The 144,179-nt window shown below is 37.4% G+C and overlaps 6 protein-coding genes and 3 long non-coding RNA genes across 14 annotated transcripts; 6 read left to right on the top strand and 3 right to left on the bottom strand.

Moving 5' to 3' along the window:
* The first annotated feature begins 35,688 nt into the window (after window positions 1–35,688).
* Window positions 35,689–36,945, top strand: LOC135129393 (uncharacterized). Its single transcript, XR_010280574.1, has 4 exons — window positions 35,689–35,974; window positions 36,075–36,376; window positions 36,438–36,608; window positions 36,656–36,945. It is a non-coding gene; the product is annotated as an uncharacterized LOC135129393 (long non-coding RNA).
* A 1,035-nt stretch (window positions 36,946–37,980) lies between these two features.
* Window positions 37,981–121,828, bottom strand: LOC135129504 (uncharacterized). Of its 2 annotated transcripts, XR_010280590.1 has the most exons (5): window positions 121,600–121,828; window positions 39,128–39,250; window positions 38,922–39,069; window positions 38,077–38,839; window positions 37,994–38,028 (listed from the first exon to the last, which is right to left on the bottom strand). XR_010280590.1 is itself a non-coding variant. In XM_064056667.1 (4 exons), exons 1-4 carry the CDS (start codon window positions 121,660–121,662, stop codon window positions 38,817–38,819), a joined length of 357 nt encoding a protein of 118 aa, XP_063912737.1. In that variant the 5' UTR covers window positions 121,663–121,828; the 3' UTR covers window positions 37,981–38,816. The 2 variants fall into 2 exon arrangements, 1 of the variants encoding a protein (XP_063912737.1); XM_064056667.1 differs by having other exon boundaries at window positions 37,981–38,839.
* On the top strand, window positions 40,562–41,945 carry LOC135129475 (putative nuclease HARBI1). Its single transcript, XM_064056624.1, has 2 exons — window positions 40,562–40,919; window positions 40,981–41,945. The coding sequence occupies exons 1-2, from the start codon at window positions 40,714–40,716 to the stop codon at window positions 41,861–41,863; spliced, it is 1,089 nt and encodes a 362-aa protein (XP_063912694.1). The 5' UTR covers window positions 40,562–40,713; the 3' UTR covers window positions 41,864–41,945.
* Window positions 42,000–43,705, bottom strand: LOC135129477 (uncharacterized). Of its 2 annotated transcripts, XM_064056626.1 has the most exons (4): window positions 42,973–43,705; window positions 42,484–42,884; window positions 42,238–42,415; window positions 42,000–42,185 (listed from the first exon to the last, which is right to left on the bottom strand). In XM_064056626.1, the coding sequence occupies exons 2-3, from the start codon at window positions 42,881–42,883 to the stop codon at window positions 42,240–42,242; spliced, it is 576 nt and encodes a 191-aa protein (XP_063912696.1). In that variant the 5' UTR covers window position 42,884; window positions 42,973–43,705; the 3' UTR covers window positions 42,000–42,185; window positions 42,238–42,239. The 2 variants fall into 2 exon arrangements, with proteins under 2 accessions (XP_063912696.1, XP_063912695.1); XM_064056625.1 differs by having other exon boundaries at window positions 42,484–43,705.
* Window positions 51,475–54,030, top strand: LOC135129549 (zinc finger BED domain-containing protein 4-like). Its single transcript, XM_064056716.1, has 6 exons — window positions 51,475–51,536; window positions 51,588–51,952; window positions 52,026–52,194; window positions 52,277–52,425; window positions 52,478–52,628; window positions 52,680–54,030. Exons 2-6 carry the CDS (start codon window positions 51,635–51,637, stop codon window positions 53,951–53,953), a joined length of 2,061 nt encoding a protein of 686 aa, XP_063912786.1. The 5' UTR covers window positions 51,475–51,536; window positions 51,588–51,634; the 3' UTR covers window positions 53,954–54,030.
* On the top strand, window positions 97,812–107,645 carry LOC135129797 (salivary glue protein Sgs-3-like). 2 transcript variants are annotated; one of them, XM_064057046.1, is made up of 3 exons: window positions 97,812–97,839; window positions 103,753–103,966; window positions 107,212–107,645. In XM_064057046.1, the coding sequence occupies exons 2-3, from the start codon at window positions 103,795–103,797 to the stop codon at window positions 107,340–107,342; spliced, it is 303 nt and encodes a 100-aa protein (XP_063913116.1). In that variant the 5' UTR covers window positions 97,812–97,839; window positions 103,753–103,794; the 3' UTR covers window positions 107,343–107,645. The 2 variants fall into 2 exon arrangements, with proteins under 2 accessions (XP_063913116.1, XP_063913115.1); XM_064057045.1 differs by lacking the exon at window positions 97,812–97,839 and having other exon boundaries at window positions 103,728–103,966.
* On the bottom strand, window positions 116,446–116,800 carry LOC135129358 (uncharacterized). The gene is made up of 3 exons (XR_010280566.1): window positions 116,711–116,800; window positions 116,572–116,634; window positions 116,446–116,522 (listed from the first exon to the last, which is right to left on the bottom strand). It is a non-coding gene; the product is annotated as an uncharacterized LOC135129358 (long non-coding RNA).
* Window positions 117,798–120,198, top strand: LOC135129392 (uncharacterized). Of its 3 annotated transcripts, none has more exons than XR_010280571.1 (6): window positions 117,798–117,820; window positions 117,872–118,116; window positions 118,168–118,614; window positions 118,665–118,787; window positions 119,062–119,287; window positions 119,902–120,198. It is a non-coding gene; the product is annotated as an uncharacterized LOC135129392 (long non-coding RNA). The 3 variants fall into 3 exon arrangements; XR_010280573.1 differs by having other exon boundaries at window positions 119,048–119,287; XR_010280572.1 differs by having other exon boundaries at window positions 118,829–119,287.
* Window positions 121,829–122,250: 422 nt separating the features above from the next.
* On the top strand, window positions 122,251–130,562 carry LOC135129440 (putative nuclease HARBI1). Its single transcript, XM_064056593.1, has 7 exons — window positions 122,251–122,265; window positions 122,425–122,472; window positions 123,158–123,245; window positions 128,952–129,079; window positions 129,147–129,783; window positions 130,343–130,425; window positions 130,467–130,562. Exons 1-7 carry the CDS (start codon window positions 122,251–122,253, stop codon window positions 130,560–130,562), a joined length of 1,095 nt encoding a protein of 364 aa, XP_063912663.1.
* Window positions 130,563–144,179: the final 13,617 nt, after the last annotated feature.

Below are 144,179 nucleotides of genomic sequence, written 5' to 3'. Positions count from 1 at the left end.
TGGCTCTTTTTAACCAATTGACAGATGAATGGAATAGTCAAGTAAAAAATTGTACTCTCTTGTCCTGTAAATAAAGTAAGCGATAAAAAAATAATTTTACTAAAATTGCTGACTCTGCTTTTAGGGTGGAAAGTGAATTTTACAGCCCCAGGGCGGTAAGCAAAATCTATATTAAACAACAAGAAAATATTTTTTTTTACACAAAACATTGGCAAATCCTCTTTTTCTAAATTGTCTATCGCAACAACCTGCTCAAGTTGTCTTTTTCCACATCATGGAGTATAGCGTTCTTTGAACAAAAATGCTGCACAAATTGTGTTGGCAATTTGCTCTATATGTCACTATTTACTCATTTCACAGGATTTTTCCATTCTAAATTCAGTTTTCTGCTAGAAAAACCACACAAAACCGCAAATTGAAAAAACCGTAAATGTTGTTTACTAATGCATCATAACGATAAAGTCAAAGACATTGTTACTTTGCTACTGGTACATAAATTATTAGTTTAATTGTAATTTTAATTGCTCCGATTTTTTTCCACAGCGGTTCCGATCGTGCAAAATATAATAAGCAACACGGGCGTAATAACGACCAGTTTTGCCTAATATTACCCGAGGGTAATAATATCTTCAATTGGTAAAATGCTAGGACAGCCCCAACTTTTGACTAAGAGAAGAGGTTCTCTTAAATTTTTTTGTGCACCATGTAACGATGATTGGATGATCCACAAAATACCTTCTTTGTGAACAAGACCTTTGCTGTATTTGTGGGCCTCCACCATCTGGAAGGAGTGCCTGAACCTCGCCACACCCGAGTTCCCATGATTTTGGTGTGGGATGTCACTAACCGTCAGCTGGGTCTGTATACTATACATAATTTTACTGTAATTCGTTGCAGGAGACTACGGTCAAATTGTGGTTTGTTACAAGTCAAACAAATGTTTTGCAGCATCCTTTATTCAGATATACCAAGATGAGGGTGTCCGAGATGCACAACCAGTAGAATGATGAGGTAAAAGTTACAATAGCCATGGAATCACCTCTACAAATCCAGTTAAACACCAAAAAAAAAACTGCATTTTTTTTTGTAAGTAGTCATGATACAACAGTTCTAAGATCACACGAAACTAACTTAATGGCTAGGACACTGGCGGAAACAATTAAGCTTACTCAAAATAATGCTGCAAGAAGACCTTCTACCTGCCTCACGCTCCAAAAATGTAAAATGTTAAATACGGACTTACTTTGAACTTCTCGAAACTTTATTGGAATCTGTGCGAATTATTATTGACCCTGCGGATGAAGTGATAAAAATTTTCATGAAATACAACGCACATAAATGAAAATATCCTGATCTTCTCGTAGTAACTGCAAAAAGTAAAACAAAATTCGCTAAGCAGCCATAAACAGCAGCTAAAACTACTGCTGTTCTCCGTAGGAGAGTGGCTACTAACTACTATTGCTACTAGTACTACGTCCTATTGCACGCGATAGTATTGTCGGTTTCCAGGAGCAACGTCCACAAGAGTTCTCCGCCTCCGCTTTTTTTTCATATTGTTACAGTAAATTCTACAAAAACTCAAATTATTCGGTTTGACTACAGGAAATTTTAAATTCCATTAACGATGTGTCATTGAAACGAGAATTGTTTGAGATATTATTGGAAACCATACACTAAGTCCTTTAGAGCCTCAAAAATGTACGTATCGAACTCATATCAAACATCAACATTATGGTATAATTCAGGCATTGGTAAGTTGACCTTAGATTTTGCAGTATTTTCAACTAACTCCTTTTTTTAGATCAAGAATCGCAGTATCAGACACACCTAAAATTTGTACCCTTATGAAGTATGCAGTGTTCTAGGAAGTCTTTCGTCCACCACCGTTTCTTTGAGTAAACGGGCAAATAATTTGTCATAATTGGCATCAGACAATAAAGCACATATTGGTAACTTCCAACAATATATCTGGTTTGCAGCCAAGAATTATTAATAATTGTCTGTTGTTATGTTATGTAACGCTTCTATACACAAGAGGTGAACTGTGGGTTTGTCGTTTACAGGTGCAAAACCTTGGATTTTGTAGACAAGATCGTACCCCACGTAATGAGCTACATTTTTCGAATGAGAAAAGTCATTTATTCTCAATCTTCGCATCGTACGAGAAGGATGTCGTAGCTTCGTCGCAACTTAACCACCACCAGGGCCCCGCCGACGAAGCCACCCGGCACGTCAGGCCGCGCCCCAGCCACATTTCCAGTTTCAGCCCTAGCAGCTCTATCAACAGCAACCGACGACGAACACAACGGGTGAGTCTAAATCATTTATTTGAGTTAACTGTTATATAGAAATATACTCCTATAGGTGTGGTGTACGAATCCGGTTTGAATTTTTTCCCTAACCGTCAAAATGTATGCAAAAAAATAATACATAATAAAGAGCAGTTTACCATTACTATTATACATCCTGATCGTTTTTCTTTTTTTCTCACACATTGTGCATTATCCATGTTTATGAAGTCATAACAAATTTCATAAGCTCTTAGAACACGGGGTACCCACAAACTTCGCCCGCCTAATCCGCTCTCATCTCACGGGACGTTCAGTTCGACTTTCGAGCGGCCCACAACACTACGCAACAAGTTGCGCGGATAGTCACGGCCACGGTTAACAACTTCAATCGCAACAAAAAAACAGTGCTAGCACTCCTCGATATAGAAAAAGCTTTCGACAGGGTATGGCTGGAGGGCCTCATTCATAAGCTTCTAGAATACGGGGTTCCCACAAATTTCGCTAAACTAATCCACTCTTACCTATCGGACAGGCAGCTGCAGGTCCGAGTTGGTATTGAGTTATCGAACAGCAGACCAATCAGGCCGGAGTTCCTCAAGGATCGGTCCTAGGTCCCAAAGTGTTCAACATCTACATATCTAGGTCCCAACATTCAACAAAACAGAGCTGGGGCTCTACGCTGATGACATGGCCATCTTCGCGCACTCATTCAGCTCGGAGGTGGCAGCTCGTCAGTTACAGCCACACATGAACATCCTCAAGCCATACTATGATGAATGGCTTATTAAAAATACGAAAAACGGAGATAATTAACGTGTACAGACACCAAGTAAATAACAAAATAATCACCCCTATTACCGCACAAAACAACACAATCGCATTATCCGCGCACGTCAAATACCTAGTTGTAGTTCTAGACTCCCGACTGACCTTCCGACAACACATACACAAAACACTAACGGCCGCAAAGGGGACATTACGACAATTATACGCCCTATGACCAAAGACAACGGACTTTCGACAGGCAATAGTTAACAATATACAACATGATCATCAGGCCTATAATCACATATGCCGCACCCGTCTGGTGCGGCACCTCTAAATCCATATGTAGCGGAATTAAGGAAGATCGCGGAGAATTGCAAGTTTGTGGAGAAACTAGAAGAGCATTTCAAAGATAGACTAGTATGCAGGGTGCGAGATGAAAACCTTCAGAGGAGGTTATTAAGTGAACTAGACTTCACATATAAGACAGCATTTAAGACAGCGTTGGCAGTGGAAGCTACAAAAATACAGGTCAGTGAATTCCTTCAGCCCGGCGGGAAAAATTCAACACGATGGATATGCAGCAGAGGGTGCGAATATCGTGACAGATCACGACGACAACGTTTACGCCACCAAACATGCGCGACAAGCTGATAAGAATGATAGATGGGGCCAATGAACTATGAACGAAAATGGACGTAACCGTGGTAACGTACAAGCAAGAACAAAAGCCGAGGAGCGAAACTGGCCAACCGATGCCGATTTAGAAACACGCCATGTTGATTTTGCAAGAAAATGGGGCACATAGAGGAAATGTGCTACAGAAAAAGAAACGTACAACATAACCTAACTTCTCGTGCAATGTAAAATTCACAAACATTTGAAGCAGTCAAGGCACTATTAACTTATAAGTTTCTCACACTATGACTTGCAGAAAGCATTACGACTCACATGCGATGCATCACCTTGGAGAGCGGGAATGGTACTGGGCCATGTGAACCCAGATGGGTCCGAAAGCCCAATTGCATATCATTCGAAAACATTTAACAAAACGGAACGCAAATATTCGCAATTAGATGGGGCGGTATTAAGTATAGTGCTAGGGGTAAAGAAGTTTCACAATTACGTATATGGACGGAACGTGGAAATTGTCACAGATCCCAAGCCATTAATGGGACTGTCGGAGGATCTCGCACAATTGGTTCGAGTATTAAAGCATTGGTTTGACCTGCAGGGGTCCACCGCCGTAGCGGTCAGTGCCATGACCGCCAAGGCCGCCTCCACCACCAAGCCTGTGTGACGGTTCGGATTAGCCCCCGCGGGTAGCGTGAACGCGGCTTTAGCTCTCTCTCTCTCTCTCTCTCTCTCTCTCTCTCTCTCTAACCTCGAGCTTGAACTGTCACGTTTGTTCGTTTTGGTGTCCCGTACGGTCGTATCGAAATCCCTGGGTAATTGGATGTAAAAACACCCATCCACTCGGAAAATCCATGTTATTCCAGCTGTTGCAGAGGTATGTTGATAATTTCGTTGATCCTTTATTAATGATGCGACTTTTAGCCAGTTATGCATGACATAACTGAATAATAGTTGAAAAAGAGAAGAGTAGATAAGTCGCTGTGACAGTGGTTTTCGTTTTTACTAAGTTTGGTCGGGTTGTTCTTGGCGTATAATTTTGAATTTAGTGCCATTTTGTGTGTTTTTGGTCAATCATTTCAGTGGTATAAGTGACTCTTTCAACAATTCAGTTATTTTCGAGTAATTGAACGAAATAATTTATTCGGCGTTTTTTTCCTGGTGCTGGCTTCGTTTTTGTGTGTGCGATACAAAGAAGTGTGCGGTGTGCAGGTGTTTGTGTGAGTACTCCTACTAATATAGTAATTATACACATTACTGAGACAAAATATATAAATAAATAAAAAAAAAACAATTTCACAAGAGAATCCCTATCAGGGGACAGATGTAGCTGATAGCATCTGCCCACCTACATATGTGAAAAACCTGAATACATTTTTATAAATCGGTTTCTTTTGTCAGTAACTGATAAAACCTCGAAATGAGTATTTCAAATGCAGACCTTCTCAACGAAATTCGTAAATTACGTGAGGATCTAAATCACAAAATTGATCAGGCTGAATCTAGTATATTGTCCAACGTAAGTCGCCAGTTATTAAGAGAAAACGAGTACTTAAAAAATAAAATTAAGTATCTAGAAAAAGCAAACAAAAAAAACAAAATCATCATCTTTGGATTGGAAGTGACAAATGAACGTTTACCCTCACCGGAACTAGCATCCTTTGTATGTGAGAAATTAAAGGAGTTTCTACACATTCAAATTGGCATTTCTGACATAAATAATGTCTACTTAATAGGAAAAAACCAAACCAAAAGACCGGTAATTATTGAATTTATCTCACGTATTAAAAAATATGAAGTACTCCAAGCTCGCATAAATTTGAAAGGCTCGAGGATTTATATAAATAACGATTTAACCACGGATGAAATTAAGGAATACAAAATTTTAAGAACCCACCTTAGTTTGGCTAAACAAAGGAAACTGAAGGCTTATATTAAAGGAAATAAGTTATATGTTAGTGATGATGTATACACTGCAAATGATTTAGAAGAAACTGAACAACCGGAGATTTTTATAAAGTCAAAAAGTACTCCGCCAACAACGACACCAGATAGAACGGTAAATATTGATGAAGTATTTCCGACCAAAAGCAAGTTAAATATTGAAAACAATGTGAATAACTTTTCACCTAATATAGTTACAGTTCCCACAAGCCTGATTAAAACAGATCGTGGCCAATACGAACAAGATAAAGGGTTCGTTGTCTGCGCTGATCGGTAAGCGCAGTAAGGTGTCGATCAGGAACAAGTTGTTGCTGTATCGCGCCATTATTCGCCCCACCATGTCCTATGCTTCAGTGGCCTGGAGCTATGAACCGTCCAAAACCCAGTTTCACCGTCTGGAAGTCATCCAGACGAAAACCCTCCGACAGGTTTTCCAAGCCCCATGGTTCGTCAGAAACGCCCAACTGCTCCGAGAGGCCAACCTCCCGCCGCTGAAGGAGTTCCTGCACGAAATTGCCCTACGAGCCTTCAGGAAAGCTGAAGAACACCCCAACCCCCTGGTGCGAGAAGCCGTCGACTACGAGTTCGACAAGGAAGCCCCCCCCCAGTCGCAAGCGGCCCCGTAGGGCGCTGCTTGAAGATCAAATCGGCAAGTAACACCACCTGCCGTCTCCACCGACCGGCCTTTCTCAGCCTTCCCAACTTCCCGACCGCATCGCCTCCAAGGTGTTGCACATCTAACGCCAGCGCATAGCGCATTTTTTCTGTTTCAGATCTCCACCGGCCGCAGGACCGCGAGCAAGAGCCGATGATGGGGGCCAACTCCTAGGCAATCAATACCTCAACCGAGCTCGGTAGCGCAGCTCCCGCAGTGTCTACCGAGATGCGCGTCATGGGTGTAAGGGACAAGGTCCTGGTACCCGAGCAGAAGAAGGGGGGGTTTTAGGGCGGTAACCATTCCCCCAGTACCACCGTAGGCCGCAGAAGAGGCCAAGAACCATTACGGTGGTCTGCGTAGACATTTCCCCTCCACAAAAAAAAAAAAAAAACAGTCGCCAGTTCGGACTTGGTAGAATTACTGTACTCATCTCCGAGAATAAAGACGAACTCCTGGTGAACTAGTTGTTTGCTTTACCCAATCAACGAATAAACATTTCGCAACCAGCTCCTATCGGAGCTGACCACATCGCCGAGTCCACCAGCCACCTGGTCCAAGCTGGTGCTCTCCTCCTCAACGTGAAGGACGGGCCGTCCACGCCGAAGACGACGTCAACACGCTCCCCGACCCGGCAACACATTGGCGCCCAACGTGGGGCATCCTCTGACAAGGCTGTCAGAAGGGCCCGCCCAAGTCCATGGAGACCAGGCTCCAACACAAAAAGAAGACCGTGTCCAACAAGACGTCGCCCACTGCCGACACCGTCATCCAGCCAACCGCCATCAACGCCGAGAACATGCCGACCAATCCCACTGGGACCTCTCCGGGGGACCTGGTGCTCCAGCCCCAGGTGGAGGAGCGACCACTCGGCGCAGGGACAACATGGTCCATCCCCACTACCGATGAGCCGGAGACCTCCCACGCTCCGTTCACCACCAGGGCCACCTCCAACCCAACGCCGCCTCCATCGGACCAGCCGACTACCCTCTCGGAGGACATCGCACAACTGGTACGAGTTCTCAGGTATTGTTTTGACCTGCAGGGATCGACCGCCGCCGCGGTCAGTGCCATGACCGCCAAGGCCGCCGCCACCACGGCCGCCTCCACCAACAAGCCAGGCATCCCCGTGCCCAACTTCCGAACCGAAGAGTATCTCTGGACCTTCGGCAGAGAACCCGATGAATACCCGGAGGCCTTCATCAGCGAGGTAGGCAACCTAAACGACCGCCTCCAGGTGCTAGTGGCACATCGCCAGCTCAGAGGGATCGCCGGCCGCCAGAACAAGCCATACGGTCCCACCGACACCTGCGTCGCCCACCTGTGGCAACGCCTGAGGGCCAGCTTCGGGACCGAAGACAACTACTCAGAACTCCTGGCGAAGTTCACGTCCAGCCACTTCAGCTACCGAGATGCCCTGGACGTCTACGTCAGCAAGCAACAACGACTCCACTGCCGCCTCTTCAATGGAGGTTCCAAAAAACAGCTCATCAAAGAACTGATCAAGCAGATGCCGGCCCACATCAGGACCACCCTGGCCGTAGGACGGTACGACAGCGTGGACCACTTCAGGCAAACGGCGCAAGAAGTATTGAACCTCGCCGCTGGCAGCGAAAAGAAGAAGCCGGCGGAAAACTGGCGCCGGGCTGTGGAAACGTCTCCACCGCGGCCCGATGCTTCGGCTTAAAGCACCACGCCAAGCCACTCCCCCAGGTCACCGCCCTCGTAGACGGCGAGACAAGGAAGGTCGCGCTCGACACCAGAGCCTCGGCCAACTTCGTCAACGGCTGCATCGCTCGACCACACCACGGACAAACCACCACCGTGCAACTGGCCAGCAAGGGGGTGACCGCCACATCAGCAGGTATGACACACTTGCACCTTAACATTAGCCACCTAGAATACGACGAGGAGTTTATGGTGATCGACGACCTCGCCGACGATGTCATCCTCGGCGACCCATGGCTGCAACGGGCACGAGTCACGCTCGACTACGGACTCCGTTGCATACACCACGGCGTCGACCACCGAGCTACCACCTTCTGGTCGGACCAACAACCACCGCCGCCGGGGATGCCCCTCCCCCAGGTCCAACACGGCTTCCCCGAAGACCTGAAGGCCGAGTTCGTGAACGCGATCCAAGACTTTAGTGTGATCACGGACCATAGTGGCTGTGTGGGTGCAGTGCGGGCAGTGCAACACGTGATACGGTTAGAGAAATACGAACCATTCCGCCTCCGACCGTATCCTATGAGTGACCAGAAAAGACATCAGTTAGACAAGTGTGTGCACGAAACGCTAATCGACGGAGTAATTGAACCCTCAGTGATTGACTATTGTTCTCCGGCAGTGCTCGTCGCAAAAAAGAACGGCTCAGTGCGGTTCTGCATAGACTATCGACGGCTGAACGCGCTAACCAAAGACGAGGCCGCGCCGTTACCGAAGATTCAAGACACCCTACGCGATTTTGGTGCGGCAAAAGTGTTTTCGGCCATCGACCTGAAATCTGGTTATTGGCAAATTCCACTCGACGAAGACTCCAAGCCCCTAACGACGTTCGCCACACCCGACGGTGCCACGTACCAATACAAGGTCATGCCATTCGGCTTAAAGAACGCACCGGCCACCTTCCAGAAGCTCATGACACGAGTACTAGCAGGCTACTTGGGGAAATTCACACACGTCTATCTCGATGACATTATCATCTTCTCCAAGGATCACCAAGAACACCTGGGGCACCTGCGGCAAGTATTCGAGCGCCTGCAAGAGTACGGCTTACGATGCGCAGCAGAAAAATGTAAGTTCGGCGTCACCGAGCTACCCTGCCTAGGACACGTCGTCGGGTCTCAGGGCAACAAACCCCAAAAGCACCACCTCCAGCAAGTCAAGGCCGCCCCGACACCCACCACACAGAAACAGCTGCAAGGCTTCCTCGGCCTCGCCAACTGCGTGCGTGAGTATGTCCCCCGATTTGCCGAAATCACAGCACCCCTCACCGAACTCTTGAACACGAAAACGAAATTCCGCTGGAACGAAAATGCGGAACTCGTATTCACCACACTCAAACAAGCTATGAGCCGACCGTTGCAACTTCACCGACCAGACGTGACGAAGCGGTTTTATTTGCAAACAGACGCAAGCGGCGTCGGCATCGCCGGAGTGCTATACCAAGAAGAAGACGGTCGCAAACAGGTAATTTCGTACGCCAGTGCTAAGTTGAACCCCACGCAGAGACGGTACCACGTCAACGAACAGGAGTGTTTGGCCATCATCTGGGCAGTACGAAAATACCGGGCCTACCTAGAGGATAAAGAATTTATCGTGAGAACAGACAACAAGGCACTCATCTGGCTGAACACCGCAAAAAGCTCGAACGCCAAGTTAACGAGATGGGCTCTGCTGTTACAAGAATTCAAATTCAGGGTGGAACAGTGTCCAGGTAAGCTCAATCAGTAACCGGACCTCCTGTCACGAGATCCCGAAGACAAGGTGCTGAGCGAGTGCGACGAGAGTGTCGAACGAATGCTCTACCCTGTGGCATGTTCAGCCGAAGATTCCACCACCGACACGACAGCCCCAACCACACTGGCTGCAATTGAGGTAATTACGTTAGCCGACGAAGTCAAAGCAGCGCAACAAGCCGACCCCGAGTTTCCCGAGATGGTGCAGCGATTGCAGACCATCGCCGAAGAAGGGCCCCAGGCGACAGGCGACATAGCTTTCAGCCGTCACTACCAACTCCGAGACGGTTTCGTATGGCGACGAAGCAATCCACCACGATTATGGGCGCCAGCCGCCGCCCGTCCCCGAGTGCCGCACGAGTTCCACGACGCACCAGAGGCGGGACATCCGGGGCAAGAAGAAACAGTGCGGGCGATCTCCAATCACTACGCCTGGCCGACACTCATAGCAGACGTAAGAAAACACGTACAAGATTGCCTCATATGCGCCACCACCAAACGAGGCGGCGCCAGACAACGCCGCGCACCCCTACGCGCCTACATTTCTAAGAGACCGTAGCAGACCGTGGCCCTCGACTACATGGGACCCTATGAAGAGACGCCCTCCGGAAACCAACACCTCCTGGTGGTCACAGACACGTTTTCCAAATGGGTGGAGGCCTTCCCGGTACCTAGAGCAACCACCAAGGCCACCATCCGCCTGTTAGAAGACGAGGTGTTCTGCCGTTGGGGGTATCCGCAGGCGCTCATTTCCGACAACGGCACTCAATTCATTTCTGAAGCTTTCCAACGTGCTTGCAGGCGATGGAAAGTACACCATTGGCGGACGGCAGTGTTTCATCCACGAGCCAACCCCACGGAACGAAGAAATCAAGAACTTAAGAAACTCATGCGAGTACTCACCCAGGGCAACCCCGGCAAACCATGGGATGAAACCATCCCCAAGGGCCTCTTCAACCTGCAGAGAAGACAAAATGCAGCGACAGGCCAATCTCCCAGTGAATTGCTAATGGGGTATGAAATCACGAGACCCGGACACTGGGACCTAGACGACGCCGCTGTGCAAACGACACCCGAGGAACGTCAACAAGAGGCACTCCGGAACATGGGTGAGTACAGACAACGATACGACCAAAGTGACCAACAGTCCCCGACCTACGAGATCGGCGACAAAGTGTTGGTCCGCCGCCATGTACGACCCGGACTGCGCACTCGATGGGTGGGACTACGGACCATCACCGGAGTAGCTGGTGACAACTGCTACCAAATAGACCACGGGACACACACCTCGAGTGCAGAGCACCGACGCCACGGGGCAGAAACGCAGGTGGAACCTGGTGACGACATCTCAATCCAGGTGACGATTGGACGAATGGATGGAGATGACAACGCAGAATTCTACAACGCCACTCTGCACCGCATCCGCGCCCGACAGCGCGAACGCACCGAGGCCAGGCGACGGTGGAAAGGATGTGATTCACTAACAAGATATGTTTACAACTTCAATATATATTCAGGCAAGGAAACTGTACAGCAAGAGGGCACATTAGGCGAAAGAGTAGTTCAGAAGTTGACTTCTTCTATCGAAAAAATTGACGTTGCCTTATGTTTTGATCGGTTTTTTACCTCTGTGAATCTTATGAATAGCATTTCATTTGCTGCTGTAGGAACTTGTATGTCCAATCGAAAGAATTTACCAGTTATGACCACTAAGCTAAAGAATAGGGGTGATGTTGAATTTAAGTGCAGCACAACAGGTGTAGTAGCAGCTAAATTGAAAGACACAAAAGAAGTGTTATTAGTAGACAGCGGATTTCTGTCGGGCTTGGCAAGGCCAAACTCGGTACGGCTCGTGCGGGATGGGAATTCAGAACAGTTACTAGCTGCACTTCGTCTATTTTCGAATAAAATAACGGTGCTTCGTTGTACTTTGCTGTTAATTCCCGTTCTCATTTACCTAGCTGTTTTACGAATTAAGGTTTCGTGAATTGTATTTATGGAATAAGTGAAAATTAAATGCACTGATTATTACCCGCTACTGATTCACAGCGATTCACGCGTCCCCACCTAATAATCGTGACGTAGCCCGACAGAAATCCGCTCTCTAGTTATTAGTGAGCAATTGTCATGATGCAAACCGTGGAGGTAAATAGAAAACAAAAAGGATGAAAGTTACGAGTATATTCAAATCCAATGTCCTGAAGCAATTTGTTTTTATAATAAACACATGGGAGGTGTGGATCTTTCTGATCAACTGGTTGGAACGTATGATTTAGATAGAAAATCCACAAAATGGCGGAAGAAAATTTTCTACAAGTTATTACTGACATCAGTGGCAAACGCTTGGATCCTCTTCAAACACATAAATCACAGTCCATCGTTGTCTCTAAAAGTTTATGGTTCCGTTAGCAGAGCAATTAATACCCCACGGAAAGGAACTAGCAACTTTCAAAAGACGTTCTGTGTATGGAAGACCTTTTAAATCACAATGTCTACTAAATGTGGGGGAACATTTACCGGTTCAAGGTGGATCAAGAAGATGTCACAGATGTCATCAAAAAAATAAAACAGAAACCAGAACTAAGACTGTATGCAATCAGCGCAATGTCGCTTTATGTCCCAACTGCTTCGCAGATTTTCATATATAAATATTTTTTTTACTTTGTACATGGATAATAATAAAATCAATTAATTTTTTTTTCTTAACTTGGTACATTTTATTACTAGTGGGACATATAGTTCCCAAGAAAAAACACTAGTGGGGCACATATGTCGCATGCCTGTTTGCGCGAGATGCACACTTTCAAAAAATTTGTGTTAAATCAATCTCAAAAAAGTCGACATGAAAGGGTTAACAGAAACTTCAGACACTGGAGAAAATGATCTGAAATTCAATTGAAATTGCTAAAAAGCGATACGATACTTCTGTATATGCTATAGTAACAAATAACGCCAGTACCATGGTTAACCTTTATGTGCCCGGGAAAAAAACACCTTTTTGTGACGGCATATAGGTAAAAGAAAGTAACAAATCTTTATGATTTTGGAAAATGGCAGACTCTGAGTGTCCAACTTTATCACAATTTGCTACGAAACTGTTAGCAATATCCGGCTCATCGGCACAATTTGAAAAGTTATTTTCTAGTTGGGGGCATTTCTTATACCAGAAATAGGTCAAAGAAACTTACAGAGTTTTCATTTCGAATTAATGACACACATGGTAAAGAAGAAGAAAACCAAAAAATGTTAAATCTAAATATTTACTAAAAATTGATTTGCGGTATTTTGTAAGTTTTATGTAAAATACATTATTGTATGTCATATCCGTATAGCTGTGATTGATGTACAGCATCCACTTGGTAAGCTGACTGCTGACCAGGTGGAGATGGTACAAAATGGCCTGATGGGAGCACTGGACAGACAATTTGAACAGTGCCTGGCATCAGGGCGACACGCAGCCACGCAGGGGCATCAAGTACACAGGGGAAATCCCAAGGGTAACCTGTGGAGACGAGATGTCTCTGGAAGGGCTAAAACAAACAGTGCCCTCTCTAACACCCTTGTGGGAAGGCGCACAACTTAACGTGGTCCCCTTGGCTGAGCTACCAAGGCTGGCGTGAGGGCGACCCTGTGGATACCGGGACCACCGGTGAATGCAGAGGTCGTACTTCACCGCCTGGAGGGTCAGAACCAATGGGCTCGCGTTAAAAAATGGCTTCTTTTCTATCACGAGGCCAAACCCAAGGCTGCTTCTCCAGGCAATCTCTTTGTGTTTGGTCTTGGGATGGATGAGGCCAAAACAATCAGAGAGAGAGGACAGGATCAACTATACGCTTAAGAAGAACGAGGTGTCGATTCAGGAAGGGCAGGCCCGTATGGAAGAGGTAGAAACCCCAGAGGATAAAGCCTCTACCAGTGGGGGCGGGCCCGCCTGAGACATAAGCTTCGTGTCTCCTAAGATAGGTATGAGGTTTTGGTTGCAGAGATGGCGCTGTAGCAGATAAATTTTATCCAGATTAACCTGCAGCATTGTCGCACGGCGACGACTGTTTTGTGTCGTCGCCTACACAAGATGCAGAACACCATGGCAGTAATCCAAGAACCATGGATAGTAAAATCCAGGATCGCGGGGTTGAGCAATTTAAGTGGCAATACGACAAGAAATGCTTTGATTCAAATCATCCAAGGTTAAGATTTAAAAGTGAAAAACTAAAATATTTTGGTTCTGATTACATTGTTCGAAAAATAGATGAAGTCGCTTACAAAAAGGTTCCGCTCCCAATAGTACGAAAGAAATTATTCATGTCAGGCATACTTTTTTGTTTTTCTTTACAAGAATTTATTGTTAATCTTATCTTTGGAGAAGAGGTCTGGTCAAACCAGGTCAGGTTTTGGTTAGGTCTCCAGGAGAGAAGCCAAACTCTTACTGGGCGCGTCCCCAGGGAGGCGGATAAGGGAAGCCCTAACCGGCTCTGCCGGCGGGTTGCAGCGAAATAAAATAGCCGCTGCGAACCAAATAGAACAGGGAGGAGACAACCAACAACCTCCAGGAATTAAAAACGCTAATGAGGACTCCGGCTACGAACAAGGACACGATTTTGGTTATAGCTAGTAAGTATGGGACGCTCTTGATCACAAAGCCCCCTCACCACGACAAGGTGGCGACCAATCGAGGGGGAACTAGCGAAAAGAACGGCAAAAGAAAAATGGAAATGGACAAGGAATATGGAAACAAATTTACGGAGCAGGAGGCATCGGATCCCCCACTTCCTGTCGGAGAGGAAGGCGGTAACGACTGTCATCCTGCGACAGTGGCGCCTCTTCGGTGGCAAACCGGGCCAAAGGGCAGAGAATAGGTGAATACCACGATGTATTTGTAGCCAAATCCCGCATAGACAGGAGCCCAAGTGGAAAGGCAACAAAAATAAGAAGACGAGATGCCAAGATCAGTATAACAATCTCATCTGATGACAGCTCGGGACTGGAAGAAAAACAAAAAGAAAGAGATGAGAAGGATAGGAACAGCCCGCTATGCTGACTGGACAGGAGGAGGCGTGAACACTGGTACTTAAAAAAGTAAACATGTTCGAGAAGAGGCTCAAAGGAGAGGATAAGGAGGGAAACAAAATCGAAGAGCAAAGAGCGATAAAAAAAGGAAAGCTGACGGTAGCCCAAATGGAAAGCAGCAAATGGGAAGAAACGAAAAGTTGGAGCAAATGATTGAGAAAATCATTGTACTAGAGAAGTTTTGTACAGATAATCGAAATGTACATGTGGAGATCAAGCAAATGACCAGAGAAATTGGAGAAAGGGTAAGAGGGGTCAAAAAAAGACGAGAGAACGAGGAGAGAGTGCAAGATAAGTAGGGACAGGTCTCAGAAGACCCAGTTTGGCATAGAGGACGATAAAAGTCTCGAAACAAATACGAAAGTGAAAGTGGGTGCCCTAGAGGAAACAGTGGCTCCCGAAGACGAAGTGGACAACATGAATTGTAGATATGAAGGAATAATAAAAACGCTACGAGGAAGAGAAAACACAATATTTAAAGGAAACGAGCCATCAGGAAAATATTAATAAAGAATTAAACGAGGAGTTATATAAACTCCGGGAGCGTAAAACAATAAATAACAAAGGAAAAACAATAATAATATAATAATAATACTTTATTTCCATAGACTACATACAGTGTGGAAAATCGTCAGAACATGAAAGACAATTAGATAAATATATACAGACATCTGCTACACAAAATCTTTTACACAGTATAAACATCTAGTAACAAGATAGTCTCTCAATCTGCGCCTAAAGGCGTCAATAAATAAAAGATTTTTTATTTCGTTGGGTAATTTATTATACAAGTCAAGTCCTAAAGAACAAAGTGAATTTTTTGTTACGTTCAATTTTTTTGTAGGAACGTGGAATAAGTTCTTTTGTCTAGTGTTTTTGTCGTGGACTTCACTATTTTTAACAAATTTTGTTTTATTTTTATGTACGTACATACAACATTCAAAAACATACAAGGACGGTACAGTCATTAAATTATATTTTTTGAAAAGTTCGCGGCATGAGTGCCTTTGAGAAACATTTAAAATTGTACGCAAAATTCTTTTTTGTATAACAGAGACATCTTGTGCAGATGGAGACATACCCCAAAAACAGATGCCATATCTTAAACGGGACTCTACTTGTCCATAGTAAATCATTAACAAGTGATTCAAATCCAACAAAGACCTAACATTTCTAATCAAACAGCATACTTTTGAAAGCTGACCGATAAGTCGATTGCAATGTAATGTCCAATTTAGTTTATCATCTAAAGTTAGTCCTAAGAATTTTACAGTATTTGTTTTATCTAAAATCGTATTATTAAGCATTATTCTTACGTCATTTATGTCAGCTTTTACATTATGTTGATGGAATCTGAGATATTTGGTTTTTGTTTCATTTAAATACAGGCTATTGGAGTTAAAATAGTTGGACATATTTTTAGTGGTATTGTCACATTTAAGTTGCAGTTCGTGAGAGAATCTGTCAGAAATGATTGTTGTGGCATCGTCAGCATAAAGTGTAGTATTTACACTACTTTCAAGATTGTGGTTTAAATCATTGATATAGCATATAAATAATGTTGGCCCTAATATGGACCCTTGAGGGACTCCAAGACTTACTTCCATAATATTTGAAAATGCATTTTTTGTTGAATTAGTATTTGTGTCAAAATATTTGTACGCTACATACTGTGTTCGTTTTAGTAGATACGATTGTATCCATTCTAACGGAACACCGCGAATGCCGTAATTTTCCAGTTTATTTAAAAGACGCTTATGACAGATAGTATCAAAGGCCTTAGTTAAATCACAGAATATTCCAATAGGGTACTCCTTTTTCTCTAAACAAGATAAAATGTGGTCATAAAAATGATTTAGGGCGTGAAATGTCGATGTATTAGGCCTGAAACCGAACTGATTTTTTGTTAAAATATTGTTACGTTCAAGGTGTGTTTGCAATCGCGATAGAAAGCAGTATTCGTATATTTTTGAAAAGCTGGATGTTAGTGCTATTGGTCTGTAATTATTCATGTCTGAAGAATTATCTTTTTTATGAAGTGGTATGACTTTATTAAGTTTTATTTTTTCGGGAAAACAGCCAGTTTCAAATGACAAGTTGACCAGGTACGTAAATTGCGAACTTAATATGGGGACTGTTTTTTTTAATAAAAATGCAGGCACATCGTCAAAACCGCCAGAGCCTTTTGCATGAAGCCTAGCCAAAAGCAGACTTGACAATTCGCTGACGGTGAACGGAGTCAAAAATAAATTTTTGTTGCAGTCTCTGAAACTTAGAGTGTTTGAAGGAACTGAACTCTTTATCTGATTTACTATGTTTCTCGGTGCATTGACAAAAAAAGAGTTAAATGCATCTGCAATATTGTGCGCGTTTTGTATTACTTGGTTATCCAAGTTTAACATAATGTTAGTATGCGGCTGTTTTTGCTGGTTTGTTACCGCATTGAAGATGCCCCAAGCAGTCTTTGTTATGTTATCCGATTTATCAAGTTTATTTTGATAAAATTTTCTTTTTGTTTGATTGATCAAAGCACAATGTTCCTCTTTAGCCACTTTATAGATCGGTTCTAGTTCACTAAAAGATTTTTGTAGCATAAATAAATCTCTTAGTTTTGTACTGGACAATTTGACCTCGTTATTTAACCAGGATTTTCCTTCCCGAGCATTAATTTTTTTAAAAGGAAAATGTTGTTCGAAATAGTTTATAAAAATTTTATGGAAGTAATTAAAAGCTTCGGTACTGTCCTTATATGTGTACAAAGGTGTCCAGTTTTCATAATAAAGATCCCTTAAGAAGTTTTGAATTTTCAAATCGTCATATATGCGAGTGAATTTATAAGAACTTATATCACTTTGTATTTTTATCAAATCAATTTGAAAGTAAGCAATCCTATGGTCCGACAAAACAGTATCCTGAATACAGCAAAAATCAGAGTTACTAAGATTGGTGAAAAGATGATCAAGTGTATTACTACCTCTAGTGGGACGATTAACTTTATTTGTAAGACCAAATGACGCAGAAATTTGATTTAAATACTCAAATTGTTTTTTATCTCGTTTTGGATCAATATTAAAGTCACCGCAAAGTATAAAATAATTACTTCTTTTAAAGTATAAATCTAAGATAATACCAATATTATTGTAAAAAATTTGAATATCGCTGTCAGGAGACCTGTAACAAGTAAATAAGAATATTTTTTTCTCTCCAAAGGACCAAGATATTCCACAAATTTCAAAATGTTTTTCCACGCAATATTCTGATAAATTTAGCACATTAACTGATAAGTCAGTAGCACACCAAATACCAACACCACCACCCTTGCAATTTTTCCTGGAGAATGATGCTGCCAATTTATACCCCTGGATATGTACTGCTTCTACGTTGGTAACAGTGCACCAGGTTTCAGTAAGACACAAAAATTTTATCTTACCATATTCTTGGAGAATATCCGTATATAATATGTCACATTTATTTGCTGTGATGGCTTGACAGTTTAATAAGAGAAGATCATAGTTTTTATTTGCTGAAGACTCCCGTTGATTTTTGCGCTGTTCGAAAAAATTTAAATTGTTTAACCACAATACCATTGGGCCAGCAATTTGGGTCGTACAATGTTTGTATTAGGTCTGTATGATAATCAACGCTCACCCTAAAAGAAGCATTGGATCCCTTCGATGATAGTTTTTCCACTTCGAACCGGTGTTCCTTCCAGATCTCGTTCACATGCTTTTTGATCTGATTAACTGTGGTATCTTTATCGCAGCGTCCCACATGTAGCCAAAGTTTCCGAGAGGTTGCCTTAAAATTTGTGTCATTTTCGAGCGTCCCTCGTATATTTGCAGTTTTCTTTGCATCCTTTCTAGTGTTTATCGGTTTTGTCGACTTGATAAGGTTCTTCTTTTGCTCATTGTTTGTGGAGGTTTTTTGAGGTTTTTCTGCTTGTTTATCTATTGGAATCGAGATAATCGTGTCATCTGATGTCTCCAGGTCGCTCATGTCGTCTTCTGCTTCTTTATTTGGACCACTCTTCTCGCATGATATTTCGCACTTACAGTGTCTCGTTTGTAATAATAATAGTAGTTGTTGATTTGTAACACTCATATCACTTAGTCGGTCTTCTAATTCGGTGATTTTCTTCAATAAAATGTTGTTTTCAGCCTTTACTGTGTCCGAAATTATTTTTGTTAAATCGTTTACATTAAAATTAATGTCGTCACCACTTTCTTTACTATTTTTCTTCGGCGGCATGATTGAGTAATGTAATAATAATAATAAACTTGTTAAAATCGAGAGCGATGTGCACCGTGCCGTACCGTTTACCATGTACAGTTTGTTTACAATTATTAATTAGTCAATTAGTCAAAAATGTGAATATATGAGATTGACAACTTTCCCAGTTTTTATTGGACTGTTCGTTCACGACATCTGAATAAACCAAACTCAAACAAAAAGAGAAATGGTACATAAACCAGAGATATAAATGGAAAAGAGGTACAAATTGACCTACAATACGTCACGGAGACTACAACTACAAAGAAGGCGGCTGGGAAACGCGGTGGTGTTCTGTGATAGTACATCGGAGAGCCAACGCGGATGGTACAAAGCAGTTAGGGAAAAATATTCGGAAATAATCGAATCCAATAGGTGGAAGTAAAATGCGACGGTGGGGAATATATAAGCATCGAACAGGAACTCAAATATAAAACGGGAAACGGGGTTAAGAGTGTATGGTAATCGCACTTTACAATTCATCAAAGACGCGTGAGTAGATACAGAAAGATATATATGAACCTATAAAGGCAGTAAAGACACCGACTACCGTAGATAGGAAACAAAAAATAGGGATATCCCTACCTCAAGGGGGACTGTCCATACAATGCAAAAAATATTACAATTTTCCGAGAAGATAGATATGAAATCACGTTATGGGTACCAAAATATGGCATAACAAATGACAAGAAAAAGAAAATGAGGGGGAGTCGTACGCGGAGGAAGATCAAGGGGAATCTCAAAGATGCGAAGCAATTAGAGAACATTATAAGAGTCAGACAGACCATGAGTGGCAAGTTGTTACTGAGGTTAAAAAAAGAAGACACAGAGCTCAGGAAAAGGTTGGAGGAATTAATGGAGGGGACGAAAGTGCGGACACTTAAAAACACAGATAGCCCAACTATGTACATCAGAAATATAGATGCAATAACTGAGGCGGCAGAGGTAAAAAGAGCAATCACAAATAATGATATATCAGGGGAGAAAGTGCGATCACGGAATACGAACCCATTGACACAGTGACAGAAGAGGATCAAGCTGTCAATGATGGGAGTAGAATTTCTCAATATGGGGGCCTTCTGGAATGCCACCGCACATATTGACGTTGAAAGGTCCTACCCAATACTGCTCCTTCGGAATCTGAACACGCCAAAGTTGTGGAACGGAACCAGACTTTTCGTGAAAAAACTGACACCGAATGTGACTGATTTAATCAATTAAGTAGTCGAGAAAAAACATTCCACACTGTAAATCATGTGGTTGGCTTTCGCCAGTTTTCTGACTACATTTTTAACTTCGAAAATATTATTTGGAGTTCACAATACTACACAGAATTCAATCTATATGACATACACTGCAACTGAATACAGTGACAAACCAATATGCCAACTTATGAATTTGCAAGCAACTTAGTATACCAAACTATTTGGCGGGTGCAGAAAGTGTCATCCATGTATGTACCAACGTTGTTAATCTGTAGAATTGTTAAATTTTTACCCAGGATAAGGAAGTCTCCCGAACGGGACCAAAATATAGTGAGAAATCACATCAACGAAAACACTCCCATAAGCATAGAGACTGCAAAAAATGTCAGACAATTGTTATTCGTGGTTTGAAGTATCCATACACAATTATTTCACAACTTCGTGAACGATATTTCCCGAAACGGGTAAAAGTACAGACTCATCATATTTTCTACATTTTAGATAGGATTTATTCGGCAAACTTTTGAGCTGACGTCATCAATTTTTTGGAGGGGATAAGCAAATATATTTTGACTAAAAATTGATTATGCACTTTATAACCTTAAAATATCTCCAAAATTTCAAAGCATTCGGTTTAGCAGATTTAAAATTAAATTGGAAAATGTTGTTTTATAATTTTGATTTTTTTTCCAAAAATCTGGACGTTTCGGGTGAAAACTCTATTCAGAGTCATAAACTACATATTTAGGACTATGCTATTTTATTCAATTTAAAACCCATTTGCAAAGTACAATTTTGAAGTGACGTCATCGCATCAGTGGTGGGGATGATTAGATAAATTTTGGTTAGCGTTTTACCATCTACATGGTATTCCTAATATAAATACAAAATTACACAACAATCGGTCCAGTACTTTTGGAGATTATCTGTCTAATAAAAATCCAGGACGGCAGACAGACGGACAGACAGAAACGGGAGACCCATTTCTTCGTCTTCTAGGGGTCATGGAAGATCGAGAAAATGTAAAAGTAGAGAGTCGGTCGACGGACTCGATTACAATACTTCCTTTGCTTACGCTCGGGAAGTAAAAAGCGAAGACACTCACTAGAGATCACGTAAATCGATTTTTGAAGGAAGCTTCTGATAAGGAGTACCTATTGGCAACGGTGAATAACAAAAAGCATAGTTACTAGTATAAAACCAAGTTGTGTTTTAGGTTGTGTTTGCAATGCTTGGTATAGCTGGAGGTTGCCGCCGAGAAGAGTTGTATGTACAATATATCTCTTGATGATGTGCAAGATACGAGCTCGCAGTTAGTAGTGACTATTCCTATCAGCAAAACACATCAAAAGAGGGTTTTTACAGTAATCAACGAGATCGAAGGTATTTTTGGAATTGTATAGAAGATATGTTAAATTGAGGCCCAAAAATTTACCTCATAAGATGCTATTTGTGGGATATAGAAATGGCAGGTTGTTACGGAACTTAGTTTTGATTAAAAAAGAAGAGTGGGGTGATTAGAAAAAGGTTGACAGATAGAAAATAGTATCTGAATGTTTAATTTTGTTCATGTTTTGTACATTTAAATAAATGAATCATATTATAATTGGAGCCCAACATGGGGCCCGAAGCACCCCATTGTACATTCACGGTTAATTGTGTGCAAAATTCCATGATGCCGCCGAAACTTAATATTCCAGCTTCAGTTACTCTATCGGCTGACCAATTTAAGCAACTACTATCGACAATTAAGGAGCAAGCTGCAACTACACAACAGTCCGAGGCACGACGAAGCGTATCACCAACTTCTTACACTCGATCTGCAGGTAGTTTTGCTAAATGTAGTGCCAGGTTTAATGGGTCAGATGACGTCGATGTAGAAGCTTTTCTGGACAACATCATAACATATAAAGACTGCACCAATATCAGTGACGAAAATGCACTACGTGGTCTTTCAATGTTGCTCGAGTCCCGCGCTGCTATTTGGTGGCAAGGAATCAAACCGTCGACGAAAGACTGGCAGAGTGCAGTAAATATCCTCAGACAAGTGTATTCGAAGAAATTACCCCCTCATGCAGTCTTCCGAGAATTCTTTGCTCGTGAGCAAACACAACACGAAGCCACTGATATCTTCGTTGCGAAATTTCGAGCTTTAATCGCATAATTGCCATATAGTGTCGCAGAAGAAATGCAGCTGGATATGGTTTATGGACTTTTAGCTCTGAAGATTCGAAAGAGACTTAGGCGTAGTGAAATAAACTCTTTCAAAGATTTGCTTAATTGTGCCCGCGAAATAGAACAATCGTTTCGTGAATCCGCGTTTCGCAAACAAGAAAGAAACACAAACCAGGACGGAATGAAAATAAAGAAAGTACGACCTGGTTGTGAACATTGCAAAAAATTTGGTCACTTAAAGAATGAGTGTCGCCAACTGGAAAAAGAAAACGATGATAAAGAACTGTCAAAGTCGACATCAGCAAGATCAAAACCTGAGTGTTATGGCTGTGGTACTCCTGGCTGCTACAGATAGAACTGCCCGAAATGCAAAGAAAAAGCAGACGTCAAAACTAACTTCTTTGAATTCTCACGGCTATCTTTAGAAAATGAATCAAGCTGCGACGCTCCAATTCTATCCTTAGAAGTGAAAGGTGCAAAAGGAATTGGACTCGCCGATTCAGGATCAAAATGGAACATAGCTGGTCACACCCTCTATAAGGTGTTACAAGATAAGGGAGTTAAGTTTGAAACAATGGATGCAGTGGTAACATTAGCTGACGGAATTCCTAGAGATAAGAAACTACTGGTAACAAATGTAGACGTTAAGATAAAAGACAAAATAACTCCAACTAGCTTTGTTATAATGCCGTATTTAACACAGAATCAAAACGTTGTAGTTTCTGAGGATGTGTACTAGTTTTACTGACTGCGCTTTCACCAACAGATTGAGATATTTATTTTCAAAAACCAGCAAAAGCCAAAACACCACAAAAAGTATACTTATCTAAAAGCTTGGAAACAGTATTACCAAACTGTAAACAGCATATCCCTTTTTTAGATTCTTTCACTGGCTGTGACACAACCTCCGTTTTTTCGCAACGGGGAAAAATGTCTGCAAAAAATTTAGAGAAACGACTGGACTTACAAAATGCTGCAGCAGTTTTTGAAAATGAATGCAAAGACGCCAATAACATTTTTAACCCTGATGTTACATGCACCCTTGCTTTAAACGCTGCCCCTCAAAATAAAACATCTAAATATCTGAAGCTACAACTCTTTTGTAAATGCAACCGCTAAAAATAGCTGCGTTAAATTACCGTCGTTGGCACCTACTGCAGATGCCGCTTTTGGGCACTTGAAAAGAGTATACCTGCAAATTCAGACATGGCTCAGAAGAGAAATACTGATACCAGAAATAATCACGTGGTAGTAATATCAGCTCCACAGACCTTACTGAAAATAAGTTTTCACGAACACAAAACAGGATGTGTAGCATCTTGTGGGTGCAGGAAGGGTGGCTTGAAATGCACTGTAGTTTGCTTAAAAGGCAATGGCAACAGTTGTACTAATCCATCACCTATCATCAAAGTTAATGATGTGGATGACGATAATGATAATGTAGATAATTGACTCAAAATTTTTCAGTTTTTATAAAATGTCATATAGTGTCTATAGTAGTGGGGAATAAAGTAGTATGACCTGGGCACTCGTTGTGGCTGCACGCTCCTACACCTCCACGTAACACATAAAATAAAATAATAAATATTTATTTTTTTATTAATGCAGTACATTTTACCTATTTTTTATATCTTTGGTCCGGTATGTATACGATTTTGAGCAACTTGCCGTATTATCTTTTTTTTTTGTAAATTTGTTAATTTTAACTAAAAAATTATAAATGAAGTTACTATACAAATATCATTTATTGTATATAAAATTGAAATCTATGGTACAAAATTTTTTCCCTTCATATTTTTCTCATTCTTCAATTAATTGTTGTTATAAATAAAAAATATATCGGCAAATTTTGATGGGTAAACTTTTTCATTTAAGCTTTTAACAATGCAATCGAAAAGGTTTCACGAAAATTCATTCAGTGGAACCGGGTTCCGAGGTTTTTACATTTTTACGTCTTACAGCACTCCACTATGTTCACGTTTTCAAGTGCAATTTGTGTATTCAATTGTATGTAAACTTTGTTACAATGATCTAATAAAATGTTTATTGAATGGAAAGCAGTTTGTTTTTGTAATTTAAAACATATGTTAAAATTAGAACTATGCAACCAAATTTAAATATTTTTGCACTGCCGTGCTGTGTGATGTTGATTAAGGGTGAGCTAAAGCATAATTTCAGCATAGGCAAATACATATAAACTTCTGCCCAAGTTTTTGCCAAAAGTACATATACGTCCGATTGTATTAAACTTCACACCGTTGAAATGAGCGTAAAAAACCCTACCCACGCTGCTTTTCCGTTTTTTAAATTTTGTTGTCAAAAAAAAAAAAAAAAACAACAACGCATTAAAATTTGTGTGAGTATGAAATTATCTGGTTTTCGCTATTTATGGATCAATTTTAAATTTTCAAAAAGGTACATTAGTAGAAATTGTATTAAAAAAACCGTAGCACTTTACAGAAATAAAATATCTTAATAAATAATTCAGTAAATAGGGACAGAATATTTAAAATTTGTGGTCAACCAAACTTCAGCCATTTTTCTGGTCCACTCAAATTCACAGCAGGTAGCCGACAGAGCCTGTCCTTTTAAACCCCTCATAATCCGACAATAAAATTTTTCGAGAGTGTCCACCCTTTAATCTGCAAGTCACAACGCCAAATAAGAGACAATTACAGACATACTTATCATGTGTTTGGTGAACATGAAAACTGATATTTATTTCTGCAAGAAGAAAGATGTAAGTAAATATGTGGGTATTGTTGGTATTTAAAAGCGACGGTACGGTTTTCAGATTTTATTTAGTTCCTTACTGTTCGAGAGTGCCAGGGAGAAGGAGGAAGGGTGTTTAAAATGGTACACAGGTAAGCTCGGTTTCGAAGAGGTGGAAGTACGTAAAAAAGGGTTTAGAAAATTCTAGAAGCGAAAAGAGAAAGTATGTAGGAGCGTAGGGCAGGTAGACGAAAGATAGGAAATATTTACATTTTTACAATTATTTTGAATGCGCTCAGGTTGAACACCTGATTTTGTGGGAACGGTTGTTGATACAAATAAAAAAAAAATATGTTGTCACATTCAGAATTAGCGGCTTATTCGCTAAAATTTTAAGTTTGGTTACATATTTGGTTAAACATTGTAAAAGTTTAATTTGTGATGTGACCAATAATTTCGTGGAATGTTTTAATTCCATGGTAGCCAAAAAGATCAGTGGAAAAAGAATAAATTATTTCCATTGTCGAGGTTACCAAACCAGGTGTAAATTAGCAGCCATTAGTTACAACACAAAAGGTAAACTTTTATCTCGAACGCAAGAAATCAAAAATAGTCCCTCAATTTTTACCACACTTATTATTATTATTATTATTAGAGTAAGTTGGTCAACAGGCATTAGTCCCAATTACAGACCAACAGATACATACAGAAGGTATAGATGCATAAAAACTACTGTCAAATTCATCAAACAGCTATAAATTACCGCCTGACCCAGAAAGGTTAAATTATGACAATAGGACAATTAGATCGTTGGAAGAAACGCCAGAGAAAGTAGTTATCAGTGTATCACATGAAAACATCGAAAGTATTTTGATATTGATTGTACAGGGTACACATTTCAAATATTGGAGAGTGTTTTTCAATGTCAATACGAGGAGTTGGTAAGTAAAATGAGTAATGGTACCGGGACGAAGGTCTCGGAACAGAAAATGACAATTTACTAAGGAGATGAGGACAATCAATTTGAAAGTGTATTAGTTTATGGAGAAAATTCAAAGAAGCCTTAATGCGTCTTGTCTGTAAGTCGTCAAAACCAAAACGTGCCAACAGTGTGGAATGGGAAGAGCCCCTTGCGGGATACACGCCTTCAATTTTAAAAACCAAGAATTTCAGGAATCGCCGCTGAATCTTTTCCAAAGAGTTAATATGTATTTGAGAGAACGGAGTCCAAACCACGCCCGCATACTCAAGCACGGAGCGCACATAACAAAAATATAGAATGCGCAAGCAAGTAACATCATGGAAGCTACCGCCGCATCTCAAAATAAAACCGAGAGATTTATATGCACGTGCACAAATGTTGTTAATAATAAATAGTGTCATCAATGGTATAGCTGTACAGTATTTCTAAATTCTTATTGGTAAATGACATTACAAAACATTTCCTTAAATTCACAGAAAGTAGATTAGTATTACTCCACTTACAAAAACGGTCCAGATCATTCTGTAATAAACGACAGTCATCCAAAGAAGAAATCCTTCTGAAAATTTTTAAGTCATCTGCGTATATAAGTGTACTAGAATTAATTTTTTTCACAACGTCGTTGATATAAATAGTGAAAAAGAGAGGTCCAAGAACTGTACCTTGCGGTACACCCGATGGAACTAAAATCTTATTAGAAACATGACCATAATATTTAACACATTGGGATCGATTAGATAGATACGACGATATTAAAGACAACAAGGAATCGGAGAAGCCAAAATTATGCAATTTAGCAAGTAAGATGTGGTGGTTTAGTTTGTCGAATGCTTTAGTAAAGTCGGTATATACCGCATCAACCTGAAACTTGGCATCAAAGCTATCCGAAACAAACTGAGTAAATGAACATAAGTTCGAAGTAGTAGATCGACCACTGATAAAACCATGCTGGGAATCAGTAATACTACTGCTAACATTAAATAATAAAAATTTATGTAATACCATCTCAAAGATCTTACTGAAATTACATATTAACGATATTGGTCTATAATTAACCACATCATTTCTAGCGCCGCTCTTGAAAACAGGTGTTATAGTAGATAATTTCCAGATGTCAGGGAAAGTTTTTGTTTTTAAAATTAGATTAAATATTATGGTCAAAGGATAACACAAAACTGAAGCACAGTCTGATAACAAGAACGCAGGAATCCCATCATGACCAGCAGTAAGATTGGATTTCAACTTTTTTAGAGCACCTAGCACTTCAGACTCAGATATATTTGACAGGCTAATAGACACATATGGTGTAATATCAAAATAATCATCAATGTTGGTGACAGCACAATCACTGTAATTGTTGGTAAAATACGCACTAAACGCATTGACAATCTGTTCTGGACTATTAAGCAATTCACCTGAATAAGTCATTTGCGCAGGGATACCCGTACACTTCCTCAAACTGTTAACATATGCCCAAATTTTTTTTGGATCGGCTTTAATATTAGATTCCATATCAAGCAAATAGTGGCGCTGTGCCCGCTTAATGTCACATTTCAATTCAGATCGTAGTCTTCTGAAGTCATTGATCATCTCAGAGTTATTAATGTAATTAGAGGACCTTAATTTTCGTAGTAGGCGCCATTTACACTTAAGTTTGCAAATGATAGAAGGTGTAAACCATGGGGAAAAAACAGACTTACGGACGAGACCCGTTTTAGGAACGTACAAGTCAAAACCAATCTTCAACTGACTATACAAAAGAGTACAAGCTAGATTAACATCTGTAATATCAAGAATACATGACCAATCAATACGAGATATATAACTGTATAAGCCAGGATAATCAGCCCTCCTAAAATTCCAAAGTTTATCTTCCGAACTGTTCCTATTGATCACTTTTGGTTGAGATTCCCGAGAAACCACAGTGATGAGAAGAGATGGATGGTGAATGTCCTCATCCAGTAAGATATCTATCGATCTCAGAACAGAGCAGTGACGATTGGAGATAACCAGATCTAGGAAACGATCATTAGCATTTCTCACATTGTTAAACTGTTGACAGTCACAGAAATCAAGGAAGTTGAAAAGGTAAGATAATTTTCTGCTACTTAGAGAAGATGACAAGGTAGGTTGGTAATCTGAAATATTAAAATCACCGATGATAATAACCTGTTGATTATATAAGTTGGTAAAATTACCTAGTAAATTAAATAGCAATTCATATTCATCAACAGTTGCAATAGGTTGAATATAAACAACAAATATATAAATAGTGAAATGACCTAATGAACATTTAGCACAGACTACATCTGTATACTGTAACGAATCAAATCCTCTACATGACAAATCAATTTTAAAAACAGTGAATCGATGCTGCGCGGCTAGTAATACCCCTCCCCCTTTACTACCATTCATTTTATGAAAATCACGATCTGATCTGACAATATGGAAATTCTGGGGACAGAATTCAGAATCCGTAACTGAACTATTAAGCCATGTTTCTGACAGACATATAAAATCGTAATTACAACAGAGAATAGAATTATAAAGATCGGATAACTTTGAGTTGATTCCACGAGTATTTTGATAATAGACAGAAATTTGAGATTTATTAAAAGACTGAGATAGAGTGAAGGCAGAATGATCAGAGACAGAACTAGAATCGATGGACAAAACTTTTAACTGCTATATAGAGATACCGAAAACGTCGAATTTGAGTTTATTGATCGTCAGTTGATATGCCTGACAATTTTGACGTTCCCCTGCAGCATGATCAACAGCGATGTTATCAAATTTCTCATTGGATTTTAAGTTTGAACAATTAGTACAACACAGATTCACGGCAGTGCACTCCTTTACAACATGCTTTCCAGCACAGCGAGGGCACGACAACTCACTGTTACAGTTTTTCGACGAGTGATTGTATCCGTTACATTTGTAACATCTGAGGACGTCTATTCCGCAGTAAATTGAACAGGCATCCAAGCCAATCAAGCAGTGTCCAATGTTCAAAGCCTTCTTATATGTCTCAATATCAACTTCAACTAACGCAAAGAAACTGTCTGTCTTATCTTTCTTTTTCAAGGGAGAAAATTTTATAAGCTTGTATTCGTCCACATTATTGAAGATGTACTCGTTTTGTTTAACTAAATATGGAATAATACAGCTTTCATCAACCCAATCAGATATGCCGGCAATTCGAATTCGGGGTCGCAACGTTTTGATATCACGAATGTCATAGTCAGAAGAGAGCTTTTTAGATTTTGCAAGTTGTTTGAACCGTCCGACATCATCGCACCCAAGTAAGACTCCTCCCTCTTTCAGATTTTTTACCTTACCAATAAGCACAGAAGAATCAACAGGGTCAATTTTAGCCATGATATCAGACTTAGTTTTATGTACTGACTGAGTCTTATCCTTCGGTTTCACAATAATTGTTTGTTGCGAATTCTTAGCAATCGTCGCAGCATATGTTGCTTTAACATTGATATCAGAAGGAGTTATATTATTCGGCGAAATCTGCGATTGCTGCTGAGAGATTTTAGTTAACTTTGAGATTTCGTCGCGAAGAAAAGAGTTCTGAGTAACAAGATCACGAATCACAGAATCCATAGAATCGATTTTACTAGTTAGAGGTCGCAACTCACTATTAACAATCTCTCGCACTAGTAATTTGAGCTGATCTACTGAAATAAACACATCATTGGACCCACCCATAGCATTGTTCACACTGCTGTGAGAAATAGCTTTCAGTTTACAAAAATTACAAGACCAGATGGTAAGATCGCCCAGATCATTCAGACTGTCATAAGCCTCAGGAGTTAGACCACCGCATGATATATGGTAATTGTGTTTGCATAGCTTACACGAAATGTAATTATCTGTACGCCCTATGGTACGTGCACATTTACTACATTTGATGGCCATAGCTGTAAAGCTCACAGAATAATAAAAAGTCAGTAACGAGCTACTGCCTCCACTAAGGAGGCAGCCAGTAATACACCAAATAATAATCCGAAAAAATTAATGAAGTAAAAATCTAAAAACAAGCGATGACGATAAATGCGTGCACGTGCTCCAAACAATAATTCCCAGGCGGCACCACCACCTTCGACTCCTGCAGGACCAAACTGCCATTACGCAGCTTGTCCGCCTCCTTCAGCTTCCCCACAAACACCAGCTCCTGCTGGTGTCAGTTCGGGAATCCCTCAACCAACCTTTTTTCGCTCCCCACATCCACTTTATAACCCCCATTTTTCATATGAATGCAGGTCTTATTCGTATCGGAAAAAATCGCGTTCTCTCCACAGCACTTCTTCACCTGGACGAACGTGATGTTCTGCGCCTCCTGCTCCTCCTGGAGACAATACAGCATGGCGTTGTAATCGATGCAGTAGTCCGGAGGATGCACCAGCTTGTTGTTGTGCACCACAAAGAGGGAGCCGTTCCGGAAGGGCACGTAACTCCCCAACGTGGACGTGGTGAGCAGTCCCGGAATCGAGCACGGCGGTTTGATGGCCTCCTGGAGGTGCCAGTTCGGGGGGACCTGGTTCAAGGGAAGGTACTTGCGGGAGGTGGGGCTGTACACCCGCAGGTTCCACTCGGGGGCGGTCACAGGGACACACTTATTTTCGTTGGTGAGGGTGTGTGAGAAAGGGCAGCACTTGGAGACGGTCACGTTTCTCGCGGCGTCGGCGGCGGCCACGAGGAGGAGGAAGAGTGGCGGCATGTCATTGAAGGTTGAGGATTACCGTAGCTACTAACTGCGAGACGCGCAAAACAAGACTCTCACTTACAGAAAACAAACGAGGACGGAAATTTCAATTATCCCACGAGAAAAGAATAAACACATTAAATTAAAAAAAAAAAAAAATACAAAACTGATGACGGTTCTTTGGAGTATGGGCCCAACTCAATAAAACCCGATATGGAGCCGGATTTATTAAACAATAATATAGATGAATTTCTCACCGATCTAGTTATTATCGAAAGTGAGAAAAATATTATACAGGAAAAAACTGTTGACCAATGTGTTTCGCTCGAGTGGAATGAAATTAGGCGCAAAAGAATCGATTCTTCAATTTTTGATAAAATATATAACATGTTGCCCTATACTAGTTGTGAAAAAACTGTTAGTTCGATGCGGGGTAAAGATCACGAAACCGATCCATTACAGCCTTAGAAGACCAATTGGGTATAAAAGTTAGTCGATGCGGTTTATTTGTAGATTTAGAAAATCCATTTTTATGCACAATACCTGACGGTTTAATTGATAATAATGGTATAGTAGAAGTAGAGTGCCCTTATTTTACACGTGACATGACACCTGACGAAGCCATATTCGAGAAATTACTTATTTATACATTAGATAAAAAAGGGAAAACCACTTTAAATAAAAAACATAAGTATTACTTTCAAATTCAAGGTCAATTACATATTATTAAGAGAGAATATTGTATTTTTGGCATGTGGACAACAAAAGCGATCAAAATCGACAATAGTTATTTACATTATAAATGCGGTAGGTTACATTTTACAACGCGAAGATTTAATATTGAAACACGAGGCGAAGCCGTATAAATTCAGAAATTTTGTTTGTGTTTACTGTTTGCATTGATGAATTGCTAATTGTTAATTGTAGGGTGTGATAAATATTGTTTTCTAGTACAGGGCTTTTAACAAACGTAAGAATGTATTAATACATTATTTATTTTACATATAATTAATTAAAATCATTGCAGAATTTTTTGGTTTTGAAATGTCTGGAAATTCTTACGATAGTGGTGACGGTAATTGTTCAGACACTGCGGGCCCTAGCAAACCAAAAAATATAGATATAGAAAAAAAAAGTTCAATGAAGACTAGCTTCAGATTGAAGAATTTAAAGGTTGACTAGAAAGAGTTGAAACTACCCCTTACAAATGTAAATGTACTGCTTGCAATACTATAATTCGTTGCGGCAACTCGGAATTAACTAAACATTGTAGAGGTGCGGGACATAAAGAAAATGTGCAAAAGAGGAAACAGAACCACTCTATGAGCGACTTTCTTGCAAAACAAGCGAAGCGGAATGAGGATAAGCAAGTTCAAGAATTTGAACTGGGGTTAAGTATGTTTTTTGCAGAACATAATGTTGCGCTTCAAATTGTGGATCATTTAATCCCGTTATTAAAAACTATTATTCCAGACTCAAATATAATAAAAAAGTCAGAATTCGGTAGGAAGAAATGTACTAGTCTCGTAAAGAATGTAATTACACCACATATCCAAAAAAATCTCGTTGAAACTTTGAAAAAGACTAGCTTCTCAGTAATGATAGATGAAAGCACAGACATAGGCCTAAACAAGGCAATATGTGTTCTTGTGAGATATATAAACCCCACAACTCAAGTAGTAGAAACTGAACTACTACAACTTCTGCAATTAGATGCAACAAATTGCAATGCTGAATATTTATTCGGTCGTTTAAAAACTCTGTTGCAGGATTTAGACATTCCATTTCAAAATGTTATAGGAATGGCAAGTGATGGTGCCAGTGTAATGGTGGGTGCCAACAATTCAGTTGCTTCAAGGGTCATTAAAGAAAATCCATCTGCTGTTATTATAAAGTGTGCCTGCCACACTTCAGCTATAATTGCCAACAAAGCTTGTTTGACTTTGCCAAGAGCTCCTGAGGAACTTTTACCGCTAATTTCGGCATATTTTTCCCAAAGTTCCAAGACAGTTACAAGAAATACAACAGTATTTTAACCATGAAAAAAAGAAAATGTTGAAGATGTCTACAACGAGGTGGCTATCATTACGTCAATGTGTTAACAGAATATTGGAAAATTGGGAAGTGTTGAAAAATTACTTCAGGGTGGTAGTAGTGAGTGACAAAGTAAAGGCTGCTGAGACAATTATGGATGAATTAAACAATATCTGCAATAAGGCGTATCTTCTATTTTTAAAATATGTGCTAAATTATTTTAATTCCCTAAATGCTTTGTTCCAATCTGAAAAACGGCTAATCGTAGAATTATACAGTGATTCAAAAAAACATTTTTTTAGATTGGGTCAAAATTTTATAAAACCAAAAAATCTTACTCTTGAGGTAAATGGAAACAATCCAGAAAAATTTCAAGCATTAGAAACAATTTTTTTTGGTTGTGAGTGTAATGACTTGATTGAAGGAAATACCAGACAATCAGGCGCATAAAATAAGGTCAGATTGCTTAAAATTTTACATTACTGCTTTGGAGAAAATGCAGAACAGATTGCCCATACAAAATGATTCCTTTTTTAAAGATATCCTGTTTTTAAAGCCAAAAACTGCTCTGGAAACTGAAAATAAAAGTGATTTTAAATTTGACTACATTTGTAATAAATTCAATATTAGACGTTAATGATACCATTTTGGAATGGCGCAATCTGCCTTACCATTTTGAAGAAATAGATAGAAAACAATTATCTGAAAAGACCGTAGATGAATTTTGGTTACAAGTATGTAATTGCCAATGAAATAAATTTTCAAGATAAATTTGTTTTTCCTAATATAACCTTATTGGCGAAAAAAATACTTGTTTTGCCCCACGCTAACGCAGATAGTGAACGCATTTTCTCTATCGTAACTGACGTCCAGACAAAAAAGCGTAATAGACTGTCTCATGAAATATTAAATTCTATTTGTGTTATAAGGTCACATTTATGTAATAAAGCAATGGTCTTTTAAGTGCAATGCAGAAATGTTAAAAAACATGAAATACGATGTGATATATGATCACAAAAAGAAATGAGTGATATACCGAAATGTACCAATGATAATTATTATTAACCAAAGAAATTTATTGTTTTCTATTTTCAGCGGAATGTAATGTTATTTTTATTACATTACTTAAATTGAACAAAGCTTCGAATATATCTCCTATCCTTGCATTAAATGTCATAAATATTTGAACAATGGGACTTTAATAGCATACTCATACTAGTTGAGGACCACCAAGTTTAAATTGTACTTAAAATAAATAAAATCGTGACAGACGTTGACTACAAAAAAAAAACTATCTCAAATGCGATAAAAAGAGGAAAAGAGCGTGAGCTGTTGCCGAACGCCCGCAAACAAAATAAAGAAGCAATAAAAAAATGGCGCTTAAACAATAACACCGTTGATTAACTGACAATGTAGTCATGGGCGCAGAATCACAAAAAAAATCAAAAATGATATCTGAAGGTACTCATCCTAGCAGCAACGACGCAGCCTGATAATGCCACGAATAATTCAAAGCTCCAAGTCCTCCTCCAGGAGATTACAGAACTCCACACACTCCGTACGTCCCTACATGCGAAACAATAAGCCTCAAGTGGTAGCATTAATCAAAATTACCTTCATACAGGGAACGACTTCGGTTTTCGCCACCGCCAGACAGACAGCAATCTCAGGATTCGCCAACAATCCACCAAAGTCACAATCGGAACCACTCGCCTACTAAATGGTGATTAAAACGTCACTGTCCTCGATCAAAACTCGTGGTGGTCGCAACCATTGCTTGCAATTCGCTAAATGCACACCGAAACTTTCCTACGAAACGACGGTTGACAACCAAGAAAAAAGGAAGATGGTTTTTTATACCTGAACTACGCTTACTCCGACCTCTGCGTTCGCCCTTTCTGGGCTAAATCACGCTCCCAGGAGACGGTGCCAACACGGGAGAGTCCTTTCCACAATTCACACAAGACCCAAACAGGAACTCTCTGTCCACAATCCAGTTGTATGTCTTCTGGTTACCAGGAAAAAACCATTCCTGTTTCTCTCTTCGTGTAAAAATCCAACCCGCGAAAAACAAAGTCACTAGCAGTGTCGCCAACCGAGCGATTTTGCCGCTGAATTTAGCGGTTTTGTTGGACGTGTTATTAGAGTTTCCAAATTGACAGCATGGACGAATGAATAATTCTATTTTATATATTCTTTCCTTCATGATTGACACAGTACCGCCATTGGCATCGGCGCTAAATCGGAGTGAAAATGACGGCCCTTGTAATCTTGACAAGTCCGGTATTTTGAGACAAGATTTTAATTATCGCGCCTTGTGTGATAAACGTGATTGGATACCGTTGACAATTGTTGTGTTTCTGTCATATGTCTGTTTCAACAACAGATTGAAATCTATTTTTTTTGTAATTTATCACTTCAGAAGGATCTCGTTGTCAGACGACAATAGTTAGAAGTAATCGTAAAATTAGTTTAGCGAGATTATATGTAAACATTATCGCAAAGTTTGGAAATCGTGTTAGCGGAACGATGAATCTAACATTTTTAGAATTGGTAGTATGTGGATTTGTGCTGCGTGTGGATTATGTTGTTCCTTGTTGTGACATTGTTGTACTGGTTGCAAGTTTGAACAAATTTGTGAACTTATAACATGTAAGTAAACAATAATTGTGAAAGAAAAATATCAAAATGATCACACCAGTACTAAATTTAGTTTACAATATGTTCGCGGGAGCACGGCAATGCGTGTCACCCAACAACAATACAAGCTGTAGCTGGAGGAATACGCGATCTAAATGATCTGATACGACACCTGGTGTCAAAAATGTGCACTACTCAGGAGCATAGTGAAAGATGTAAATACTGTTGGTTGTACAGTGAAATTTCGTTGTTTTATGTTAAACCAACAAAATTAAATAAGTTGGTCCCAGTATTCCTGAAAAAATGACTGTTAACAATACAAATTGTTGTGTTTTTCGCTGCCATAGCAAAAACAATAGAAACAGTGGGCTCTCTTTTCATAAATTCCCCATAAAAAACAAGTCATTTGTTTAAATGTTATGAACAGGTAAGTATTCATATCAACAGTAAATTTAGTTTAATCAGTATTTAACTAAATTGTTTTTGATTATCAGTATAATATGTATATATATATATTATATTTTTAGGTTAGGAATCAGGGAAAAAAATGGACAGATATAAGACTTGGATGGTAAATATGGGAAAACCAGCAACAAAGCACATGAAAGTGTGTTCACTACATTGTAATCAGGATGATTTCATATTGAGGATTTGATTTGAGGACCCAGGTGGGTTAGTTAGCTTCGTGCTTGCCCACTACACCTTGGGTCGTGGGTTCGATTCCCGCCTTGCCTTTTGGCTGTTGTGTATGTCATGTTTCCTGTAATTGGGCCTCCAGCTTGTTAGAGACATCATAGGATAAAATAAATAAAAATAAAAATATTACCTGGTAAGTACAGATTTGTGTAAATGTTGTTAATGTATAATAGACAATAAATGAAATATTGTAGATGTAAGTATCATTACTAAAGAATTACTACCTAGAAGGCCCAAAAATCGAGACTTTAAAGCAGTCAGAAGTACAACAATGAGAAAATCTGAAGGTTACATAATTTCAAGTACAGATAGTACTGATGTAAATTGCTTCGACAGCAGTCAGTTACATCAAAAAACTGTTTCAAGTATGTATACATTTGATGATATTTAAAAAATACAGATTATTTTCTAGCATTAGAAATGGAAACCGTGCAGGCTTTGTTACATTTACAAAATTCACAAAAAAAGGATAAAAATATTCAAGTGACAAGTGGAGATTTAGTGGCACCTTTTATAAGTACACTTAAATCTGATAATGATTTAAATACAATGGCTGGAATACCATCCTTTCTGTTATTTAATGCTATTGTTGCAAATTGTGAGATGTTTGGAAAATTCTGTAATAAACATAAATTAAACTTGAAAGAACGTGTTCTGTTAACTTTTATGAAACTGAAAAATACATTTTCTTATGCTGTTTTAGCAGTTTTGTTTAAAACGGTGACGGCAATAACCTGTAATATTATTCATGCTTTATTATTTTATTATTATGCATTATTCCACTCATACATAGTATGAAATGAACACTTAATTTAAAAAACAATAATCGCTATAATCAATAAAGTTTTCACAGAAGTTTTAACACCACATGATTTAGCATGTGTTCACTTAAAAAGTTAAACAAAGGGTTAATAAAATGAGAACTACAAAAAAAACTGACACAAACAACGAAACAGGCTGTAAACTGAACAAATCCACTACAAAAACGCTCGATTTATTAACACAAGACACTTTTTTCACACGATGGACACTTAAGACTTGCCATAAAGGATACGTCAAATATGCCTTAGAGCGGCCATGTTGCAGTTAACAGTGGCGCCCCCAACGGTCATTTAGTTCGCGTATTAGAAGGTAATGCCGATTTTAGATGTGGGAAGGGTTGGTCTTGGTAGTAAAACTATACTCTGTGGTAGGTCCACAGAAAAATGTTCAGCAACGGAGAAAGGTTTGTGTAATTAATCACCTGAACACTATTTTTAAAAATGTGTACTTTGATACAATTTATCCTACATTTATTGGCAATTATTCTGGTTACACCATCACCTACCTTTGTTTTAGGCAAAGTGAACCAATTGTATATCAACGTCCAAGATTTTAAAATGTCAGAAAGCGAAGAGTCTGTCGAGTTTGTCACCCCCACAACTGTGTGAACAGGCCAAATACCAAAATAAGTCAAACAAGTCGATTGTTTCAGGGATTTTTGCTACTGTTTAAAGTTGGATTATAATTTAACTGTTAATAATGGTATTAAAATGTATTTTAATTTACTTTTAATATATATATAAAACCTGTATTGTAAGACAAAGAATTGAGCAATAAAATAAATTGCGTTATGCATTATAAATATATATTTCTAATATTAGTACGGCGTGGATCAACAAGTTCTGGTAAAAGACACTTTGTATAAAAACTGGTTAACTTTTATTCGATCTGAATTTTCCAAAATTCTTCATCTCTTGAAATGTAGGTACACTACTTTCATTTTCTGTGGTCCAGTCCACACACCTAAAATACATACATTCTTTTTTCCTGGTAATGTGAATTTAGTAATACCAGTCGTGCTTTTTGTTAATAATGATTTCGCCAGATTTGTTTTGCCGCCAGAAAGTTATTTTCTTTTTTTTGATGACTTCTTCGGGCGTTAGTTGTAATCTGAGGGCCGCATAAGGACATTTAATTTCTACAATTTGATTTGTTCCTACCAGACCGTCTGGAGAAGCCCCCACAAAATAATTTTCTGGGTCAATAAACAAACCACAGGGTTCAATATCCGCAGGTTTTTCTGTCAGCTGAAGTTCGGCTTTTGCAATACGTTCAGAATGTTTTCCATGATCAAGTGATCTAGCTTTTATGTTTTGTGACTTATACAAAATGTATTAAACTAATTTTGCACTATTAGAGTTTTTCTTTCGTTTGCAAACTCTAGCAAAATTAGAGGCAATTAATAGTTTTCTCCTTTCTTCGATCCATTTCCCTGTGCTGTCTCGAAAGACTGTTTTTCTTTCAATGTGGGCTATTTCATCTTCGCTCTTGACCATTTTTTTTTAAATTCTTCTCCCATAACCTTAAAAATTTCTGGAGGTAGATCAGACTTATGGCAATTTTCACCATAATCGGGATCATTATTAGTTCCGCTCCGTTGTTCCCGACTTTTCCCTTTATACTTTTTAGTTAAAAGCCACTGTCTCCTATTTTTTGCGTTCGTCGCATTTCAATTCGTCTGATAATTTTAGAATTATTTTCATTGCATACATTTTGCAATGTAGTATGACATTTTCTTGTATTATGCGAAACTACCGCACCCATGCATCTACTCCTGTATGAATTAGAGAAAGAGTAATTAATTAAATTAATAAAGTGTCGATAATTTTATGGATGTCACTTGAACTAAAACTCACCAATACGGATCGAACTGGTATCACTTTGAAAATTAGTAATAACTTCTTCAAAAATATTAACCGATTCTGAACAATTTCCACTAGTGGAAGACAAAACATCTGCAGTGGAATCCTGAACAGTTGCAACAGTCGTTCCAGCTTTATTCTTCTAAAATTAATTAAATTACGTACGCTTTATTACAACACTAAATAATTATAACATTTACCTGAGAATCTCTCCATCTTTGAAGTGCGGTGGCATTTCCACGATTCCTTTTCGTGGAAGACAGTCGTTTTCTGGAAGCGTTATCTCTTGCCATAATAAAACGTATTAAATCGTATCCAGGAGCCTAAAATAATATATAAATAAATTAATTAAAAGTGTTCGGAATAAAGCAATTAAAAATAATAATTTTCAAATTATACCGCACTGTATAACATAGTATACTGTCAAAACAAATTTTTTAAGTGTCTTAACTTCGATAACTTAGCTCACTCTAATAAAAATCTCTCTCTTGCAATTACAAAAACCCAACTGTCCGGATCTTATAGAAGGGATTGCCATAAATCAACCCAGGCACAAACGGCGGCTAATTCTAAGGTGACCAGACGTACTCCTTTGAGGAGGACAGTCCTCCTTTCATGTATGCTGTCCTCCTAGCGTAAATGTCCTCCTCGTGTCCTCCTCAAATAAAAAATATCCTCCTTTTTGATTGATCAATTAAGTTGCTTTACTTTTTTACGGTTTACGTTACTTCTATGGTAAATTAATTTAAATTAGAAAATTTACTGTAGTTGTGTTGGTATTCCGAGTGCAAACCTCAGTAAATTGACAAAACATACAGAAGATCTTGATGTTATGAATTGGACTTTACTGAGATCAAATTTTACGTGGGAAGAAGTTCAGACGACGATACAATTTGCATTGGAAAAATGTAATTGTGTTATTGACGACAATCGTTTATTCGACGCAATACGGAGATTACAAATTTATTGCAACACAAGAGTGGAACGAACAAATAATGGACTGTGATAAAAGATGGCTTGATGTATTCAACCATTTTAAAAATCAGTATATTCCGTGTGAAAATTTAAAAATATTAGTTGAATTATTTCTTTGTTTGCCAGGCACAAACAAGTCGGTCGAAAGAGTCTTCTCCATTGTTAATGACGTTTGGACTACCGAAAAATCGCGCTTAACAGTAGAGACTCTTTCGGCAATGACTGTTGTAAAATGTAACATTAATATGACATGTCAGGAGTTTTCTAAAATGTTATCAGAAAATGAAGTACTTTTAAAAAAAAATCATTCTAGTGATAAGTATACATAGTAATTTCTATAGTTTACCTTATTAACCCATGTAAATTAGTATTAAAAAGTTAAAAAAAATCCATGTGTATTTTATTATTATTATTATTATTACGCGTCCTCCTCAGCAGTTTTGAAATTCTGGTCACCTTACTAATTCTGATGGTCTGTTGTAAATCAAAATAAGACGAAGAAATTTCAGATGGTTAATCGTTACGTCTTAGGCCCGGTTTTACAATGTATAGTTAACTATCAAGTTCGAGTTAACTTCAAGTTAAATTTTTGAATGAGTTTTACAAAGCGTGGTTATGAAGTTAACTACTAGTTCCCTCGACCACCACTTCGACTGCTGGTTAACTTGGAGAATGAAATGACTAGAAGTTGTACGTCGGCGCATAAAATACGTCACTTTCGTTGACAGTCGCGGACATTAACCTTTTAAACTGGTCTGTGCTTTTAGTGTGTAATTAGTGTTGGATCATCTTCTTTACTTTTATACTTGTAATGGATTACCTTATGGATTTTGACATTAATGCATATAGTAGTGACGAAGAACAATTTCCCAGACGGCCAAAAATAATACGGAATCGACCAAATCATTTTGAAGAATGGGATGAAACTGACTTCATTGCAAGATTCCGATTATCGAAAAGAACGACGGAAAATTTGATAGAGGAAATAGAGGAATTAATTACACATCCGACTGAAAGGTAATTTTGTAAAAATTAATTTTTAACAAATCAAAATATTAATATCCTTTTTGTTTAATAGGAATGACTGTTTATCAGCCGAAAACCAAGTACTTCTGACCCTAAGGTTTTTAGCAACCGGCTCATTTTTAAGTGTAGCTGGTGACTTTTGTGGTGTACACAAGTCGACAGCGAGTAGGACCGTAAAAAGAGTAACCGTGGCATTAGCAAATTTAAGGCATCGGTACATAAAAATGCCACAAACCTATGAAGAAATTTTAACTTGTAGGCAACAGTTCTTCAATATTGCAAGATTTCCACGATGTATAGGAGCTATTGACTGCAGCCATGTAAAAATACAGTCGCCTGGTGGAGATAGTGCAGAGATTTTTAGAAATCGTAAACAGTTTTTTTCGTTGAACGTTCAGACGGTGTCAGACACTAATTTAAAAATTTTGGACATTGTGTCACGTTGGCCAGGATCTGCACATGATGCACATATATTCCGGAATTCTGCACTATGTGCAAGATTCGAAATGGGCCAATTTAGAGATAGTGTATTGGTGGGTGATAGTGGTTATCCAGTTAAAAAATATCTGGTCACCCCACTATTAAATATAAATTCTAATGCAGAAAATTTATACAACGAGTCACTCATTAGAACCAGGAATGTCGTCGAAAGAAGTTACGGGGTGTGGAAAAGGAGATTTCCGTGTCTGGCAATGGGGTTGCGATTAAAGTTAGACACCGTTCAAGCACTTACTGTCGCTACAGCAATACTTCACAATGTAGCAGTAAATGAAAATGACATCTTACCAGCTGTAAACCCTGAACAAGAAGCAGCAATAAACATTGTAAACAATGTTGATGAAGAATTATTAGCTACACAGGCAGTTGGTTTAAATTACAATTTAAACAACCAATCTCGTTTGAATTTAATAAATAACTATTTTGCACGTTTATAAAATGTTAATATGTAGTATTAATTTACATTTGCACTGTATATAACTTTTTAATTGTTTTTATTGTTTCACATGATTTGCTTAACGTTTTTTTAATTGTTTAGTGCTGTACTTGATGTTCATAATAAAACTACTCTAGTGACTCCACTTTTGTTTTATTGTTTAAAATTACGCAATTGTTTTTGCTTCAATCTCAACTCCGTTTTCAATATCGCCATTTTTAACTGATGTTCTTCCAAAAACTTTTGTTTTTGCAGCTTGATGAACTCAAGTTTCGCGTCAATGATAGGATTAGAATAAACTTTTTTTCCTTGGTTAACTCCAACTGAAAAATTCACAGAATTCATTTTGTGGACTTTAAAAACAATGCAACTTACATCTACTTTTCCCCCTTAATTTTTTGGAAGTTTGTTGAGAGAGTTTTTTTTGGACAATATGCAGTCCAGTCAGTCTCTATTTCCTCCACGCCTTCTTGTCGATTACTTCCCGAAGGTCCTGGGACAATCTGTTCATATTCTGCCATCACATATTCCTCAATACTAGGGGGGTTATGAACTAAAAAGTGAAGATAAAAAATATTATTTCACGACTAATTATATGTATTTATATATATATAGGTATACCTATTTCATTATCACAGTCATAACTACTGGGAAGCCCTTCAACTTGGACACCCATTAACTGTTTAACTTTTGCTTCTACTGGATTCAGCTCTTTTTCTTCGCTATCTCCTCCACCAGTTTTTCTAAAGCTCAAAATAATTTTTGAATTTTTTTCTTTAGTTTTTTTCTTTAAATTGTTATATTTGTCCCTCAATGTTTTGGTAGATCTGGCTCCACTAGTACTATTGGCATTGAACAAATCAGTCACTTTTTCCCATGCCTTTTCTTTATCTTTCCAGTGCTGAGCCCCAGATTGCTTATTCTCTATGACGTCTTTATTTTCTGCTATTATATCGATAAGTAAACTTTCGTCTTCTTTCGAAAAATTTGCGCTTCGCTTACTGCTGTCTTTTTTATCCATTCTACAATTATATATAGGTAATCAAATACTTTGTACATTATAAAATATTGTTAAAACAATTAATATAGTGCTATTTGATTGTTTCATACCTTTGTAGACAGTTTACACAATAACTTTATGAAAAGAAAATGTTATTGCAATTTTCAATCACAATATAAAAAAAAACCAAGGAACTAATATAACGCGTGTATTCAAAACGTCAACAAAATATGACAACACAGATGCGAGCGAACAGCTGACTCGCCGCGCATGCTTACAAGTACACTGTTGAGTACCAACGAAAGGAAATTTAATATTAACTTCTAGTTCCCCAACCAACAGTTGGAACGGGATTGAAAGACGCATTACTGATTTAACTATTAGTTAACTGTAACTACTAGTTGGCTGACCATCACTTTTGACCAGCGATTGTACAACCGGGCTTTAAATACTCAATTATTTATTAAAATTTTAAGTTCCGATTTTCAGCAAACTAATTTTAAACATAGTATCTATACGAGCGTTTTTGCAAATTATTACTTTTCGATTGATAAAGCCTTAAAGGTAAACCTATGGTATGATATTTGGTCTAATTATGCCCTTAATTGACCCTTTTCCTGTAAGATCGTAAAACTTCCATAGTGACTTTCCGTGCGCACGCATCTTCAAAACCACGTTGGAAATAGTATCCGGCACTACGGCAGCAGAGCAAAGGCCTGTGACAACAAACCGCTTTGACAGAATGCAACCGGAAACACATGCGTAATCTGTTGCCCATTGGTTAATTTTAACTTGGCGCTCCAAAAATCTGACTTCGCCTGCGCGATGTTGTCTCACTCTGTATCATTGGAATTTATATAATATCTACTCACTTTGCTTACAAGAAAAGGGTCAATTTCGAAATGATACCGAACGAAAATTTAAATTTTTCTAAATCCGTTCTGTTGAGAATATTAAGAACATTACATACATATAAAATTTTAGTCAATATTGTTGATGGTTCGCAAGATATTTGTTCGGGTAGATGTATTGAATCTCCCATAATAAAAATACGGAAGGAATCCTCTTAACCGAATGTCAAAAATTTGATTGAGGTTGTACGCAGGACAAGAGTAGCGGAAGTTGGACTATGTGTCATATTTGAAATGGTTAGATCTTTTTCATCATAGCCCTTCATGGCGGAAATTTCGCGCCTTTCTCCCCCTTCAAGGAAAAACCTTCGAGAAGCCGTCTTAGGGTTTTTAACATGCGTTTCTTCAGTCGCCATTAGTCTTTTTGGCTAAAAAATTTTGCCAGTGCGGAAGTGCTGGTGTTGTCCAGGAATTTTGAGAAATTTGCGCTCGCCAGTGGATGGGATTGTCCGGGCAAACACCACCCAGTTAGACTCGGTCCAGGCAGAGATTTCTTAGTAAGCTAGATACGGCTATGGGCAGCAAAGTGTGGAACAACATGTATGAAAATAGTGTCGACATACTTTCAGTTCTCTGTCTTTCTCTTACTCGTTGTAATGTGCACTACATACTAGTGTTATCTTCTTCTAATTCTAGCGACTGTTAACATTGGTTGATAATTTGGCGCACTGATTTAAAATGAGAGAAAAAGAGAATCATAACTTGAGTTTTTTAACAAGTGGCAAACGAAAAGTTTCTAAGCAATCTCCAAAATGATTTGTAATGTTAAGATTAAAATATTACACGGACCAAGATCGTTGGAATAAATTTGACTGTCGACTTCCCTTTTTTCGTACCTTTTCTTTATCATTCACACCGGCGAAACTCTTGAAAAATGACATAATACAGTTTTCTTATAGTCAAAAGTTTTTGTTGCCACGAACGTTTCTAACATAAGTAGAGAATCGTATTGTATTTATTTGCATGCACAATGTTGAGAGCTTAAAACGAAAAAGAAAAAAGACGTACAGCTGTGGTATAAATTTATTAACATTATTATTATTAAATATAGGTGATTTAATGTAATCGTAGTTACTCATTATTAAATAAAACGTACTTCACTAATGTACTTCTTATTTTCGCCTGTTTTGAAGCAAAATTTACCAGTTTCGCTTCGGGATTGCCTTCATCAATTGTATTTTTTGATTATCTAGTAATCCCTGAGAAATGCAATGATTGTTCATGTCGGGATTATTAAAAATGTTTGTAGTATTTTTGCGAAACAAAAGTAGCAGCAAATAATTGACAACATTTGCTTTCTTAAATACAATATTTTTGTTTTCGCAAAATATGGTCTCCATTATTTTCAAATGTCTATAACATCTCGCTTGGCCATTGTTAAATTTCCTCGTTTTTTTAAATTTAATAATATAGAATCTGAAAATGTTGATTTCAGTTGTTTTTTACAAACTGAACATGTGATCTTGGCTTCAATTTGTTTCACAACAAAACCTGCTATGTAGTCGACCACTTGTTCTTTGTACGGCGATAGATTTCCAATAATTGAAAAACAATAATCATGGTCTCTTTCTGGCAGATTAATAGCATTTATGTCTTCAATTAATGTGTCATTGTAACATATTCTGGTGCCGCTCCCTACACGTAAAATAGTAGTGCCATCTAAAAGATGACAATTACCACTTTTTATGGCTCATATTTGGTTTCTTACTAATAGCCTTTTGTAGGCACTTTTCAACTGGTAGGGGGATGGATTGTTGTTGTGACCACCTCGCTGCCTAATGGCCCCAAAAAATATTTCCAAGTGGTCTTGGCTCGATTTGTAGGTTAATATATATTTTAAATATTTTCCTACCACTAAATTTTTATACAAATTGATTAAGCTTCTCATACTTATAATGAAGCCTAAAAATCCCGTTTTTCTTTTCGACTCTATTATTAGTTTCCCAAAGTTATCTTTTAACTTACTCACATAAGTATTCAATAGAAAATTGAATTATCTCAAGGATGTTGTCAAAATTGTTTGAAGATAGATCACGATTCAATTTTGTCTTTGATAATAAATGCTTAGAGTTAAGAATGTCAAACATGTTATTAAAAATCAAGCAAAAATTGGCAGTGGCTGCACAATTTTCAAACCCCTGAATTTTCAGCTGCTTGCAAAATTTCAGTGCACTGCAAACACTTGCACTGAGTCTGTACAGCATATGATACTTTCATTTTTTCATTCTGAAAGTTTGTATGTCTCGGTGTCAATTTTGTTCCACATCGCAAACCCTCTCTTGTTTCCAGCTGTTGTAATTTCTCAATATATACCCATTCAATTGCATTTCCATCAGTCATAGAAAACCTTTCTATCTCCAAGTGCATTTCTGATTAATTTTATAAGATGACAAGCATCTAAAAATGTTTACTGCTGCACCATCAAAAGTGAGTGATCTACACATGGCGCCAGTTTCCTTAATTAACTCCAAACATTTTTTTAACAAACGAGATCTTGCAGAGGCTGAAAGACTGTTTATTAAAAAATATCCCAGAGGTATTTTCCAGTGTGACTTCAATGATACCCCCATGAAAACAAGAGCATTTCTTGCTTTATCTTTTTCGTCTTCACCTTCTCTTTTTGTTTCCATTCCCAAGTCCACATATCCATAATATACAGCTTGCACATAACTGAAACATTTGTCGTATTGACATCTCATCCACAGTAAGATTGAGAATGACAATACCTTCCTCCTCAACTTTCGACTTAATTGCAACAAAACTTTCCTTGGTGAAGCCAGGTGCTCCTTCCACAACCATATACCATTCTCGGATTGTGTCTGGGTGGGGCAATAATTTATTGAACTCTTCACGGACAAAATTATATGCACTTGGTGAATAATAGTGTAATGTGAGTGCAAATGCTCGCAGTTCCACTGTAAATTTTGCATTTCTCGACACAAATTGTCTTTCTAAAATATGTTGAACTGCATCAGGGGTTTCTTCCTATAAAGTAAATAAAGAAATAAAAATTATTCCAAATGGGGAGTTTGTTGGCAGCACTTTTTTAATAAAAAAGGGAATTTTTCTTGCGTTTATGTTTATACTATGTGGAATAATATTGATCTGATTAAATTAACATTCTACGTAACAAACAAGTTTCCAAAAAATTAACGAGGAACTATTGAATTATTCCACATTTCATTAAAACTAATACACATCTAAATTATTCTTATATATAAGTACCATAATAGCTGCAGCTGCCTCTTCTGATAAAAGATTATTTGTCCAAAGATGTTCCAGCAATTGTTTTAGTGAAGAAATACAATCTTGTAGCTGTTTTTTCTCCTTTGTTAATAACTTTTTTTTTTCTTTTGTCATCCATGGCTCTTTTTACAAAATCAAGATGTCTTTTTGCTTTTCTGGGAGTAGCAAAATCTTCTGGCACCAAATCACCAACATATCGAGGAGTTTTAATACTACCCACAATTACGTGACTTTGTGGTTTATCTGCACTAGGAGTTTCAATTGTGTCTATAGATGAAGATGCTGTAAAATGTACTCAATACATATACCTAATTGTAAAACCATTAATGGAGTTACGTTACCTACTGTACCAGATTTATTCTCTATTGGGAAATTCAGACCACTTGATCCTGGTGCAATAGGAAGTTGCGCCAAAGTGTCCCTGCGCCAAAATGTCTCGCGCCAAGTCGCCCGGCCGAATTGTCCTAGACCGGATAAAATGATTTTACCATCAGATATCTTATCAGATATTAGCCAAAATATAAATCAACAGAAAAAAAGTAGGGCTACAAAGGCAATTATTATTACCGGTACACCGTATAAAGAAGAACTTGAGACCAGTCAGTCAAGCAAGTCTACCCGTGTAGCAAAAGTGAAGACGCAAATCAAGTTTAATACTGCTAAGAAACGTAGTGCAAAAAGAGATCTCTGCGATCAAAATATGCCTTCTACTTCTGGCTTAAGGCTGTACGTCCCTAGTATCAAGCCCTATACCAAATACATGCAAACCTTAATGACTTCTCATTCGAACAATATCGAATTTGAAGCGATGCTGATTTTTTTAGAATAGCCAGTGTATAAATGTAGGGCAGAATAATTTTATTATGACAATTAATGCAACAGGTTATTACAAAAAAAATAATTTTATCGAAACTTTGATTACCTTTTTGGGCGTTATAACATATTTTTTTCTACAGAATTGTATCACTAATCGATAGCTAATATTGATATTTTAAATATTACAATCATTCTATTGGCAACTATCTATGAGAGGATAGTTATGAACCGCAATAAAATGCACCCCACGCTTTTTACTCTGAATTGAATTATTCTGTTAATAACTTAAATTTTATTATAATTTTAATTTGAGGTGATTTATTATGATTGATTGTTTGATCTTCTACTACTGTAATATTAAACTCTGTCATTAAAAATTATTTTCTAGTTTTTAGTTCGATTAGCAATAAAAGCGTGTTTTTTTAGTTTTTTGAACTATTATTTATTTAAATATGAAATGCCATTATTATATCAATTCAGTACTTATATCCTCATTTGAAGGAAAATTCGTTATTTTATTGCCGCTTGCACTAGGATAAATTGTCTAGTATGTTTATCAATCTAACTGTGAAGCCTGTTCTTGACAATATTTGTCTAGAAAAAACGGACATGGTTAAGGATTTACAATTACCCCAAAAGCCATTAACCCATTACTGCCCACCGTATGATTTTTCATACCATATGAACGGGACTGTTTGAGGTTAGGTACTTAAAACAAAAGACAACGAACCGGCTTTTGAAATATATCAAACTCTACCTTTTTTAATGGTCTTTCGAGTGCTTATTCATTGGAGATTGTTTAAAACAAAGTTACATTATCATATTGGTTTTTGCAAAACGGTGTCCTTCATTGTTTGCAGAATGAGTAAGAGGTAAGTTTACAATTTTTTATTTTTTCTACAAGAGAAAAATCCATGCATGTTTCTTGCGATATATATAAAATAAAGTCTGTAGATTTTGTTTATGATTTTTTTTCACATGTTTTGCATTTTTTTTTACCTAAAATTGAATTCAATAGCTTGCGTATGAAAAATCATACCTTGGGCGGTAGAAGGTAAGACAGTTTTTTTTTACAGAAGCAAACTTTATAATCCTAATGATCGGGTGGATGCTGAGCAACTTTTGAACATTTTAGAGGAACTAGATTCTGACGACGAAGAGATGGAACCCATACGAGATAGTTCTCAAATCGATCTTATCTTGATGCCACCTCTTGATGGTGCTGACAGTGATAGAGACGATGCTGATAGCGATGACGAGCCTTTAGGTACTATTAGAGATATTGGCAAAGGGGTTCTCAAACAGCCGATGGAAATCATATGTCACAAAAACGGAGAACAAAATATTGTCCATTTGGACGCGTCGAATGTAGAAGCCGCAAACATAGACGAACAAACTGTACAGGAATTTAGTTCTGATGATGAAATACCCCTGGCAAAAAAATTTAAAAAAGAACTATATGTAAAACATACCAAAAGTCGTAAATGGGAAGAAAAAACGTTAAGACAAGGTGAAAAAATAACAATTAACAAATCTCGTTCCCCGGATATTGTAAAATTTATTATTGATAATAATGCGGAACCAGTCGAAATTTTCCGAACTTTTTTTGATGAGGAGTTTATGCAATTTATTTGTGATGAGTCTAAGAAATATGCCAAACTGAAAGGACATCACAATTTTGACGTTTCAACTAAGGAATTATACATATATTTTGCAATTCTGTTACTATCTTTCATCTAACTTTCATCGCCTCCACATTTGGGTGGACCAAAACCAAAATGTACTAGAGCCGTTTTGCCCGAAATTAGATACGATGGCGTGGATCACCTGGTAGATAGCAACAGTACTCAACGAAAATGCGGCTTTTGTGGGAAATGTGCTAAGTTTGTATGTGTTAAGTGCAATGTAGGCCTCCATCCAGCACATTGTTTTAGAGCCTACCACACACCATAATAAATATTTTGTGAACAAAGTAGTATTTTTTTATTAATTTTTCAATAAAAGTTTTTTACACATACACTCTTTTGACCAGCGTATGAAATATCATACGATAAAATAAACATAGTTAACAAAAAAAAAAGTTGTTTTTTTTTGCTAGTTTGTGTTTAGAAGGGCTATTGCACTAAGTTTTGCTAATTTTTATCAAAATAATAAAAAAAAAATTACTCGGCCATTAATGGGTTTTAAGTAGAAAAGTACTGAAATTATAAATAATGTAAATATACACTTGCGATCGCATTGTCCAAGACATTTTCGTGAAATTTTGTTCCTTAGTAAGTCCCTTACTGTTGTTTTGGTATTTCTCGTTTAAGACTTTAGTAATTTGTAAGCATTCCAATAAAACTGTCTGGTTTTGTAATTTAGTGCCTTATAATATATTTGTGTACTATCCTAGGCGATTTTCAAGAGTAGTATTGATTAAAATTATTATTTACAACCGTTTTTAGTTCAATTACGTTGGACATTGACGATTCACTGACATATGTGACAATTAAAATCAACAAACCTAACCAAAAATGCCGTGTTTGATAACACTAGTAATCAATAGATGTCACTGTATAAGGGACGATTTTGACAAATCTACAGAAACAATTTGCCTAATGGAAATTTGAAAAATGGGATGGCCGTGTTTTTTATACATCAATGTTTTTTATGTTTTTCATATTTTTTTTTATGATAGATAACATAATAATATACTATCGTATATAGAGGCCTATTCTGTAAATTTTATGTTACAACTAGCTGACCCGGCAAACGTTGTTTTGGCATATAAATTATTTCTAGTGAATATTTTGGCAGATTTTGGTATTCTCTTTGTCATTTCTATTGAAACACCACCTGTTGATTTTGCTTAAAATTTAGCAATTGGTAACAGCTTTCGGTTGATTGACAACGGCTTTTAGTTAGAAAATTGTCTGAATATGAACGTTGCCAAATTTACGATTAACAAGTGGCGTTTCAATAGAAATGGCAAATACTTTAATTTAATAAAAAATTAAATTAAAATAAATATTTTATAATTAAACTATAAATTATACATACAAATTTACCGTACGACAAACATTATATTCAACAGCCATCTTGCAACACTATTGCGCAACTTGTCAAGGGTGAAGAAAACCTCGCGGACCTAGTTAGTCGTGGTCTTCTATCTCAAGAATTGATCAATAACCATTTATGGTTTAAGGGTCCGACGTGGCTTTGTTCAAACTTCGAGGTAAGATTGCCAGAGAGTAGGGATGCGTAAAAAATACCGGTTTTCCACTAAACCGATTTTTTGCTGCGAAAGAACCTACTATAACCGGTTTTTTAAAATTCAGTTATAACCTGATGAACCGGATGCCGTATGTCAGAACCTACTTGTAGGTTTTTTTATTTTTTATAGCAAAATAATGCAGGCAAAAAGCGTACGTGGTACGTTGGTGGTTATTGTACCTACCCAGTGTTGGTAAGCTTGGAAGTTATACGTTTGGGGGGCAAGTAAGATAGCAATAATTAAAAAAAGAGAACTAACAACGACCAGTGGTGATTGGCTGATTGGATTGGAAAAAAGGGTGCTCGTGACAATTTTCTCGTGCTGTGGACATTATTATCACAGACTAGTGTGGTCTGTGATTATTATTTTCCCGCGCGTTGCAACGCTTTTGTACTTCCTAACCTAATTCCAAGTGCGTACATGGATAGTAGTCTGATTAATAAAAGTAAGAGAATAAGAGAAAGTCTACAAACAATCAAAAGTATTCATTTTCCAGCAAATCAAAAATATTCCTGTAAACTAGTGTTTGCATTATAGGACGACATGCCAAAACATAGAAAAAGCCAAGTATGGGAGTTTTTCACCCGATGTAATAATCAAAACTGTAAGTGTAATTTATGCGGAAGAATTTACAAAACTGGTGGTGGGACCACAAACCTAAATAATCACCTTATTCGAAAACACCCAAAAGTCAATGCTATTAATTTCAAAAAACATGTCGCAGATGAAGCCAGAGTGAACAAGAAACCAAGGATCGACTTTGATTTGACAAACTCAACGCCTTCAACGTCTCATAGCAATGCAGAAGGAGGAGATGCAGCGAAGGAGATTGAAAATGAAGCCCTAGACTCTCAGCATGAGGTGAAGAATTAATTCTTAGATTTCATCATATGGGAAAATTTCTATAGTTATTTGAATATATTTTCTATCATAGGACAGTGATGACAGTTTTGAAGAGAATTTAATAGAAGTTCATAGTATCGGGAGTGCCAGTACCATTACTGCAAGCAGTACAAGCAACATAAACTATAATGGTAGTAACAGCTCGCATCTCTCTCAACCTAGTATTCACCAGATTTTTAATGCACAAAGATGTTATGAATGTAAATATCATACCTTCATAAAAAAATTAATCCTATGCATGGAAATTGTGAAGCTCTATTTGATATACACTTAATGTTTCAGCTGGAGGGTCAAAAGAAGCAATGTTAACCCAAGCTTTAATCTTCATGATATGCAAAGACAATTATCCATTGCAATGTACTGAAAAAGAAGGTCTCAAAAGGCTTTTAAAAGTAGCAGTGCCGTTATATCATGTTCCAAGTAGGAGTACAGTAAGTCCATTGGCTCTAACAATTTAAATCGGCAAAAATCTATTATTTTTAGATTACAAAATATGTTGAACAGAAGTACAACAGCCTGCAAATATTTGTTAGCAAAAAATTGCAACAAGCTCACCATCTTGCCTTAACAACAGACATTGCAACAGTGATCAATGCGACAAGAAGTTTTATAGTTTTAACTGCCCATTTTATCAGTAAGATGAATTATTTTGTTTCTTTTTTCATTTAAAGATTTTAATTGATAGATGAAGAAAATAATGAAATGGTTACTATTGCACTTGGTGTGAGTAATCTGACACAGCACCATACAGCAGACAATATAAGCAATGATTTGCACACTATGTTGAATAACTGGAAAATTTTAAAAGAAAACATTGTTTCAATTACGACTGATAACGGTGCAAATATTGTTGCTGCTGTAAAGAAAATTATGTCACAGACTTCTAATCATTTCCATGTCAGTTGTTTTGCGCACAATATAAACTTAGTGGTAACAAAGGCATTAGGAAGTTGTCCAGATGTTGTCACCATAATTGAAAAAGTAAAGACAATTGTTGCTTATTTTAAGCACAGTAATGTTGCACAAGATCAGTTAAGATATGAACAGAAAAATGAAGGAAAAAAGGATGGAACATATCTGTATTTAATACAAGAGGTTCCCACTAGATGGAACTCCACGTTTTATTGCTTACAAAGGTTTAAATACCTATCGGGTCATGTTGGTAAAATTTTACTGTCGTCTGAACACCAAAAAGCTCCACCAATGTTGACTGCTAATGAGCTGGCAATTATTGATGAGTGTTTGAAGTTACTTGGGCCATTTGAGGATGCAACTAAAAATATATCAGGCGAAAAATATGTCTCAGGAAGCTTGGTGATACCCATGACCAACTGTATTAAAACCTCCTTACATAGAATCAACGTCAGTAATCCCTTTGCTAAAAACTTAAAAAAAGAACTTGAGGCACAAATAGAAAAAAAACTTGATCCTTTAGAAACAAATATTCTTTTGTCAATAGCCACAATTGTAGATCCCAGATTTAAGCGTCTTCATTTTTCATCAGCAAGAAATGTTGCCAATGCCATTACAATAATAAAAAACGAAGTTAAAAAAGAACATCAGAATCAAGGATCGCTCACTCCACCAGTACATCCAAATATTATAGATGATGTAGATGGATGCATTTGGAATATCCATGATGAGATAGCCTCAAGGCACTTACCTGATTCAGATGGTTGTGATGGATTACCCGCAGAGTTAAAATTATATTTGAATCAACCGATTCAACCAAGAACTCGACATCCAATACAGTATTGGAAAGAAAATAAGAATGCATTTCCAGGAACGTACAAAGTTGCCATGAAATACCTCACTGTCTTGGGAGCTTCAGTTCCAGCAGAACGCCTGGTATCTACACTTAATAATGTTTGTTCTGATAAAAGAAGTCGTTTGACACCACAGCACATCAATGAGTTAGTATTTCTTAATTCTTTGGATAGTATTTACTGGAACATCTAATTTGGAATTCATTTTTTGTTTATATAATCCAGACTAATGTTTTTTTGTTAAACATGAAATACATTTTTGAGTTGCAACGATTTATATATCAATATTATTACCTATTCACCTTTTTTTTACTTTCACATTGAATTGGGAACAATCGGTTAACCTGCAAACCGGTTATTGCAGGTTCGGTTAAACTGTTGGCAATTAACCTGTTCAAAAATAAATCGGTTAACTGAAAACCGGTTTATTTTGTAGAACCGAACATCCCTACCAGAGAGTTCTAGCACCACCGTCGTTCACGTTGACGAAATGCCCGAAAAACGCAAACATGTTGCAGGCGTAACGGCAATAGAAATCAATACGTCACTACCTATAATGACAAAAATGTCGTCCTTTCATAAATTGAATCGTGTTATTGCGTATTGCTTGCGTTGGTCGGACAGACACAGAAAATCAAAGTAACAGTTACCAGGAGAAACTGGGCCCTTAAAGGTGCACGAATTACGAAAAGCTAAATTGTCAATTATTCGTTGGGTACAAAAATACGCATTTCTGGACGAATTAAAAACTCTGGAAAGGGCAGAGCCGATTAGCAATAAAAGTCCAATTCTATCATTAAACCCGTTCCTATCAAAGGACAACTTGATCAGGGTCGGCGGGCGCTTAAGAAATGCCAGATTGCAATTTAACACCAGGCAGCCGATACTAATGCCAAGTAATCATCATATAAGTAGACTGCTTATTACCCAATATCACCTTGAAAATTTGCATTGCGGGACAGAAGGTACACTAGCGGCTCTAAGGCAAATTTTTGGATCATATCAGCCCGTATCGTTATCAGGCAGATTATACACAGGTGTATTCTCTGCTACTGCTATAACCTGAAAAGAATTATTCAAATGATGGGAGATTAACCTGCCCATCGGCTGGAACCCAACAGACCCTTTCTCATTTCGGGTGTGGATTACATAGGTCCCATTTTACTCAGGGAAGCTGCCGGTCGCGAAAAAAAAAACAGTAAAGGCTTACATCGCCATATTTATTTGCTTCTCGACTAAGGCGGTACATAAAACTGACTGAAATTCAAGAACTTACAGTCGTTTGTAGTGTTAATAAAGGAACGATTTAGGAATAAAAGTGTTTGTAAAAGGTAATGAGATATCTTATAATGACTTGTGGTGGCTGTTTTTTTTAACAGGGGTGTTAAAATATACAAGGTTGTCACATCGAGTTTAAATATCTATCATTTTCTATCGCACTAAATGTTAGACTTCCATTTTTGTTATTCAATTATTTGAAAATTTGGAAATATTCAGACGATCGAATACATAATTTAATTCTGACAATAATAATACATTGTCAAAAGTTTTTGCTTGCTACAATATTTCTTTAAAATGTCGGAGCAAAAGCGCAATAGGACCATAAAAAAGCAGTTAGTAGCATTAGATGCCTTTATGGAAGAAAACGTTGAAATGGCTGAAAATTCAAAATTAAAAAATAACGTCTTAAATTCTCAGACCGAAAAATGGAATAAATTAAAAGCTAACTTAAACAGTTTCGATGGTCCGACAAGGTCTGTGAAAGAATCGAAGCTGGTAGAATCTTGATTATAATTTCTACAGTTAATTTCACTATTTTCTTGCGGGTAGGTTTTTGCAGATTTAAAAACAAACACGCGAAGAAGAGCCAGAATGAATAAATATGACATCCAAAAAACTGGAGGAAGCAGTGGCAAATAAAAGGAGCGTACTCTGTTGGAAGAAAGGTTGTTGAGTCTCTTGAATAAAGTAACTGTTGAAGGCATGCCAGAAATAGTGCAACAAGGAATATTACAAGAACGCGAAATGGAAGAAAATATTGAAGATGAAAATTTTGAAAAAGGTACAGATTTTAATGAAGTCATCAGAGTGGTGCAATTAACACCTCAACCCTTACCACCACCTCAGACCGAAAAAAAATCCCCAAGAAAGCAATTATGAGAAGAAAATCTGTTATAACAGAGAACAACGAGATTCGGCAACTTATATCAAGCCAAAATAATTCGGCCCAGGCCATTAATAATTTATCGCGTTCGATTATGTGTTTGTCAAAGACAAAACGTTCTCGTTATCAATAACAAAATTATAATAATTGTTAAACAAGAAAGAATGTTTATTGATAAATGTATTTATGATTAATTACTACATTTGAATATTTGAACTGTTTTTTTTTTACAAGAAAACTTCCGACGAGAACATAACCTATAAAGCCGCATGTGTTCTGGATTCATCTCCTTTAGTGAATAACGACGTCACCTTATTTTTGAAGAGGATCGAATTTCGAGATATTGTTGGGAGCATTGTGAGCCATGAAACTCAAAAATTACGTAATGAAGTCATTGGATTGCCTACTAAACTGGACATTGTTGAGATAAATAAAGAACTCATTAGAATCTTAGATGAGGATGATAGAGTTTCGACCGTTTCGCCCATACTGCCAAGATTTGAATTGGAATCAAAGACTAATCAGCCCATGGTTAGGAATAAAAAGAGCGTGTTTGATAATGATACGGATGCAATGCCCAAAAAAACGGAGAAAGTTGAAGTAGACCCAGCTGTTCCAAGAACTCCGATTTTATTCTGGTGTTCTATTTACCACCTCTCTGCTCGGTGGCTTACGTTGTTGACAGTATTTGACGTATTTCGTATTTGGTGATAAATTCAACATCAACATAATTTCGGTTCAGTAATATTTATTCTTTCTGCGAGTAATATTATTTTTTCAAAAAGGCAGCGCAAAAAATATTGTATGATACTCGTGTGAAAACTCCATATATCTAATAGTACTATATTGCTAAGAGCCCGAAAACATAATGGCAGAGCAATATATCGGACCTGTCTGTCTCTCTGTGGTACTAAACAGTACTGCGCATACACTCGTACTTGCTTGATTTGTAGTCGATAGCGTGACTGGATGCGTTTTGACATTTCGTACTTTCGCTTCTATTTTGTGTACATGCGCACAGACCCCTAGTACTCTTATAGACAGAAAACAACATCTTCTGTCTCTCTCTGTCCGTGAACACCGTTTCTATGTTACTTGTGACGATTTAGCAATATAGTAGTATTAGATATATGGAAAACTCCATTGCATTACTCACTTACATACAGCGTTCGTAATGCTATGGACCGTTTTCAACACTTGTAACATAATAGTGTATTAAAGAACGAGTTTCATAAGGCAAATATTAAGGCACGAATCCAAGTTTATAGAACGAGCGGCGAAGCCGTGAGTTATATAAATGATGAGTGCAACAATGGCTTTATGAACGAGTTATTTATACTATTCTTTCTACCGCGCACGTTTTTTCGGAAAATTTAATTGAAATTTGCGTTTTTTTAAAATCTGGGGAATTTTGTCGTGGTTGGTGATGGGTTGGTCTGAGACGAACCACGAAATATTTGAAGTTCGAATTTTCACAACAACTGTAATTCGAATCAATTCGAGTTTTTGTGAGTTAAAATTGGTTAGAATGTCTTGTGAAGAAGTTAGTGAAGTCCTTACGCCTCCCGAAATACGGGAAATTTGAATTTGACATTTGCCACTGACATTCACCTGATATTTCTCGTCATGGCTACCAATCTTACCGATCTAAATTACACCAGATCTATTTCAGAACCCCTTTCCGCTATTAGCGAACCGCTTTGACGTCATTTGGGTGCTTTAATAGTGTTCTATTAGAAAATCAAAAAACGTGCACGGTAGAAAAATAACTATTTTTAAGTTCTGTGCAATGGGAAGAAAAATATTTGAAGATGGGGACGTTAACGAATGTGTTGACTATTTCCATTCTGTCATATATTATGTTATTGAAACTTTAATACCTGTTAGATCAATTACTTACAATAACTCAGTTCCACGATGGGTTGATAAAGAAACTAAGTTACTTATTAAAAAAAAAGCAGCTCATAAGGGATACAAGAACTCTTTGTTAGGACAGGTTATAATCATTTTAGTACATTGAGAACTGAATGTAAACAGGCATTATATAAATCGCACTGTGAGAGCAATACTCACGTAAGTCAAAATTTGCCGAATTTTTAAATTTATCATTAATTTAAAAAAAAAGTAATGTAGTTTTAGTATATGTAAGTATAAACGGCTTTTAATAGCTGCGTACTGCTCCAATTAATCAAAATGTTTGTATTGCATCTCCGAAAGTTACATGTGCACTTAATGCAAGACTGCCGTATCTCAAAAATAAATAAAATCCAAGTAAGCTGTCATGAAACTTGTGATGTTTCAGTCGATGTTGATAATCTGATACTAACTTAGGTACAAATTGAATACAAAAAATACACAATGTCTTCTGATATAGTTACATCAAATGTGAATTGTGAAGTTAGTAAATTTTTGGAGATCCATTCTGTTCAAGTTTTTATTTAATTTAGGGTTGTTGTCCGCCTCTTGAACGTCTGGAGTGTATCATTAGGAGACTGAATGGTTATGGTTACGACATGTTTCGACTTTATTAATTAACATCCTCAGATTTGGTATAAAACTCGGGCATTTTAATTATTAATTTTATCAATGTATTTTCCTAAATTTTAATATCCGTGTTACTTAGCTTGTTAAACATAAGCTGAGGATGACGTTAATTAACGTTTTAGCGCGATCTGTTGAACTTCAAAATTATTTCGTGATTCAGCCACCCATAAGTAATATTCTTGATGCTTCTATAGCCACCACTTCAAGCAATACTTTGAATAGAAAAACAGCGTGTGAGACTTTAAAAGATACTAAATCGACAAGGAAAAGGAATCTGTCTCCTGTAGCTGAAATGATCAACATTCTTGTTTAAAATACAAGAAGGCAGCACGTAAAAGTAAATCTCGGACAGCAGAATATCGTCAACGTTTGAAATTAGCTTTATAATTTAATATGAAACTAGACAGCAAGGTTCTGGATGACACTGCATTCAATTTCTGTTTATCTCAATTAAGAAAACGGAATATTAAAACTAAAGGCTGCAGGTATACCACTCATGAAAAAGTGTTAGCACTCGCGTTATATAAACTGTCTGGGAGAGCTTAAACGAAATTAAGACAGTTATTTGCGCTTCCTACGCGACACAGAATTATGTCAATGTTGAACAAAGTACCCTTAAATGCAGGCTACAATAAACTACTAAGTATTTGATAATTTAAAACAAGCAGTTTCAAAATTGAGAAACCAAAACAAAATGTGTTCTGTCGTTTTCGATGAAATGTCGATAATGGCGCATATAGATTATGATAAAAGCAATGATCAGTTTTATGGTTTTCAAGACTTGGATGGAAATACGTCCAGATCTGAAAATTGCAGATCACGTTCTAGTGTCTTATCTTCGTGGGATTTTAAAAAATGGCAACAGCCCATGTTATTTAGATTCTCGTCACCAGCCACAAAATCTACTGTCTTAGTCGATATAATAAAACTGGTAGTCACTGAAGTTCAAAATTGTGGGTTAAAAGTCATAGCAATATTCTGTGATCAAGGAAAACCAAATCCAGCTCTTATAAATTTCTTATTAAAACAATCGCAACACTTTTATAAAAGCCGCAACGAAACAATAAAAACAAGAATTATAATTGGTAATGACGAAATCATTCCTCTGTATGCTGCACCTCATCTTATGAAGGGTGTTAGAAGTAATTTATTAACTAATTATTTGGTATGGGAAACTAATAATGAAATTTTGAAAGCGGAATAGAAACATATTTTAGAAGCTTATTTCATTGATCAGCCATGTGGTGAATTTCGAGCTCTGCAAAAGATCACTGACTTACATGTTATTACCAATAAAATACAAAAAATGAAACTCTGCTACGCTACTCAGGTTCTTAGCCATTCTATACCCTCAATTATCTCTTTATTAGTTAAAACTGGTATGTTTTTTCCTATATTTAATGTTAATCCGTCTAAATATATTGTGTGTTAGGTCAGCTACAAGAACATGCTCTAGGAACAGCGAAAATCGTCAATTTTTTTGATAAACTTTTCGATAGTGTTCACATCCTGGCAAGCCTCTCCGCGGAGGTGTCCTTAAAAATTCTGGTCATACAACATTTTGGAAAGAAGCGATTCAAAATTTCAAAAATATGTATTTTACTGACAAAAATGGAAAGAAAATTGTGCCGCCAACTTTGAAAAATTGGATATACACTTTGGAAGGATTTTTATAATTGTATGAAATACTGATTTATGAAGGAAGAATAATTTTTTTTTAACTAGATCTTTAAATCAAGACATAGAAAATTATTTTGGCAAAATCAGAAATTAACGAAATCAGGCTATAAATTATATTGCCAAAATGCATAATATCGAATGAAAATAGTTAGGCGCCTTTGTGTTGCTACGGATATCAATTAAACAATATTAAACGTCAACGTTGCTTTAAAGGCTGCCACACACAGAGAGGGGAGACTGCGCAGTTCAAAGTGTGCACGCTTGTCTACAGTTGTGCATCGCCATGTTAACCAAAAATGAAATTTATTTGATGACAGTGACGTGCAGTTGTATTATAGAAAAAAAAACAATAAGAAGAAAATACGTCGATCACGATGGATGAAAAAATGGCTATAAAACGCAATTATTATTCCCATGTAAATCTATTGCAAGAATTGCGGCTGGAATCTGCTGATTGGCATAACTACTTAAGAATGGATGAAGAAACATATAATGAACTATTAAATTTGGTTATCCCTTGACTTCAAAAACAAGATACAAGAATGAGATCTGCCATTTCGGTACACGAAAAATTAAATGCCACTTTACGCTTTTTGACAACCGGAAGAAGTTATGAAGACTTAAAATTTTCCACCATAATTTCGCCACAGGCGCTAGGGCAAATAATTCCTGAAACCTGTGATGCTATTTATGCTGTAATTAAAGAAGATTTCATGAAGGCGAAAGAGGCCAACATGTAACAGTAGTGGCTTGTATGCGTTCTGGTGGCCGTTTTATTCCTCCAGCATTAATATTTCCAAGGAAAAACTATAAAACTCAGTATTTTGATGGATGCCCGCCTGAAACGTTAGGATTGTGTTATGAAACTGGATATATGGTCTCAGATCTTTTCAGTAAATGGATGCATCATTTCATTAACAACGTGAAACCATCAAAAGAAGAAAAAGTTCTACTAATCGTGGATGGACACAGCAACCACAAAGCGTTAAATGCTCTTGAAAAAGCCAAGGAACACGGCCTCGTTTTGTTATGTTTACCAGCTCATTGTACACATCGGCTCCAACCGCTAGATGTCTCATTTTTTGGCCCTTTGGAAACTTTTTCAATGCAGCATGTGCCCTTTGGATGAAAAATCATGTGGGAAGAACAATAACTTTATACCAGATAAGTGGATTATTTTGTGCTGCTTATTCAAAATCTGCTACTATTGAAAATGCTTTAAGTGGTTTTCGAAGTTCGGGCATATCACCATTATATCTAGACATTTTCTCCGACCATTTGTACGCACCAAGTGAAGTTACTGACAATCAAAATTGGTATGATGAAAACACCAACACTGTGGAGGAAAATGTTGACAATAGTAATAATAATGAGAAAGTAAACAGTGAAAGGGCAGAAATTATAGAAAATGTCGTACTTGATAAACAAGAAACAGCTAGTAAAAAAAAAGAAATAGTGGCAATTAACCAGAAAACTGATAAAAGTGATAATATAAACCAAGCTAGTTCCTCATCACTCGAAAATAATTATCAAATTCACATTGGAAAAGATAGGAGTGGTGAGAGCAAGTCTAATCTCGATATTTTCATAAGAGTGTCTAAATTTACTGTCTCCTATACCTGTAATTGAGAAGACGGTTTCTGGAAAAAAAGGTAAAAAACGGCAATCACAGGGAACGACAGTTTTAACAAAAAGCCCTTATATTGCGGAACTGAAAGATAAAGAAGCGAATAAAAAGAAACAAACGTTGAGAGTGTTAGCTAGAATAATCAAACATAAACTGTTCCAACCTACGTGTGATACGAGTAGTGAAGAAAATGATCATTGGGAAGATTTCGAAGACGATGAAGATGATGCGTGTTGTCTTTATTGCAATGATAGTTACAAGAGATCTAGAGCCGGTGAGAAGTGGAAAAGGTGCATTAGCTGCAAAAAATGGTCCCATGTCGAATGCTCAGGAGTTAGTCCCAAAACGAAGCAGTTTATCTGCGAACTTTGCGAAGAATGAATAAGTTCATCGGTAGAACCTATTTTTTGTTATTTTTTTATATTTTGTATATTATTCACATTTTTAGTTTATATTTTTCTTGTATTGGAGAAAATTCATTATTCAGACAGATCACAGACCTTTAGTATATCTTTTCGGAATGACAAATCCTTCCAGTAGGTTGACGAAATTTAGGTTAATTTTGCAAGAGTACGATTTTGATGTTGTTTATATAAAAGGTAAAGATAATGTAACAGCGGATGCCTTATCAAGAATAGAAATTAGTTCTAATGAAATCAAATCAATGAGTTACCGAGTTTTTTGTACAATGAATTTATTAACAAGAGCGCAACGTAAAGCTGAAATTAAGACCTGCGAGAACAATGAATCAGTTTCATCCGAAAGGACTAATCACCCTGGCGTGGTGGAATTGATAAAACAACCTGAAGATTTTTTCGAGTTGCGTCCTATTTATAAAACCGAATTTGACAAAATACTTGCAAGTAAAACAAAAATGTCCAACACGTGTTCCATATATAAAAATCATAATTTAATTGTCGACAATGAATCAGGTATTATTTATATGAAATGGGATACTCGATCGGCGTCAGCACTAAGTGAGACGTTGAGAGTACTCAAAGATATTGTTATGAAATATAAGATTCCGGAAGTAGTAGTAATTAAAAATAAAAGAGATGCATCATCATCATTTCTGCGTGAAATAATGACTAGGGTTAACGAAGTAAGGTTCAGAGATTTAAAAATAAGCGTAATTAAAGACGTTCAAAGAATAAATGGCTTAGAAGCGAGACAAATAATAATTCTTAATGACTTTCATATATTGCCTACAGGAGGTCACGCCGGTATAAACCGAATGTATAACAATATAAGAAAGCATTTTTTTTTAACAAAATTACGTAAAGACGTTGAGGAATTCGTAAAGAAATGCGATTCTTGTCAGAGGTATAAGAATGGGAAACAGAATGTAGAACCAATGGCGATTACAACAACAGCCTATTCGGCATTCCAGAAAATCTTTTTAGATATAGTAGGACCTTTAGAGTAAGATGTTCAAAATAATCGGTACATATTAACAATACAGTGTGAATTGAGTAAATTTGTTGAAGCGTATCCAATACCAAATAAAGAAGCCGTTACCGTAGCAGAGTCATTCGTTCAAAATTTTTATTTTAAGGTATAGCATTCCACGAGAAATTGTTACAGATCAAGGTACAGAATTCTTATCCTCAAGTTTCAAAGAGGCTTATAAAGTATTAGGAATAAAACAATTGAACTCGACAGCGTATCACCACGAAACGTTAGGTGCGTTAGAAGATTCACACAAACACTTAGGTGCGTATTTGAGAATACAAGTGGTAAAACATCCAAATAGTTGGAGTTCATGGATTTCATTCTGGTGTTTTTCGTACAACAATAGCGTGCATAGCGAAACACGTTACACACCGTTTGAATTAGTATTTGGACAAACGTGTCGACTGCCATTGAATCTGCTTACTCGGACGGATCCTATGTATGGTTTCGACGATTATCCATTAGAGTTGAAATATAGACTACAGACCGCATGTAATGACGCTAGAAACAACTTGCTTTTGTCAAAAGAAAAAAGGAAAAAAATGTACGATAGTCAAATTTCAAAAATTGTAAGATCTCAAACTGGTTCGAAAATTATGTTACGAAACAATGTAGGAAATAAGAGTGAACCAGTGTATAAGGGACCATATACTGTAGTTGCAGACAAAGCACCAAATATTATAATTAATATAGGTAATAAGCTAATAAGTTAATAGAAGTACATAAGAATAGAGTTAAGAAGTATCATGAATAATGTAAGGAAAAATTTTTTTTGAAACGTGAGAACACGAAAAAAAAATTTTTCTTCCGACCGGGGGAGGTGTAATGGAATGAGTAAGTTTGAATTCTTTAGTCAGCAAATGCTTGTCCATTGCAAGGAACTAGGTCATCAATAATGTTTAAAAGTGTAAGTGATAGGTAAAACCAGTAAGTGATAAGACTGGGTTTGTAGCATAGAAATAATATTATATGGAAGTAACTTAGAGAGAGACGCGCGTTGTCAACACAGTGGGACAGAGATAGGGCTCTCTGGGTGACAAAACAATGACGCGAAACTGCATAACACTGTTGCTGGAGGTTTCTTTCGTGCTGTCACATGGTGTTTGAAGGTGTGTTTTTGCAATTACGCTTTTTCGGCTCAAGTTACCTTATTTAAATGAGTACAGTCTTCTTAAGTTGTATTAAATCGGACTATTTGTTAAACATGGTGAAATCGTATTGTGCGTATAATTGCATAGTACGTGCAAAGAAAGCAGTCCTGTTTCGTTTCATAGGTAATAATCACATATACAGACGGAGGATTTCGTAATTATAATTTAAAAATTTTGTTAGATTCCCTAAACATTCCGACTTACGGAAAAAATGGATTATTGCTACAAAAAGAGGGAATTTTATACCTCTCTATTGATTATTGTTTTATTTAATTGTGAGTGGATTTAGAAGATAAATTTTACTAGAAAATTCACACAATTTAATATGTTTAATTTAATTATGTGCACCCTGTCACTTTTATCGAAAGTTTAATTACTTTTACCCTAAAAATTTCAGATTTACCAATGAACATGCACTACAAGATTAATTAACTTAAAAGATAAACTGCTTGAAGAATATATTTCTGCTCGCTGTTGAGCCTTTCCAGATTTTAAAAATTAAATGATTTTATCAATCTATAGTAGAAGGGGCTGAGTAAGGGACTGAGTTTCTTTTGAGTGTATATCCTCAGAATTGTTAGTAGTTATTTATTATACTGTTCGTAGTTATTTTATACATATAAGAGACACGAATGGCATTTTTAGTTATATTAAGAGTCTGACTATGTATATACGTAGAATTTGTCTGCATATCATGTAGAATGCAACTCCTTCAACGTTTAGAACGGCGATATCTTGGGAATGGTGATTCTTAGGGAAAAAAGTATAAGGCTCATTTTTGTAGATAATTTTATGATCTACAATTTTTGTCTGAACTATATTTTTCATAAAACTTACTGTTTTCGAGAAAAATCCAAAAAACCAAAAATGTTGACCTTTGACCTTGAATAACTTTTTTAGCACACATGGGATCTATGGGAACTTTTGCCACTTTATTTCTACTGGTGTATCCAACGTCTCTACCAAAATTCAGCTCTGTCGGAGTTTTTGTTATTTGAAATATCTATTTTGACCGGACTATTAATAATATTTTCAAATGTGCAGAATGATTAAGGTACGGAAGAAACGTTAAAAACAAAATTAATCTTAGTCCAGTCCTTCGCGTCTCGGCCGTCCCTAGCACGAGTTTTATGAAAGGTCGGCTGTAAAGTACTTTAAACGTCAAAGCCATAAACGCCTTATATGTTTGAGTCCAGTCTAACTCCTAAATCCTTTAGCGAGGGTAGTACTAAGCACTATGCCTCCTGCTGAGCCATCATAAATCACTTGCAAGTTTTGGCTGATGCGTCTAAAAGTGTTAAGAGTGATAACAAGTTGCCCAAATGATATATTTTATTAATTGAGTTAATTAATAAACCATTTATTTTTCCCCAAAAAACGTCGCGGTGCGCCTGTTAACACACAGCTCTGTGTAAGATGAGCTAACGCTGATTCGTATAATGTAACTGAGGACCTAGAAAAGTGACTTCTTTGCTTTTATTATTTTAATTAATTTGGAGCAAATTACTGCCTATTTTAAAAAAAATTCTTCGCGGTGCGCATTAGAATATTATACATATTTTCTACTAATTGCCATCTCAAGCTGGTCTTCCAAGTTTAATAATAAGCTTAAAAAACGAATCGGTAAAATGTCCGTTTACGCCCGTATTCGGATACCCTCCGATGTAGCCTTAACATTTCGTAACAATCAGTGTACCAGACAACTAGTCTAAACTAAAACTAAAAATGACAAGAGTTATGCATACAACAAAGAGGTGAGCGAAAGAAATACACATAATTCTGGATTTTACAATACAAGGTGTTATTGAAAGGTACGTACAACAAAAATGACAGTTCTTCGCGAAGTCTAAGAAGTCTGAAAAACTTATTTTGTGTTATCAAAATTGTAAGCGGAAAATTAACCCTTATCCAACCTTTTTAGACGCCACTGAAGGATAAACAGGTAAAATTTATTTATTTTAGTAAATCCTAGCAACTGTAACAATAAAACTTTTGTCAAGACTAAATGTTGCTATAGAAACGAGAGATGATCTTTTTATCAAAGGCGTACAACGAATTTCGACATAAATTTTAATAATTTTTATCTCTCAAAGGAGAACACTTTTACCTGAACTTTTTTTAACTTTTAGCACCCATACTTCGAGGCCCATTGCCGATTTTATTTTGTACGTACCTTTCAATAACACGCCGTATATACGAGTGAAAAATATATAAAATTATTATAAACATGTAATATTATCTAATTTTCGCTTCTGTATTAGCATTACTTTTAGCTCGATTTTTGGTAAATAACAAATTTCCACTGCTTGAGAATGAGACTTGGACGATTCGTGTTCTTCCACTTTTTGGTACAGTCGTTTTCAAACAATTTCGGGCAAGATGACCAAATCAGGTTGTCATAGATCAATGAAAGGCAGTGAGAATATGATTTTCATGTCAATCAATCGAGTCCATCGGCCGAATTGCCACTTTCATATATTCTCGACGTGTCATGACCTCTAGAGTACGAAAAATCTGTTCTCCCATTTCCGTCTGTCTGTCTGGTGTCTTTATTCATTTTTATTAGACAAGTAATCTTCGAAACCACTGGACCGATTGTTGTATATTAGAAATGTGCTTAAACAGGTGGCTAAAAAAAATTAATGAATGAGTCAATTTATTTTATTCATTAAATCAGGAATGGCTCACTCCATTTTGTCAGAAAATTTTGGGAATACAATATTGTTATTTTTAGTATTACACTGGACCAATCTAAGTTGATATACGTGTCCTTACAAAAATATTGATGACGTCATCGCAAAATTGTGTAAAGAAAAAACTCAACTCGAAAATGCTGAATATGTTTCATTGTACTTCAGGAGCGAGGGAAGTTCTTTCAAAACAACTTTCGGCTAATTTTTGGAAATTTTGATAATGCACTGAAAAGTTGTCTTCTCATTGACTCTTTTCTTTTTTGACATCCAGATTTTGCAGTTTTAGTTCTTTACTCGGGTGATTTTCCGATTCAAACATCTAAAAGTAAAAAAAAAAAACACTAAGAAAGAATCGTGATTTTGTATGCCTATCACATCCCAAATATTTTCGATTAAGGATATGTCAGAAGATTTTGGAGGACAACTTTTTCAAAACGGTCTAGAGTGACCCTAGCAGTGCGTGATTGCGCACTGTCTTGTTGAAAAACAACGTTTTGCAGCGTGTGCAGGTATGCAAGAAGAGGGGTCTTTGCATTATCCACGATGTATTGCTATGGTCTATAGATCTTCTAACGAAGAACAAGGGTGGTCTACTACCGTATCCATCCACCCACCACGCCATAACCCTAAAAATTCGTTGCACATGCCTCTCCACGAAAAACTGTGTAGGTCCCTCATTTTCCACGCATTCGCCTTACCCTTGTCCGACCATCGCTCATGCCCTAATAAAATCGGGATTCGTCAGTAAAGACGACCTGATGCCATTTTTCATTACAGCCTAAGCTTTCTCGACACCACTCTAAGCGTTGGCGTTTGTGAGCAGCGGTGAGTGGTATCACAAACTGTAGCCGGTATGACATTCGATATGAGTCCTAAATATTTTATATGGCTGTTGATGTTTTGGTTGTTACCAGTATTCCTTCTTCTGCAAACAATTTGTCTACAATCGAAAATGTAGTCGAAAAATGCCCCTTCACAGCTAACAGTCTCCTAACGTGCTGTTGCTTATGGAGGATGTCTGACTCGTTGTGCTGTTCCTTTTTGTAGCCATTGGAGCAGCAAATGCAACTTACAATGACAGAATCTGCCACCGACTGAAGTACTAGAGGCAGAAGAAGAAGAGAGGGTAATGGCAACTGCAGAATCTCTAATTAGTGTTACAAAGCTAAAAAAACAGCCACAACTCAGAGCGACGAGGCAATTAAAGTCATTGCGGCTGGAGGCCAGGACGTCGTTCGGTCGCTCACAGTGTCGCAACCAACTCACATCGACAAAATGATGGCACACCTAGGTTCTGAGCTGGAGCAACTCCAGGACACAAAGACAATACGCCAGTCAACCCGTAAATGGTTGCAGGATGTCATGGAGGCCCAAAATGCCGAAATGAACAGGCAATAGGGGACTGATAAGTTATTGACACAATACAAAAAGTAGAAATAAAAGTCTATATTGTAAAAATGTGGCATTTTTGAATTTAGTTCTTACAAAGTATGTAAGTTATTTTGGTGCATGTTATCAGGCACAGTGGTAAAACATCTTTTAAATTCTTCTCGAATACGAAGGGCTTCCATGGTAGGTCGGAGTTGTCTATATCCAACATTATGCTGAAAAGTATGTCCATTCCTCCATTCCCCAAGAACAAAAACAAACCATCCGCTAACTCCATGTCTATACATGTTGGTGTTAAGTATGTTTCTTGCTCTGTTTTAAGGAAGTTGTGCAGAACACAACAACTTAACGTTATCAGTTTTACGTTTTCAGGTGATAGTTGTATTGTTGTTAATAGACATCTAAATCGGTTTGCTAAGATGCCAAACACGTTTTCCACTACGCGTCTTCCGCGACTTACTCTGTAGATAAAAATTCTTTGTTCATACGATAAATTGCGAAGAAGGTAAGGTTTTAAAATATTGCGCTTTAACGGAAGGGCAGCATCAGCCAAGATAATGAAAGGAACGTTTCAGTGTCCACTCAGATCAGGATTTTTCCTAAATCCAAGATAATGAATTTTGTTTTAACCTGCATGAAATATTCACATCAGTGTTAAACTGATTCATGTTAATACACTATTGTCGCAACAAAAATGTCTTCGATATCGTGCAAAGTAAGTGCAGATCGGTTTTGTTACGTTTGTGGTAAAGTTATAACACCATAAGCGGGAAGACGTATTACAAATATGCTTAAAAACATGTATCTACATTATTTTGGATTTGCGATTGCTAACCGAGATAAAACGTGAGTTCCTCATCTGTTTTGCGGCAACTGTAGAAATATTTTAAACAAATAGGCAGCCGGAGAAGAAATTTATCTACAGTTTGGAATACCCATGTTGTGTAGATAGCCTACCAACCATGAAAATGACTGTTACTTTTGTCTGACTAAAATATTTGGTTTCACCACCAAAAACAAACAAAACATATGTTGAAATTACTCCTGCAATAAAGCCCGTTTTACATTCTGCTGAGTTACCGCATCCAGCTCTACAAATGAAGTTGTTGATGATGAACCAGAAAGTATTATGTTGCAAGGAAGCACAAGTGATGAATATTGTGATGGTGATGGTCTCTATTTAATAATAATCGGAGTTAAACGACCGTGTTAGAGACTTACAATTGTCCAAATCTAAAGCTGAATTTCGTGGGTCTCGCCTACAACAATGGAAATTGTTAACTCACAACACGAAGGTAACCGTTTATAGAACTAGAAGTCGAAGATTCGCTGAATATTTTACTAAAAAAGATGACTTGTTTTTGCCATGACGTAAGAGGTCTGTTTCAAAATATGAACTAGCCCTTTGATTCAGAAGAATGGCGTCTATTTATCAATTTGTCAAAAACCAGCTTGAAAGCTGTTGTACTGCATGGTACCGCGTCAATTTCGTTGTAATAAATCGTCGCTCGACAATTAATCGCGAACAACTGATCGCAGTGTCAATTGGTCAGAACGACAACTGGTCGCGACGACAACTGATCGCACTGGCTAAAAGAAAGGCAGTCAAGCGACCTCTAGAATTTTGAGTGTTGACAAGTTGTGTATGTTATGGTACTGTTATTTTTGATCATTTGTGGTTTAGTTTAGTATATTTTTTTGTCATAATGAGTTATGAAGAAAAGCAGCAGCGTTTGGAAAGACTGTGAGCTACATGTGAGTCGGGTATTAGAGGTGTGTAAAATAAAATTTCTGTTATTTTCGGAAAGTGAGGTTATGTTTTATTTGGATGCCAACGATGAGAATTCTGATAATTCCGACGATGATGGGGAGGTAGATGTGCTTGAGGAAAGTGACCATAAATCTGAATCTGAACAACCTGCCGATGAGGAAATAGTAGAGGAACAAGAGGAGGTAGAAATGATCGCCGATGATACAAAAGTTAGTGATCAGTGTCCTCTTTACGAAAAGACAACGAACCTTGGTACTGGTACTGTGCGAGTTGTACTGATAATAGAAAACGTAAAATTCAAAATATGTTAATTGAAAAATCGGGGCCAACTGCTGAAATAAAGAACCACAAGGAAATAGACCAAATCTGGTCATCTTTTTTTCCAAATGAAGTAATTGATCTGCTGGTGACATACAAATATACATATACATAAACCATATTCGCCCCAATTATAATCGAGAAAAAGACTGTCGTGAAACAAATAGACCTGAAATTAAATCATTACTAGGTACTTTATATTTGTTAGGTGTTACCAAATCATCTCATGAAAATGTATTTGATACATAGGCTACTGATGGAACAGGAATAGAATACTTTCGCTTCACAATGTCATCGTCCTGATTTAGATTCTTATTTCGTTGCCTATGGTTTGATGATACCACAACTAGGCGGGATAGACGAGCGATTAATAAATTGGCTCCGATACGAGAAATTTTTGAAATTATTGTTTCAAATTTTAAAGGAAATTTCAAGTTAGGAGAAAATGTCAAAATATGGGATACAAATATTCGCCCTAGTCGATTGTGCTTGCTGCTATACGAGCAATCTGGAAATATATGCAGGAAAACAAATGGAAGATCCATTTGTCGTTGATAACAACCCACAGTAAGTTATTTTGCGACTTATAGAGCATATGTCACAGACTGGTAGAAATGTAACCATGGACAATTGGTTTTCTTCTATATCGCTCGCAGAGGAATTGGTTCAAAGACACAAATTATCCATGGTAGGCACTATACGATAAAATATGAAAAATTTGCCAAAGACTATGACAGAACTAAAAGTGGGCGGTGACAGAAGACATGTTGGATCATCTATGTTTGCCTATAGAGACAATGGAACACTAACTTCTTACATGTCAAAGCCTAATAAGTTAGTTTTACTTATATCAACGATGCATGAAGGAGATGAAATAGCACCAAATTCCACCAAACCTGTCATGATAATTGATTATAATAAAAACAAAAGGAGGTGTGGACACTGCCGTGGAAATGAAAGCTAATTACAGTGTTTCTAGAAAAAGTTGTCGACGGCCGCTTACTGTGTTTTATTCACTATTAAATATCGTTATAAATTCTGAAGGAACATATCAGTTGATAATCCAGGAAAACCATTGATGCGAAGGACAGTGTTTTTGACGGCAAAGAGTTTAGTTTACCAAGACATAAAAATCCGAATAGAAGTAAACTCATTACCAAAACAGCTTCGAAGCAGAATTAGCCAGGTGCTTTCGATTACACCCCCTGAAGATCAGCCATACATACACTCAAGGAAGATGTTACGTTTGCGGACCTAAAAAGGTCAATCGCACTCCAGTGCAATGTGAAGAATGCAATAAATTCGTCTGCAAAACGCCAATTATAAGAATTATTTTAATCAACATTCGTTGTATTTTAATTAGGCTGTCATTTATATGGTCAGTACTTTTGATTGTTTTTTGTCCGTAAATTTAATAAATGGTCAGTATTTATAGTTTAAAATAAGTTTGTTTTGGATGAGATCAGTAGCTTATGATCAGTGAAAATGTGGTCAGTAAAATTTATATTTTGTCAGTATTTTAAATAGTAGATAATGTATTAAAGACAAACTAGTAGTATTTTAATTTGTAACGTCTGTAAATTAATTAAAATTGTTTTTTATAATGTAATGTGGCAGTATGTAGTTTCGCGGCAGAAACATAACCTATAAAAGAGTGACGTGAAACTCAACATGATGTCTCAAAATACTCTTAATAATGTTAATGCTTACACATTCGACGATGAAGCTGCAAGTTCTGTTCCTACACAGAAAGGAAGACAAAAAAAACGAAGACATAACTGGAATATGGTAACTACCTTTAATGACAAAAAGGCTGCGGTGGATTCGTTAAAGAGTGAAGAATGTTGGAGTTTTCACTTCAAAAATACTACAACAGAAGGCGTAAAACATTATTATCGTTGTAATCAGGCAAAAAAAAGAGGAGTACAGTGCAACGCTGGTTTACATTTGTTATCTAATAGTGACAGTGAAGTCGTAACTATGTATAAAACAGAAGAAGGACATTCGCATGAACACTATAATAAAACAACACAGAAGCTTAGCGACGAAACGAAACAAGAAATCAAAAAACTGTTTGATTTGAAAGTGAAACCTAAAAGAATGTTTCAACTTCTGACTGAAAAGGGTTTTGTGCTAAAGAATTACACACAACTTTCTAATTATTTAGTGCAGTTGAGAAAACAAACATATGGATCGTCAAAAATAAGCCTTGGTGAACTTGAGCAGTGGTGTTCAGATCATAATAAGCTGCCGGATTCTGATGATGCTGCTTTTGTGGTTTAGAATGAGGTGAATTATTGTGACCAATCGGACAACGAGGATACAACTGAAGACCGTAAATATTTTAGAGTTTTTATTTCTACAAAACGACTGCTTAAAATATTTAGTGATTTCAAAGTAGTTCATGCAGACGCCACCTATAAACTTATTTGGCAAGGTATGCCGGTAATGGTTGTGGGAATCACCGACTGTGACCGCCACTTTCATCCTTCGGGTTTAGCAGTGTGTTGTGATGAAACAACCGCGGATTTTAAGTTTATTTTTCAATCACTTGTGGATGGTGCAACAAAAATTAATTTACAACTGAATCCAGAATATTTAGTGTCAGATGCTTCTAATGCAATTCCGAATGGTTTTCTTCAGGTTTTTGGAGAAGATAAAATTCTAATAATCTGTTGGGCACATATGTGTCACAATGTAACAAAGAAGATAGAATCATTAGTCGAAAGAAGATTTCAAGATGAGGTAAAACGTGACATTGATACACTACAGATATGTTCAAGTGAAAATATTTTTGACAAGACCAAGGAGTTGTTTATAAAAAAATGGACACAAAAAGGCCAACAGCAGTTTGTAGATTATATCAGTAATCAATGGTTCACATCGCATAAAAACTGGTATGAAGGAGGTGCACACCATACTCCTTCAACAAATAATGCCCTGGAATCTTTCAATTCTGTTATTAAAAAAGAAGAGACTTGTATGTATGAAAATGGCAACAGAGTTCTAAAACCTTCGACAACCATTGAACTACGACAGTGGACAAAAGCGTACCAGTGGGCCAAATGCAACTTGCAGGTTACATCTGTCAAAAATGAAAATTCTGTTACATATTTTTGTCCAGCAAATGAAGAGGTTAGTGTTTCACAAGAAGATATTTTGAACGTAACAGAAATGAGGTGGAATACTTTTGACCAGTTTAAAAAACGAGCGTTTAAAATTTGGATTGTAACTTTACCAGACAACAAAGAAAACTGGATGAATGGACGATGTACTTGTCCCAGTTTTTTTAAGGAATATATTTGTAAACATATAATAGGATTATCCATTAGTTTAAAATATGTCGGACCTCCTCCCAGTGCCAAACAAGTACCTATAGGTAAAAAACCGTCAAGAGGGAGACCCAAATTGGCAACACGGGCTCTCTTAATTGATTGACTGTAATGTCTTATTTTATTACATTTTCTTGTATTTTAGAGTTTATTGTTTATTTTTCATTTTTAAGACAATTATTCCTATATTTTTTGTTATGTTCTTACAAGAATTTATTACAGTTAAGTTTTATTGATACAGAGTTTTTCGTTTATTTGTAAGACAATGATATTTTTCGTTAAATTGCATTTAAAGTATGTTCCTATAAAAATGTATTTACCACCATTTATTTGTTGTTTATTTAATATAATAAATAAAATTATATTTTAAAGACGTTCAATTATTTTTTACTAACAGTATCTAAAGTTTTTACTGATAAAAGGATATAAAATCACTGACCATACATGAATTATTATTTTACTCAAATCAATATTATACTGATAATGATGTATATTATACTGCTCGTAATATACACAAAATACTGACCATTTTTATTAAAAATACTTGCATTTTATTCATATAAATACTGACCAAATAAATAGAACTCTTTTAATTAAAGCAACACAGTAATGCTCGATCGGGCTATTTGCTAGACGCACGATTGTTTATGAAAATCTCCGGGCACGACCTCTCTAGGCTTAAATAGAACTAAAACTTTTTCCTACAATTAAATAGAGATACAAATACACATAATAATGTTGTTAAATCACTGTAACTTTTTCAATACATGTAATATGGACTATTTTATTAAAAAAACCGGACGCTTAGGTTACTGCCACGTCAACATTTGCATGTAGCTCTATTAGACTCTTAGATCATATAATAAATAGATACCAATACTCAAACTGAAAGGTGTGACTAGACATGAAGCTATCTGTTGTCGTTTTCTACGTCCAGGGGAGTAGTATAATGCTATCCTTGTGTGATCACCACATCTTCATCTTTGTTATATGCATTTCATCTGTATATGTCTATTTCACTTCCATCCTTGTACCGCACCAGCGCAACAAGTCGCTTTTGACAGATGTTTCTTCTAACCTCTCTTTCGAGTTGTTGTACAAAAAACAATTTTAGAATTTAGAACAAAGATCCTATTTTAAGTGATGTAGTCATAAAGGATCACAATTGCTGCCCAATAATTTACTATTGCTTTCGTTATCTACTGTGAATTATTTATAAAATCAAGCTGTCAACATATTTCTCCCGAAGCTAGTTCAGACATACTTCCTAAAATTTAGGCGCGCAAAATTCAAATAGTGATCAGGCAAGGATAGCTTCATTGTAATCCCTCCATGCACGAGAGAGATGTGTGACAGGAGGATGTCGTCACAGGCTGTCCTAGGGAAAGAACACGGCATGGTGGTATCTATTTATTATATGATCTAAGATTAGACTAATGACAATCAAATGACATTAGTGTCCAGTTTTTTTTTATAAAATAGTAGGTATAGTAGCCTGCATAGATATTGTAGCCGTCCATAGAGTCGAAATTTGCGAATAAAAATAAAATAAAACCGGTTCAAACGGAGCCGACGGTGGCTTTCAAAGTCTGACGTCACTCTGGAACACGTTGCACAGAGACGTATTTAATATTAAATGTCATTTTTTCCGTTATGATATAATCTGTTTAATTTCTGAGCTGAATCTCGTCAATAAAATCGAAGCTCTGTTCACTGTACACAAGTTGTGGTATGGTATATTCATCGTTGCGGAGGCAGGTGGAGCGAAAAACCTAGTCATCTTAGCAGCAAACACGCCTATAAACTAGTCCACGTGGACTGTTTGTTTCCTGTCATATTTTAGTTTGCTTGAACCAATTGTGTTGCACCAAACAACGGTCATTACACTTGTTGAAATAAATTTTCAAACTTCCATCTTTCTCTAGATCATCGGTTTCGTAGCTGTGTGACAAATCGTTTGTCGTAGATAGAAAATAGTAAGATTACAGTGACCCTAAGATTTTGTGCAAACAGCCTTAAATACACCCCTGTGTGATATGACGCGTGCCGTAGTGACAGAACTTGCAAGCCGTCGTCGGCTCCGTTTGAGCCGGTTTTATTTTATTTTTATTCGCAAATCTCGACTCTATGGACGGCTACAATATCTATGCAGGCTACTATAATTATCTTTATGTGCTATTCATTTAACGCAGAATATAAAAGAAGTGACCATGTAACAAACCACCAAAAAGAAAAAGTCTGAACCAAATTGGCGGAAACTATTAATAATGATTCAATAAAAAAGGCAATTAGAAAAAATAAAAAAAAAACGGAGGTGATCCTTCCACAAGCACACATGTAAGTTTATACAGGATCGATAATACAATTTTAGGAATACTAAATGTTAGTGCCATAAGAACTCATAGCAATTGTGATTGAGATAGGGAAGATGACGATGGTAAGCTTAATGCTTATTAAAATCGTTTGCGTCAATTTTATTACCAAATAGGTAAAAAACCTGCAAGTACAACTCTGAAAATCAAGTCTGAGTCCCATCCCGAGTACAATTATTCAAGAGCAAGAGATAATTCAAAATGATTATGTCGTAGTTGTATGCTAAATATATTTTTATTTCAAATTATTACACCTTCAAATATTTTAGTTTCCCTTAGAAGAATCGGAATGGCTAGAATGGCATCCTGTTTCTTTAGAACGCCCCATTCATCCGGCTCTACAAATAAGTAACAATAATAATCCTGAGCAAAGTAAATCAAAATGAAATGTCGAAAAAATTTAAGTATGCATTTTTTAAATTAGTAGATACCTCCACAATTGGAGTTAAAGTTAAAGTATCGTCCTAAAAAAAGAAGAAAAAACGGCAACGATATTTATATTGTAATAGCAGAAAAAAAAAGAAACTTGTAGAACTACAAATTAAATTATTAAAAGAACACTCGAAAAAGATGGAAGATGTTACAGAAAAACACAAGGTGGAACTACTAATTTTAAAAGCTCAGTTGGAATTAAAACAACAAAAATTACAGAAATAATTGACCTAAAACTTGGCCCCGCATTGACCAACCAGGGATAAACCAAGGATAACTCCGAGGGGTTAATCACTCGTGAATTCTGGTGTACACTTGAGGTGAATTCCATCAGAAATCTTTGCAAATTTCTGTAATCATAGGAACTCATTTGAACTTATTGATTTTTTTATGAATTCCGTCTAAATTCTTGAATTCATGTGAATTCGCGTGAATTCTCTGTGAATTCGCGTGAACTCTTTTTGAATTCTTGTGAATTTAATTGAATTCTATTTGAAATCTGCACGGTTTTGTTAATCTTGACTAAACCAATGAAGTCTCTTCGCGCCAATTCATGGTGCAGTGTGCAATCATCGAAGCAACCACTGCTATTCCCGGCCTAATTTCCAGAGATTTCTTGTCGTTTATTTTTTCCAATTTTAATCGTTAAAATTATGTTTTAATCATTGTTTAATAACCATGAAAGTTGGTCTTCGTTCATACTGTGATCAAAAAATTTTAATCATAAGTGAGGTAAAAACTTTGATCATTGGTCAAAAGTATCGTATTCTTTACGATATTTTTCTTCAAATTTTGTAGTCAGCAACTTTCCAGCTGCAGTCTGGGCTTCTTCTTCAACATCTGGAGGCGTTGTATCCATTTCTTCTACCAGTTCTTCCATACTTTCAACTCAAAAACACCACGTAAACGGAATCAGACCATTCGAGAAAAATTGTTGATTTATTTGTGCCCGTCACTATGGATATTAAATTTATCTCCGGCAACTATGTGCATTCGACGATCTTTGATATGAACGAAACTTTTAAAAATTGTTTTTTTATTTTAACTTTTAAAATTGGAAAAAATGGTATACTTACTTCACGCGTGAGGGAACTGAATGTTAATCACTCGTGGACCTTACCTCACTCGCCTACAGCTCGTGAGTTAATTAGATCCACCTGTGATTAAAATTCTGAATCAAACAAAACAACATGCCATCAGCATATTTCATCCCAGTTTTATATAGTAGCCAAACTTGTGAAAAATTTTTCCGTATAATGAGATCAATGACGTCAACACATTGTACAATGGTAAACTTCAGCATTTTGGAAAGATTGCATAGGCTAAAGAGATTACAAGTTCAAAATCAGATCATGAATTCTGAAGATGAAATGCATGGTTTTCATTTTCCCTCGAAAAAACATGTAGAATACAACGAAACAAGGTCTTTGCGGAATGACTCAGAAATTATCGCCGTAATTGAAAACGCGAAACAGCAAGTGGCAACCATTTTCAAGGACTTGAATATTGTTGTAATAGAGAATGATTTTTGATCACAAATTCGGCGTGTTGAAACTCTAGAAAAAAAAAACTAGGACTAGACATGACAGGAATGAAAGTGATATTAGTGATTTTGATTGCGAAACGGAAGAGACTGATTTTGAAGAGACTCCTTACAACGACCCGAATGGGGTAGAAGAAATCTCCGAAGTGACTCTAGACAACAGTTACTGTGCAAGATGGCAATAAAACTATTGAAATAACAAAGAGTACTTATTGTTGGTTACTGCAAAACTCCAATTGCCATCAAAGCAGTGATAGGTTACGAAGAGTTATTGGAAAATAAAATTCTCATTTGTATTTTGTTAAGAGTTTTTATATTATTTTTGTTTTTTGTTTAAAGAATTCAAGGTTTTTTTTTTGGTACTAATATTTATATGAATATTTTATTGTTTATGTTTGATTGTTTATGTTTAGTATACAGGGTGTTATTGAAAGGTACGTACAACAAAATTGACAGTTCTTCGCGAAGTCTAAGAAGTCGGAAAAACTTATCTTGTGTTATCAAAATTACAATGGGAAAATAAAACCTTATCCAACTTTTTTAGGCGCTACTGAAGGATAAATGGGTAAAATTAATTTATTTTAGTAAATCCTAGCAACTGTAACAATTATAAAAAAATAAAAGACCCCTCTGTTGCTATAGAAACGAAATATGACCTTTTAATCAGAGGCGTACAACGAATTTGCATATAAATTTTAATAATTTTTATCTCAAAAAGGAGAACACTTTTACCTGAACTTTTTTTTACTTTTAGCACCCATATTGCGAGACGAATTTCTGATTTTATTTTGTACGTACCTTTGAATAACAGGCTGTATATATTTTTTTAATTCGTCTCTTGCGTATTATTCTTTAACTGTAATCCAGATCCAGAAATTATACTGCACGAAAAAATAAAAACTGGGTATAAAGGACCTTGGAGTTAACACAAAGTTAACTCTCAGGTTAACCCAAAATCCAACCAACTCATTGCTATAAAATAATATTAAGCTGTGAACTCGCTTGGATCGGCAGAAATTTATTTGAATGCAACATGAATTCCATGAATTTATTTGAATTCAACGTGAATTCGTGTGAACTCGCCATGAAGTCATGTGAATTCGCCATGAATTCATGTGAATTGGGTTCGAATTCATTTGAGTTTCCGAATAATTTTTTTTCTGAATTCTTCTTACGAATTCATGAAATCTGAATTTGGTGTACACAAATTATAGAAGTGATTAACTCCTCGGATAACTCTATACCTTGGATAAACGTCTGATAGCGACTTTACAATCATAGGATATCTACGGAATAGATAAAGTTTGGGATAAACAACGGTATTTCTTAACTCCAGCTGTTGACAAAGGATAAGAATTTATCCAAGGAATAGTAATTAATTACTATTTTATTAGGAGCAAGTGCTTCTTTTTATTCATACGGCCCATTGTGGATCAACACTATTAATACCTACATTATTAATAACACTACCCCACATCATTTTCATTACGGATTCGACACTATTGACTCTATTTTTTCTTTTAGAAGGTGTAGATCCACAATGGGCCGTATGAATAAAAAGAAGCACTTGCTCGTGAGCATGAGTACGAAGTATGAGCACATGCTTAGAGTAAAAAGTACGAGTGTGAGCACATACTTCAATCAGTAATAAACTAAGCAAACGTGCATATTCGCTATCTTCACAAAAACACCCATCGCTATCTTATTTTTTATAAGAACGACGATCATGAAGAGATTATTTAAAAAACCACAATTCGCTATCCATGATTTTCATTTAGTGCGGTTATCATCAATGCATTGTACAGATGAGTTCGTCAAGTGGCAGTGAATCGCCGGGGTCCGGTGCTGGGAAAACTGCAAATTCCCAATTATTTATAGTTCGAGAAATCGAAAAACGGCCTGAATGGCTATCAAAATCTCAGTTGCCAAATGAAAAAGCAAAAAAAGAAAAATCCTTAAGGAGGTGGTGGAATTGTATGAAGTCAATTTAGGGCTTCGCATCAGCCAACAGTTGAAAAAAAAATTAACAATGTGAAATCGCGACCAAAGAAGAAGACCGACAAACAGAAGACCGGAAACAAACGCATTACTTAACATGAATGGGAGAAGGTCTTATATAAGATACTTGAAGGAGATCATAATCCAACAATCAAAAAAATTCAGGATAGATACCTATCGCGTCTGTGCTTAATACACATAATATACCTTTTTACATAATAAACTCTGTAATTCTATAAAATAACATTTTCTTGTAGAACCTGCTGTAGCACAAGAATGTGAGCCCAAACACAGAGAGGGAAAGAACTGTGAAAAGACTAGACGTTCTCCCGAGCCCAAGAAGTCAAAACTTTAAAACTACGATGCTGAGGAAACACACAGTTTAACCACAACGGAACTACAAAGACTTGTGTTGTTGGAGTAACTAAAAACCGCAAGGACGCAAAGAGAATATACGAAAATGGAACGACTGGAATAAACTGACAGTGATAATACAACTTTATTATGTGTATTATACCAAATAAACCGGAATGGGACTATTTGGCGCGGCCGACATGGCCCGGCCAACTTGACGCGAGCCATTTTGGCGCAAAGCCCACTTGGCGCAGAGACACTTTGGCGCAAGCCATCTTGCCGCGAGTACGTCGATATGTAATATAAAAAATATTTATTGTTCGTACTGTGGTTGGCACTCTGTTATTTATGCTAAGTGTAGGCAACCAAATACACAGTTTCATTCGCACAAATTCCAATAACTATATGATCCACGGAGCAAGAAGTTCCACGTTTAGGAGTATGTTTATAATGGGGTGCAGGGCGCGAAGCGCCCGTGTGTCCATTAAACAGTCGACATTACCCCTCCACGCGTTGGAGACTATAAAAATTAGGTTATGCTGACAACGGGTGCAATTTTTGTATATTTATATCTATTTTTCTTGGTGCGAGTTCATTCGCGCTAAGATGGCCCGCGCCAAGATGGCTTGTGCCAAAGGGTCTGTAGAGGACGTGCAAGAGAGCTACCCCTACCAAGAGGGTGGACCGTCATTGTAAATATATAGTAGGCAGTCTCCGAGTAGGCCCGGGACCGCGAACATGTACCACCAGTACCGAATATACATATTACCTCAGTACGGACTTTAATTACAATTCCCAACATAACATGGCGCTGCGACAAACGACTAAGTTTAATTAAAATTAAAAATTCAAAACAGTGAGTGGAAAGTGACAATACAAAAAGTGAAAAGTGTTCTGGTGAAAAGCACGGAATACACCAAGAGAAGAAATGGCAAGTGCCAACGCGTTACCAGGTCTGGTTCTCAACAATGGGGGCAATACGGGAGAACAGTGGAAACAGTGGTTGAGTAGCTTCCAAATCTACTTGATCGCAACGGAAGTAAATAAAAAAGAAGAAACAATCCAGATAGCGTAATTACTCCACTTCGCTGGTCCAGAAGCCCAAAAAATTCACAGCACATTCAAGTTCGCAGAAACTGAACGAAATAAACTTGCGGCGGTGATTGACAAATTTAATAATCACTTCACCCCTAGACAAAATCTGACGTTCACGAGATATAAATTTTTCAAGACAAAACAAAATGAGATGTCATTGGAAGAATTCATCACCGAATTGAGGAAACAAGCCCAAAACTGTCACTTTGGAGACCTCTGCGACGAGCTAATTAAACTAGTGTTCATCAGTGGAACAAACAACGAGGAAATTCGGCATAAATTGCTGCAGGAGGATGATGCAGATTTGGAGAAAGCCATCAAATTGAGCTCTATCATCGAACAGTAAAATCGCAGGCAAACAAAATGAGGTACTCTTGTGATAAAGACGGCGACCTGGATCAGGTGGATCGAGTCGGCTTCGGCGGCCAACGTTATTCACCAGCCTCCGCATCCCAGGGATGCTTGCATGATTACATGGCAACTTCTTCTCTATCTTACACACACTCTCCCTTCTCTTCGTTGACTCCTCTATTTATCACTTCCTCGTAACGAGGGCAACTGACCATATTCTTACAAAATACAGAGGAGTCAGCGATTACAAAACATTTGGACAAGCAACCTAATTTAATATAACTAACAAAACTATGGCGAAATGAAATTATAATGCAACAATAATCTACTTTACTTTATAACACCTTCAACATCTTCACCCACACAATCACCAGCAGGCAACATTTTCGACACTTTTTTTTCTCATTTGTCTGATGGCAATGAAACTGAATAAATGTTGTTTACACAAAATAACTGGTTTCAGCTTACCTTCACATATTCAATCAGCGCGTCTACCAATGCTCTGCAGACTTCAGGTATAATCGTTGAAATTGACTGCTTCGACACTTTGAAAAGATGTTGTAAATGAATCGCCAGTTGCCAAGAATCTCAAAGTTATAGCAAAACGCTCTTCGGCTGTTATAGGTTCTTGATAATGCAACGAAAATATGACTAAAAATTTTTTCAGCAGCCATATGGCCATAGCATTGAAGAGTGTCCAAGGTACCTGTTCACATAACTATCATGCTGATCTCGCAGCACGACTTTGATGTCTATCTGGGTACCATTAACAGCACCCAATGTGCAATAAACTTGCGAGGTAGTGAGTAATCATTTGGAAATCTTCTTCCTATTGGCTCTTGCCAGTGAGTAATTATTGCTCACGGAAGGCGTAGCCAATCATGAGGTTCGAAATTTCAAACTAGGCGATTAATTTGAACAAAAACGGGAACGTGGCATAGCTCGCAGGTCGTGATGATAATAATAATAATAATAATCATATTTAATGTTATAGAATACATCTAGTTGTGACATTTGAAAAAAAAACACTATTCCTAATAGATTTAAGATAAAAATGAAAACAATACTATTTTTGTTAATTGTTAATTTCTTAATTGTCTAACCAAAGAACTTAAAGATAACTGCATAACATCTGTATTTACATCAAGGGATTGATTGCTCGAGCGATATTGTCGATTATACAACAGTAAGTACCATAGTTAGTCTTATGAAAGTTTAACACAAAAGTTTCAGTACAACGACTAGCTGACCTTGGAACTCGAAACTGAAATAAATTGACCAATTCAGTGCAGTAAATTATGTTCATGAGCAATTTAAAACCAAAAATTGTCACTTTTTACTTTTCTCGAGCCCAGAGTTTCTAGATTAGCTAACATTAACCTATGTTCGTAAATACAGTTGTTTCTGTTCAATCTCATTTTAAAAATTAAGTAATTTACAACCTGTTTCGAGCCTTGTTTGATGAATGTCGTAGTAAGGATACCAAATTATATTACAATATTCCAGAATTGGTCTGATATATGCAACAAATAATTTGCGGATAGCACTAACATCGCTGATATCTTTGGTTTGCCTTTTTATAAAGCCACACATACGAAATGCCTTACTTATAATGTTGTCAATATGCCTATTGAAGTTTATTTGCGAATCGAAAAGAATACCTAGGTCGCAAATTTCATCTACCTTATTGAGAGTTAAACCATTTAGTGGATAATTGTATAATAAATTATTCGATTTATGAGAAAACGTGATTGTTTTGCACTTATCAAAATTAAGTAACATAATGTGATAAACCCCCGCTTCAGAAATTATGAAGGCAGCGGTGCCTTCGAATCGAATGTCTTAAAAGAAATGGAAGTGAACGACAATGATAGTGAATTGTCTTCTACACCGCCTGAAGTAGTAAAAGCGGCAAAAGAAACGTCATTAAGGCTGTTGCCTCAAAAATCTAGGAAGAAATACCAAGCTATGTACCAGGCCGTCATGGATTGGCGAACAAACAAAAAAGTAAAGTCCTTCTCTGAAAATGTCTTCCTGGCCTACCTTATTTTGAAGAACAATCCGAAAAGTATAAACCGTCATCTTCATGGGCATATTATTCTATGCTAAGAAGTACAATGGATCTAAATAATGGGATTAACATAGCAACATACTCTAAATTGCATGCGCTAGTCAAACGTCATTCATGAACGAAAGAAAGTAAAAACGTTGACTTCAGATGAAATAAACCGATTTATCACCGAAGCAACAGACGAAATATATCTCGCGACGCAGGTAAAAAATTTAGTGACTATTAATTAAATATTAATTAAAACAAGTGCAACATCTTTCTCGAGTCGTCAGTTAGATTGGAAGGTTCCGTGTTTCAGTGGTGAGTTTGTTTTTGCATGTTTGCATGCTTTTGTGAATTCGCCGCTGTGCCGTGAGTCAACGCTCCAGTGAAGTTCACCGAGCCCGCTGCGTTATTGTGCTTTTCAGTGCTTTATCGCCAGCATTCACTGTGTTTTTCCATTGTCTACCTTGCTTTTTTCAAAGCGAATAGTAGTCGATGACACACAAATAATTTCGCAACCTGAAAACGTCCTAGGGTCTGTCAGTGCCAGCATGGCGCAGGCAGGGGCCGCAGAAGATGCCATGCTGTCACTGTCACTGTTTCTTGGCCGTCGTGACCAGGATGGAGGCAGCATTGAAGAAGCATGCGAAGAGGTCAGTCGAATGAACCGCCGAGACCGCCCGATGTCCCTCGTCCTCGCCGAACTGACCATGTGCAAGAAGGCCGACATCTTCGAGGTGAAGACCCTCTGCGGCCTCTCCGTCAAGGTGGAGAAGCCCCACAAGCCGAAGAACGCTACCCAATGCCACCGCTGCCAGCGATTCCACCACTCTCAGCGTCATTGCAGGGCCAAGCATCACTGCGTGAAATGCGGCGCTGGTCACCAGACCAGCGACTGTGACAAGCAGCGAAGGCAGCCCGCGAAATGCGCCAATTGTGGCAGGCCACACCAGGCCAGCTACAAGGGATGCCCCAAGTTCCCCAAGCCACAGCAACAGACGACTTCCAAGAAGCCCTCCGCATCGTCCAAGACGACCGCCCCCAAGACCGCCGCCTCCAAAAGCGGTGCCCCACCAAGGCCACCCCCAAACCCAAAGCCGCTCCCGTCCCCAAGAAGGTCGTCCTCACGGCTCGCCAACAGGCCGACTTCCAGCTCCAGAAGATCCAGCTCATGACCGCCATCGCCGCTGCCAAGGACTCTCAATCCATGGCGGAGAAAATGGCGGCATTCCTTCCCCTCCTTTTTAAAAATTAGGTGGTTAGTACACCACTAATTGCTAAGTCCCTGCTGACCGCCTTCTGGAATGCCAACCCACTCCGGACCGGGTGTTTTGAACTCGAAGAGATACCACAGCGTATCGCGAACCTCATCAGGGAAAAGAACAGAGCCAGACGAACTGCACAACGAACCGGAGAACAAGCCGACTGGAGTGCAGCGAAGCGCCTCCAATGGAAAGTCCGGCAACCACTGCGCAATGTTATGAGCGTGCAGTGGGAACAAAGACTAGAATCCCTCAACACCATGGGCGATCGACCTGGAAAATGGCCAAAGAACTGAGAAGCGACAAGAGGCCACTTCCACCGATCCACAGCGCGAACAACGGCATCGTCTTCACAGATGAGGACAAAGCCGCCGCCTTCGCTCACAGTCTGGAGAACCAATGCCAGACGAACATCGACCCTGATGCAGACGACGAGCATCTGGACCTCGTCGAAGAAACCGTCGAAGAAATTCGATGGGCAGAACCCACCATTTCCTGTGCTTCAGTGGCCTGGAGCTACTAACCGTCCAAATCCCAGTTCCACCCGTAGGCCGCAGAAGGCCAAAAACCATTACGGTGGTCTGCGGAGACATTTCCCCTCCACCAAAAAACAAAAAAAGTAAACCACAACCGCTCTTGCCTCCTAATGACCCATTCAGAACTCCTAACAAACTTCGAAGCCCACCTCCGTGTGGCCTGTGTGAACGCCAGGATCACACTAAAACCCATCAATCGCAGCCAAAAAGGCTCCCCTCTTCTCACTTGTAATCAAAGATGTCGACCTCGACATTGAAGAGCGCGACATCCTTCTCAGCGCACCACACCTCAAAGTTCACAAAATGTGGCCCATCATTACAAAAAAAACAAAAAACAAAAAACAAGCCCATCCCACTCATTCGTATCATCTCCGATGTTGCCACCATCGACGGACTCCTCACTGTTGGTATCGCCCCTTTCGGACGCCTTCATAGGTGTGAGCCCTCTAATCCTCCGCCACCAACCCCAGTCCAATGCACGAGGATGTTCGCTGACGACACCGCGTTTTGGACATCCCATCGAGATCGCGAACGAGCCACCATCACCACCCAACGTGGGCCAACAATTGGCGAATCAAACCCAACCCCATAAAATCCCAATCCATTTGCATGACGTATCCTGGTGCAAGCTCGAAACGTTACAAATTCACACAATCGCGATTAATATTGCATGCCGAACCAAATTCCACAATACAAAACAGTCAGATATTTGGGCATAACCTTTTCCGATAACTGCTCCCTAAATCCCGATCTTGAAAATACCCTAAAAAAAATCCGTAACCGCTCCAACCTTCTACACCAAATCCGCGGCCGCATCAGCGGCTGCAATCACCAAACACTAAAACACACCTATAACACCTTTATCCGCCCTATTTGCGACTACCGGGCTCCTATCTACGCGACACTCTCCAAAAAATCTCTACACAAAATAACAGCATGCGAAAGAAAAATCCTCCGACGAGCCTTTAGACTGCACCCAAAATACCCATCCATGCATATGTACCCGCGTACAAACGCTATTTCTATCCCAGATCACTTAAAAACCATTGCCATAAGCAATTTACACTCTGTACCCTGATTTCCTGCAGGCTCTACAGGAGCTAGTTGAGTAAACGCCAATATCGCTGCGAAGACGCTGACGTCCCCGCCCCCGACACCGCCCCTACTCCCCCGGGTCAGTACAACTGACACCTAGACTTGGACTTAGACGACCACCCCACGACGACTCCACCGAATTCTCTTTCAGCTCTTCAAGGCCAGGACCACCACCCACCCACCAAGGACCCAGGACTCAACATACACGTATATAGTAATGAATTAATCCATGGCATGTTATATTTATTTAAGCCTACCAATTATTGTTAAAATGAAATAGTTTAAGGACTTAGTTTAGTTTTAAATCCAAGCAATTGTTAATTAAGCCCAGCGCTGAAAAGGCCCTAAGCCTTGATATGTAACTTATCTTAAAAAATCACTTGTAACCTAAATCTCTTGAATAAATGTATTAATTTGGAATTTCGACCGGGAGATTTTCGATAGCCGCATCGAACAGACAGAATGCCTGTCGCTCCTCGCCAAACGCGCTTGCGCATTCAAAGCGTCTCCAGTACAGCAAAAACCCAAGGCCCCCGCCCAGACGTCATCCCTCGTGCAGGCCCCAACGAGCCCTCAACAACCCGAAAATTACCAGGTGAGTCTAATCCAGTTAGCTCGCATGCTCAATCCGCTTCACCCTCAAATTCCTCCTAATCGGGCTCAAACACAACAATGACCCAATCAAAAACCCCATCATCTTCCTCCTCTTCCGACCACCCAAAATATAAATTCCATATAAAAAATATCCCCCAAAAAATTAGCCAATCAAAAAACCTTTTACACAATTCTCTAGGTCAAATAACTCGAAGTGCTCAAGGTTAATTTCAGCACTCCTCATAGTGTCTGAACCCCTCCAAAAAGGTTAACTCTATCAGCAACTCCGCCGAAATAGAAATCGGCCCCATTAACCCTCCCAAAATGCCCCACTTGCCATCAACCAAAAAATCCACCTTATTTTCGGTGGTAATCATATCGATCGATTCCGACATTTCCAAAAACGACATCTGTGACCTGACCTGACCTTCCACCTGAAATCCAGAAAAACGGGCAAGTTCACATCCCTAGTCCGTGTCGCTTCCGCAAACATGTCAACCATCGACGTCCTTCTAACACGGGGGATAACCCTTTTCGACCACCACCACAACTGCGAAACCTTGCACGCATCGCCCCCAACCCCAATCCAATGTTCGAGTTGCTTCCAAGGAGGCCACGAAATTTCAAATTGCCCGAACCGCCCCATTTACCCCACATGCCTCAACCAACAGGCCCTCAACAAATGCTCCAAAGCCGACCCAAAATGCCCCCTCTGCCAAGGCCAAATGCCAAAATGACAAACGTATGAATGCCGCTATATTCGCTGCTTTCGAAAAAACTGGAAAAAACCTAACTTCACTTGATTTAAATAAATATATCGTTAAGAATCTAAGGAATAACGAAATAGTTAAGTCCGAAATTACTAGAATAGCAAAAACTGAAGGACGATCGTTACAATTAGAAAAATAACGATGTTGTTATAATATCAATCGTTATAATTAAGGTTAAACAGAATAGCATTGAATCGAATTACCAGAGATGTTTTTATGTTTATCGTTATCAACATGAGGGGAGGTATGCATGCAAAAACTATAGAATAGTAAAAGAAACCTTTTTTTGCAGAGATTAATACAATCACTACGCGAGGTTCAGTAAAGGCGCCAACACCAAAAAACGATGAAGCTCTCAAATATCAAAATTAAAGCTTTGGGGCGGGAATACTACGCGACAGTGGTCATCTCTTCCAAAGCGGTCTTGATTAGACCCGTTGATCCGACTATATTCAATTTGTTCGTTTTGCCCCGTAATCTCAAGGGATTCCACGAGGAGGGACGGCGAGGCATAAAATTAAATTTGCATTGTGACTTAGAAGTCACAATATACTTTCGAACAAACAGACAGCTAATTCGGGCGATGAAGCGCCTAAAAGGATTATATGGGTACGTAACATTCTAAACCTATTTAATACATGCAATTACATAGGTGGTTTTTACAGTTCTGACTCGACGTCTGAATCTTCTGGTTCGAAATCTTCTGGATCCCCCAGACGTCTCCCAGGGCATCCACATCTAATTAAATTAATAACAACCTACGTACACACTTAAATAAATAAACAAACAAGAATATCAGGTAAGTTATCTTCAACTTGTTATTTTTTACATTATGCACAAAAGCGTCGCCTGCGTTGCTAGTTGGGTTGATAAAGCTTTTTGATGAGGGCACTATCATTCACTCGAGAGTTTTGAAATTGTAAACACTTAGCATTGTAACTTAGGTGCACGGTGGCCAATAAATACATTTTATAAATCTATACGTTTGCTTACATATACGACGGTCTGCTGTTCGAGCTATAATACTAAACATAATTATGGTCCTTCGAGCCGGATAGCGACTATAAAGCATAAATACCACACATACGCGACCGTGCGCCAGAAAAATACTTGTGAAAAACACGTTTGTACCGTTCGGAATATCGATATTCGAGTGAGTCGCAAATACAGCCCCATACAACGCATTCGGGAGACTCCTTATCACCGATTGCAAGAGGAACCGCCGAAGAAGCCGCTATAGAAGCACGTACAGCCGAGTTCTTCGTGAAGTCAAGATCCTGAAGATTGAGGCGTCGTCATATCCATATCCAAATACAGACCCATCAGGAGCCAGGCGTCGACTGAGGACTCCAAATTCCGGAGTTTAGCGAAACAAGGTCAGACACAATATTCTACTAATTAGCGGTGTCATTTCCTCACACAATGCCCGAAATAACCGAAAATTCGTTTTTAGTGGCTTTTTCAAGTTTGAATGATCAGTACGAATTTGTTTCCGACTAGGAAAATCATTCCAAAATAACTAATCTTAAACGGCGCTTGTTAGATTTAGAAACATTAAAAACACAACTCGTTGAAATCATAGCACATTTCAATGAATCTGGGGTGCATTCATTAGAATTCGAAAGTGACGAGGAAGCGGTCGTTTACCAATTCAAAGATGTAAAAAACAAGATGTACGACACTTTAGCAATGTTTGATAAATTATTAACAGAAGCCGGTACGGAACAAGTAGAACCGCGATCGGCATCCGGGCCAGGAAGCGGCCAATTGTTAAATGTAAAATTACCTACAATCGAATTGCCAAAATTTAGCGGTAATTTTATCGATTGGGTGCCGTTTTTCGACACTTTTAAGGGATTAATCCACTTGAACTGCAATTTAACGCCGTCCCAAAAACTGCACTATTTAAAGGCCTGTCTAGACGACGAGCCGAAGCCTACTTTAGATTCGTTAAAAATCAACGACACTAATTACGAAATCGCGTTAGATCTTTTAAAACAAAGATACGAAAATAAAAGGCTAGTCATCAATAATCATATAAAAAATATTTTTGATTTGGGGCATGTTCAAAAGGGGGATTGTAAATCGCTGCGCAATTTTCTAGACGCGATAAATATTAATTTAAATACGCTTAAGTCCTTAAAACGTCCCGTAGATGCTTGGAGCGATTTGTTGGTGCATGTGATTTCATCCAGGCTAGATTATTTATCCTCTGCAGCCTGGGAGGAGTCATTGAACCCCAACGCGATTCCTACACACGAGGAATTATTGTCATTTTTGGAAAAACGATGCCAGACGCTAGAATCGATGCAGGTTCACAAACAATTTTTTAGTAAAATAGAAAAATCTTCAACTGCAACTAAAAACTCTCACACTTTAAATCCGGGACTCTCCAAAAAACGTGTGTTTTATACATCTCGATCACAAACGATTAAAAAATTTACAACTCCGTGTTTCATTTGCAACAAAACGCATGGTATTTTCAGTTGCGAAGATTTTTCGAAGCTAACGCCAAACGAAAAATTTGACCGCATCAAAACGATGAATCGCTGCATAAATTGCTTCAGATCAAATCACTCGACGAAAGACTGCAAGGCAAGCGGCTGTGAAAATTGTGGCAAAAATCATCACACCCTTTTACATTTTGAAAACAACGCTTCAACCAATAATAAAACAAATTTAAATGATGCGGAGGAATTTGACAAACTATGCCCCAGTACATCGCATTGTAATTTGGCGGTCACATCTAACGTCTTGCTTTCCACAGCATTAGTGACTACATCTGGTCCAAATGGCAAACAAATACAATGTCGCGCGTTGTTAGATATAGGGAGTCAATCCCATTTTATCAGTGAACGGTTGTGTGCCTTTTTAAATTTGCCATCGCAAGACATAAACATGTCCATATTAGGAATAAATGGTAAAAGTAACATCAAAAAAGTAACGGATATTCATATTCAAAGCAGCATAACAAAATTTAGAGCAAATTTAAAATGTCTTGTCGTAAAAACGATCACGGAGCCGCTACCAACTCATACCTTCAACATTAAATCTCTCAACATTCCGTCAAACTTAGAGTTAGCAGATCCGTCATTTTCATTCCAGGTCCCGTAGACTTACTAATAGGTGCAGCGTTATTTTTAGATTTATTAATTGCCGGTAAAATTACTCTGGGAAAGAACAAACCAACTCTGCAGAATACGGTTTTTGGGTGGATTCTGGGAGGCGCCCTTGGCAATATAAGCGGTAACACGGCTAATTGTTTCAATATAAGTTTAGATGAATCCATCGCTAGGTTCTGGGAATTAGAAAGTAGTGGTATCGGCGACCATAAAGAATTTGTAATAAAGTCGCACGGCGACAGTTGCGAGACGCATTTCAAAAATAGTACCGATCGCCTTCAGGACGGCCGGTTCCAAAGTACGGTTACCCTTTTGTCAAAATCCGCCGGATTTGGGAAATTCCAAAGATATGGCATTGAACAGGTTTATGGCGGTCGAACGGAAACGGACGCGAGATCGCAAGCTTGACGAGGGGTATAAAGCTTTTATGAAAGAATATTTAGAGCTCGGGCATATGGAAAGAGTACCCAGTGACTCATCCGAAAATTCCTTTTACTTGCCCCATTCGTGTGTAATAAAAGAGACTAGGGCTACTACATTTTATAAATCTATACGTTTGCTTTACATATACGACGGTCTGCTGTTCGAGCTATAATACTAATAAACAATATTAATTTTATTAATTTTGGACATTTCGGCAGGCATTTGCCTTTTTCAAAAATCGGCGAAACGTTCAAAATTAATATTACGTCTTAATTTTTAACAACCTAGAACCAGCTACCAATAACAACAATAAAAACTAACAACATAACTGGCCAATAATGACTTATTAATGAATTCGATATTATATAAGACACCAATGGAAGTGAACTTGAAATTAGAACCGGCACTTGAAACATGTGTTGATACGAGGGTCAGTCAAATATAAACCGGAATTATTTTTTATTAATTTAATAATGCAAAACAAATGTACAAAGGAAGTCTAGAATTATTCTAAGTAGTCTCCCTGAAGGGCTACACATGTTTGCCAACGTCTAGGAAGCTTTTTAATTCCTTTATCATAAAATGTTTGAGGCTGTGTCACAAGTTGCACTGAAAAACTATTTTGATGACAGCCAAGCCAAGAAAACTGAATGTTTTCTTGGATTTTTCGCCAACGCATTAAACATTTTTCAGAACACCATCATGCTTCTAGAGAAAGATAATGTGTTATCATGTGAAACCTATAACATTGTGAAAGATCTACATCAAAAATTACATCAAAGAATCAGCGACCAATTCTTTGGTTTCACTTGCACAAATATCATGAAAAATTTCTCCGACGATGAAAAAGAGTCAGTTAAACAAACTCTTATTATATGGTACGAAAATGCTTTAAAATATCTTGAAAAGCATTTTGATTTTTCAGAAAACAACTACTTGGCAACAATACGTATATTTTCCCTGCAAAGAACATTTAATTATCAAGAAATATCAGCCTGTTGTGAAAAACTGGCGCTCACACAACGACTGGATATGGACGAGCTCTATAATGAGTTTTGCGTTGTCAAAGAAACTATTAATAAAACGATTGAGGAGAGAGCAACATCGAGCTTGGATGGGAAAACAACTGTTTATGAAGCATGGCATAAATTATTTTTAGTCAATAAAGATATTCCAAATTTGTCGCAGCGTTTATCGGCAAATATAAAAAGAGCACGTGCGGATGTGTCACCAGAAACACTCAAAGAATATTTTGCAAACCTCGAAAAAAGTATTAATGGTGTTCCTCCGACCAACTTGTTCAATTATGATGAGACCAACATGTCGGATGACCCTGGTCGAAAGCGTATGTTGTATAAAAGAGGTAAAAAGTACCCAGAGAATATAATCAATCACAGCAAATCCAGCACATGTCTAATGTTTTGTGGCTCAGCTTCAGGAACACTGCTGCCACCATATTTTATATACAAGGCTGAGCATATGTGGGATCGTTGGATGGACAACGGTCCAAAAGGAGAACCATGTTGTGCTGAACGTTGCTGTATTACAGGTTCCCGCTACAACAGATCCAAGAGCGGATGGATGGAAGTAAGTATTTTTACGGATTGGTTCAATAGTACATTTTTGCCCCATGCAATTCGTCTTCCAGGAAAGAAAGTCCTCATTGGGGACAATTTGTCGTCACATTTTACTGAAGAAGTTCTGGAGAACTGTCGGCAGAATAATATAGCTTTCATATGTTTACCAAAAAACTCTACCCACATAACCCAACCGTTAGATGTATCTTTTTTTCGACCATTAAAGATGGCATGGAGAACAGTTCTTTTGAAATGGAAGACTTTAAACACTAGAGAAGCAGGAATGAAAAAAGATGTTTTTCCGCAACTTCTCCGCGACACTTTACTCAAAATGAATGAAGCGGTTGAAGGAGCAATAAAAAAAACCTTATTAGTGGTTTTGAAGCAACAGGCATTTATCCACTGAATCCAAAACGAGTTTTGGATAAACTACCCAGTGAAGATCATCAGGTTAATGAACAGTTTGAAGAAGGATTCCAAAACAATCTGGTGTCCTTCTTAAAAGAACAAAGATTCAGTAACACCCCTGTTCGACGTTCCGCAAAAAAGAAGAAACGTTTGGATGTTGCACCTGGGAAGAGCGTAGCTCAATCAAACTCTGACTCGGATTTAAGTTATTCTGACACAGAAATTACTCAAGATTCGTCAACTGACGAGGACACAGTTCCCACTCAAAGCCGAGAGTTAGACGAAACAGAATATTTTACAGTCGATTTCAACAAAATTAAAGCTGGAACATTTATTTTGGTGCGTGTTATGTCGGGTAAACGTGCAAGTGTTGTCTACCGCTATGTAGCCAAAGTGCAAGAATTATTGGATTATAACGAGCTCAATGTGATAGGCTTGAAATGTATTGACACTAACAAAGTTTTGTTTAAAGTTGTCAAAAATGATCTATTTACTGTGCCTTCAAATGATATTATAGCAATACTGCCTGATCCAGTCCCTGAAATGATTGAAAACAATCAGGTGGAAACCTATACATTCAATCGATCAGTGGACGTTTTTGAGCGTTAAAGTTGTTTTCAATTTAATTCTCTACAAATTAATGTTTATTTTTTATGCTTATGCGTACCATATACTGTTTTTTGTATTTGAATAAAAATTAATACCCATTCCAATTGGAATTTGTTCTTATCTACAACAAAATTTGCATTTAACGATATTCCGTAGAATAAAACTTTTGGTAGAATAGGGCGACTTTGACAGCAATGGTAAAAGCACTTGTATCAATGTCACCCTAGCAGCTGCCAAATTTGATAGCCCAAACCACCTAACCAAGTTTGATGTGGGTAACATTGATAATTCTACTTTATTCTACAGTCCTTTACATGCTAAAATATAGGTGGTATCAAAGTCACCCCAATAAAAGTTTCAATTTGATAGGGATGTTTTAATTTTATTTGGAAAAACCGAAACATTAAAAAGCCTGTTTTTATGAACAAATATATTTTTCTTTGTAGTTCCCATCGAACTGCGAAAATAATTGCGAAAAAATTGGAAACATCTATCAATGTAACCCCACTTTACGGTAATTCGGTATATTAAAGAATGGCAAATTTGAGAACGGTATATTACATTTATTCGTCCAACTGGTCATACCGCGGACAACATTAGTAAAGCTATTTTGGAAAAACTGTAAATATTTAACATTAGTAAAACACCAGAAAAATTAATTTCGCAAAGCTATAATGGTGCTGCAGTGATGAGTGGCGAAAAAAATGGGGTTCCTGCACAAATTATAGCTGTTTATCCAAAAGTTAAATATATACATTGTTATGTTCATCAATTAAATTTAATTTTGGAAAGGGCTGGAAATCAGAGCAAAGAAGTTAGTCTTCTTTGCCAACATTGAAGGTTTTTCGTCTTTTTTCTCTAGATCTCCAAAGAGAACAAAAATTCTTGATTTTGAGAGAGGTTGTACCTCTTTTAGTACAAATATTTTAATAAATTCTCGAAACTCGAGAAATCATGTAATGCAAGCTGATGCTCAACTATTTGACAGATATTGTGGGTATCATAAATTACGCCCTTACAGTGTTAGGTGCCGACTAGCTTTTCACCTCTTTCACCTTTATTTTTCTAGACGTAAACTTCTTGTGAAGACAATAACACTGAAAACTTAAAAATCCAACCATTTTGTTGCAGAATAAAATACATTGATGTAACCACATTTTTTGAATAGTATTAAACAATCTGGCGACAATTTTGTCAAACGTGCTATATTTACACGTTCCGCGATATAGCGGCCAAGAGATTGTAACTAAGTATGATCGCCGTAAATAAACGAAAAGCACTGCAACAAAAATTAAAAAAAAAAAAATCGTTTATGGATTGTGTTATACTTAGGTGAGCAATTCTCTGTATCGCCACCAAGTTATAATAATTTTTGGTCCCTTTTTATAACGTGGGGTAACTAACGGTACCTCCAAATCATAGTCAAATCATCTGGTCGCTTCTTAAGACAGCAATTTGCTACGGCAGTGATACTATTTTGAATAAGAATGGAGTCATCTATATCGTTTATAATTTGGAATAATTTGACATCATCTGCAAATAGCAGTCACTCCCATGACGTGAAAGTGTCCACATCGCCAAGGCCAGTCAGGCGTGTCTTCTTTTCACAAAAATTATGTGAAGTGGCTTACAGAAAAAGTAATTCCTAATTTGCAGCTAGAATCTGTATTTATCGTAGATAATGCATCATATCATAGTGTTCAAATTGAGCGTAACCCAAACTTTTCGTGGAGAAAAGCGAATATGCAGAAATGGCCACGAGAAAGGGGTATTTTCTACGAAGTGCATGAAAGAAAACCTGAATTATACAAAAAGATTCAGGTCAATAAACCAATTCACAAAAAATCTGTAATGATAGAATTTTCGCTGAGCACGGGCTCTACACCTCGGAATAAATTCAACAAGAAGTTGAAAAAGTTTTAACGCACGTAATATTGTCACCAGACCTAAGCTGACCTGAGGCGACTTTAATATGTTAATATTACATGTTTCTGGGATCCGTAGTTTTTTTTTTTTTTTTAATAGAGGTGCAGACTTTAGGAAGACTCCTCTGTTCGAATATACAAAACATGCAAATCCAAAAACCACCAGCATAGATCTTAAGCGTTTTCAATTCAATGCCCGACTATACAGTGTGATCAAATAGTGCTTCACTTGGTACCAAAAATTTGCTTGAAGTTGGCATCCCTCTCAGCCTACCTCACTTACTATTGTCAAAACTGACTACTGACTAGCTGACGAGAGACAACGGAATTTGGGTGCGCTGATTGACGCTAATTGACAAAAAAGACCAGTAAACAACAAGAAGAAAGAAACACAAAAAATGAATTATTAATGTCTTAATCCCACTTTCTAGACCGGAATTCACACTTTACAGTTCTCAATTCACAGGTTACAATTCAGAATTATCACTTTGCAATACGGAATTTCGCACTTCACAAGTCTGAATTTCGCTCTTACTGCTCCGAATATCGATTTTACAGACTTGTTATAATATTTCAATAACAGTAAAAATATTATACAGTGATGAAGAGAAAATCAGAAAATTCGGAGCTTAAATATAGCTTTGACTTAGACTTAGAAAGTTCGCTCACAGTCACTAAAGAACGAAAAGAAGAGAAAGAGAAGAGAAAAGGAAGGCGACATATAGACTAGCGTAGCGTCTACGTTGATGGAATCGACTTTGGTTACCTTGCTTAAAGAATTATGCAAATCAGATGAAAATCCATTGGAAACAATATAACACTGATAAGCGACTTCACTTAAAAAAATGCAGTTTAGGCGAATTTAAGTGTACAGAAAAATCTGTTTTAAATAACCATTTTAATGAACGTCATGATATAAAAGTTTTGAACCAAACTTTAAAATTCTCTCATGAACAAGAATTTAATGATTGAAAAAATAATTTGGAAGGGCATACACATTCATAATATTTGAATAAATACGCTTCCTACAAGAGTGTATGTGCAGTTAAAAAAACTCTTTGTTTGCCACCCCTCAGGATTTTATAATGGGAGGAAAAGTGGTAAAAGACATTTAAAAAATAAATGGAATGTGTCCATCAGAAGTCTTTCAAAATGGGATGCATGAAGTAAATTATACAGAAACTCATGTAGGGCATGATGATGATTTAGGACACCTTAATCTTACTGTAGTAGCTGGTAAAATAATTAGCAAAGTACCATTCCTTTCTATTTTGGATGACGTCAGAAATTCTGTGACTAATAATAAATTGGAGAGGAACAATCTTTTGACGAAAAAGGATCTTTACAACATAACTCAAACATTCAACTTAAACAATGAAGCAGTACGACATTAAAATGATGTCGATGTGGGAATATCTCAAGCTGTCGCGCTTATCTAGGTATTTTTTTTCCCGAGGACGGTATTCTGGGTAAGCCGTTCCTCGAAAAATTTAATTTAAACGTGAATATTAAGCAGCAGATAATTTTTGACAATGACCATTCAGGTAATAAAACCATAAATAATGATAATTCTAATACTAATAATAAATCTAAAAACGAATTTGTACTACCGCCGCGATGTGAAAGGTTATTCAAAGTCTATATAAAAGCTCCAAATGGTGATTATATTATGAAAAAAGTCTAAACAGGAAAAGTCAATTTTTAATGCGGAATCTCTAATAAAAGTTAAAAACAATCAATCAGTCGTAGCACTTCTAAATCCTGGCGAGTCCGAAGTAAGATTAGGTGAAATTGAAGCCGAAATAAGTCCTCTTAATAAATTTAATTGTTTTCCAATAAATAGACCGCCAGATTCAAATAACGAAATTAACTCGGTTTTAGACAGGCATAGTAAAGTAATGGAAAAATTACGTCTAGATCATTTAAATTCCGAAGAAAATCGCTAAATAACAGGTATTTGTACGGAATACTTAGATTTGTTTACTTTCAAAGATGAACCCTTATCACAAACTAATACCATTAGTCCTGTAATTCCAATGTCGCAAACACAGCAACCCATTAAGATAAGACCATATGGTCTCCCCGAAGCACAAAAGAATGAAATTAATAAACAGGTACAAAGTATGCTGGATCAAGGTGTGACAGAACCCAGTACTAGCCCTTGGGATTCCCCTCTTCTTTTAGTCGCGAAAAAACCTGATTCCTCGGGAGAAAAGAAATTTAGGAATGTTGTCGATTTTCGCAAACTTAACGAGGTCACTCTAGGCGATGCATAACCTCTGCTGAATATCACGGATATTTTGGATCAATTAGGTAGAAGTCGTTAGATTTCACGGTGTTAGATTTAGCCTCTGGTTTCCAGCAAATTTCGATGAATCCTTTGGATGCCGAAAAAACCGCGTTTAGTACTCCCTTCGGGCACTATCAATACAAAACAATGCCAATGGGTCTTTCCGGCGCCCCGGCTTGTTTTCAAAGGTTGATGGACCGTGTTCTAATACGATTAAAAGGAATTAAATGTTTTGTCTACTTAGACGATTTATGCGAAAAAATTAAAAGAACATGAAGTCAAATTGAAAGAAGTTTTTAATCGATTAAAGGAACATAATTTAAAATTGCACCCAGATAAATGCGAGTTTTTAAAACGCGAAGTTTGCTATCTAGGCCATTTAATAACCGATAAAGGTATTCGTCCCGATCCTGAAAAGGTCAAATCAGTTCAAAATTTTCCCGTGCCAACAAATACAAAGCAAGTCAAACCATTTTTGGGATTAGCAGGATACTATAGGCGTTTTGTTCAAAATTTTAGTTCAATTTCTAAACCTATAAATAATAATTTATTAAAGAAAAACATACCTTTTGACTGGACAACGTCAGTACAACTTGCGTTCGAAAAACTTAAATCAATTTTGTCCGACGATATTGTTTTACAATATCCTGATTTTTCTAAGCCTTTTACGATATTTACCTCTCTGAATTAATAAGAAATAATAATAATAATTGGAACCGCTTAAAACAATGTATGCACAACATTTTTAAAACTCGTTCGTTTGTTCTGGAATTTTTTGAAAACAGTTCTGAGTTCTCCAGTGACGAAAAATTTGAGATTATTAAAGAAAGTCCCTGTTCCTTAGTAGGAGGACATAAGGGTGTGAAACAAACCGTAAATAGGGTTCGTGAAAATTTTAATTGGAACAAATTGAAATCTGATGTTCAAAACTTTATTAAAATTTGCAAAGTATGTCAAAAGGTTAAAACGAGAAACAAAACCGTCAAGCAACCAATGGTTATCACTACTACGTCAGATGAACCGTTTGATAAAATCTTTTTGGATATTGTAGATCCTTTGCCATTAACACATAGTAATAACAAATACATTTTAACAATCCAGGACGATTTAACGAATTTTCATTTCCATTTCCTTTACCAAATCAAGAAACGGAAACAATTGCTAAAGTATTTGGGGCAAATGTAATTTGTTATTTCGGAATACCAAAATCCATTTTGACGGACCAAGGCTCGAATTTCACTAGTCAATTATTTAAAAATATTTGTAAAATGTTAGAGATCAAACAACTTTAAACTACGGCTAATCATCCGCAAACAAACGGAGCTTTGGAAAGGTCACACCGTACGTTAATTGACTATGTAAGATCATTTGTTGATAAAGACACACAATCTTGGGATACGTTAATTGCTCAATCAATGCTTTGTTATAATAAGTCAGTTCATAGTTCAACAAAATTTACGCCTTTTGAATTAGTCTTTTGTCGAAAATTTGTAAGCCCTTCGTCTTTTTCACAAATTGGGCCCGTGTACAATTATGATGATTATTTTTATGAATTGAAAAATACGTTTCAGAAATCTTGGAATATTGCTCGCGAAAAAATAATTGAATCTAAACAAAAAAGTAAAGCCCTGTACGACAGAAATATTCATATTGAGAATATTCACGTCGGAGATCAAGTACCTTACTAACAAAAAATAATGCAAGTAAAAATAAACTCGACGTAAAGTGGTTAGGTCCTTACACTGTACAGTCAGTTGAAGATAATGAAAATCTAACAATTTCAAAAAATGGTAAACCATACAGGACTCACATTAATCAAACCCACAAATTCTTTTAGTTTACATTCGTCAAATAACAAATTTCTTCTATCTCATCACTTCAAAATCTTTTTTCGACGTCACAAACTCACAAATTCTTTAACTTACTCTCGTCACAAGTCCACTTCTCGCCCCATCACTTCAAAATCTTTTTTCCACGTCACAAACAAAAACTCTTCCTAGTCGTCGACAAAAACACGAATCTTATCCAGTATTTAATGTCATTTTGACTGAGTGAAGAGCCCCTCGAAATTTATCAAAAGAAAAACACTTCCTATATCTAATATATATTTCTAAAACTAACCCGAGAGTTAGACGTAACTCCTATCTCTAAATCATGCGGGTCTCTGTGCCCCACTTTATTCTTCTATCCAAAATTTACCTATGACCATCTTTTATATCCTCCACTAATTCCATTTTTAATTACAAGGCCATTAGTTTCGGTCTTGGCAATAATTTCCATGAAGATTAATTTTATCATAATGAACTTTTTTCTTTCCACCCGGTGTTCAGATCAAAGACAACAACTCCTTTAGCATTTGTCAAAATTATGAAAATATTATTTCCCCAACAATTTTAAGACTCAAAGAAAAACAATTAAAAATCTTTTAGACACTCTTGGCGAAAACAACCTCGGTTCTTCAAACAGATTAAAAAGAGGTCTTGCAAACTTTGTCAAGCAAGTAAATTTCTTTTCGGTACTTTAGATGAGAAAGACGCTAATAACTATTATAATGAACAAATTCGAAAATTTTCAGAACGCGAAGAAACGGTAATGCAACTTTTAAAACGCGAAACTCATAGTTCAGTCCACCTTATGTGAAATTAACAAAACAATTGCTCAGATTCAAAAGAATGAAAAAAATCTGCATGACAGTTTAGCAGCAACCATTGTTCAAATTAATAAGCAACGTAAAGAACTGAATCAATTTATTTTGGCTGAAAGATTAAATACTTATTATACGATATTTTCAACATTGCTTCGATTTATCAATCAGATGTCGATAATTTGATTCTATTTTTGCCGCAAAAATTGGACAACGGCACCCTTCTATATTAAGTACTAGTCAACCTTTGCGTGAATTAAATAACGTAATTCCATACCTTCCTCCAGGTATAAAATTTTGCACAACTTTAGACATCAATGAACTGCATAAATTTTTAAATGTTGTTGATCTCCATGTTTATTATAACAACTTCAATTTAGTCTTTGTAATTGACATACCTCTAGTATCTTTAAACGCTTATCAACTTTATCATTTAATCCCTTTAACTGCAAGGCAAGATAATGGCCTGCATTTTTATATCGAGCAAACTTATAAGTATATGTTAATTGAAAAGAATAAACAGCATTATTTACCGCTTAACATAGATCAGATAAATCGTTGTAAGAATTTTGGCAACAAGAAAGTATGTAAACAAGAACAACCAATTTTTTCCGCGCATGTGCATGAAACATGCGAGATGAGATTGTTTACTTATACCGCAATGGTACCAAGAAATTGTGAAACTAAATTAGTTAAGTTAAATACTAATCTTTGGCATCAATTGTATAAACAAAGTGATGGCTATATACCTTATTATCAACCGAATACGTAACTATAAATTGTAGAAACTTTAGTACACCTTTCAATGTTAAATTAGAAGGAAGCAGATTGTTTAAATTGAATAGATCATGTACTGCTTTACTAGCCAATCTGTGTTAGAACCACATGAAAGTTTATATTCTACTATCCATTCAAATTATTTACCGTCTTATAATTTAAATTTAGATATATGTTTAAATAAATCAAAACTTGTTAACAAGACTGATTTCTCACTCTATGTGCCATCAGTGTATAAGATTCGTGATTATCATCAGTTAGATTTAGCTAGTAAAAGTCTCAAGGAAGTAACCTCTCTTATTGAAGAAAATGAAAGGAATACTATTAACTCATCTACACTAACCCACTATTCATTCTTATTTTATATATTTGTTATATTAATATTCCTGTATATTTTATATAAATGTTTACATTGTTATTATAAACGTTGTAATTCAGATAACGATAGCGTTAGAATAAATAATCGCAATTCCGTTACTAATATTATTTCAAGGTGCTATAGAAAAAAGCCTCGACAGGTCGCTCCTGAGCAGATTCATCTTCGAAAAGTGACTCACCACACGGCAGACATCTGTACCAACAGCATTGCTGTTTATGGGCGGTCAAGGATCCCCAATACCATAATAAAGTTGGCAAGAGCCTCGCATTACAGAATTACAGAAATGTAACAGAAACCGATGTCCAAAAGAAATGAAATGGATGAAACATACGTTTTTGAGTGAGAAAAAAAAGAGAAATGTACCCATCATAGTGGGACAGGCAAATACTTCGGACAAAAAATCAATATTTCTTATAGATCTGACAAAAATCACCCCAAAAAAACTCCCGAGTGGTCAGAAATTTCAATGCACTTGTGTACTGTGTAGAGATTTTGCTCTCCAAAAGGTTACACCTTTTGCCATCAAAATTTATTAAAATTGCCATCGAAAGCCACAATCTTACGACATTTGGGGAAATTTCACGAGCGCAATGAATTGTTAAAAGAACGTTTGGCTGCAATAGGCCAGTTAAAAAAACCTATTTAACAAATTTGTTCTCTGATCATAGACGATGTGTCAAAAAGGGAGAAGCTATATTATAGTCGATCTGAAGATCACATTTACGGACTCGATACAACAGTATCACATAATATAGAAGAAAAACCAAAAGTAGCAAATAAAATGCTACGTTTTGTGGTACATGGATTATGTACAAAGTATGCTATCCCTGCAGGCTACTTTTTCCGTTCAACTATGACTACAGATCAGTTATATTTATTAACCAAAATTAATTTTAAACTGTTAACTCACTGCGGTTATATAGTCATTAGGATGATAACTGACAATATTTCGACAAATGTGTCACTTTTTCGCAAGTTTGGCAATGGTTCTCTACAAAACAGTATTGAGCGTCCTTTCCTGGAACATATCCGGTTATTTTTAAGCTTTGACTTTTGTCATGCGTGAAAAAATGCCAGTAATTTGTTTTTAGGTCCTGATATGCACTCTAGTGAGGGTACAATTTCATCATCTATTACAAAAACAACACAAGCACATCTTTGTGCACTAACTAAAATGGTAACTAAATGGGCGAGAGGAGTATTAACTAAAACGGTGATTTCTTTCGTCGATTTTTTCGTTAAGACAGCTTTTTTTGAGTCAGGTTTCGGCCGGTTACTTTCGATCTACGCATCATCCTGGAAGGATGTCTTCCGGAACACGCCGACTTCGAATCAATTCAACAGATACCAGGGCCCCGCCGACGAAGCCTCCCGCCACGTCAGGCCGCGCTCCAGCCACGCGACCAGCTCCAGCTCCAGCAGCAGCAGCTCCACCACCAACGACACAGACAACGTCGTCGTCGACAAACACCATGGGTGAGTCCAACCCCAAATATTCGCATGTTTTGCATGGCGCCCATCAAACCAAACCCCAGAAATCTCCACCCCTGTCCCCTGTTCCCTCCAGCTCGGGCCGATCGACCTCAGTCGCCTCCGAGACAACAATGCAATCTTCAAATTCCTCCACAGCTTCTCAACCCCCCGAAGTACTTTACAAGTACACTATTCAAAACATCCCACAAAAATTCGCCACCCAGAAGCAGCTCTACGCTGTCCTCATAACCCACCTTGCCCTGAAGGATGTCGAAACCCTGAAGGTCAACTTCAACAAATCTGCCCTTCTGATAACCCGGTCCGAATTACCGGCCAATTTCGAAGCCCGTCTCCGAGTGGCTTGCCTGGACAGCAAAGCCACAATCAACACCATCAATCGTCCAAAAAAATCACTAACCCCAGCCAAAAAGGCACCTTTCTTTTCAATCGTCATCAGAGACGTCGACCTAGACATCGAGGAACGTGACATCCTCGAAATTGCCCCTCACCTCAAAATCCATAAAATGTGGAGAATCGTCTCCAAAAAGACGAACAAACCCACCCCCCTCATCCGGGTCATCTCCGCCGATGTGTCCACCATCGACGGCCTCCTCACCGACGGCATAGTCCTCTTCGGCCGACTTCACAGGTGCGAACCTTCTAACGCACCTCCACCAACTCCCGTTCAATGTTCAAAATGTTTCACGCTGGGACATCAAGCTTCCGAGTGCTCCCAGAAACCCATTTGCCCCCGCTGCACCGAGACCCACGCCCCCAACAAGTGCCCCAAGGAAGTTCCAGAATGCCCGTTCTGCAAAGGTCCCCATCCTGCATGGTCCAGGAAATGCCCCGAATTCCTCAAATTAACGGCCACAGATGAGACCCAAACCCTTCCCACTATCATCATCGACCCACCAACAGAATTCGCTGACCTCGTCGACCTAACCGACGAAGCCCCAGAGGAAGTCAACCTGTCACAAATCCATGCGAAAGCCCTCATCGCTTTCGTCACAAAAACTCTCTTCGACATCCTCCCTCTGAACATTCCCAAAACCCAACAAGCCATTCAGGGGGCTTCCCTAGCCGTCTTCAACCTGAAAACCCGAATAAATCATTCGGGCAGGCTCATCTATTTCACCTTTGATGCTTAATGGGTAGCACAACCAACGTGCATGTTTTCCGCACCCCGCCGCACGCTGGGCCTCCTGCCCAACGTGCGGCACCCACACCTCCAATTCCTCAGCCCAACAACCCCCCTCACGCCGCCGCCAATCTAAATTTCATAAATATAGCCACTGCCAATATCGATAATGCAAGACATAAAATGCATGCCCTCAAAAACTTCATAGAAACCGACAACATCCAAGTCCTCGGCCTAACCGAAACCAAAACTAAACGCGAAATCAAAATCCCACGCTTCACCACTTATCACAGACCCTCAACCATGAATAACGCACGAGGCACAGCTCTAATAATCTCAAACAAAATTCCATCCACCAAATCTTGCAAACCTCGAAGCTATTGCCGTAAATATTCTAATCGCCAATATCTCTCTCACAATAATATGCTATTACAATCCGCCCCTAGAAGCCCTCTCATCTCTCCTCATCGAATATGCTTCACAACTCCCTAATGCCATACTAATGGGCGACTTCAACTCCAGGCATATCGACTTCGGCGACACCACCACGAATTCAAACGGCCGAAAGCTAGTTAACTGTCTAACAAACTTCCCCATCTATCGCCTTGAAAACAGGCACCCCACCTTCATCAGCCACAAAGGTCAATTGATAACCGACCACATAATTATCTCTGAAACACTAACCCCCAAATTTAACCTACAATGCCAGATTGGAACAACGGTCACCTCCCCACACCTACCATTAACAGCCCAACTCCTACTTCCCGCCCCACAGCTACCAGCAACCTACATAATCATAGACGACATCAAACACGCCGACTGGGCAAACAATACATATCAGACAACCTACCACCGATCAACATAACTCGCGAAACACACGAAATCGACCGACAGATCACACTATTCACAGACACCATCACAGCCGCCAAAGAACTCACTATCCCGCGTAAACACATCCCGAAAAACAAACGGCCACTGCCTGCGCGAATCCTAAATCTAATAAAACAAAAACGACAGATTTACCGTGAAATTACACGAACACGAAACCCACAACTTAAAACACATTTTAATCGCCTAAATGCCCAAATCAGACGCGATATAAACCAATTCCGGGAAGAACAGTGGTCGAACACCTGCGCAAAACTAGATTATCGAAACGGAAAACAACATTGGGACAAATTTAAACTACTCACCGGACAAAAAACACAAACCACCACCCACCTAATACAAAACAACACCTTCCTATCCACCCCTGAAGACAAGAGCAACGCCTTCGCTCAAACTCTCCAAGAAATAGACGAAATCCCAACAGACCCCAAATTCAACCACGATTTTTTCAACCTTGTGTCCGAAGAAGTGCAAGACTTCCGCGACCAACCCTTCCATCCCTTAGCCCTCCCTCCTTAACATGCACGTACCCGACAATGATGAAAACTTAACTCACGACATCTCCCTCCAAGAAGTCGAATCCCGCATCAAATACCTCAAAAATTCCAAAGCCCCAGGGCCAGATCAAATAAAGGCGACACTCCTAAAAAAACCTTCCGCCAACAGCCCTTCAAGCTCTGACCAACATCTACAATTCCTGTCTAAACGCGTCGTATTTCCCGACTTCATGGAAACAAGCCTCCACAATTATGATCTCCAAACCCGGAAAAGACTCCACTCTCCTATCGCCCAATTTCCCTACTAAATATCTCGGGCAAAATCTTTGAAAAAATCCTCACCAACCGTCTAACAGACTTCCTAGAAACAAACAAAATCATCCCCCAACAACAATTCGGATTTCGCTCGCAACGCTCCACATTGAAGCCCATTCTAGAGCTCCATACCGATTCTACCCGATGCGCCAACCTCAAAGAGTCCACAATCGCTGTCTTTCTGGACATAGAGCGAGCATTCGACAAGGTTTAATCTATAAACTCATCAAACTCCAAATCAATTCAAAATTCATCATCCTTCTAGACTCGTTCCTACACCACCGATCCTGCAGTCAAAGTACAAAACTCCCATTCACAACCTGTCATCACTCGAGCCGGGGTCCCCCAGGGCTCCGCGCTTTCACCTATTCTGTACTCCATTTACTGCAGTGATTCTCCCATTACAGATACGCCCAGAACGAAGACGAGGATGTTCGCCGACGACACCGCGTTCTGGACGTCCCACCGAGACCCCGAACGAGCCACCTCCATCATCCAGGAAGCACTCCGGCGATACGAAACATGGGCCAACAACTGACGAGTCAAACCCAACCCCTTAAAATCCCAATCCATCTGCATGACATATCCCGGTGCCACCTCGAAACGCCACAAATTTAGACAAACGCGACTAACATTGCATGCCGAACAAATCCCAAAATGCAAGGCAATTGGATACTTGGCATAACCTTCTCTGACAACTGCTCCCTAGTTCCCGACCTTGAAAATTCAATTGGAAGAGAAAACTCGGTTACAGGACGAAAACGGGCTTTGCATGGAGAAAAGAAGAAAGCTGGTAACAGCATCCAACTTGGCCAAAATTTGCAAAAGAAAAAAAAATCGGGACACATCGAAATTAGTCCAACATATTTTATAAAATAATTCAAGAAATTTAGGAAACGTTGTATCAATTAGACATGGGAAAGATCATAAAGACAAGGCAATAATCGTATTGGAAAACGTGAGAAAAATCAAAGTAAAAAAATGTGGTACTTTCATTCATTGGCACATCGCTCGGTGGTCTAATGGGGGACGATACAATCGTGGAGAAAAAATGTCCATATGCAACATTTAAAAGTGAAATCACAATAGAAGAAGCTATTATAGCGAAAAAAAATTACATTTTGAAGACACAACAAAAATATGGAAAGCGAAATAAATCGAAAACATGATTGGTTCTTCCAGGTACATGGACAACTACATGTTGCTGACAGAAGACAATGTATTGTATTCGTTTGAGCTGGAAAATGATTTAAAATACAATACATTCAACGAAATGAAGAGTTTTGGAGTTCTCAAATGGAAACACGAACATACAAAGATATAAATGCAGATTCGAATCTACCTCATTGTAATATGAAAAACATTCAGAATTATTTAGACAGGTATGTATATTTGTTGTCATTTATTGTTAGTTTTACATGACATTTTTTTCATTAGGTTTGAAGTCCGCATCAAACATGGCAAAAGACTGTATGTAAACCAATATATGGTAAATGTTCGGATGGCAATAGAAGACGGCATTAATTTTTTTAAAGGCCAGTGTAAAGCGGCCATGGAAAAAATCAGTTTTGTATAATATAAATGTACATATATCTTTTGATGGAACTACTGAAGGGTGTGAATGTGGCTGCAGTGTTGGTGAGGCACAACATGTACACAACAGTTGCAGAGTTTTCACAGACCCTTAACTAGAGAGGAAATGCTGCTTGAACTTTCCACTGTAAGCAATCAAGACATCCTCCAAGGTGAAATCTTGACAAGAAAGCAAAGTGTCCATTCCTCTTGGAATGACATCCGGAGGAATCATACAACACCCAGCAACTTTTATGCTTGTTTTAAGGCAGTCTCGCCACAATCGAAACGAAAACATAATAAATTCTACAATAATTCGATCAAAACAAACGCAACATGGCAAAGATTGTGAATAGACGACCATTGCAAAATACAGTTCGTATGTTGTAGAAGTCCAGGAATGTGGTTTAGTGTTAAGGAAAAATAAGCCTTATTTGGGAGCATCACAAGATAGACTAATAGGGAATGAAATCATCTTGGAAGTGAAGTGGCATTTTAATCAAAGACATCAAGGAATCAATGAAAATACCATTCCTTATATTTGGAAGGATAATGCTGGTCACTTATTTTTAGACCATTTTCATCCATACTAGTATCAAATCCAGGGCCAGCTGATGGAAACTGGTCGCAAATATGCGATTATATTAATATACACTTTCGTCGATTGGCTAACAATTGTTTAGGTTGTCAGCATTTGATAAAAGACTCAAGAGGTGCTTTAAGTGGTTGCACTTATTTCGATGAACTGCAGCGGGGTGGTTTCTATTTGTCAACTCAAATTGTTATAACTGCATTTTTTCATCTAAGTGCAATCAGGGCCGGTTCTGACGGGAGTGCAGGAGGTGTCCGCACGCGGGCGTAAAATTCAAAGGGCGCAAAAATCGGTCATCACATTTAATTATACATATAATTTCCGGTCCGTATGAAACCTTGACACGTGTAACAGCTATATTTTTTACTCAACAGTTTGTGCGGTTTGCCGCCTGTTTTCGAGATTGACCTTACCATCATCGGGTAATGGCAACACTTTTTTGTAAACCCAACTCTAAAAAGAAACAGAAAAGATAAGGGTCGCCAACAGTTCTATCGGAATAGTCATTCGAGTATTACACCTTTCCAAATTTTGCAAAAGCAATCATTCAGAATCCCAGGTCTTTGAGTGAATTTTCGAATACAGTGCCTTTCCAGAAGTGAGGAGCTGGATATAATTTTGCAAAATAGGTGCAGTCATTTCTTTTGTTGATTTGCACATGGTGGAATGACGGATTTGAAAGGAAAGGTATCCCTCGAATATCTTAAAAGCCTACACACCATCCAATGTTTTTTTGGGACGTGCTTCGAACCCCAGGCAGCTGATTTTCCGAGTAAAGTGCTCTGCGGACTTGTCGTTTGTATGGTCTTATAAAAACTGGTAATCAATATTGTGCAAACTAAACTAGAACTTGTGGTTCAAAGTGTTTCTTATTTTTGCTGATAACGTGGATAAACAAGGTATTTTTGTTTTTAAAAAATTATAAATAGTTATAAAATAGAGTAATAAATGGCTGAAACAAAGACAAAACGTCCTTCTGGTGCATTTTTTCGAAAAATAAAAATAAAAAAAGACGCCGAAAAGAAACAATTACATGGTGCAATGTCAAAATACTTGAAGCTAGATAGTCAAGCATCCACTTATACGCCAAGAGCGGTTGTTGAAGATAAAGAAATAGGTGTAAAACTGTGGCATCAGCGTAATTTATCCACCGTTTACATTTAGATATGTCAGTATTCATAAAACAGAACAAGCCTTCTGGGATCGTGAAAATGGCGCAGTCAGTAGCAGCTGCAAAAATTTTAGAAGCCGCGAAAAATTCGCCGTAAATTTCAATTTGAGTGAGCAACGAACCCCTTCGACGTATTTCAACATCTGGAAGAATCAGAGAAAAGATCCTTGAACACTGCCCATAAAGAAAGCCGAGAAAAAGTGAATTTGAAAAAATTGATAGGATCAATAATTTTACACTAACTTCACTTTGATAAATAAAGTAAATCAAGATGCTCCGGAAAACTCGTTTAGTCAAATAACGAAGTAAGGTGGAGAGGAAAGGAAAAAGAATATATCAAAGTATTATACATCTAAGAGAAATAAACTTAGTATGAGAAATGCAAGATTACACGTCAGAGTGTATCAGCTGAAGAGTAATTAACAATCGATTCTTACATAATTTCTTTTCAACTTATTGCAAATAATTCAAAAATTTTTGCGAAAATGCAACTGAAATAGAATGAAAGGATATGAAATGTTAACGTAAAACATTTGTCTATTCTATTATTTTATAAGTCCCTAACAGCTTACAAATTTCTGTGGCGTCAGGGAATTGTTTTACATATTATTATATATAAATAAACGATGGATTGGCCAGAATGAACTTCAAGCAGGCTTTATGAAAAATTTTTTAAACAAATATAAAGAAATGCTGTTTTTCAAGAGGCCGAAAAAACTGCACAATAATTTTTGAGGAAATGATTATTTCAAAAAAATTTGAATGTAGTAAGGATATGGATGTTTTGAAAGATACGAGGAGACACAGATCATCTAGGAAGGAAACCTCTTGTAGGAACATGTGTTAATTTTCTTAGAACTATAATTACCTGTTACTTTTTGTCATGCAAACAAATGAAAAATTTTGGTACAGTTAATTTAAGAGTTAACAGAAACATTCCAAAAATATAATTGCACACTAAATCAATCATCAGACACAATGTTAAAGATCGTACATGAAAATTAATTCTTGAAAATATAACTCACAACTGCAGTAGTTAATCGTCGACTGTTTGTTTCGGTGGCTGATGTTCTTGATGTGACTGTCGTTTTGTGTTGTTTAGTGTTTAATTATTTAATATGATTGCAAATATGTCGGAAATTAACAGTATAAATGAAAATGAAATGAATGCACTAATCGCAAACTCGCACTCTAAGCTGATTCCACAAAGTTACGATGGTGCCAATGTTATGAGTGGTGTACAAACAAAAATAAAACGGAAATATAAATATGCTTATGTTGTGCATTGTTATGCCCTTCAGTTAAATTTAATTATGCAAAAGGCCACAAGTCAGAATGCCAAAGTAAACATTTTTTTCTCAAATCTATCGGCAATTCCAATTTTTTTTTCAAGTTCTACTCATAGAGCAGATGTGTTAGAAGAAATCGTGAACAGGAAGTTGCGAAAAGTTGCTGCTATATGTTGGAATTATAACATACGCACCGTAAATGTTGTTCATGAAAATCGGGAAAAATTAATTGAATGTTTCGAAGAAATCGAGGAAAAGTGTCAGAAAACAGTTACTTGTAAAGAGGCATATAGGTTACGAAGATCTCTTGAAGATCCAAATTTTATATTTTGGCTTAATTTATTTCACAAAATTTTTCCACTATAACTATTATAGAACCAAGGAATTTAACCCTCAGAGCATCAAGCGGGGTCCCAAAGGGACCCCAGCGAGCGTCTTCTGTAAATAACTTTTTATATATGTATATTTTTTTGAAGTTGTCCTTCTTAATATGTGTCATCTTAACCTTTGTAAATATTAATTACATATCAGTTTTTAAAAATATTTATTTTATAATTTTATATTCACTAGAATATGCACTGGGGTCGGTCTGGGACCCTGCTTGGTACTTTACGTTAGACAAAATTTTAATGCTCTATCGACTTTAAATCCGTATTTTTCAATGTCCTCTTTAGAACTCCCAGTAACTAGTTCGGTTTGGTTCATTTCATTTAATTTGTAGTTTACTCTCGTGCGAAACATTACGTGCAATGAATCGAAGAAGAACTTTATCAGAATTTGAGTTAGCTGAAATTGGAGTTAATATTGCTCAAGATATCAGTGATAACGAATTAGTACTTGACGACGATGGAGATAATTTTGATTACAACAGTGACGCGCCAGAAGTCTCTAAAAGTGAAGATAATACTAGTAAGATTGACGAAGAAGAAGACGAATTTTCTGGTAATGAACCAGACGACGACAGCGATGAAAACTCTTCGAATACTGAAACCTTGGTTCCAAAGTCTGAACGCATTTGGACTTCTCAACCGCCCAAAGCAACAAGACTTACACAAAATATTGTCACAGGACAACATAGTTCTACACATTACTGCGATGGCTTGAACATTAAAGGATATATAATGTCTTTTTATTACTGACGAAATTAAAGACATAATTTGCAGTTAAACTGATGAAAAAGGGAATTTTCTTCTTCTCCGTATGCAATGGTGACAGTCGACGAACAGTGTCCTTTTCGTCGATATATAAAATCAAAACCCGATCGCTACGGAATACAAGTATGGGCCTGGGCAGATGTTCAAACTTCATATTGCAAGTATACATCGGTAAATTGCAAGGAAATCAACCCGAAAAAACCAAGGTAGTCGAGTTGTAAAAGACATGGTAGAACCACTTTACAGCTCGGGTCGAGGTGTAGCAACAGGTAATTTCTTTACTTCCGTGCCCTTAGCAGAAGAGCTCCTGTCAAATCGACTAACTTTGATCGGCACAGTCAGAAAAAATAAACCAGACACACCAGATGTTTTGAAATCTTTGCATAATAGAGAACAACTAGCCTCTAAATTTGTGTTCTACCACAAAGTAACCACGGTGTCGTATATGCCAAAAAAAGGAAAACTATGTAGTTCATTTACTTTCAACCCAGGATTTTTTTTTGTTAGCCAACTATGTTGGTAAAGTTGCTATAGAATTGAAAAAAATTGGTCGAAAGTTATTTCGACAGAACTTCCCTCGCTTCTGGTTTCACTTTCTATAATAAATTGACATATTTATTAATTTACAGCGCTGCCAGCATTATTTTTTCTAATTTACAGGACCACGCACTCGAGACGGCAGCCATCGATGAAGGCCATTTATATATTCTTATTAAACAAATAATTAATGCCTACATGCGAATAAGAATGTTTAATTTGAGCAAAAGACTTTCATATCTTGCTCAAGGCACTTCCATTAGGCATGTGTACACGAAATTGGTATTGTTTTCGCATCAATAAATATATTGAAGTATAATTATGTTTATTTATTCGTATAAGGTGAAATATATTTTAGTTGTGATTTATTATTAGGTGATTTTAATTAATGATTTTAAACTTCCCGCTAAATAATCAAGCAGTTGTCTAGGGATATCAAGTTCTGTTAGTGATTTGTGATTATGTTGGCAACAGTCAACTGATAAAATGGCTGCTTTCAATTTTACCAAGGATTTTGGGTCTGTGCAAAGGGAAGCTCATTCTCCCTCTCCATATCTCTGAGTCTGAGTCAGAACAGTGTTCCCGCGACCGCGTGTTTTAAACAACATACATATTAAGATGTAGATTTTTTGTTAGAAGAAAATGCCGACTTTTTAAGGCCCACGGAAAAGCAGTAAGGGAGAATGGTCCCAAGAGAATCTGAATAGGGCAGTAGATGCGGTAACAGTCTAAGGAAGACACTTACTTCGGTGCAATAGATAGCTTCATGAATCTTGCACGCATTACAAGGATTACTGAATGAGATGCGGAAAAAAAATAAAGGTCGCATTTAACCATGGCCAAATATCATCTTGTTATTAAATATAATATGTGCTATCTCTCCCTTACTTAATGCGTGATCTCCCCCCACCTACTTTGGAAGAGATTGCGAAATGCATTTTTTTTATTTGTTCCATATTTTCGTATTATTTTGTATTAGAATTATTCTATATGTTTTTTTCATAAATATAATAACCGTTTCACTGATATATTTCTATTTCGCCCTCATGAAATCATTATAAGCAAATATATGAATTGTTTTCAAAACATGCGCGATATATCCCGGTTTTACCTTATACAAGTTCTTGCTCGTTATTGTAAAAAATATAAAAAAAAAGGGTTACAAGTATAAAATGGAAAACAATAAAAAATTCTTATCCAGAGACCATACATCAAAACATTAAAATTAAAATTCCTAGAAACTTATCTCAGGTAGAAGAAGACTACCCTAATGTAAAGTTTGTTCTCTTAGATGAAACATGGATATATAAAAACGGGTCTCCCATCAAAACAAGGGTTAATGATAATTTGCCGAACAAAACCTGAAGGTAATAGATTCACTGTGTTGCATGCTAAATGTTTTTCTAGTTTTCTGGATGGATACGGTTTACTTTACGGCTTACTCTAAGAACAATGGCTGATACGCATAAAAATACATATTTACTAAAAGTTTTTTAGCATCTATTTATTAGTAGTTACAGTAATTTATATGCATAACCTTTTACTTATACTTAAGTAAATACTTGCAATTTTCCAGCAAAAAACTTAAAAACTGATTAACGTAACTGTCATAAAAATAATTTTGTGATTTGTGTCATACGTACGAATTTGGTTACAACATGAGTTCTTCAGACTCCGAAACCGATGAAGAAAGTACTGAAACTACTGAAATAAACAACAAGCAGGAAAGATTTATTTCAATTTTAAAGAAATGGCCGATATTATTAACCAAATCGCAAACACCAAACAGCCGAGAGAAAAAATAAGGCTGTTCTAAGTAAGTTCGCAACCCAATACGCCATAGATTATGGAGAATCTATGACGGAACCAAAAATATTAAAAAAGATCAACAACATGAAAACAGAAATTAAAAAAATACCGACTTGAAAAAAACAGGAAATAAACAAATTAAATTAAAACGATGTTAGGAAGATTTCATAAAATTATTGGATAGTGGTAACCGCAATCCCATTATCCACCATAGATAAATAAAAATTGGCTGATGTATAAACAAATTTCCAAGTCACTTTTTTTTTTCAAGTTTGTAATCCGGAAATCCTGTAAATTTCCAAAACGTGAAAATTGGTGCGATTATCGTGTAAATGTGGCTACTAGTTGATGCCATTTTAGTAATATAGTTGCGATCAATATGGTTCATTGAAAATGGTATATTTTGTTTACTGACTCAATTTCGTGGAACAGGAAGATATGCATCGTCATTTAATTTATTATTGTTTTCAAAACAATTGCCTGTGACTTTTATTTTGATATTTTTGACCAGTGTCGGATTCCTAAAAATATAACACACACATAAATAATATTAAATAAGAGCATCTTTTGGCTTTCAGAGTGTAAATTCAGTACGAAACAATATAGGTCGCCCGTTTCCGGCTATCTGTCTGAGAGAAGCTTATACTTATTATTATTCATACGAAAGTCAGTATTTACGTGTAAATTTCAGTATTTAGTATTTACTAAACTTTATGCATATCACTCCAAGTAATAAGTAAATACTTATAAGCTTATACTTATTATTATTCATACGAAAGTCAGTATTTACTTGTAAATTTTAGTTTTAATAATAATGAAAAAACTTTCAGAGTTTAAATAATATATTTGTAGTCACTGCTACACGTGTTTCGGTACACAGTACCGTCTTCAGGCAGAAGAGAAACTGGGGTTTTACAGAGCTATTCCTGAATTTATACCTGATTTAACAATGGTGTTTTCAAACTTATGTTAAGTAAGGGAGATTTGTTTATTTCGGTTTGGTCGTTCATTAGTGTATTTAATCTATTGTACCTATTTATTTCCAGACATTCTAACGCGTTTAATTTTGCGCCTTTATTTTCTATGTGTAAAATTTTGAATTCGTCGTTGAAATTATGCTGTTCTTGGATAAGGTGGTTCGCGTACGTAGAATTTGATTTTTTGTTGACAAATGCTGATTTATGTTCTAAAAGAAATAAATAGGTACAATAGATTAAATACACTAATGAACGACCAAACCGAAATAAACAAATCTCCCTTACTTAACATAAATTTGAAAACACCATTGTTAAATCAGGTATAAATTCAGGAATAGCTCTGTAAAACCCCAGTTTCTCTTCTGCCTGAAGACGGTACTGTGTACCGAAACACGTGTAGCAGTGACTACAAATATATTATTTAAACTCTGAAAGTTTTTTCATTATTATTAAAATTAATATGGAGTTTAAACACGTATCAGCCTCATCAATACAAACAGTAAATTTTAGTATTTAGTATTTACTAAACTTTATGCATAACAATGATAAGAGGTTGCCATAAAACTATGGGAGGTGATTTCTTCAAAGAATGGGTGCAAAACCAGTTAATTCCTGCTCTGGAATTTGACGTGTTCGAAACTGTGATTGTTAAATAACGCACATTACCATTCTGTTCGCCTTGAGAAAGCCCCTATTCGCCCAAGTAATAAAATTATAATGCAAGATTTTCTAGAAAAATGTAATATTGGTTTTGAACCAACCTTCACAAAAAAGCAGCTGCAGAAATTAATTGAAGCTCTCTGACCTAATTGTCCCACAAAATATGAAATTTACAAAATTCGTGTCAAAAACGGAATAGATGTATTGCAGCTTTCTCTTATCACTGTGAGAATAATCCCTTGAAACTGAACAATAGACTCATGGGCTGAAGCAATAACTAGCTTTACTCCTGAAATGTGGAGAAATAGTATTAAGTACTGTGAAGAACTCAATCGCGACGATTGATGCAAATATATGGGCAGTTTCAGTGTTCAAGACATTCCACTAAATAAATAATAAACTTGGCAGAAGATGCAGACTCTGATTTTTTAATTTCGTCAGATGATGAGTCAGATCTGAAAATTATAGATGTTTCCAGTACTTCTCGTTCTCATTTTTGATTTTTTAATAAATTTTTTCTTCACCTACATTTTATTTAGATTAGAGCATTATTCAGGTATAAGTAGGGTCAAGCAGTCCAGAGTTCTTAGGTTAAAATTCAAGTCCGCTATAAATGCTAAAACCATCAACGTGCTGAATGTAGGTACACACAATCCTCACTATTCATTAAATAGCCATTAACAACAATGCTTATTCCGCAAATTCTGTATGTAATAACCGTCGCCTGCGTTGACAGTTGCGCTGATAAAGCCTGCCGAATAGCGAAATTGGACGATATGCAAAATTTGGACACATTTTGCTGAGGGCGCTAGTTATCCTTCGTTGACAGGTGACCAATTTGAATGTACAGAAGAAATTGTTGGTTTATGATGTTCTGTGTAGGTTTAGGATTGTTGGTGAAGTTTTTCATTGATTATTATTGATTGATGAAAATGGTTTCGGTTAGTCAGTTACACACCTTCTTACACCTCTCTCTTACACACTTGTTAGTCACGTTATACATCATCACGACAAAAAATTGTAGTGAAATAAAAATGAAAAGTTACTCAGAAAGTTTAACAGTGGGCTAACCTGCGGATTTTCGTTCAATTTTTCTAAAATGATTGATTTATCAACGTACGCAAATCCCAAATAGATTAGCTGGAAATTAGCGTTTGTTAACTTCGTTCGTGGTATGCAGTACGTTAGTGAATGTAGGTACACCTAACCTATTTTTTTTTTTATATGCGAGTCACCTACATAATAATGTTGAAAGGTAATAATTGTATCAATGTTTATATACTCTTACTAAAAATTATAATTTTAGTGAAACTGAACAGAAATGGAAGGAACTCTTTGGAAGCATAAACAGATTGCTAGTAAAAATGAAACAATAAATTAAATTATTGCTGCTGGAAGAATTAAATTTAGTGAGTGGGGATTGAGTTACAGACAAATTCAACACAAATCGGCCCGTGTTTCTGCCTGAAAGGCAAAATAACGCTTGAAAGTTATTCAGATTAAAATTACACTAGTAATATGCTAAGAAAGAAGACTCAAGGTAGAATTCAAGTATGTAAATTAATTAAACATGTAACATTTATAACTTCAGAATTTTTCTAGATAGTGGTTTAGTTTCTAGCTTCCTCTTTAAAGTATTTGAATTTTGGCTAATTTGGCAACCAATATTCTGTAGGACTGGCTTGCTGACTTTCTCTATTAAAATGTCTGCCAGAAACAACCTGTGCTGTTCGCAAGTAAAACAGTCACTCTGTGAGACAGGAACTTGCAAAATTTTATGAATCACTGCTAGTGGTGAAGAGTCAGTCCGAAGGAAAGGTATTATGTTCAAAATAAACTGTGTTACTGCAGCTATAACAGATATAAACGGTGTTGATGGATATCTCAGAGAACCTTTGTCATGTAGATATATCAGATCAAGTAGTTTATTACTAGTTGCAGGAGTTGATATGTCTGTAAGGCATTCAATACAGCCAGCTATACGTTCTTCTATTGTCCTTACAACATATCCGGCTATCCATGCAATAGCAGCTGATTCACAGTTTTCAGGTAAGTTGGCATTTGATACAAACAAAATATTATTAATTAATTCTCCATAGGATGGCACTTTCTTTGCAAAAAAGGCTTCATCATGTGCACCATCAACTTTCTTCAGATTAATGTCAACTGTAGACCAACTAGAGAAAATATGTTTTGAAGACTGTGCCACATCTTCATTTTTGGTATTTCCATATTCAGAAGCTATAATTATACCAGTCTGCAGAATTTGTTTAATAGCGTACTCTGCCGCTCTGGCATCAGTCATGTCGTTAGAGCCTCCTCTGAGGCGAATGCTGCTGAAAAACGATTCTATTGGGTCAGAACTGAACCTCCTAGTCAGTACATAGTAGAATCCATTTTGTAATAGGTAGTTAATGCACTCAAAAGTTGCTACACTGGTGAAAATTAAAGCTTCCGCTGTTTCGTCACTTAGTCCTTTCAGATTTTGCTTTTTAGAACATTCCTGGATGCTTTGAATATACAAGGGGAACTCATTCTTCAACCAAGTCAGTCGCTCGTCGGAAACTTTTCTGTATGGGGCGGTATCAGGATCCAACTGATGTATGTGCTGTAATGGATCACTAACATCATGTATTTTGAAAAATCTATGCATCATTTCCATAAATTTAATAGTAGAACCAGCCTTAGAAAACTCATAATTACTAGTTTTATGTTTCTGCAGGTAAATTAAAAGATTGGAAATCACTGGCGAAAATATTTGAACAGCCCTTAAAACATTCATCTTTTCGAATGTATTAGGCTCAATGTGCTTTTTGGTTAAAAATTTTACTGGCTTTGTGATCATATCTTTTTGAATGTTGTATATATTTTTAAGATAAATTGATGAAATTATCCCATTGTTATCAGCCATGTTACGGCTTAAAAATATATTGCGGGCATTTTTAATTGCATGGCAATAGTCAAACGACATAAAAAATTGCAATCCATCCACAACTGGATGAGGAATGCTTGTTTTTAGAGACCCATTTCCAAAATGACGAAACAAGGCAACATTAGATTTGTGATTGTCCCCAATTAATCGAATAATGTTGAAACCGCAATTTGTGACCTCTTGTAAAATGCACATTGTCATTTCGTACAACTGTTTTCCAGATGTGCCTCTGCTGAAAAAATAGGCAACAGGAATAGTAAATTTTCTGTAAAAGCCGTGGATCACAAAGCATAGTAATTTATTTGCTATTTGGGTCCTTGTGCCGATGAAACTTTGATTGTCAGTGTTTTCTACCCCATAAAATTTGTCTTCTGATCTGCTATAGTACATTCGCTCTTTTATAGCCATCTCATCTACTATAAGAGATACAAGACGCTCTTTTGGATCCTGATATTTGGCTGCCTCAACTGAAAGTCTCTGTCGTATGAGCTGTGTAATACCAATGCTTGGACAAGCTACATATTTTGCAATGGTAGAACGGCAGGGAGCTCGAATAAAAAGTCGTCGACCCAGATCATAGCCCTTTGGTGAAGCAAAGCGCCAAGCAACGCAATATCTTAGTGTAGTTTCTGACCACCTAGGACGTTTTAAATTGTAATTTGCTATTTGTTCTAAAATAAATATAGCTGTGATGTCATTTTTGCTGGCGTTCTTTTCAATTTGTTCAATTTTTTTAGATGTGTGTTCGAAGTGGTTAAAAAATTCTTGCAAATGTTGTTTTTCAAGTTCAAGCGTAGCAATTTTTTTTTGCAAGTCTTTATTTTCTTTTCGTAATGCAGTACTTTCAATGTCTTGTACATTGACTTGAACTGCAACATTGTTTGACTGAAATTAAATTACATACTCTAATACTTAATTATTTATATAAGCAGAAAAGTACTATACCGATTTGTCCAATTGTTTTCTTAAAATTTGATTTTCTTTTTCATAAAATAAACACAATTTTTCGAGTTCAGAAATTTTGTCCAGTGGTGATGTTTGGTCATGCTATTAGGAATTTGGTAAGAATGGTTAAGGATGGTAGGTTTTACACTTACAGGTTGGTTGTCGGGATTAGGTAATCGTAATTCACATGGCTCTTGCAGGAGAGGACTTGGTTTTCGGAGGGTTTCAATATTTTGGGGAGCGAGATCTAAATACCAGTAAAATCTATTGAACAGGAATGTCTATTGCAAAAACTTACCTTTATTAAACTGGGGAACTGCATGGCTTTTTAGCCTGCATCTACCCACAGAATCGTAGACAAAATCATTTTTATTAAAATGAAGAATACAGACTTTTGCCCTCTCCGAAGGAGGTTCAAAGTTTTCTTAAATGAAATTAACGTTCATTATTACGTTATATCAAGAATTTTATTTATTTTTTAATAGATAAAGAATGCAAACCTTTCAAATTTTCCCCAAGAGTGATACTTTTTATCCACGCAGAAAACCTCTGCTTCTGCGTTGGAAACTCGTGGTAGGTAACATTTGGATCACTGTTTGAACAGGATGGTATACAACAATGCATTTTTAATCGTATTTTATTAGTTCAAAATTACGAAAATTACATATACAAACAAATGCGTCAAATTCAAATTTGAACTGTCATTCAAGGATAACTAGCGCCCTCAGAAGGAAAATGGCGTCGAAAGTAACTACTGGATTATCTGTCAAAGGTGGCTATTCGGCAGGCTTTATCAGCGCAACTGTCAACGCAGGCGACGGTAATAACAATGAAAGACAACTCTTAACTTTTGACAGAAGACAGAAGACAGAAGCCAGAAGCAGACAAATGACAAATCTAACCTCTTTTTAATTTGTTGCTCCCTAAAAATCACTAGCGCAGTGACCGCCTTTATTTTTGTAGAAAATTGCGACGTTGGTGGACTTGAGAAAAAATAGAGTCTAGTTATGACCGTGAGATTCGTGTCCTCTTTTTAACAAAATGAAATCTGGTCACTAGCGTTATTTATTGATTTCATAACAACAAAACCTTTACTGAGAACATTTCTCCTCTTATTGAGAATGTTATTGTTAACAACAGGAATTTCAAACACTCACCACATGTGTTGACGACGAAAGGCAAGCCACATTTTTTGTTTCCAAAACACCCATCATTTTCATCTCCGTTTCAATATTGCCAGGAACCAGAAAACATTGGTAAAGTTAATTAACGCGAAAACACGAAGAAAGACACGAATATTGAATCAAACAAACACTTAAACAATGCAAAAAAAAACACAACACCCTCATGTCTTCGCACAGAAATAAACACGACCATCGACCACACCGAAACTGAAGTACTTCGACAGAAACAACCAACGCGCAAACGACGCAAACGCAGACACAACATATGCCAAATTGGTTAGATTAAGAAAGTAGTAGCTTATACAACCGTTCACATCATGAACAAGATAAAAATTAAACCTAAACATACAGTAATAATAATCAGTAAGATATGTCTTATTTATTAGTAATCTGCTACCACACTAATACTAAAATGTTGTTGTATGTTATTTTAAGTTTACGTTCATCTAATAATATACTTGTAGGTGTATGTTTGGTTGCCTATATAAGAATTTAAATTTTCTTTATATTTAAAATTAGGAAGTATACATTTACTTATGAATTATACTTGTGCTAAGTACAATGTAAGCAAATGCAATTAATGTTTAATTTGGCATATTTAAGTTTTGCTTGGGGCTGGTGGAAATGACACTCCAGCATGTATGTACTTCCTGTTATCGAAGTTGAAATGATCGACACTGGTATTTAATTTAAATAAAAATTTGTCATTGACACGGAGGTAGAATGAAAATAGGAAAGATAATTTGAAAAAGCGGCTGGTACCGCGTTTTCGACTAGGGTCATAAATGGCTTTTTCAGCTCCCAGAAACTAGTCGTTCCAGTAGCGTATTCGAAAGCGTTTGCCGGGTACTGGGCATAAAACACAAAAATAATTTAATAAGACAGAATATAAAATCGGTTGCAATAAATATTCTTTTTACCATAATTAAGCAAACTGCAAGAGGTTTTTACTATCTATAAACTTACATCCTCATTTTAAACCGAACGGCACCAACCCTGATCCTCCGTTGTGGACCGATTGTAGTACCCATGGTTATTTATTATTAATAAAAGATCATAACTTAACTTCGTTGAGCGCTTAAAAGAGACAGCTCAAAACATTTGGATCCGGTGCAGTAACAGCAGCTCAAGAACAATTTCTCAGAATTGGTAACTCGAACAGTTCTTATTGATCAAGCTGTGTGAATAATGCATATTGAGTTGCATACCTCAAATCGGAGTTGTTTTATCTAAAATACATATGTAAAGTTCAACTATCGCTATTTGGAGGTAAGTTCACTGGGGATTATGGACTAATTAGCACTTGGGATGATTTATTGCTTACACCCTGTTGTAAATATGTCCATCGAGACGACGGCCCGCAGCGTACCGTTTCTTTTCATTGAAATAGTATTCCTGGCAATGACCATGTAATAATCCGAATAACAAAAGAAAATAACCAAGTAAAATCTTATTAATAATAGTCAACGAGTATTCCAATATAAATACATTACTGAGACAGAAAAATTTTAGTTAAGGCTCTTCCTTACAGTCATTAAAATCTGCCGAAATACGGCAAAACGCCACTTCCAATATCATCCTTACTATAGCACTTGAAGACTTGTGCGACATATCTATTTGTTCGTGATACAAAAATCTTCATGGAAATAGTTTTTATATTGCATTAAAGGCTTCCGTTTTTTTAATAAAATATAAAAACAGAAAAACTTATTTTTCTCTTTGAGCCAAAACTATAACGTATTTTGGCTTAAAAAAATCTGACAGTGTAGGTAATATTATTGCTCACCTGGGGCTAATAATTATTTTTTCGTTAAACTATCCATTTTTTAGTTATTGTTGATTAAAGCAAGACCTAAACAAGGCATTTTTTCTAAATGTAGGCAACCAAACATCTTCTTTCGTCAAGAACGAGCCAAGAAAGTGTATGATTTACGATAGGGGTTGGCCACTATTGAGAGATTATAGGGATTTAATACCTTTGTTGAGAAAATATGCAAATGAGGTGACCGTAGTGTGTTCTACCTGAAGGTTGTGGAATCGTACAATTATGTAGGAGTATTATATTAATCTAATTTCAGAATAACAAATAAATAACCGAGTTTGGATTTTTTACAAAACTGCCTAACTTGTTTCAACAGCTATAATTACTGCTGATCCCAAATGTGAGATAAATTAGACAAATTTTAAAATTATCAATCACTGAAAAAGAAAAGAATAGAATAACTTTTTCCAAAGCACACAATGAAGACTCGATTATATGTGACACTAATAATCCAATGTATGTGTTGAATTACTTACATATCTTTATACATATTATAGCCTCTTCTAAATTTAAAAATGTATATAAATTTTTTTGACTGAGATAGAGTATAATAAATATAATGATATAAAAATAAATAATGGTCTGTAAATCATAAATCTTTTTTTATTATAGGACGAAGCTGCTGATTTCGACTCCATCGTGAATCAATAATTTCTGGGAGCATGGCTTTTAAATAAAATTTTTCCAAATAATTTTCCATTTTTTTTTTATTTATTTGTTATTCTGAAATTAGATTAATATAATACTCCTACATAATTGTACGATTCCACAACCTTCAGGTAGAACACACTACGGTCACCTCATTTGCATATTTTCTCAACAAAGGTATTAAATCCCTATAATCTCTCAATAGTGGCCAACCCCTATCGTAAATCATACACTTTCTTGGCTGGTTCTTGACGAAAGAAGATGTTTGGTTGCCTACATTTAGAAAAAATGCCCTTTTTAGGTCTTGCTTTAATCAACAATAACTAAAAAATGGATAGTTTAACGAAAAAGTAATTAATCATTAACTGAGGTAGACGGCGGAATATACAAGAGAACGACATAAGAGGCTGATAACGCACCTTCAATTTCATGATTATATTATCCATAGATTTTAAATTGCTAAAGTCCACACGTACAGATTCTGGTTTAATTTCTGTAAAGAGAACACTTTTGTGAGCACCGATTAAGACACCTCCACCTCTATTCTTGGAAGTTGCTAGAAAATCACGATCTTTTCTGATGACATTGAAATTACTTGAATTAAAAAAACCACTACTATTGCTATTAGAATGCAGCCATGTTACCGTTAAAACAAATAGATCACAGTTAGTGAATAATGACGAATTAATAGCCGATTGCACCAGTTCCCTTTAAACTTTAAGCGATTTAAATTTTGCATTTTTGTTTTGTGTATGTTGCACTAGCTTGGTTAAAAGAGTTCAGGGTCCCTTATAGCCGATTGCACCAGTTCCCCTTAATTTTTAAGGGTTTAAAATTTTGCGCTTAAGTTTTGTGCATGTTGGACCAGATTGCTTAAAAGAGTTAAGTGTCCCTTAATGAAATAATAGTTAAGGGAAGGATCAACCATCGCTTAAACTACTAATTACGCTTAACTTGCCGTTTGACATCTATCGATCCGTAACATTTTTGTCAGTTCTTAGAGGTCTAGGTTCTAAAAGTGGGATTTGATGGTAACGAAGAACTCGAAGACCTTGCAGTTTTAGGTTTTTTAAATTGTGGTATACCTCGTGCCGTTTATCAAAGACAAAACTTTTTTGATGTAAAGCACGAAATACATTTTCGAAAATGGTTCCGTTTATCTCGTCAAAGTGTTTTAATAATAATAATAATAATGATGATTTATTCATTAGGATCAATACAGATCATTGAACACGTCAAACATAGAAACAAAACACACGTAACAGTGGAATAAACGCACATATAAATATGTGAGCATAGATATTATGCATGTGTGTATAAACGTTCTATACAATATATGTACAGTACATATAGAAAATTAGTTAAAGAGAAATCAAAAAGATATAAAATTTATAACTAGTGGACACTGTAGTACTCGTTATTTATGAAATATTTTTACTTCCCGAGCGTAAGCAAAGGAAGTATTGTAATCGAGTCCGTCGGCCGACTCTCTATTTTTACGTTTTCTCGATCTTTCATGACCCCTAGAAGAAGAAGAAATAGGTCTCCCATTTCCGTCTGTCTGTCCGTCTGTCCGTCTGTCTGCGTCCTGGATTTTTATTAGACAGATAATCTCCAAAATTCCTATACCGATTGTTGTGAAATTTTGTACTTATATTAGGAATATCATGTAGATGGTAAAACGCTAACCAAAATTTGTCTAATCATCCCCACCACTAATGCGATGACGTCACTTCAAAATTGTACATAGTAAATGGGTCTTAAATTGTATAAAATAACATAGTCCTACACATGTAGTTTACGACTCCGAATTCAGTTTTTACCCGAAACGTCCAGATTTTTGGAAAAAAAATCAAAATTATAAAACAACATTTTGCAATTTTATTTTGAATCTGGTAACCCGAATGTTTTAAAATGTTGCAGATGTTTTAAGGCTATAAAGAGCATCTTAAATCTTTAGTCAAAATATATTTTGTTATCCCCTCAAAAACTTGATGACGTCAGCTCAAAAGTTTGCCGAATAAATCCTATCTGAAATGTACAAAATATGATGCGTCTGTACTTGTGATATATCACTCCATTCATATTTTTTGGATTTGCATATACAGGATGACTCAAAAAAAATAATGAATGCGCAAAGTTTATTTTACTGAGTTACTCAGGAACTACAAAACCGAATGCTTCGAAATCTTGAAGATGTTTTAAAATTATCATAAGCATGGTAAATTTTTGATCAAAATGTATTTGCTCTTCCCCCCTAAAAAATTGATGACGTCACTCCAAAATTGTGCTGAATAAATCCTATCTAAAATGTACAAAATATGATGAGTCTGTCTGTACTTGTGATTTATCATTCCAATCATATTTTTTGGATTTGCATAAACAGGTGTCTCAAAAAAATTAATGAATGCGTCAATTTATTTTATTGATTTAATCAGGAATTACAGAACCGAATGCTTTGAAATCTTGGAGATGTTTTAAAGTTATCATAAGCATGGTAAATTTTTCATCAAAATGTATTTGCTCTTCCCCCCTAAAAAATTGATGACGTCACTCCAAAATTTTGCTGAATAAATCCTATCTAAAATGTACAAAATATGATCAGTCTGTACTTGTGATTTATCATTCTTATCATATTTTTTGGATTTGCATATACAGGGTGACTCAAAAAAATTAATGAATGCATGAATTTATTTTATTGGTTTAATCAGGATTTACAGAACCGAATGCTTTGAAATCCTGGAGATGTTTTAAAGTTATTATAAGCATGGTAAATTTTGTATCAAAATGTATTTGCTTATCCCCTCCAAAAAATTGATGACGTCAGCTCAAAAGTTTGCCATATAATCCTATTTAAAGTTTACAAAAGATGATGAGTCTCTTGTAATTTATCATTCCATTCATATTTTTTGGATTCGGATATACAGGGTGACTCAAAAAATTTAATGAATGCGCAAATTTATTTTATTGATTTAATCAGGAACTACAAAACCGAATCCTTTGAAATCTAATGTGAAAAAAAAATTAATAGGCATGCAGTCGTCACGTTTCCGATAGCGAGGGAAGTACTGTCTAAACTCTTTAGACCAATTTTTTTGATTTTCCCATTTTTCCATTTCTCAAGTTTTCAATGTTTCAGTTTGGGATTTTTTCACTGTTTCGATTCTTTAATTTTCCTTCCATTTTTAGGTTTTTCAATATTTCAGCTTTGGAATTTTGCAATATTTCGTTTCTTCGATTTTTCAAATTTTTGATATTGTGTTTTCTCGGTTTTTAAATTTTTCGATATTTTAATGTTTCAGTTTTTAAAGTTTTAGGTTTTTAGATTTCTCACTATCTCGACTTTTCGATTTTTCAGTTCCATGATTTTTCAATTTGTCGAATTTTTAAATTTTAGATTTTTTGTTCTCAATCATTCAATTTTCTGAGTTTTCAGGCTTAGATTTTTTTTGTTGTTCAATTCTTGGATTTATAAAATTTTTGTTTTTCAAATTTTCTTATTTATCAACTTACTGGTATTTCCATGTTTTGATTTTTTGATTGTTCAATTTCTCGATTTTTTGAATTTTTAGTTTTTGATACGATTTTTTTTTTCAAAAATTTTCAGTTTTTCTATTTATTGACTTTACGATATTTCAGTTTTATGATTTTTAATTTTTTTTATTTTTCAGTTTTCAATATTTGACATTTCTAAATTTTTCGAATTTTCAATTTTTCGATTAACTAATTTTTTGATTTTCCCATTTCTCTATTTCTTGATTTTTCAATTCTTTCTTCAATTCTAATTTTTCAATTTTTCGATTTCTGGATTTTTCAATGTTTCAGATTTGGGTTTTTTCACTTTTCCCGTTCTTCAATTTTCTTTCCATTTTTCAATTTTCCTTCCATTTTTCAGTTTTTCAGTATTTCAGTTCTGAGATTTTGCAATGTTACGGTTCTTCAATTTTTCCATTTTTTGATGTTTCGATTTCTCGGTTTTTCAATTTTTCGATAGGTATTTTAATTTTTCAATTTTTAAGTTATAGATTTTCCGTTAATTTTATTGTTTTCGTTGATGTTTTGATTTCTCGATTATTCGATTTTTCAAGTGCTCGGTTTAGATTTTTTGGTTTTCCAATTCTTCGATTTTTAGATTGTTCAATTTCTCGATTTATAGATTTTTCAATTTTTCGGTTTACCGATTTTTTTCATTTAAAATGTTTCAATTTTTCAATTATTAAGTTTTCGATTTTTCAATTCTGGTGTAATTTGAAAACGGTATTAATAATACATTTAGGCGAATAAACTAGTAGACGGGCTTGGTAAGTCTTGTTCGCTCTACAGTGTCTAAATTGTGTTTGAATAGTATAATAATTATCTTGAATATTAAAATTAATGGGTGGTATTAATAAAAGTAAGTATTTACTGATACTGACAGTTTTTTAAGGAAATGCTTACATTTGTATTAATAAAACATAAGTAAAACTGATGCTGAAAAGTATATGCTTATGTAGGAAAAGTACATGCTCATACTTTTTATCAAAATCAGTATTTACTTAAGACTGTATAAATAAAATCAAGCTGATACTTACAGAATTCAGTATCTACTTATAAATTTATAAGCATGCTATTTGACGTACTTACGACAGCAAAGACTTAAAAAAAATTGTGAAAAATGTTCAATTACGAAGTGCGTGCTCGCAAAACTTATAAACAACGCAGACAGAACCCTCCTGAACGGGATTTTATTCGATTATATCGTTTTACAAGTGAAAATATGATGTGGATGGCAGAACATTTTCTTGGAACCAGCAATGAAACAAGAGGCGGCAGTCTGGACACATTTACAAAAATGAAATTTTTTTGCGGTATGCAGCCGATCCAGGTTTTCAGACTGGAGTCGCCGAAGATATAGGAGTTAGCCAGCCTGCAGTTTCCTACACTATAAAGTGTGTTGCCCAAAAGATTATGAACAAAGCGCACATTTGGATTCGGTTTCCCCAGGTAAAACGACAGCAAATACTTTTTCTTGCCCTATCAGCTTGGCATGATAAATTTATCTGAATTGCAGGACAATGAAGCCATACAAGAAGAAAAACAGCGATGGTTAAGAAGATATAATTTTCCCACAGCAATTGGAGCTATTAGCTGCACATTAATAAGAATTAAAAAAATTCATGTATATAGACATGGCAATGAATACATCTGCAGAAAACAGTTCCCTGCTCTTAATGTGCAAGCAACATGTAACGCGGAGGAATATTTTACAAGTGTCAGTGCTGAGTGGCCAGGATCGGTACATGACAGTCGCATCTGGAGGAACAGTTCTGTGTGCCGGGTCTTCAGAACTTTTAATAATGCTGTACTATTGGGAGACCAAGGATACGGTATAGAAAAATGTCTGATGATTCCTTACAGAAATCCAGCCACACCAAGGGAAGAAACCTTTAATAACCTGTTAAAACGTGAGCGGGTTATAATAGAAAGATGTTTTGGGCAATTAAAGCAAAGATTTCCTACGCTCCAGAATATCATACGATTGCGTCTGCTTGTCATTCCTTCATTTATTGGAGCCTGTTTCGTTCTCCACAACGTAGCTAAACATCTTAAAGATGAGGCTGTACTGGAAGAAGAAAATAATAATGATAATGACGATGATAACCTAGATGAAGAAGATAATAATGATCCAGCACAAGAAGTTCAACGACGTGAAGGTCAAAGAAAAAGAAATGAATTAACTGAAATAATGTTTCAAAATATTTAATTTGTGTTTTCGCCTTGTTCAAAATAATAGGATTGTTTTTAACAAATTTTGCCACAAAAACTAAATCATTGTTTTTGTGGCAATCATCTATTCGTTCCTCATCACTAAACTCGTCACTTGTCGACATTTTTGGTTTTTTAAGGTGCCCAGCGCAGTCAAACGAGAATATAATTTTTTGAAATACGATGACTTGGATATTTTATGTATTTTGTGGATAAGCATAAACTTATCAAAATAAGTATTTACTTATAAGTATTAGCATCTTTTTATTAATATGGAAATAAGTATTTACTTTTAGAACTTCCTGATGCTTATAATAAATGCTAATACTTACAAGTATTTACTTATAAGCATTTACTTATTTTTATTAATATTACCCAATATGTCAAAAGAATACGAGAAATGATTATTCTGTGCTGAAGGTATGTTGTGGGCCGCCTGTCATAAATTATCATTATTCTGCATTATCGTCTTAGAATGTTTTTATGACCCATGTCCGGCAGTCGTCTATCCCAGCGCGTCAGGTAGATTAAAAGAAGAATTGCTGGTTGCGTTTAAGGCAACAAATGGCGCCCAATTCAAACTTGTCTCTCGTCTAGCGTTCTCCCTTAAGGCTCTTCCTTACAGTCATTAAAATCTGCCGAAATACGGCAAAACGCCACTTCCAATATCATCCTTACTATAGCACTTGAAGACTTGTGCGACATATCTATTTGTTCGTGATACAAAAATCTTCATGGAAATAGTTTTTATATTGCATTAAAGGCTTCCGTTTTTTTAATAAAAAATAGAAACAGAAAAACTTATTTTTCTCTTTGAGCCAAAACTATAACGTATTTTGGCTTAAAAAAATCTGACAGTGTAGATAATATTATTGCTCACCTGGGGCTAATATATTGTTACATTTATATACTCGTAAATCAATCGCTTTCATGTCACTAAATACTCGGTACCGATTGTTTTCGTTCGCCGATTAACTACGACCTTAATACGTAGCGCCATAGCGCCTATCACAACTACATTGAACACAGCTGTTTTCTTCGTTGATATTTTTTTTTTGCGTCTATTCGTTCCGTCTTACTGTAAATCTATCGCGGTGCGGCGCCTGATAACAATCGTAAATTCGCTTTTCATTACATAATTTTTATTTATTTACATAATTGTAAGCTTTCAGTCAGATTTTCATTTCGTTAAAGATACCTAGGAAAATTCTGAAAACTTTACCCATACCTGTATTTAATTTTTTTTCAATATAGATACATTTTTTTTTGCATCCCCTCTCTTTTCTAAGTGTTATCGACATACACCCCTTTGCTTTCGGGTTTCGGGAAAATAAACTAAAGGTAGGTACAAATAAATCGGAAGTAAACCCGTGGCGCCCTTTCACTTTAGATTTGACTCACCCCCATCCAACTAAGTCAGCTGGAGCATCCGATCTTTTTGTAGGCGTTAGACATTTTTAATAACAGTCGTGTAAAAAGGGACTTTGAGGCAGGAAGATGCCAGCCATATTTTTTAATTGGTGACCGTGATTATACCATTGAACCATACTGTAGTGATAAAACATACAAGTATTACGGATTGCAGAAGCAAGAAAGAAGTTAACATGGCGTACTGAATGTAATCACGTTGTTTCAATAAATCACTAATCATCTAAAAGTGTATTTAATTAAAAACGACAAGACATGGCGCAGTCGAAACAGCGAACCTAAAGTAAATGTGTGAAAAGTTAAATTTTGAAGATTAATGAAGAAAACCAACGACCTCGTGGAAAAGAAGAAAATCTAACCTCAAAATTGAAGATGTCGAACTTCGTAGTCCCAGCATCGCTGAATCTCAATGGAAATTTATATGAAAACTGGAAAAAGTTTAAGAAGAGCTTGAACATATATATGACAGCATCGTCGTACGACAAGGAACCAGAAGAAAGGCAAGTGGCAATTCTTCTTAATCTAATTGGACCAGAGGCAGTCGAGCTACACGAAACATTCAAGTATGGAAAAGGTGATGAGAAGGAAATAGAGAAAGTATTACAAGTATTTGAAGAGTACTGTAACCCAAAGAAGAACATACTTCATGCAAGATTTCTCTTCTACAATCGCAAACAACGAGAAGGCGAGACCTTTGATACCTTCTTAACTGATTGCAAAACTTTGGTGCAGGCATGTGACTTCAAGAATGCCGATGAACTCTTCAGGGACAAAATAGTATTATTGGATGCTGCTGACACGGACGCCATCGACACGATTATAAAGTTGGGAGATATCAAGTTAAAAGACGCCATTGAAAAATTTCGAATTGCTGAACTGGTAAGAAGACAAACCCAAGAAATCCATGGAAAAGAAGTCAACTTGGTAGCTGGAAAGAAACAGGAGAACCAACAGAAAAATGGAAAGTTTGTTCAACAAAAATGGAGAGAAACCCCTTCTTCCACCTCCTATGAGAGATCGAAAAATACAGATGGAAAGTTCCACGACAAGAAGAAGGAGAGATACAGGTTTTTTCGATCGTGGACATTAAAACGCAATTTCAGTGAAATTATCTTTTATTATCTTCATTTATGTTTGAATTCCGTCATTCTGTTTCTTTTCTAAAAACTGCAATAAAGGTATTTAATGATTAAATCAAAATTATGCTGTCAAAAGTGACAAGCTAAAATGATAAGTCTATGATGTACCAAACTTTTTTAAGCAAAATTATTTTTACTTTTTAAAGCACAAATTAACAAATTATTGCAAAAAGTGGTAGTGAAAATTAAAGTAGAACCCTAAAGCTATTTTCTCCGCAAAAATCATATCTGGGTTTTCACCCTAACAGAAGTTAACATGGGGTCTAAAATTTAACATGGGAATCCCTAGCCAGAAATCCGGATCACCCCGAAGAAAACGGAAGCAGCAGCGACTACTTCCGCTTCCAAATAGATTCGAAATATTGACTGAAGAAAGCATCGACATGGAATATATTGTCGAGGAAGAATCACAGGAAGTTGAAAAGAAGGAAAAGAAGCCACCCCCATTGTCATCCATGGGAGGGACCAAACTCATCAAACGTCGATAAGATAGAACAATATAAGAAGATCAGAGCGGAACTAGACACACGGACCATCCCGTATCATACCTACACCCCAAAGCAGTGGTGAGTGGACTAGACAGCGACCCCCCACCAGAAATAGTTCTAGAAGCGATCAAGAAGTGTTGAATCGCAATCAACAATGTTACGAAAATGAAAAATACCAAGCGGCCATATTTTATTATATTATAGGACTATAATAAACAACAGCAAACTTTTACTATTACTGGCCAGTTTTATGAAGTATATAAAAAAACATGCAGCGTTGAGACCAGCTGAAAAACGATAGACGTAGGTATGAATTTGTAATCGTAATTTTGCTTGTTTGAAATATATTGTTGCGAAATGTTGTTTCTACTTGTTATAGAGTGCGATCGTCTAAAAAATAGTGTTCATAAATCGATGGAAAGTGTATTTATTTATCATTGCTCGTATTTTTGCTTAACTGGACTACGTCTCGCTCGCAATCTTCACACTCGCATGATAAACGTCACTTTCCACGCTTTTTAAGAAATATACTATCTATTTATTATTGTTATTAATCTGAAGTGTTTTTGATTTAGTGGACTCAGATTGCTCATGGTTATATTAATGCCAACCCGTCGGTTCATTTTTTGTTTATTTTCTTTTAGATGTTAAACATACGAGTAACACTGCAAGCGTAGGATAGTATTTTCACTTTTCGCTCTTCGCATCTAATTTGTGTTGCACGCTACTGGTTTCCGTTCTTGTGCGGAACGATGCAGATCCGTAGGTAAATTAGTGCCTTCTCTGTTTGAAAAACCGTCACACACTCCATTTTTCTCTCAAAACGAAAAGATAAAGTAATAACTAGACAGCGGATTTCTGTCGGGCTACGTCACGATTTTAGTGGGGACGCGCTGCATCGCCGGGACTCAGTAGCGGGTGATAGGTAATCACTGAATTTAATTGTCACTTGATTCCATAAATACAATTAACGATTTATTAATCAAACGGCTAACTAAATGAGAACTGGAATTAACAGCAGAGTGCAACGAAGCAGCGTTATTCTAATCTCAAATAAACGAAGTGCAGCCGGTAACTGCAATGAATTCCCCTCCCGTACGAGCCGTACCGAGTTTGGCCTTGTCTAGCCCGACAGAAATCCGCTCTCTAGTAATAACAGCAACCCAAAATTCCGAATACATTCCTGACTGGCAGTAAACAATCTGGCGACAATTTCGTCAAACGTGATATAATTACACGTTCCACCATACAGCGGCCAAAAGATTGTCACTACGATCGCTGTAAACATACGAGAAGCATTATCATAATTATCACGGGATAATTTACCAAATGTGTTAATTCTGATGGTTAAATTGTGATAATTAACACGCTCTTGACGGTTGGTATTATTGTTTTTTGAGCGGAATTTACTGTTTGTTTATCTATGAGTTAACCTAAAAACATATTCCACGATAAAAAAGACGGTGGCGGTAAGATAAAGGTACAGTTACAGTATACCTACTGTTACTCAGAGGTTGGTCGCTTTCATCGTAGCGCTGCCTATAATCACCATGTTTCGAAGAGCTTGTTGTTGGCGCTCCTTCTCCAGGGCCTGGTGCCAAAGAGGCGTTCGTGTGCCGTAAGAGACTGCTTGCGAAACGCCTAATGCCGGGCGCGACCGAACGCGAGTTGGTGGACTTATGCGTGGGACTGTTGCGCCGCATTATATACAGACATTTCGTGGACTGGAGGCTACGACACACGGACGATATTATCGACGCGACGTGGCCACTGTGTACGAGCGAATTGACGAGGTGCGCGACGAAACACCGCGACAACGGTCAACCGCGCCAAAGTGCCAGGGGGTACCACTACCACGTCAACTGCCCAGAGCTACAAGAAGACGCAGGGCGGGAGACGCCAACGGGGCGAATCGCGGTTCGGTGTTCAACGAACTATCGGCGAGCCCCCGCGATAAGTGCTCTGCGAAAGACACTGCAAACTACCGCAGTGTTCCTGAAGGTCCCTACTGGAGGGTAGACTGCGAACACATCCTCCAGTGGCGCCCAATTCTACACCCTGGACCAGGAAGCCATCACAGCCCTCCTCACCAGAACACACAAGGCCGCTGAATCCTCGTGGCTCCCTACCTTCAAAGGCTTCGATTACGAGGACCCCACCGCATTTTTAACAACATGCGAAGAGAGAATCAGCGGAGTTCCTCAAGAAGACTGGCTGCCTCTCGCTAAACAATTACAAGACGACGCCGGCAGATGGTGGAAGGCAAGAGAATCGATTCTCCAGGACTTCCAACAGTTCAAGGCCGCCTTCCTTCGGCACTGGGAGAACGACGGAAGACACGCCACAATCAAATCTGAATTCTGGGGGAAACGGCAGCAGCGCGGTGAGTCTGTAGAAAAATTTATAAGAATCAAACAACTAACTCACCGCGAAATATGTTGCTCCCGACATGTTCGCGACGGCGCTCATAGCCCATGTACGCTCCTTGATGGACCCGGAGATCGCCCGCCATTGCGTCTTCGCCTCCATCACATCAATAGAAGACCTGGTGGAAGGGTCGTGCGAAATCGAGGCCAGCCTGATGAACAGCCGACCAACCGCTACACCGGCAGCATCCACATCGCTACGGCCGTGGCGCTATTGCCCAAAGCGACACTACCACGCCGATTGCCCCGTCCTCAAGGACATGAAGAAGGCGGGAAACGCACAACGGGGCGCCGCAGCGAACACAGCGACGCCCGAGATCGCCGACGAATAAGTAATCACCTCTACGTCCCTGCTGGGAGTGAGACAACAATCACTCCCAGTGGCGCTCAACCTCCACGACTACGGCGACGACACCGACGACGCCAACGACGGCCTCCTCGGCAGGCCAACCACCAACTGACTACAATCGGCTGCGACGTCCCCAGAATTCACGCCACCGTCAATGGCCGCTCCACCACCGCCCTCATTGGCAGTGGAGCATCGACCAGCTGTGTCCGCCAGGGCACATTCGCGGGCCCGTCGAGATCGCTGCCCCAGAAAACGGGGCTACGCCTAGCATCCGGTGATGGACCCGAACTAACCAAGACGCAGCACTTGCAGTGCAGTGCCGGTGCCGCGCGGTTCATAAAAAACGGCAAGTACTGCTCAATCTTAGGAGCGAGCAGTGGGAACAAAGACTAGAATCCATGAACACCGTGGACGGATCGACCTGGAAAATGGCCAAAGCGCTGAGAAGCGACAAGAGACCACTTCCACCGATCCACAGCGCAAACAACGGCATCGTCTTCACAGAAGAGGACAAAGCCGCCGCCTTCGCTCACAGTCTGGAGAACCAATGCCAGACGAACATCGACCCTGATGCAGATGACGAGCATCTGGGCCTCGTCGAAGAAACCGTCGAAGAAATTCGAAGGAGAGAACCCGACGAAGACGCGCTGATCCGTGAAACCCATCCCGAAGAAATCCGAGAAATCATCCGACTCCTCAAGCCCAGAAAAGCCCCAGGCCCAGATGGCATCCCGAACAAAGCGTTGAAGAACCTCTCCGACGAAGGCATCCTCGCACTAGCAGGTATCATTAATGCAATGTTCAAATTCCGATTTTTTCCAGTTAGGTGGAAAGAAGCACATGTCATCTTCATCCCGAAACCGGGGAAAAATCACATTTTCCCGGAAAACCACCGACCCATCAGTCTCCTCTCGTCCGTGGGGAAGATCGCTGAGCGTGTGATTCGGAAACGACTAGCCGAGTTCGTCAACGAACGAGGCGTCATCAAGCAGGCGTGCCATTCCTGGATGCCCGCACGTTTAAAGCACGATTGGTCACGCTTTATCTGCGGAACATCCAATAAGCGCCGGGGTCCCCCGGGGCTCGGTGCTCTCTCCGCTCCTGTACTCGGTTTTCACCGCAGACATACCCAAATCTCCCCGAACTAGCCTTGCCATCTACGCAGACGACACGGCTATCCTGACGCGCTCCAAAATGCCGCACCTCGTAACCTCCTACTTACAGGAGGCCGTGGAAGCGCTGGAGGAGTGGTGCAAACGATGGCTCATTACAGTCAATCCAGAAAAGAGCACTGTCACGATGTTCAACCGGGTCATCCCTTGGCGGAGCCAAGCAAAATACCTAGGTGTCGTCGTCGACAAAAGCCTGACTTTTATTCCGCACATTGACTACATCGTAACCGAAGTGAACGGGATAAAGGGTTTGTTGTCTGAGCTAATCGGCAGGCGCAGTAAAGTATCGCACAATCATTCGCCGGCGGTATCAAGGTTACTGGGACGAAAATATGTTGGGAGACTATTGTTGGTCAGTTTTGAGAGAAACGGATGCCTCAGCTTATAAACGGAAGAAATAAATCCCATACATAATCTGTTTCTTTGTTTAATAAAATTGTCCATTTAGATTTGCGTTTTATTGCACAACTTTTTACTTCCCGAGCGTAAGCAAAGGAAGTATTGTAATCGAGTCCGTCGGCCGACTCTCTACTTTTACGTTTTCTCGATCTTTCATGACCCCTAGAAGACGAAGAAATAGGTCTCCCATTTCCGTCTGTCTGTCCGTCTGTCCGTCTGTCCGTCCGTCTGTCCGTCTGTCCGTCTGTCCGTCTGTTGTCACGGATTTTTATTAGACAGATAATCTCCGAAAGTACTCGACCGATTGTTGTGAAATTTTGTACTTATATTAAGAATATCATGTAGATGGTAAAACGCTAATCAAAATTTGTCGAATCATCCCCACCACTAAAGCGATGACGTCACTTCAAAATTGTACATAGTGAATGGGTTTTCAATTGTATAAAATAACATAGTCCTACACATGTAGTTTACAACTCTGAATCGACTTTTCACCCGAAACGTCCAGATTTTTGGAAAAAAAATCAAAATTATAAAACAACATTTTGAAATTTAATTTTTAATCTGCTAACCAGAATGCTTTGAAATGTTGCAGATATTTTAAGGCTATAAAGAACATCATAAATCTTTAGTCAAAAAATATTTGCTTATCCCCTCCAAAAACTTGATGACGTCAGCTCAAAAGTTTGTGGAATAAATCATATCTAAAATGTACAAAATATGATGAGTCTGTACTTGTGAACTATCACTCCATTAATATTTTTTGGATTTGCATATACAGGGTGACAAAAAAATTAATGAATGCGTAAATATATTTTATTGATTTAATCAGGAACTACAAAACCGAATGCTCTGAAATCTTGCAGATGTTTTAAGGTCATAAAGAGCATAATAAATGTTTAGTCAAAATATATTTGCTTATCCCCTCCAAAAACTTGATGACGTCAGCTCGAAAGTTTGCCGAATAAATCATATCTAAAATGTACAAAATATGATGAGCCTGTACTTGTCATTTATCACTCCATTCATATTTTTTGGATTTGCATATACAGAGTGACTCAAAAAAATTAATGAATGCGTAAATTTATTTTATTGATTTAATCAGGAACTACAAAACCGAATGCTTTGAAATCTTGCAGATGTTTTAAGGTTATAAAGAGCATAATAAATTTTTAGTCAAAATATATTTGGTTATCTTCTACAAAAAACTGATGACGTCAGCTCAAAAGTTTTCCGAATAAATCGTATCTAAAATGTACAAAATATGATGAGTCTGTACTTGTGATTTATCATTCCATTCATATTTTTGGATTTGCATATGCAGGGTGACTCAAAAAAATTAATGAAGGCGTGAATTTATTTTATCGATTTAATCAGGAATTACAAAACCGAATGCTTTGAAATCTTGGGAATATTTTAAAGTTATTATAAGCATGGTAAACTTTTGTTCAAAATGTATTTGTTCATCCCTCCTAAAAAAATTGATGACGTCACCCTTAAATTTTGCTGAATAAATCCTATCTAAAATGCAAAAAATATGATGAGTTTGTACTTGTGATTTATCATTCCATTCATATTTTTTAGATTTTCTTAAGAGGTGGTTCAAAAAAATTAATGAAGTCAATTTATTTTATTGATTAAATTAAAGGCAACACTTATTATTAGTATTACACCCCAACCAACCCAATTTGGTAGACACAAAATTTGTTAAAGGAAAAACTCGGTTGAAACATAAGGGTAGCACGCTTATTTACATCGACTTTAACATTACAGACCTGCATTTGTTTTATGCGTTCACTTGATTCCGCGAATGTGAAATAGACATGTTTATAATCAACCAATTGTGAATTTCACCGTCAAGAATTAAAATAAAACCCAATGTTTTATATAATAAGCGGAAGTCGAAGCAATAAAACCGACGGTCGTTTTGTTTACAGTTTCTGTGTTTGGCTCTCACGTATGCTGTTACGCCTGTCATCTTAAATTAACAATGTTTATACATACACGATTTTCAGTTGCCTTTCAGTTGCAATTTACGTGAGTAAATTGTTTCGTTATTTTATTGATTATTACAAATCAATATTCAAACGACCCAATTCATTTTCCCGAAAATTTGAGAATATAATAATTTTATTCTTAGTATTACACTACATCTATCCCAACTGATATACGTGTCCTTGCAAAAATGTTGATGACGTCATCGCAATTTTTTTTAAATTCCCACTACAAAAATGTAATGAGAAAAAAAACACAATAGGCATGCAGTCGTCAAGTTTCCGACAGCGAGGGAAGTACTGTCTAAACTCTTTAGACCAATTTTTTTCTAGACGTGATGGAATTTTTTTGAAGACGGATTCGAATTCAGGGCACAAAAATCTTCTAGAAATGTGCATTCGTTTGTCTGGGGAGAAACCCTTGTAAACTAGTGTTATTTGTCTTGCGCGGGGACTTGTAAGAGACACTTTCATTATTCTTGCTGTAGCATTACTGAAAATATGCATGATTATTTTACGGTTGTTCCAGGTCTCTCTTGGAAATGCACTGATTGCTTAAAAAATTGTTTTTGCGTAGATTCATCTAGTTTAAATACCATCTTGCAGCAGAAATTTGATTGCATGGTCCAAGATCTTAAGACTACTTTCACTGATTTAAAAACTGACCTGTTAAAGCAAGCTAAACAAAAGCTAAATTCTGTAATCACGGATAATAAGACTCCATCCTCAACACAAAACCTGCCATTATAATTGAGCCCAAGAATCCAGAACAAAATGTGATTCAAACTAAAACAGATATTGCATCAAATATAAATCCCATCGACTGCAACCTACAAATTGAAACCGTTTAATGACTGCTGGAGGCCTTTTTGTGGGGTATGATTATTGTAGCGTTTTTGATGCTCTAGAAGTAACTCGCTGTTATAAGTGCAACAAGTTTGGCCACTCATCACAGAGCTGTAAAGCCAAGGAGGTATGTCCTCGTTGTAGTGAAGGGCATAAATTGGTAGACTGTAAAGCTACAACTCTTAAAGTGGTCACTTTGGACGCCCGGCTCACAATTATACCCATCAACCGCCCCAAGAAAATCCAAACCCCTGCAAAAAAGTCTCCCCTATTTTCAATCGTCATTAAAGACGTAGACCAAGACATCGAAGAGCGCGACATTGTAATAAGGGCCCCCCACCTCAAAGTCCACAAAATGTGGCGAATCATTTCTAGAAAGACCAACAAACCCACCCTTCTCATCAGACTAATTTCCGACGATGTCATAACCATCAACACACTCCTGACCGACGGCATTGTTCTCTTCGGCCGTCTCCACAGGTGCGAACCTTCTAATGCACCCCCACCAACTCCCGTTCAATGCTCCAAATGTTTCACACTGGGACACCAAGCTTCCGAGTGCTCCCAGAAACCCATTTGCCCCCGCTGCACCGGAACCCATGCTCCCAATAAATGCCCCAAGGAAGACCCAGAATGCCCTTTCTGCAAAGGTCCCCATCCCGCATGGTCCAGGAAATGCCCCGAATTTCTTAAATTAACCGTCACAGACGAGACACAAACCCTACCGACAATTATCATCGATCCACCAACTGAATTCGCTGACCCCGTCGACGTAACCGACGAAGCCCCAGAAGAAGTCAACCTTTCCCAAATCCATGCGAAAGCCCTCATCGCTTTCGTTCCCAAAACTCTCTTTGACCTCCTCCCTCTGAATAGACCCAAAACCCAACAAGCCATTCAGGACGCTTCCTTAGCGATCTTCAACCTGAAAACCCGAATAAATCATTCGGGCCGGCTCATCCACTTCACCTTTGATGCTTAATGGGTAGCACAAACAACGTGCATGTTTTCCCCACCCCGCCGCACGCTGGGCCCTCTGCCCAACGTGCGGCAACCACACCCCTAATTCCTCAGCCCCACAACCCCCCTCACGCCGCTGCCAATCTACATTCCATCAATATAGCCACAGCCAACATCGACAATGCAAGACACAAAATACATGCCCTCAAAAACTTCATAGAAACCGACAACATCCAAGTCCTCGGCCTAACCGAAACCAAAACTAAACGCGAAATCAAAATTCCACGCTTCACCACCTATCACAGACCCTCAACCATGAACAACGCACGAGGCACAGCTCTAATAATCTCAAACAAAATTACATCCACCCGGCATGATCTACCACCAAATCTTGCAAACCTCGAAGCTATTGCCGTAAATGTCCTAATTGCCAAAATCTATCTTACAATACTATGCTATTACAATCCGCCCCAAGAAGCCCTCTCATTCCTCCTCTTCGAATATGCTTCACAACTCCCCAACGCCATATTAATGGGCGACTTCAACTCCAGGCATATTGACTTCGGCGATACCTCCACGAATTCAAACGGCAGAAAGCTAGTTAATTGTCTAACAAATTTCTTCATTTATCGCCTTGAAAACAGGCACCCCACCTTCATCAGCCACAAAGGTCAATCGATAATCGACCACATAATCATCTCCGAAACACTAACCCCCAAATTCAACCTACAATGTCAGATTGGAACAACGGTCACCTCCCCACACCTACCACTAACAGCCCAACTCCTACTTCCCGCCCCACAGCCACCAGTAACCTACACAATCATAGACGACATCAAACACGCCGACAGATCACACTACTCACAGACACCATCACAGCCGCCAAAGAACTCACTATCCCGCGTAAACACATCCCGAAAAACAAACGGCCACTGCCTGCGCGAATCCTAAATCTAATAAAACAAAAACGACAGATTTACCGTGAAATCACACGAACACGTAACCCACAACTTAAAACACATTTTAACCGCCTAAATGCCCAAATCAGACGCGATATAAACCAATTCCGGGAAGAACAGTGGTCGAACACCTGCGCAAAACTAGATTACCGAAACGGAAAACAATATTGGGACAAATTTAAACTACTTACCGGACAAAAAACACAAACCACCACACACCTAATACAAAACAACATCTTCCTATCCACCCCCGAAGACAAGAGCAACGCCTTCGCTCAAACTCTCCAAGAAATACACGAAATCCCAATAGACCCCAACTTCAGCCACGATTTTTTCAACCTTGTGTCCGAAGAAGTGTAAGACTTCCGCGACTAACCCTTCCATCCCCTAGCCCTCCTTAACATGCACGTACCCGACAATAACGAAGACTTAACCGACGACATCTCCCTCCAAGAAGTCGAATCCCGCATCAAATACCTGAAAAATTCCAAAGCCCCAGGACCAGATCAAATCAAGGCGATATTCCTAAAAAACCTTTCGCCAACAGCCCTCCAAGCTCTGACCAACATCTACAATTCTTGTCTAAACACCTCATATTTCCCGACTTCATGGAAACAAGCCTCCACAATTATGATCCCCAAACCCGGAAAAGACCCCCGCAGCCCACTCTCCTATCGCCCAATTTCACTACTAAATATCTCGGGCAAAATATTCGAAAAAATCCTCACCAACCGTCTAACAGACTTCCTAGAAACAAACAACATTATCCCCCAGCAACAATTCGGATTTCCATACCGATTCTACCCGATTCGCCAACCTCAAAGAATGCACAATCGCCGTCTTTCTGGACATAGAACGTGCATTCGACAAGGTCTAGCATGATGGTTTAATCTATAAACTCATCAAACTCCAAATCAATCCAAAATTCATCATCCTTCTAGACTCGTTCCTACACAACCGATCCTGTAGAGTCAAAGTACAAAACTTCCATTCACAACCTGTCAACATTCGAGCCGGGGTCCCCCAAGGCTCCGCGCTCTCACCTATACTGTACTCCATTTACTGCAGTGACTTTCCCATTACAGATACGCCCAGAACGAAGACGAGGATGTTCGCCGACGACACCGCGTTCTGGACGTCCCACCGTGATCCCAAACGAGCCACCTCCACCATCCAGGAAGCACTTCGGCGATATGAAACGTGGGCCAACAACTGGCGAGTCAAACCCAACGCCCTAAAATTCCAATCCAAATGCATGACCTACCCCGGTGCAACCTCGAAACGCTATAAATTCAAACACTCGCGACTAAAATTGCATGACGAACAAATACCACAACACAAAACAGTCCGATATTTGGGCATCACTTTCTCCGAAAACTGTTCCCTAATTCCAGACCTCGAAAACTCCCTCAGAAAAATCCGAAACCGCTCCAACCTTCTTTACCTAATCAGAGGCCGCATCCGCGGCTGTAACCCCGAAACCATCAAATATACCTACAACTCCTTCATACGCCCAATTATCGACTACCGGGCAACAATCTACGCGACACTCCCAAACAGAGCCATACACAGACTAACCACATGCGAACGCAAAATCTTACGACGGGCATACAGACTCCACCCCAGATATCCATCTGAGTACGTCTACCAGCGCAAAAAAGCAACCCCCATCCCAGATCGACTAAAAACACTACAACAAAACTACATCAAACGAACACTCACCAGTAACAACACAATAGCTATCGAAAACCTACACACCTCCTACAAATACCCAGCCGCGAATAACAGACTCCTACGCCACCTGCCGCGAGTTCCCCAAAACAAATTTAAACACGCACCCACCGCCCTCTTGGAAACCCTATACCCCGACCTCCCGCAGGCTCTCCAGGACCTAGTAGAGCACACATCAATATCGCTGCGAGGACGCTGACGCTGCCGTCCCCGCCCCGCCACCGACACCACCCCTCCACCTACAGCCCCACGACCCACCTGAACCGAGACCTGGACAAGGACGTCAACCGACGACGACGACAACGAAACCCCCTTTCTCTTTCAGCCACCACCAACACCCCAGGACCAGGACCAAGTTCAAGAAGAAGACGAAAACACGAAGACAACAAGTAGCCATAAGAATTAGAATAAAATGTATATTTAAGCACAAAATTGTAAACAAACTTA

Source organism: Zophobas morio, unplaced genomic scaffold (genome assembly GCF_036711695.1).
Source record: "Zophobas morio isolate AGI-343-1 ecotype UQ-CSIRO unplaced genomic scaffold, CSIRO_AGI_Zmor_V1 ptg000016l, whole genome shotgun sequence".
Classification (NCBI taxonomy): domain Eukaryota; kingdom Metazoa; phylum Arthropoda; class Insecta; order Coleoptera; family Tenebrionidae; genus Zophobas; species Zophobas morio.
Note: the sequence above shows the minus strand (reverse complement) of the source record. Positions and strands in the feature narration are given on the sequence as shown.

Coding starts and splice junctions, on each gene's coding strand:
- LOC135129475 (XM_064056624.1), top strand. CDS start 40,714: ATGGATTACCTTATGGATTTTGACATTAATGCATATAGTAGTGACGAA. Junction 40,920..40,980: donor ATTACACATCCGACTGAAAG/GTAATTTTGTAA, acceptor TTTGTTTAATAG/GAATGACTGTTTATCAGCCG.
- LOC135129477 (XM_064056625.1), bottom strand. CDS start 42,883: ATGGATAAAAAAGACAGCAGTAAGCGAAGCGCAAATTTTTCGAAAGAA. Junction 42,416..42,483: donor TGACTGTGATAATGAAATAG/GTATACCTATAT, acceptor TTCACTTTTTAG/TTCATAACCCCCCTAGTATT.
- LOC135129549 (XM_064056716.1), top strand. CDS start 51,635: ATGCCAAAACATAGAAAAAGCCAAGTATGGGAGTTTTTCACCCGATGT. Junction 52,426..52,477: donor ATGTTCCAAGTAGGAGTACA/GTAAGTCCATTG, acceptor TATTATTTTTAG/ATTACAAAATATGTTGAACA. Junction 52,629..52,679: donor TTTAACTGCCCATTTTATCA/GTAAGATGAATT, acceptor TTTAATTGATAG/ATGAAGAAAATAATGAAATG.
- LOC135129797 (XM_064057046.1), top strand. CDS start 103,795: ATGTCTTCCGGAACACGCCGACTTCGAATCAATTCAACAGATACCAGG. Junction 103,967..107,211: donor GTCGTCGACAAACACCATGG/GTGAGTCCAACC, acceptor CTCCCATTACAG/ATACGCCCAGAACGAAGACG.
- LOC135129504 (XM_064056667.1), bottom strand. CDS start 121,662: ATGAAAATGATGGGTGTTTTGGAAACAAAAAATGTGGCTTGCCTTTCG. Junction 39,251..121,599: donor TTTCGTCGTCAACACATGTG/GTGAGTGTTTGA, acceptor ATATTATTTTAG/GCTCCTGGATACGATTTAAT. Junction 38,840..38,921: donor TACCAGTTCGATCCGTATTG/GTGAGTTTTAGT, acceptor TAATTCATACAG/GAGTAGATGCATGGGTGCGG.
- LOC135129440 (XM_064056593.1), top strand. Junction 122,473..123,157: donor TATTCGAAAGCGTTTGCCGG/GTACTGGGCATA, acceptor TCTTCCTTACAG/TCATTAAAATCTGCCGAAAT. Junction 130,426..130,466: donor ATGGCGCCCAATTCAAACTT/GTCTCTCGTCTA, acceptor TCTTCCTTACAG/TCATTAAAATCTGCCGAAAT.